The sequence below is a fragment of the Pantherophis guttatus genome, chromosome 2 (genome assembly GCF_059756535.1).
Source record: "Pantherophis guttatus breed Tessera chromosome 2, ASM5975653v1, whole genome shotgun sequence".
NCBI lineage: Eukaryota > Metazoa > Chordata > Lepidosauria > Squamata > Colubridae > Pantherophis > Pantherophis guttatus.
In genome coordinates, this window is record NC_142064.1 from 33,681,841 (window position 1) to 33,802,412 (window position 120,572).

General features: G+C 38.5%; 2 protein-coding genes across 13 annotated transcripts; both read right to left on the reverse strand.

Annotated features, from left to right (window-relative positions):
• Positions 1-2,473: 2,473 nt before the first annotated feature.
• Positions 2,474-70,492, reverse strand: CMYA5 (cardiomyopathy associated 5). 3 transcript variants are annotated; one of them, XM_034441052.3, is made up of 13 exons: positions 70,281-70,492; positions 47,835-57,159; positions 42,418-42,513; positions 39,979-40,212; positions 37,669-37,691; positions 31,024-31,142; positions 25,507-25,656; positions 22,242-22,388; positions 20,336-20,483; positions 13,198-13,331; positions 10,413-10,512; positions 7,610-7,783; positions 2,474-3,768 (listed from the first exon to the last, which is right to left on the reverse strand). In XM_034441052.3, exons 1-13 carry the CDS (start codon positions 70,382-70,384, stop codon positions 3,516-3,518), a joined length of 11,007 nt encoding a protein of 3,668 aa, XP_034296943.3. In that variant the 5' UTR covers positions 70,385-70,492; the 3' UTR covers positions 2,474-3,515. The 3 variants fall into 3 exon arrangements, 2 of the variants coding, with proteins under 2 accessions (XP_034296943.3, XP_087741877.1); XM_087885751.1 differs by lacking the exons at positions 2,474-3,768; positions 7,610-7,783; positions 10,413-10,512; positions 13,198-13,331; positions 20,336-20,483 and having other exon boundaries at positions 22,279-22,388; positions 25,503-25,656; XR_004595334.3 differs by lacking the exons at positions 2,474-3,768; positions 7,610-7,783; positions 10,413-10,512; ... (2 more) ...; positions 22,242-22,388; positions 37,669-37,691 and having other exon boundaries at positions 25,526-25,656.
• A 2,961-nt stretch (positions 70,493-73,453) lies between these two features.
• TENT2 (terminal nucleotidyltransferase 2) lies at positions 73,454-113,244 on the reverse strand. Of its 10 annotated transcripts, XM_034441058.3 has the most exons (17): positions 112,943-113,244; positions 112,300-112,420; positions 109,622-109,786; positions 108,585-108,701; positions 105,545-105,794; positions 104,472-104,586; positions 104,279-104,370; positions 102,757-102,823; positions 101,749-101,818; positions 95,788-95,864; positions 94,371-94,499; positions 90,258-90,301; positions 87,819-87,899; positions 81,161-81,297; positions 77,783-77,874; positions 76,195-76,274; positions 73,454-75,118 (listed from the first exon to the last, which is right to left on the reverse strand). In XM_034441058.3, exons 3-17 carry the CDS (start codon positions 109,747-109,749, stop codon positions 75,044-75,046), a joined length of 1,554 nt encoding a protein of 517 aa, XP_034296949.1. In that variant the 5' UTR covers positions 109,750-109,786; positions 112,300-112,420; positions 112,943-113,244; the 3' UTR covers positions 73,454-75,043. The 10 variants fall into 10 exon arrangements, with proteins under 10 accessions (XP_034296949.1, XP_087741884.1, XP_034296948.1 ...); XM_087885758.1 differs by lacking the exon at positions 87,819-87,899; XM_034441057.3 differs by lacking the exon at positions 112,300-112,420 and having other exon boundaries at positions 112,943-113,228.
• Between the last annotated feature and the right edge of the window lie 7,328 nt (positions 113,245-120,572).

The window sequence follows — 120,572 nt, forward strand, 5'->3', positions numbered from 1 at the left end:
TTATATAAAAAGCATGAGTATATTTAATGTGCCCATTTTTGTTTCCATTTTAAATAGCAGCTGCAGGGGCCTGTCAAGAATTGCAGGAGTCAAGGAAGGGTTGCTGTAAAGAAAATGAAAAGCTCTGGTCTCTACATTTGCAAGAACATCATTCATACCCCAGGGTGTGAAGCTGGCATTGAGCCAATCTTTTTTTTCCTTCTTCTTCCCTGGGACAAAAACCAGTAGACATGATTTGGATATCAGTACCATTTAAAGGAGTGGAATTCTGGTTCTGCTCTTATTTGACAGTGGAAATTAGTGTTTATCTTTGATAGACAGTCATTATTTTTTTCCAGCTCAGGCTCCAAGGATTAAAGAGGATAAGCTATGCTGTACCTAGGAAACATCTGCCTTCTCCCCAAAGCATTTAAATCTAGCCTTACTTGCTACAAAAAATTTAAAAAGCAAAAATATAGAGTTGGAAGGGGATTTTTTTCCCTTTTCTTTTGGTTTCTAAATTGTTGTTTTTTACTTTAAAGGTTGCTTTGTTAATTATATATGTTAAGAATGTTGTAAAAAGCACAGATGTATAATAGATTAGCTGCCAAACTCAAGTAAACATGCCTGGAAAGTAGTTTAGGAGGCCCAGAATAGGCTGCATGGCACATACAACTGTACTTTCTCAGAGAAAAGGATGCTTGGAAGGAGTGGTTGAGCAGTTGTCACTGCTGCTGCCTACCCTTCAATTGCTTCACTCTGTTCCAAAGCAGAGCCAACCCTGCACTTCAGGGGTGAAATGCTCCCGGATCAGACCGGATCGCCTGATCCGGTAGCGATTTTTTTCCCTGTGGTTCGGCGATCCAGTAGCGATCGCCACCCGGGTGTCATTACTTCCTGTAATGTTTTTTTACCTTCTGCGCATGTGCAGGTTTCGTGCATGCACAGAAGTTCTGCGTGCGCATGTGACGCAGCGCACGCGCTTCCGAACCGGTAAGGAAGGTAAGTAGATTTCACCCCTGCTGCACTTGGGTACTTGTTAAGTGTGCTATTCATTTTCAAGTGTGAGAGACTGTGGGGAGGCTGAGGAAGGAATGGATGAGATGGAGATGAAGATGGAGATGGAGATGATAATGATGATGTATGATCAATTCATTGTTGACTCTTAGCAACCAGATTTTCTCCATGATGGTCTATCCATGATATAAACAATGAAGAGACGATGGATGAGTTGATACCTAATTTTTGATTGGCAGCTGCCAAAGTTGGTTGAAAGATGGGCATATATATATATATATATATATATATATATATATATATATATATATATATATATATATATATATATATATATATATATATATATATATATATATACATACATACATTATATAGATAGATAGATAGATAGATAGATAGATAGATAGATAGATAGATAGATAGATAGATAGATATAGCTATAGATATAGATGCAAGTTTTGGTGTATTCAGGTCTTTTCCCATGTAAGATTGAGAGTATCTTGGCGACGTTTCGACGAGGTCCCACTCGTCATCTTCAGGCTGGTGTCTTTGGCTTCGTGCTTGTGTGAGGAAAGCATGATCGGAGCTGTCGTCTCTCTATAAATACTGGTGAGGAGGTGTGGGGTGCTGGCTTTGTTGCTGTGAGCGGGTTGGTTGCCTGTGTTGTTACTTGATGAGTTGATGTTTGCAGATTAGTCAGCTGTTTCATGTCATGAATAAACATGAATAAACGTGACGATACCTCCTGCCTACCGGACATCTGGAAACTAGCCCTAGTCAACAGAAGAGTCCCAGCCACGAAGATTAATATCGGACCCAAGATAACACATGACACCACCACCAATCATCCACACCAGATTCAAACTCAAACCCATCCCATAGATGAAATACAACCACCATCCAGAAGCCAGACCATGGCACCATCACCAGCTGCTGCATCCCCCTCCGATCCCCACACAAAGCAAACTGACACACGCCATGAACACATGGCAAGACCTCAAACTCGGAGCCAAACCAAAGCCCGGGATGTGGCATCACAGCCATCTGCTGAGGACATTACATCAAAAAACTCAGGATATCACAACACTGGAACTCAGAATGTTAACACACAGCCCATTACCCAGGTCGTTAAAACACAAAAGACTAATGGGCACACAACAAGGACCTCACCCACACAGGATGTTACGAAACAGCTGACTAATCTGCAAACATCAACTCATCAAGTAACAACACAAGCAACCAACCCACTCACAGCAACAAAGCCAGCACCCCACACCTCCCCAACAGTATTTATAGAGAGACAGAGGCTCCGATCATGCTTTACTTGCACAAGCACAAAGCCGAAGACACCAGCCTGAAGATGATGAGTGGGACCTCATCTAAACGTCGCCAAGATATTCTCAATCTTACACGGGAAAAGACCCAAATACACCAAAACTTGCATATGCATTGGAATGGAGATGAGGCAACTGAATGGAGTTTGAGCGTTTATTGGCTGGATGCCCTTCCTGACACCTACACAGAGTTTGAAGACTATTACTCATTGCACTCAGAGAAATATCTACCGTTACCTAGGATCCAGCTCACAGCCTCTTGATTGTGAGGTGAGACAACCTCTAGACAACCACGCCACTCATGGGCAGCTATACAAATGTCTTGAATAAATAAAAATCACATAAATCCAGAACGCACAAGTGGAGAGAAATCTGAAAAGGTGCATTTCAGATTTCTCAGAGAAGCTTGACTGGTTTTAATGTACTGTTAATGAAGGTAGAAAATTCTTATTTGCATTTCCAAAATTCCATGTTTACTTCTGATTAGCATTAAAAATACCTTCCTGAAATCTGTCTGTTCTTGCTTGCTTGGTCTTGCCAGTTGTGTTGGACCTTAAACCAAGGAACTAATGAAAAAGAAGCTTCTAGTATCCTTCAGCCAATAGGTGTTGCATGAGCATATCACATATTTGGGCATTAATTAATGTTAATATTTAATATTTAATCCATTATTTTAATATATCATGAATATTAATATAGTAACATAAACATTTTTCCTCCAGAAAGTAATTTGATACCTGCAACACAGTGCATGAAAAATAGTTAAGTAGTGAGATTCTATTTAGGATTTCTCTGTGAGCATTGAGCACATGATTCCAGTGAATAGAAATAACTGGGGGAAAGAATTTGGGCACCATCCAAATACTTTGCAGGCCTGTGGGTGGATTACATGTACTCTGTTAGCTTCTCAGGGTTTTTTTTTTTTTCTCTTAAGGAGAGCTTCTTTGATCTGCTCTTGAAACTTCCCCACCATTTCTGGGTTTCTGTTTGTTTGTTTGTGTGTGCAGTATTTCTGAATAGAAGGCTTATAGAGCCTTCTTATAGAGGCCACCAAACACTCTGAGTGTCTCTCTGAATCATGGGCATTGAATATCAAGACAAAAATCCATCTCAAGTCTTTTTACCAAATTCTTCTTTTTCTTTTTCTTTTTTTTCTTTTGTATGTGATTCGGAAGAGAATGTTCAGCTTTGCTTTACAAATTCTGGTAGTTCCATGCCTGTATGCAGGTTGAGAAACCCTGATTGTTCCAGTACAAAAACAGGATAAGCTGCTTTAGTGAATTTGTATTTGATAGCAGACAGCAACTGCCCTCTTTCTGCATTGAGAAATAGGAGTCTTCCAGCGTTGTAGTCTAGCAGGATGCCAATCCGGGCAGGCTGTTCAGTCACAATAATTTCACTCATCTCGCCATTGTGCAGAACTTTAAATGCAGAACTGCAAAGAGTAAAAAAATATAAAATCAGTACAAATCTATGGCAAAGGTCCATCACAGAATTTGTTTAGTCCAACACTATCTAAATCTCATCTAATGCCAACCTGACTGCAAAGGCCAATTTGTAACCGACTCCTTGGATCAACAAAAAAGTTTCTGAGATCTGAAAAGTACTATGCACAACTCCACCACCTGTTTAGAAAGAGATCTCAATAGGTTACTCTATTTTTAGATCTTAGGAATAAGGATCTGGAATCCCATCGCTTAACAATGCATTCCAACATTTCTCTTTTGCAATGAGAAAAACCCTGAATAAGAACATAATTTAATTAGAATATATACACAGGATCATTTGTGGATTTATTTCAGTCAAGAAAAGCAATACCTATTTTCTCAGTTATTGTATACTCTTTGGGATATTATATATCATTTATCTGCTTCATGTCCTTCCAAATGCATTGCTCTGCATTTACTTGCAGTCTCAGGCAGGTTTCAGGTGGGGAATTTTTATTCTAACTAGGAATTAGGAGAATTGCAACTCAACAAATTAAAAGGATACCAGATCAAGAGAGGGGCAGCTCTGCATCATGTATTGCCTATAAGCAAGATGATATATCTCTCTTAAGTAGTGGGTTTCAATTTAGTTTGCTACCAGTTTGCTCGTGCGTGCGAAGCTTCTGTACATGTACAGAAGCATCCAGGCGGGAGCAAACTGGTAGCAACCCACCACTGCCTCTCTTCCTTCTAGATACAGGACTGACTGTACAAAAGCAATTGTTAGATAAGAAGAAGTTGTGTCTTCTCTGGACTCTATCCTCCACACAGAAACACAAAGCTTAGGAAAACAGGCAAGGCACATTTGCTGATTATTGTAACATTTTGCTCCCTAAACCCATTGGCATATTTTAATGTTAGAACTAGTTTAAGGGATTTATTTATTTATTTTGTTAATAAATGTTATTTCTTTAACGATGTTGTTTAACAATATTATTTGTTTAATTTATTTGGCACTCATCACACCACGGGGCTTCTTTATGTGGCTTACAACAATAAAAAGGAAGAAATAGAAAGAAGTGTAAACAAAACAGAAGTAAAATAATAGAACAAGAAAACAATGAACAAGAAAATGAGAATACATCAATATGACAACAGAAGATGGATGGGTGGGAAGCAGAGATTGAGGGGGGTGTTAATCTACCGGTTAACCTAAATTAACCTACAGTATAGGATGACAAATGGGCTATATAGATTCCAGTATTTTTTCTGTATGGAATCTAACAATGGGGCCTGAGGGAGAATACTCTAGGTCTCACCTACTCATCCCCATATATCTCACTTTACATATGCATTTCCACACAGAAATAAGGATCACCATAGTATTAATCAAGATGCTCATTCTTATAGGCTGCTGAAATAATTACTAAGGAAGTATATATGCTGCACTTCATTTCATTAAGCACTCATTTTGAAATACAGTATTACAGATACTAACCACCCTTTTCAATGGATGATGAGTGCTAAATTAAAAATACTAATTAGATATGGAGAAGAGAAGTCTGAAAACCACCACAATGTGACCTTATCTGCCAGAAAAACGAGACAGAGTATATCACTAGAGTACTATTCCTAGCTAACGATCATCCAGCATTGCAAAGTTCTGGATTCCGTCCAAGGAAACTGGTCTCTCTTTCGCTCCCAATACCAGTTATATCATCAGGATGACCTCGAGCGAAGCAGCCGTGGGAGCAATGTATTAACTAGGCAGCAAATTGCCCCAGGATAAGACAGATGGATCTCATGGTTGGAGGATTCATTACAACAACAAATTGCAAGGGTTCAAAGCTCTGCTCCTATTTCAGTTAATGAAAATTATACAACCAGAAAATCAGGAAGAGGACTTTATGGTGAAATTTTGTTCATCCCATTCTCGTAGAGAGAGAGAGAGAGATGAAAGCTTGCATTCAAATTTGTTTACAAATTGTTCAATTTCAGTTATAAATGAAACAGCATGGGGATGTTGATGAAAAACTTCCAACGGAAGTATGGAAACAGGCAAAAACAAGAAATCCTAATGCAGGAAAGAGAATATAATCTAGTAGAAACAACCGATGGATGAAATTTGGATTATATCAACAATGGGGTAATGTTAAGATTATGGGATGTGATAGTTTTAGTCAAAATACAAAAAGGATGCTGAGGAAGTGGAAACAGTGCAGAGAAAAACAACAAAAATGGAGAAGCACATGGAAGTCAAATCCTATGAAACTTGGTTATAAGAACCAGATATGTTTAGCCTAAAGGAGAGAAGATAAAAGCAAAGCATGATAGCAGTCTTCCAATACTTGAAAGTCTATCATAGGGAAGCAGATGTAAATTTATTCAAACACAAACTCAAAATAAGGAGTTATTGTCTGACCATGAGAGCTATTACACCAGGGGTGTCAAACTCGATTTCATTGAGGGTTGCATGAGGAGGGCCGGAGTGGGCGTGGCCAGCTCAACATTACTTATGTTGGGGGCACCTGTGTTAGCCTGAGCGCTCTGCCTGCAAAAATGGGCTCTCAGGTTCCGTTTTCAGCTGTGACGGCCTCCTGCAACCCTCTGCCAGTGAAAACGGAGCTTGGGAGATGTGCACGTGGCCCCTGTGTGCTCCGTTTTTGGCTGTGATGGCCTCCTATAATCCCCTGCCAGTAAAAATGGAGCTCCACTTTCACTGGCAGAGGCACTCTGGGCTGGTCCTTCGCTGTTTCCAGGGCAGCCCTGGAAATTTTGAAACAAGTTATCTTCTCTGCTTCTGACGGGGATTATTTTTATTCTCATTTGCGCTAATATTCTATGACTATTACTTCCAACTTGTTATTTTGCTATCAATTCTCTTTTTTAAGAAACTTACTTTGTTTTTGTGGAGCACTCTCTCGTTCATTTGGATGAGGAAGTCCATCAGAGGAGTGTTCTGTCCCCATACCACACACGCACCCCCACAGATGGCCCGGAGTTAATAAGCCACACGACAAAACTCTTTGAAGATAAAGCTGGCAGCAACCCAGTAGCTAGCTGCCAATTCAGACTTTACTCACACAAAACAAAGATTAGACTGCAAGCATTCCGATAAAACAGGCAGAGTTTCAACAATACAAGGATTAATCCAAATGCAGTCCGATAAAGCAGGCAAAGTCCAGTAACGCAGAGATCATGGATTATTTCCAGTTTTTGCTCGTCACAAACTGAACCGGCCACCACACCCACATTTATACCCTGTGGGGTGTGGTCCAGTGACTCAACTAATCTCTGGCATGCCTTCGCCTCTGCTGTGCATGCTTCTCCCTGTGCCTATGCCGTGGGTCCAGACAGCACTTACCTTCTTCGTCGCTGTCCACCTGTGGCTGCGGGGACGTGCTTGGCTCTGAGTCTATCGTTTGGCCTTCGGTGTCCTCCAGAGGCATTGCCAGAGAGGAGGGTCCTGGAGAGGGAGGCCTTGCCAACTCCTCTCCCTCACTCTCAGAGTCTGCATCTGTCGATAGCCCAGGCTCAGGCAACGGAACCACAACAAGGAGATGGGAGCTGTGTCAGCAATGCTGAAGCCTTCCCACTTTTTACACTCAGTGATTTCTGCCTTCCTGACTTATTTGAAATGCCCCCCTCCCTCTCAGACACAGATGCATCTGACTAGGGAAAATTTGGAAAAATTCAACTTTCTGCTCCAAATTTGGGCATTAATTTCAAAAGACCATCTGTGCCCACTACCGAAGAAAAACATCCAAGGTCCCTTCCAACTCTGTTATACTATTCTATTCCATTCCATTCCATTCCGAGAAGTTTCAATGAGGAGCATCTTCGTATTACCTTGTTTTGCTGGAGCAATGTAAGCACCAAGAATTGCTTTTCTGTCCCAGGTCACTACTTTCTAGGAGTGTTGAAGAGCAGATCCCAACCTTGTAAGCTCCACAATCACTGACGGTGATTTCCCAGTAATGCCATCCTTGAGCAGGCAAGAGCTCACCCAACACTGGTGGGCTTCTGCACAAAGAGATGACAAAGAAAAGTGGCCTTGCATTCCAAAACAACCATGCCAGCTCAAACACTAAAGAAGTTTCAAGCCTCCTAGCTTTTCACCATAACCTGGTTTAGCATAGTGGTGGGTTTCAATTTTTTTTACTACTGGTTCTGTGGGTGTGGCTTGGTGGGCATGGCAGGGGAAGGATACTGTAAAATCTCCATTCCCTTCCCATTCCAGGGGAAGGTTACTGCAAAATCCCCATTTCCTCCCGATCAGCTGGGACTCAGGAGGCAGAGAATAGATGGGGGCGGGGCCACCTAGAGGTGGTATTTACCGGTTCTCCAAACTACTCAAAATTTCCACTACTGGTTCTCCAGAACTGGTCAGAACCTGCTAAAACCTATCTCTGGCTTAGCAGTGTTTGGAGTGAGAGAAAACCCCTTTCCCCTTTCAGAACCAATAGAAAGATAAGAAATAAATGATGTAAAAAGACTCTGATGTCTGTCAGAAGGACACCTTTATGGAAACAGAACGGAACAAAAGAAAAACTGGAGAAGAGAAGTCATCAAAAGAAAGATTGAGTTTAATAATAGTCCCAATCCAGAGAAAGAAAATCCAGTTTAAATTCCCCATATGCAGGTGGGCAATAGCTTAGAATTTGTTTGTTGATTCATAAATCTCTCTTCTTCCAGATGATGTGGTTTAGAGTGGAGCAGGTTACCCTGTTCACCTGCTTGGGCACAAATAGACGTAGATGTACACGAGTGGAGAATAGAAATATACAAATGCAACACATGTGCACCCCCCCCACCCACCCCCACACATACAGGCAACGCATATATCTCCATTCTGATTAGCCCCTCTCTCACACATACACAACACATCTGCATACACCCCAATACTACTAACATACCCAGGCAACATATATTCACACATCCTGAGTCATCTCTGGAGAGAAAGTCTGTATGGATGGATGCAATATGTAATTTCATTACACAGAAGAAATATGCAGGCACTTCCTATGGCTACTATTGGTATAGGGGTGGAAAAGAATTCCAGAGGCTTTCCCTAACGCAGTGGTGGTATTCAGCCGGTTCTATCCGGTTCGGACGAACTGGTAGCGGCTGCTGCAGGAGGCTCCGCCCACCCACCTGGACGTCATCACGTCCCGTTTTGATGCCTGCGCATGCATGGAAGGCCCTGCGCATGTGCGGAGGTGGCAGGTGCACTCACATTTGTGAACCGGTAGTGAAGGTAAGTGAATACCACCAATGATGAGTTGCTCTCGGTTCAGCCCGGTTTGGCCGAGCCGGTAACGATGATGATGTGATGTCACCGAACTGGTTCTCTGTGACTGGGAGCTGGGCCCTCCTGCCCGCCCCCGGTTTATTCCTACCTTTATTTCTTGATTTTTAGCCCAGCTGACAGGTGCGGCAGAGTGGATTGCAGTACCTCAGCTGGCCAGAAACCCAACCGATCGCACGCAAAGCGCATGCGCAAAGAGAACCGGTAGTAACACCGGTTGGAACCCACCACTGAACACCACTCCTGCTAACATGCTATGTTTTCCAAGCCAACGGAAAGTGGGAATTAAAGAAATAAGAAGGGGCTCAGAACTCTGTCAACTGAACAACTCTCCAAGAACAAACAGAATAAGATTGCATTTGGCGTGGTGGGGAGATGCTGGCAGAAGGAGGTTGGGTTTGAAAATCCCCTTCAGATTCCTCCAATTCATCTTTCTGGGAGAGTCAATTGGAAAATAATTTAGAATACATCTATTAGTACGAAAGTCCCTTCCCTCCAAATTACATGACCCTGAGTAGAGTATATATAGTCCTCCAGTGCTTCCAATGAGACGTACACATACATGAATGCGTCATTGGGAAACAGCAAAAAATGCACACGCAGATGTAACGTGTTATTTCATCACACAGACAAAATAGAAACATCCTCTGCTTGGTAAAAGAATTGGAAAGAATCCCAGAAGACATGCCCTGCATTCTTCCTCTATCTTGTTTACTAGTTGGGATATGTGGAGAAAGGGTTACAGAGCTCTACAGCATGTAATAAACATGATCTTGATCAAGACCACAAGCAACCTGCTATTTAAAGGACAAAAATAACATGTGTAAAATTGAACTTCCAGGGGCCAGTTGGTGCTGCAGACTGGCTGGAGAGGGACCCAGAGTAACACACCAAAGCAGAAAAAAAAAAGAAAAATCCAGAAATCATTCGGATATTTTAATGGATTTACATGCATCCAAATGGATGGTTTTCTATTCCTTGAATCCAAACCATTTGGCAAAGAAAACTACCCAACAAAGACTTTTAAAAGATGACAACATATGCTGCTATTTAACTAACCTGAAGTGGAAAAAAGAAAAAAGAGGAAAGGAAAGGAAAGGAAAGGAAAGGAAAGGAAAGGAAAGGAAAGGAAAGGAAAGGAAAGGAAAGGAAAGGAAAGGAAAGGAAAGGAAAGGAAAGGAAAGGGGGAGGCAGGGAGGGAGGGAGGGATGGAGGAAGGGAGGTTGGAATTTTCCTTCTATGAAAGAAGTCTGTTTTCTTTTCTTTTTTATGGTCTCTAATCCACATATCCTGTTTAAAATATTATCCAATAGAAAGAAAGAACAGGAGTCAATAAAAACTTACCCAGGAAGATTAGAATCATCCGGAAGGGATATCATGGTTCCATTGGGTGATACTTGCAGTACAGGGTGAACAAGTTCTCTCATTATATGAAATCTTGTTCCTATTGTAATTCATAGGCAAAAAATAAACACCATTTCATGAATGGGGGAAATGGCTGTTCATGTTGTATTGTAAAAACTATAGAAATCACTATTAAGAACTATAGAAACCACTATTATTGTCTAATATTGTGTGAGATTGGTAGGCCTCCCCATTTCTTTTTCAACTAAGCATTGAGAAATAAGGGTCTTTAAAGCCAACTCTAATACACAATAGCAATAGCATTTAGACTTACAGCCCGCTCTAAGCAGTTTACAGAGTCAGCATATTGTCTCCAACAATCTGGGTCCTCATTTTTCGGATCTCGGAAGGATGGAAGGCTGAGTCAACCTTGAGCCTGGTGAGATTTGAACTGCCAAATTGCAGGCAGCTGACAGACAGCAGAAGTAGCCTGCAGTAATGCATTCTAACCACTGCACCACCGCGGCTATTTCTGATTTTTTTTTATTCAAGTCAATGGAAAAACCATCACATTTTCCCAGACTAAGATTTGATCTAAATTTAGAAACTTGGATTCATTTTACTAACCACCAAACCATTAGAACATTATGCTCAAAGGCAGAGCTGACCCCTTCAGCACTAAAGAGCAAAGGAAAAGGATCATGATAAATTTGGTCTATTTTCCTATCCTACATGAGAAAAGCAACTAAAAAATGATTCATAAGAATCACAAGTGCTTCCTTTTCTATTTGCATTTTAGCCTAATTTGCAGAGCTAATGTGCACAATTTTCCACAGATTTTTTAAAAATGTAAATGTGCACAATACCATCTCAATGTAGTATTATTTTTACAATATATAAGTTTCCCAATCAGGCTTTTTACATGTAAATGTACACAAAGTACACTTTTAAAAAATGTAAATATTAAGCCTGGGAAGTTGAAAAAGCATCCCAAAGAAGGGATAATGACAAGGTCCATCTCCAAGTCCATGAAGTTACCAGGAGTTCAGTTCAGCTAAAAGGAGACCTTACCTTTTCCCTCTTATATGCTTCCTTTCAAAACACAAACATCTTCATTATTGATTTGTTTTTTCATATAAATCAGAAATAGTTACTCCCCCTCAAACACACTTATTCATTACACCTTGACTTTGGTCCAGAGAAAAATTGACAACTGGAGTTTCTACTAGGGAAGGAGCTGCATTTTAACTCAGAAACCTATTTGGAGAATTTCACAAAATATCTGCCACCGAAATTTATGAGGATTTAATTTGCACACCTATCTCTAGAAACAAGATCTTTTTTTAAAGACAAATGGCTTGCGTATAAAGAATCCTATTGCTACAGAAATAATTAGAGGAAAACCAGATGGGGCCATAGTTGTGGGTAACAAAGGTAGGAAAACCAAGATTGATTTAGGAATGTTAGGTATAAGCTGATGAAATATATCTATCAATTTTTTTTCCTCATTTCACTATGAAAGATTCTTACAATCTCTGAAAGCACAGCCAATTGAATCAGCGACCATTAACCTATTTACCTCTGAAACAAAGTACTTGGAAAGCAACCAATATAGTATTCACTACCAACTCATATAGAATATGTGTTTGATTTTCTTTTGATAAATGTCTGGAATAACAGCATCCAGGAAGGCAATTAATCCAATCTTTTGCAGAGTCACAACCTTCAAATACTATTTATGCTCCCAATACAATGAAATGACCCATCATAAACTTCCTTCTGCTCATATAGCTATTGTGCACAATACAATTAAGCCAAACAGTCAAGGTTAAACATTAAAACCAAGCCTGCCTTGTATACTCTAGCCTTCAATTGTTCTCCAGAGATTTTTTTTTTTGCCATAATTCTTTTTTGTATTCTAAATATAGGGGGGATAGTATACTTTTATACATTTTATCAATTTACTATCAAATGTAACATATGGAGCAGCCTTTTATCGCTTCTTTGTATTTCTACACATCTTTACTAAATGCAAACTTCCTATCAGTCTTTGCATCAAATATTCCATCAAGTGGAAGATAGTACTTAGACTTATATACTGCTTCATGGTGCTTTTACAGCCCTCTCTAAGTGGTTTACAGAGTCAGCGTATTGCCACCAACAATCTGGGTCCTCATTTTACTGACCTCGGAAGGATGGAAGGCTGAGTCAACTTTGAGCCGCTCAGCATCAAACTCCTGGTTGTGGGCAGAGTTAGCCTGCAATACTGCATTCTAATCAGGGGTGGGTTCTACTTACCTTTACTACCGGTTTGCAATGGTATGCACAGATTGCTGATGACAACATCCGGGGCGGTGGGTGGGGCCTCCCGCCAGTTTTACTACCGCTTCTTGCAAACCATTCCGAACCGGGGACAACCCACCACTGATTCTAACCATTCTAACCTCCAAGGCTCTGGTGAGATACTGGCTGACATAAGCCAATTCTACATGTTTGTGTCTCAAGGGGGGTGGGGGGTAGAATAGACAGTTTTAGCATGATAATTCCAAAGTTCCACAGGTCTGATTTTAAGCAAATGGTTTCATCAATCCATCAAATGTCTTCCCAAAAGTACCTGAACTACACTTTAACTACACTTTAATATGTTTCAATCATATGGCTATTGGTCCTTCATCTGAATATACAGCTTTTTTTTGAAACCAAAAAAGTATGCTATATGCAAGAAAACATATTAATATTTGTACATTTTCTCTATTTGTTGTGAAGTTTTCCTTAGTTTACCTACCTTTTGTTGAAATCAGAGCAGCTTCACTTTGTTCACTTATTCCAAAGGTATTAACGGCTCTCACATAGAAGAAATAGTTTACGTTTGATTGTAGGTGAACCTTTATTTCAGGCTGTCGAATTCCAGCTATAGATCTGAAAAAGCAGAAATAATGTATGGTTGACATCAGTGGTGAAATGCAAAATTTGTTACAACTGGTTCTGTGGGCGTGGCTTGGTGGGGGGGGGTAATGTGACTGGGTGGGTGTGGCCAACTTTTTTTTTTACTTTTTTAAAGCATTTTTTACAACCTATTCGGGCGAATAGGTTGTAAAAAAATGCTTTTAAAAGGTAAAAAAAAAGGTTCTGACGATCACAGCAGTGGCGGGCGATTGTCAGAGCCTTTTTTTTACCTTTTAAAAGCAGGAAGTAACAACACCCGGGCGGATGGGCAGAGCCTCAGTTCTCCGAACCACCTGCCACAATCGCTACTGGATCACCTGATCCGGTCCAAACCAGGAGCATTTCACCCCTGGTTGACATATTAAAAAGTCTTATTTTTTCCCCCTTCAAAATTCTGCCCGATCTTCAAAAAAAGAGCAACAAATGACAGAAGCTGGATCCTTTTTCCTATGGAAAAGATAAGGAAGGAGGTAGAAGTGTGTTTTTGTATAGCAATAGCACTTAGATTTATATACCGCTTCACAGTGCTTTTTACAGCCCTCTCTAAGCAGTTTACAGAGTCAGCATATTGCCCCCAACAATCTGGGTCCTCATTTTACCCACCTTGGAAGGATGGAAGACTGAGTCAACCTTGAGCCTAGTGAGATTCAAACTGCCAAATTGCAGGCAGCCGGCAGTCAGCAGAAGTAGCCTGCAGTACTGCATTCTAACCACTGTGCTACTGTGGCTCATAATGTTAATATTACAATATTGTATATGTATAATGTATAATGTTAATACTACAATATTGGTTGAACATGCCAAAAACTTAGAAAGGAGTGAATTAGTGAGTATTTTCATTATGGCAAACAGGAAGAACAAAATTGAGACCAAATACTTGTCCTCCACATGATTCCCAATAGATAATTTCCAATTATTAAACCATTCCATAGCATCTCCGACTGTCTGTCTGTCTGTCTGTCTGTCTCTCTCTCTCTCTCTCTCTCACACACACACACACACCCCACACACAAACACACACACAGCATTTTTCCCAATCATTTCTGAAATAAAGAGATTCTGTAATAATTGAGATTGAAGTTGTATATGGAATGACTACAAAGTTTATATTAGATGGAATTTGTGGAGCTCCATAATGCAATATGCAAAGCAATTTCAGAAAGTGTTTACTATCATGCAATATCATTATTGTAATATTTCACTAGTGTCTTAATAATCAGCTAATGATGCTGATCAGCTGGATAGCGGTAGCAGGAATTAGTGGGATTTGGCAAAATCCTGAGGCTACACCTTTAAAGCAAAAGCTCAATTGCAATTAGCCTTATACTTTTACCAACATAAGATAAAGAGCCTTTAAGAGCCTTGGTGGTGCAGTGGACTAAAGTGCTGTTAAGTAGCACTTAGCTGCCAGCTGCCTGCAATTACTGCGAGTTCAAATCTCACCAGGCTCAAGGATGACTCAGCCTTCCATCCTTCCGAGGTAGGTAAAATGAGGACCCGGATTGTGGGGGCAATAAGCTGACTTTGTATAAAAAAGAACACCGCTTGGGGGGGGCCGAAAGCCCTACTAAGCAGGTATATACAAAAGTATGAAGGCTATTGCTTAACGCATTGTAAGCCGCCCTGAGTCTCCGGAGAAGGGCGGCATATAAATCGAACCAATAAATAACTCGAACCAATAAAGGAGTTCATGTTATCATAAGAAAGCAGTACAAGCATGACATTCATTAGTTACAACAGAAATAATTTCCAAATCTCATTTTAGATTACATAATCTTCAAAATAGAATCTTTAATGTTTCTTTTTCATGCCACAGGATTCTGATACTAATAGAATATAAATAACCTCGCCTATTATACTGTATATATGTATATTGTATATTCTTGCATACAGTTTATATTCTTGTATATTCTCCTAGGCTATATCTGAAGTGTATGGAATTTATCAAGATCAGAGCTTGATTGTGTTCATGGGGTAGTCAAAGAAACTATTTTGCAGCATTAGAGTGACAAAATCTTCATTGGTTTGTAGCATAGGGCTGTGGATATGATCTTCACCAATAGTTCTTTATCAATAAAGAGCAAAGAAGAAACTTCTCATGCAAGTTAGTCCGTATTCCTTTCCCCCCACATGTATTTTACAAGAAATCTATTTTTAGGTTTTTTAAAAAAACAGGTAGACTACATCTTGTATTGGAGGTACTACTTTTCAGTTTATAACAATGTTTTAGTAATATCAGGCAAGCCCTGAAACTGATACTTGCTCTTTTTTATTTTTGTTCTCAAACTTAATAATTTTAAAAAAAACACGACAGGGATTGTTTTCCAAAGCATGTGTAGACATTTACTTTAGATTAACAGATTTTAAAAATTTCTGTATTGTTGCCTCCTATTGGATGAACCAGCAGTGAGAGAAATAAATGAGAGTTCACAGTATGGCTAATCAGATCCTACACTCACCCCTTTAACAATGTTAAAAACCACTGTCTGATCCCCATTTTGAAAGCTCAAGCTTTTCTTGCCAGGATTTCACCAAAAGCAGTAAAAACTGAAAAATCCAGAGGGATTCATCTATTATTTCCTCCATAGCTTTTGTTTTAGAGCACTACACATTGTTTGTAAGTTGTCCAAAAATCCCCTTACTTCCACATGCCTTATGAAGGATTGGTCGCTATGCAACTAGAATAAATTTTCTCTAATTGTTCATCATCACCTCCCTCTATTTTTTTTAAAAAAATGTTGAATTATACACTAACTTCAAAAAGAATGATTTTTAGCCAGGGTGAATTTCAAAGACTCCAAGATTCTTTTTAGGATTTCATCTGAGCTAAAGCTCTTTATAATTGGCTTGACCACTCTTCTCACAAAATCAATGCTGTAAAGTAAATACGTGATTTTTTTAAACTTGGCTTGGTGGAATAGAAGGAACGTTCAGGAAGGAGAACATAACCACCTGGGGGAGCTATCCGTCTATTTGCAACACCCCTGGATCTGTAGACCTTCAACTTTTAAGAAAAATGGCTGAAATCTTGCAACATCATTTCTTGGGAAGTCTGATATTCTGAATTAGGGATGAGTGTTAAGAATTTAATGAGATTTTAGTCTTTTTTATGTTGAAAGAGCCGTACCAGCATTGTTTACCAGGTGAATGAACAGAAGATACAGAATATAATGTTGGGTAAGAAGAATTATCACAGTAGAGGTGCTGTATCCGTACAGTACTCTAAATCAGGGGTCCTCAAACTTGGCAGCTTTAAGACTTGTGGACTTCCTAAAGCTGCCAAGTTTGAAGACCTCTGCTCTAAACCTTCGTAGAAGTCTATCCAAACCTTACATTACTCTCTGTCAACTTGGTACTTTCCAGGAGTTAAAACTGCATTCTCTTCTGCCTAGATTTTTATCAAAGGCAAAGGAAATTTTTAGAGTTCATTGGTAGATATTTTTAAAAATCAAGGGTCCAATTTCTGGATTCTCTTCTGAGCGAAATCACTTGAACCACAGCCTTAGTTAAGATTAGAGCAGTAACATTGCACAGGGCTTGGCACTTTGGTATCAGTAGCCTCCTACACACCATTCCACATCCACAATATTTTCACACAACAAATCTGCTCTTCCAGATCGCTGAGGAAGTGCCAACATATGGAGCCAGCACAGAAAACAAACCTAGGCTTCCAGTGAATGGAAGCAAGCAATTTCATGCAGCTCTCTCTCCCGCATAGGGATGACAGAATGGCACATTTCAATATAGCAAACACCATTTCACAGACTATTAATGTGGATTCTAATATGGATTCAAGGATCAAAATGATTTGAAGGAGCACACTACTGAGGTACACACTCTGTGGGGGTTAAGTAACGTCACACCCATTCTTCACAGAAGCACATAAGAGGTGGTGCTTGTTTGACATCGTTTTAAAAGACACACATACACCCCTTCACAGAAGCAGGAAGGGGTGGAGCCAGGGGTGAAATCCAGCAGGTTCTAACAGATTCTGGAGAACCGGTAACGGAAATTTTGAGTAGTTTGGAGAACCGGCAAATGCCACCTCTGGCTGGCCCCAGAGTGGGGTGGGAATGGAGATTTTGCAATATCCTTCCCCTGCCACACCCACCAAGCCACTCCCACAGAACCGGTAGGGAAAAATTTTGAATTTCACCCCTGGGTGGAGCCTGGATAACATGACACCATGTTATCTATCTTTATGTATAGCAGGGGTCTCCAACCTTGGCAACTTTAAGACTTCTGGACTTCGACTCCCAGAATTCCTCAGCCAGCAAATTCTGGGAGTCGAACTCCACAAATCTTAAAGTTGCCAAGGTTGGAGACCCCTGATGTATAGTACCTCTGAATCTAGCAGGTAAAGAATCAAAAAAGTGTTCTGTTTAAAATCCAAGGTGCAAATAGGATGGGGGAGGGGGCAAAGATGGCACTGGCACACATATAGCACCCATGAGGAAAGAGACAGCAGGTCACTGAATGCAAGATAAAACAAAAGTCAAGGTGATTTTCAAAGGCATGCTTTGAAGGCATGTGAACATACAAAGAGTGGGACTTTATTTAAATTGATCAGGAGAATTAAAAGATCTTCTGTTGCTGTGTAGGAAGTTAGCACCCACCCCTCTCCTAGGAAAATGAGATATTTTGGGAAATATTAAAAGGGCAGAATATTTCCCCTAAAAGGGAGGCAGAAACTCAGCCCACCCTCCACCTTTATCAATGGGCCATCAAGGTCTGGGCCAGTCTATTCTACATAACAAAGATCTACCTCCTTCAGGCAGAGCCATAATAGGAATCCCAAAGCCCTTTCATTACATCATCACCCAGCAAGAGTCAACCAAGCTTGGGACTCAGGACAGCCTACAGAGTTGCCCCTGCATGGCCGCATGGGAGTCTGACAATCAGTCAGAATACAAACTCAAATTCAAAAGCCCAGAGTGGGTATAAAACTCAGGCACTCTCAGCATCTCTGCTTTTTTCCCCCAGGACCTCAAACCATGTTGTCCTGTCTACCATTAAAAACCATCTTTCCAAGCAATCTCCATGTTTCCAGTGTCTTTCTTCCCCACTTGGAACTGAACCCAGAAGGATATTTCTTCCAACAGCTGATAGGAAATGAAAAGACCATTTTTTTTACAGCAACCAAATGCATCTTATTGTTGGGGCACAGGAAAAGGACAGCAAAGGAAGTTCATCTTCAGATAATTAGTGTGAAATTGTGTGGGGCTTAAATGATTAAATCCAGCACTGAATTTGACTCAAAAATCAGGTTGCTGGCCACAGCCAATGGCAAGATACAGCATGATATGATTCTATTGGCCAAGGAAATCTAAATAATCTAAAATTATGCACAAGGAGATGGACTTAATTTTTAATCGTTGATATAACCAGAAGCAGCAGAGAGCAGGTTACGTTTTCAACCCAATTTCATTCTTAAAACAGGGTTGATCAGTCCAGCAGATAGCATAAAGCCACTGCATTAGGCAGCAGATTCTGGAGTTTAATAAGAAAGTAATAAATTGCTAGTTGTTTATTCTAATTCAGGACAGGTTCTGAATATAAATAGATCAACTCTTACATTCTGGAGTAGACATTATACTTTGGTAGGAAGGAGGGCAAAATTGGGTACAGATTGGTCAGTGGTCAGGAATGATGAGAATTGTGTTCCAAAATCTGCAGGAACCTTATAATAACTGTGAGATCAAATCAACTTTCCTTGACTATATTGACTGACCAATCTGTGAGCTATTTTCCAACCCGTTGTAGAGACACCAAGCTGGGGAAGGCTAGATTAGATAATATAACATAAGAAATTGCTTCTGGCAAAAAGAATAAACGGTTCACTTAGTTCTTCTGATCGCAAGAATTTAATGTATTTTAATGTATCACAAACGGTTAAATCCTGATATTTCTATCCTGGAGGAGAAATGAGAAAATCAATCTTTAAAAACATTTGAAGTGTTACAGATTATCTGCGTAGAAAATTCTATAAAATAGAGCTACACACTTTCAGTGCTGCTGGCAGAGAATAGCTCCATTGTACTATCAAAGCGTGACAAATTCTGGCAGTTTTTCAGGATACTTCCTTGAGCTTTTAGGAAGTGATTGGCTACAATAATTTTTGAAAGACTGCAGCAAGCACAAGAAGGAAAAAGACAGAAAGAATATAACTCTGTGGTTTTTTGGCACCTACAAATAATCCCCCTCTTCTTCCCTATTTTCTACCTACATGTCTCCAATCACAACCAGAATCTTTCTGAAGTAGAGTTTAAGAAAAAAATTGTGATAATCTATCTTTGTGGTCATTAACATCCTGAATATCTTTTTTTCCCCCAGAATGAGTAGTGGTGGTGGTGGTAGTGGTGAAACATAAGAAGATTTATATTTTGCCATTTTAATTAGTTAATTAATAATTTAATTAATAATTTAATTAATGGTATGGCAAATTAATTCCTGGGTGACCAAAACAGAGCTAAGGACTTGCAAAGCTATGATGTAATTTGAGGAGCTAGGAAAAGCATCAACTCATTATATCTCATATAACAGAAGGACAGTCCTCAGATACCATTGGAGGCTGCCAAGCTTTGAAGAATCTTGGTTTGCAAAAGAAAGACTGGATATTTTTAAATACATGGGGAAAGAACAAAGGAGTCCTAATCCCATCAAATTGGGCCCCTGTCCTTTTCATTCTTCTCCAAATAGCTTGGATGTGATCCAAATAAGGGGGAGGAGCGAAGGTCTTAGTTTCTAACTATTTTTGTTCACTGCTAGCACAAAATACAGGTATTTGTGATTTACGGAGTATAGACCCTAAGATTAACACCTGGAAGAATGGCCACAACTCTGCAAAAATAGATTTCTTATTTTCTGTAGGAAAATCCAGAAAAGAAAACACTCTTGCTCTGACATAAACACAACCTGGGAAAAGCTGTCTAGCCCCCACTGCGTTTTATCTATTCTTCAAAGCACAAGAGACTGACCTGAGGCCTTCTCCTTCAGGGGAATACTGTCTGCAGTACTCAAGTGTGAAGGAATCTGTTGCTTTCAGGTTGCTGGTGCTCCATCGAATAGTAGCGGTGTCCCAGCAGATAGTGCAGTCTTCTGATTTTATTTCAGGAGTTGGAGGAGCTATGAATATAGGGGGATATTTGCTGAATCACAAGAAAGGCTACAATCACTGGTTTATATACACCGGAAGTCAAAAATTCAGACAATTTTCTCCTAACCTATTAGAACTTTGCCATCAGCACTTGATTGTTTGCTTTTTATTTTCATACAGGTAGTCATCTCTTAATTATCACTTGTTCACTGGCCATTAGAATTTAACATGGTGCTAGGGGTGCTATTCAGCAGGTTCTGACAGGTTCTGGAGAACCGGTAGCGGAAATTTTGAGTAGTTCAGAGAACTGGCAAATATCACCTCTGGCTGGCTCCAGAGTGGGGTGGGAATGGAGATTTTGCAATATCCTTCCCCCACGAGTAGGGAGGGAATGGAGATTTTGCAGTATCCTTCCCCTGGAGTGGGGTGGGAATGGAGATTTTGCAGTATCCTTCCCCTGGAATGGGGTGGGAATGGAGATTTTGCAGTATCTTTCCCCTGGAGTGGGGTGGGAATGGAGATTTTGCAGGATCCTTCTCCTGCCACACCCACCAAGCCACACCATGCCCACCAAGCCACACCCACCGAACCAGTAGTAAAAAAAATTGAATTCCACCACTGATGGTGCTAATTGAATGGTGCTTAGGACCATCCTATTGCTTAAAATGGTTGCAATATCCCACAGTCACTGATTGTCATTTGTGACCTTCACTGCTGGCTTCTGACAAACAAAGTCAATGGCAACCATGTGATGTTATGCTTAATGACAGAAATACAGCTGTTGCTTAGTGGTGCAGTCACATGATATCACACTTTACTACGGCATTGCTTAGTGATGGAATTCTGATCCAATTACCATTGTTAAGTGATGACTATCTCTATGATATTTCTCTCCTCTCCTTGCTAAGTTTGCTACGTTAATGACTGTTCTAAGGAAGGATGATCAAATAGTAGTAGGTATATTAAAGTGAAGCTACCAGCTTTCAATCTTTTTCAGCAGCCCAATGCCTCAGATGTAGGTAATTTTATATATTTTTATTCTTTCTGCTCCTCTTTATTTTTATTTGTTGTTCTTAATATAAATATTGCAATAATTTTATACAATAGATAACAACAATAATACCAATTACCAATTAAAATGCATAAACTGTAACCTGTAACTTCTTAACACTTCCTCTAATCCTAATTATCACATTTAAGGCTGGGTATGTTCCCAATTCTATATAAGTTTAATATAAGGAAATAATCAGAGGAGACTTTCATGTTATAAACTCTAACAGATGAGACAATACCATGTGAGTAAAACCTAAGACTAAGACAGTCTTATCTATATTACAACCATGCAGGTGTAGATACAGAATATATCCTTCCCAAAAATTTCTTATTTTAGCCATTTTATTATATGTCCTCTGTACTTCCTTAGGGCACAGCCAGTGGTGAAATGTAAAATTTATTAATACCTCTTCTGTGGGCGTGGCTTGGTGGGGGTGGGGGTAATGTGACTGGGTGGGCGTGGCCAACCTTTTTTTTTTTACTTTTAAAAGCATTATTTTGGCCGAAGAGGTTGTAGAAAAAATGCTTTTAAAAGTTAAAAAAAAAGCCTCTGATGATCACGCGGCTGAGCTGGGCATGGGGGTGGGCAGGGATTTTTGCTACCGGTTTTCCGAACCACCCACTGCCATCGCTACCGGATCGGGCGATCCGATCTGAACCGGGAGCATTTCATCCCTGGGCACAGTTGTAAATATTGAGAGAGAGAAAACTATTTATAAGACCAAGCAGCTTACCTGTTCTAAATATGGATTTGTCACTAGGAAAACTACATCCTGCATAATTTATGGCCATGACCCATACGCTGTAGCAGTGACCGGGTTCCAGATCCTCCAAAATGCAGTTACTCTCTTTCACAATGACACGATATTCTTCAACAAAGCCTACAGCAAATAAAAGTAACATGTACACATGCAAGAAACCATGGAAAATGCCCTTTAGCTTCATACAGCAGCAAGTGAAACATTTGACCAAACAAGTGTAGATCGGCAGAAAAATTCTACATAGCAGTTGGAAAGGGAAGAAATGAACCTGGGTCATATTACAAAGTATCTCTCCATCCACTTGATGTATTTTTTTAATGTTCCTCTTCTATCGGAAATAACACATACACACAAAAGAATTTAAACACACCTATGTTTGGATTGATTTAAATTCTCCACTGGATTGAGATCAATATGAGAACTGAACTCCCCTTTGGGGGGCTTTCCAAGGTCAGGATCCCACCAGCCATAAAAACTCCCATGTTTCCCCAAAAATAAGAACCTGCCTTATGTTTTTTTGAACCCCGAAATAAGCGCTTGGCCTTATTTTCGGGGGAGGTCTTATTATTTGGGGGCGCTTGGGGCAAGACGGAGCTCCTCTTGCTGTCTTACCTGATTTCCACCTCTGTCTCCCTAACCCTAACCAGAGGAAATGGTGGGGACCAGTTGCGCATGCGCTTAAATATTTTCAGGAATGGCTTATTTTGGGGGAGGGCTTATTTTAGCGCATGCGCTCAAAAGCCCAATTGGGCTTATTATCCCGGGGAGATTTTATTTTCAGGGAAACAGGGTAGTAGGGAGGGGAACCAAACAATCCCATGCCTCTGACATGATCTCTTTCTGAACCATCATATATTTGCTAAATGTATTTATTTTTATTGTATTTTCTTTGTAGTCTGTATTCATAATAGCAAGAAAATGCAATTTCTACAAACAAATACAGGTAGTCCTCAATTTATGACCACAATTGAGCCCAAAATTTCTCTTGTCAAGTGAAATATGCATTAAGTCAACTTTGCCCCGATTTATGACCATTCTTGCTACAGTTGTTAAGTGAATCGCTGAAGTTGTTAAATTAGCAGCATGTCTGTCAAGTTTATCTGAGTTGCCCATTAACTTTGCTTGTCAGAAGTTTACAAAAGAGGATCACATGACCCTGGGACACTGCAACTGTCATAAATATGAACCAGTTATCAAGCATCTGGATTTTGATCACGTGGCCATGGGGTTGCAGCAACTGTCATAAGTGTGAAAAATGGTCATAAGGCATTTTTTTCAGTGCTGTTGTAACTTCAAATGGTTACCAAATGAACAGTTGTAAATCCAGGACTACCTGTGCTCATTGATAGTAACATAGAATAACTGAACTTATAAACAGCAGACTATGTGGGAAAAAAAACCCCTCCTTAAATCTAATAGCAGTAAAAATCCTGTTTAACAACAATCTTAATTCTTAATTAAGATTCTTAATCTTAATTCTTCCTAGTGTGAAATTACTAACAAGCTGAGTCCCTGATGCAAAAAAACACAATTCTTCTCACAATCTCTAAGAATATTCAAGGTGGTTTAACTACACTTGATATTATTGTTATTTTGCTTCTTGTTCTGTTCCCCAGGCATCTGGCTCCACTGGGAACAGGCAGATAAACTCTAGCAAACAGGTTTTCATGCAGATTATATGTGGGGTGCCACAAGGATCGGTCCTCTCGCCCCTTTTGTTCAACATTTATGTAAAGCCGCTGGGCGAGATCATCCGTGGTTTCAGGGTGGAGTACCACCAGTACGCTGATGACACCCAGCTGTACATCTCCACCCCAGACCACCCCAACGATGCCCTTAAAGTGATGTCCCAGTGCCTGGAGGCCGTACAGATCTGGATGGGGAGAAACAGGCTCAGGCTCAACCCATCCAAGACCGAGTGGCTGTGGTTTCCAAGGTTCCGATATAGTCAGCTGGTGCTATCGCTGACTATTGGGGGCGAATCATTGGCCCCCACGGAAAGGGCTCGCAACTTGGGTGTCCTCCTGGATTCACGGCTGTCTTTAGAAGAGCACTTGACGGCCGTGACCGGGAGGATTTTTCATCAGGTTCGCCTGATCCGCCAGTTGTGTCCCTTTCTAGATCGGGACTCCTTACGCACGGTCACTCATGCCCCCGTCACCTCCCGTCTGGACTATTGTAACGCTCTCTACATGGGGCTCCCCTTGAGGAGCACTTGGAGGCTCCAACTGGTGCAGAGTGCGGCCGCGCGGGTGGTAACGGGAGCGACGTGGTGCTCCCATGTAACACCTCTCCTGTGCGAGCTGCACTGGTCTTCTGAGTGCGCTTCAAGGTTTTGGTTATCACCTTTAGAGCGCTCCATGGCTTAGGATCTGGTTATTTACGGGACTGCCTGCTACCACCAGTAGCGTCCCACTGACCAGTATGCTCCCATAGAGAGGGGCTCCTCCGGGTGCCGTCGGCCAAACAATTTCGACTGGCGGCCCCCAGGGGGAGAGCCTTCTCTGTGGGGGCACCTACTATCTGGAACGAGCTCCCCCTGGAGATACGGAGGATCCCGGATCTGCGTACCTTCTGTCGCGCGCTCAAGACTTTCTTGTTTCATCAGGCTGGCCTGACCTAAGTCTTTCTCCTTTTTAAATGAAAATTTTAAATTTGGTTTTAAATTATTGGGGTTTTAAATTTGTTCAGCCAAATGATTTAATTCATTTTATTCTATTTTAAATTTTGTATTTATATGTTTTATTCTATGGCTGTTCACCGCCCTGAGTCCTTCGGGAGTAGGGCGGTATACAAATTCAATAAAATAAATAAATAAAATAAATTATATTTATTTCGGGTATCCTCAAACACACAGACTTACAATCAAGGTGAGTCAAGGTGAGGTTCATCCAAGTATTTCATAATCTATCCCATTTCCTAGTGTAAAATGATGGTAGTTCTACCCCCCTGTTTAGAAAGCATGCTTCTCTCTTCTGTGGTAGTTCAAAATGGCCGGGTCTTTGTTCTGCACCCAGGCAGGGAGCCTCAGTGGCCAATCAGGCACACAGATGGTCACATGTCATGGACTACATTTCCCATAATGCAATCTCTCTCTACATCTCCCACAATGCAATCTCTTAAGGAGACAGCTCTTAATTCTTCAGATAACTAATTCACTATAACTCACTATCTGAAACAGCACACTTCTGTAAATTCTCCTTCCCTCACCCATCCCCATTCAGAAACACTCACACACCACTTTGCTCTTTGCTTCCCAGGGATTCTTCCATACAATAAACCTGAAAGAAATCAGCGAGATCATCTTCATTCACAGTCCAATAGACAGCAATCGATGTGCTGGTAGCCGAGTTTGGATCCTGAGGCTGTAATTTTGGAGTATGTGGGACTAGGGGAGAAAAATGTAATCAGTTATAAGGATGTATGGTTCGGTCAAGTATAATTTTATTCTGTTTTTATAATCTTACATTTATTCTGACCTATTTTCAAGTTTTTGGTTTTTTTTAAATCTGCATGACATTTCATATACATTTGGTACATTCTTAGCTCTGTAATCAAGGGAGACTTGAATCTCAAATTCTGCTTCCCAACTCAAATAGAACTTTGAGCAGTGCAAATTAAGTAAATTCACAAATGGAACAAATTTCTTTCGCTTTCCAACTTTTTTTCATTTTTCTAGTATTGAGCAGAGAATGTACCAACAAGACTTTTGGATCTGCCCCTTAAATTCATTATTATTCATATATTATACTTCTTTATAGGAACATAGTCCTAAGACTTTTGACTGATTGAGACACAGATAGCATCATTTTTTCATCCCATATTTTGAAATCGGATGGATAAATGGTTGAAATGAATTTCTCCATTGGACTATTGCTCTTTATGATACAGTAGTACCTTAGTACTCGTCCTTAATTAAATGTTCACGTCAAAATGCATTCAGCACCATATTTGATGAGTTTCAAAGCAGTTGAGTACCAATGTACCACTATGCCTGAAACAACATCTTAGTTTAGGAGATCTGGTCTAGCTGGGGATTGAAAGAGAGTAAAAGCTTGCCTTTACTAGCTTTTGTGGCCTGAGACCCAGGAACCCTCTACCTAGTAGTGAGGCTGGGCCAGAATAAATAAAATTAAACGACCCAATTTTATGCATCGTCACTAGAGCTCAAGATGTACAGTACAGTCACACAGTAAAAATGCCTTCAGGGAAAAGAACAAAAGGATGTGTGTGGTGATTTCTAGTTTGGCCTTCAGAAAATATTTAGGCTACAAATACACAATAAGGTTTACAGTTGATAAAACTGCCTGCCTGCCAAGGCACTCCCTAAAAACATGGGAATTTAACTTAGTGATTATACTACGAACACTTGGATAGAAAAATGCTACTATATTCAAATATTGATGCATAATTTGTCTTGATAACAAATAGAGAGATAGCTATTCATGGAGAAATGACAATATCATTTAACATATAACTTGCTAGCATTCTGAAGGAAGCTAAATGTATAAGAAATGGAAATGTTCAACAAGTAGTTTAAAAACGTCACACCTCGACATTAAACTTCTTCATACCACATCTTTTCCCTCTCTTGGTAGATTTGTACTGGATGGAAGAAGGTTTCTCCTACTCACCCACTTTTTAAGTTACTTTCTGACAGAATCATGAGGTTTTTTTGGCAGAAAAAAATCTGCTGACACTAACAGATTCCTTGTGATTAAAGCAAAGAGCTCCCTGACATTCATAATATGCTTCCTTCCCATTACTGAATACAAACTAGGTTATTTATTTCCTGGAAACACAGCAGCTACTTCAAAGGCAAGAGAATGGGAACACAATTAGGTACCACATAGAAAGCATTCCTGATTAGATTGCCTACTGTTTTCCTGCTCAATAGCAGTTACAGGTAGGAAGTACTGTAAACCAGTCAAGGTCCCAGTACTGGAAAAAAAGGACTGGTTCTAATGCCATTTCTCCAATGAAAACCATTCCAGGTTTATTAGGCAAATAATTTGAGGTGCAGGAGTTACAAAAGTACTGTTGCTCCCTCTCTGTGGAACAGGGGTGTCAAACTTGCAGCCCGCAGGCCAGAGGTGTCACATGCTGGCCACGCCCACCCCCGTTTTAGCAAAGGGGGGAAGTTGCACGACAACATGTCTTTAGAATAGAATAGAATAGAATAGAATAGAATAGAATAGAATAGAATAGAATAGAATAGAATAGAATAGAATAGAATAGAATAGAATAGAATAGAATAGAATTCTTTATTGGCCAAGTGTGATTGGACACACAAGGAATTTGTCTTGGTGTATACGCTCTCAAGAGTACATGAAAGAAAAGATACATTCGTCAAGAATCATAAGGTACAATACTTAATGATAGTCATAGGGAAACAGTCAATATAAATCTTAAGGATACCAGCAACAAGGTTACAGTCATACAGTCATAAATGGGAGGAGATGGGTGATATGAACAATGAGAAGATTAATAGTAATGCAGATTTAGTAACTAGTTTGACAATGTTGAGGGAATTATTTGTTTAGCAGAGTGATGGCGTTTGGGAAAAAACTGTTCTTGTGTCTAGTTGTTTTGGTGTGCAGTGCTCTATAGTGTCGTTTTGAGGGTAGGAGTTGAAACAGTTTATGTCCAGGATGTGATGGATCTGTAAATATTTTCACAGCCCTCTTTTTAACTCGTGCAGTATACAGGTCCTCAATGGAAGGCAGGTTGGTAGCAATTGTTTTTTCTGCAGTTCTAATTATCCTCTGAAGTCTGTCTGTCTTGTTGGGTTGCAGAACCCATCACAATTTTGTCACCCCTGCTATAGAACATCTTGCCCAGAGGTGAGGCTGGCCCTCACTTTTCTGGCCTTCCAAAAGAGTGTTTAAGACTACCCAAAGTGGTGGGCAATCCTGTAGGACTTGGTGCCTTGAGGATGCTCTCTGCACTTTTTAAACTTTGTACATTGTTTGTAAGGATTTTTATGGTATTTTTATTTATAAGCCATTCAGAGTCACTTATACAATGAGATGAGAAGTGTATAAATTTGATAAATAAAATTAAAAGCCAGTATTTCCCACCTAGTGTTATTAAAACCAGTGAGATTCCCTTCTCCTTCAGCCCTTCTGCAGCTACACTTTTAAAAACCTTAAATTACAAGGCACAGATCTGTTGCCTTTAGTTGCCAGTTCCATTGTCATTTGAACTGAAGAACTTTTTTTAAACAAAAAAAAAACCAACAACACTACATATTGGCAAAGCAAAAGAAATATGTATAATGATAAGGCCTCTGCCACATGATTTCCACAATGGAGAGTCTTGATTTTTTAACTGCTCTCTATCGCTAATTTTGGGGGATGGGTAGGTGTTGATTTTAGTTTTGGATCAGCTTGAGAAATGTAAAAACTTTTCAGTGGATGAATGTTCACGTACTATGAAGAGTCATGTAATCCATAACAAATTGGGTGGGGGTGGGGGTTGGGGAGATTAAAACAAATGCTACCCTCTTTACTGTTGACCGAGTTACACAACACAATTGATCCAAAAAAGTGTGCTTTGCAATGCTGGCTAGAAGCTCTATTGAGTAATCTTTTTTCATGGACACACATGTTCCTGGTCAATAATCAATAACTCTCTTCTCACTAGCCCAACCAAACTGAATCACAACAGCCTATGTTGGGATTGCAATTTATTTTTATCTTCCCCTCAAGTCTGTGGAGCACGGATGACGTTTAGATTCCAGCAAGAACACAAGAGTGAAAATCTATACGTAGGCAGCTCTATTGACAGAACTTCGGTTCTACAATGTTCCATAACTTAATATCTAAATGAAAAGTACTTGATTTTTTTTCCTACCTGCATTGTTCCATAGCTCTTACACTCCTGACTCCATGCAGGAGTGATTTCTTTTTGTTTTTAAAAGTGAGGACAATTGCTTTTAGCCTCCTATATGGAGGTATCACATTAAACAAGACAGCAATGAGCTAATGGATTGAAGCCAGAAGATTTTCTTTTAGGCATCATGGATAAGCAGATTGAAAAAAATCGTTTTATATATGACAATGCTGGAGAGACTTTGATGTGCACAGAGGTGGAAAGATACGCAAATTCTCACAAAGAAAAAGTGGATTGTGAAACTAATGGAACTGGCAGAGATGACAAAACTGATTACTTTGATGAAAGATAAAAGTTTATCTAACTTTGTTTCTATATGGAGACCACTTTTGAATTTCTTGTTTGAGAAAGATAAAAATGAAGTTTTGATTTTAGAATCTGATAATTACATATGTTAAGTTTATAAATATGTTGCATGTTACATCTATCTATCTACTGTATTTTGTATAAGGTCTATGATTAAATTTGGAATAAGCGATCATCATGCTGCATAGTTTTAAGGAGTTGTTAAGTTTGTATGTTCTTTTAATTGAGAGTAAAAGATTATTATATATTTGTATCTGTACTGAAGAAAGTCAGGAGTCAAATTTATTTTCTGTTGTTGCTGTTCACTTTCTAACTTTTCCCTCTTTTGATTCCCTCCCTTCCTTTTTTAAATCCTTTTTATCTTCATTATTTTGTATTTCTTTGAAACTATAAAGTTAGCTAAGAATTAAAAAATAATCAAAAAGGAGCTAGAGTAATGTAATAGCAGAAATGCTGGAGACAGGATAACTTCCTATTTATTTAATTTCCCCTCAGCAGTGAATCCCACTGGGTTATGAGCCCAAAGTTGAGGAACATTGTCTCAAGGACCATGCATCTGGGAATCTCACCAGCAATTGAATGGACCATCACCTAAACTGGGTGTCATTGCACATAGACACACAAACACTTTTTTTTGAAGTTACATCTCTAAATCACAGTAAGCACTAGATATACTACCCAGGGAATGGAGGAGATGAGAGATGGTCCTCAAGATATATCAAACTAGAACTCTCAGAGTGGCATCTCTTGGGTGGGTAGGGGAGGAAAAATTGAAAAAATCAAGACAGAAACCATGCCCTACAGTTGAAGCCCTGCTTCTTTTATGTCTCTTATAATGCATGCTAAAAGAGGTGGGGATATGATAGTTCAGCAATAGTTGCCATCTCGATGTTTTTCCCCTTCTGTGGATGGTCAATGATAAAAGACAATGGGAGTTCTAATTTAATAACAACTGAAGGGCCACTGATTGCCTATTCCTGGACTGCACACTTACTTACAATTATGTTTTCAACTTTTTGAAAATATCTCTTTCATGTCAATTTAGATTTTTTTTTCTTTTTGAAGTATCTGGTAGTAAAAAATAAGTTTTGTTAAATGAAATATCAAATGGAGTAGAAATGGTTCAATTGAAAGAAGGTCAGTAGCATCAGAAGAGGAAGGTTTAGCCTGTTCCTTCCTGGCAGCAGCCTTCTTCCACCTTGAAAAGGCCTTCCTCCTCATGTTCTTTGGCATATCAATTTGGAAGCACTTAAAAAAATAGAAGTGAATTTGGTCTTTTCATCTAATGTGTCTTTATTCACATGGAGTCCGTTATATAATGAGTGATCCAGCTTCCCTTGTTAATATGAATAAAGAGCATGCTGTTCTTTCTCCAGCTTTCTTCTCCACCATAATCTAAATACTTAGGCACAATCAGCCTTTGCTTCAAACTCAGCTGATTACTAATTACATGCACAAGCTTGCAACTCCAAATTTCCTTTCCCAACATGTTCGTTTTTAAGGCATTGCTATATTCTCAACATACTCTCAGGGAATGGTTTGAAGGGCTTCTTACCGGGCATGAGTTGTAAAGTCCTGTCACTATTTGTAAAGCCACCCGCACATGGTTCAAACTGTGAGAAAGCAGCAGGCATCTTTTCCAAAGTCACAATATTTTCCACAGCAGAAAGTAGCCTATACAAATGAAAATATATACACCTCTTTAGAAGCATTCTAAGAATATCCAGTTAACAAGACCTACAATTTCCTAGATCAGGCCTGTACAAGTGGTGAGTCATCAGTCCAAATACTGCTTAATTAGCCATTTATAGCAGTTCACTAGTAAATAGCATTCCATTTATTGCATGATGTTGGCACTCTTAAGAATAGCACGTGGCAGAGCAGGAAAGAAATCTCCAGCCCAGCAACAAAGCAGAGATGAGATCTCAAGGAAGCCTTGAGAAGTAATGCATGTCACATGCAATATCTAATTAGATCTGTACTAATCATGGTTTAGTTTTTTTAAAGAGATATATTTCCCCCTTTAAAACAGTGTTTCTCAAGCTTAGCAACTTTAAGATATATGGACTTCAATTTCCCGAATTTCCAAGCCAGCATGCAGAGTTTGATAGAATTTTTAAACCATTTTTAAACCAATAAATAATGGCTTAGTTCACATAACATGCCAAGGAAAAAAACAAACAAACCATATTATGGCTTAGGATAATGCACGTACCAAATTCTTACTTACTTGCTCAAATATTCATTGTTATTCACAATAGCATTTCAGATCTTGGTTTAGGTAAAGGCTGAGCCTGACTCTAGGGGATGGTCTCATATTCATTTCTTAGTTGAGGAAGCTAGTGTGGACACTTCGGTGGTCATGTGGCCAGCATGATTATATGCTGAAGCTCATGTAACTTCCCACCGAAGTGGTACCTATTTATCTACTCGAATTTGCATGCTTTGAACTGCTACGTTGGCAGTGGGGCAACTAATAGAAGCTCACCCTGCCTTGTGATGCTTGGTTCTCGAACCCAGGCTGTCAGCTTTCTAGCTGATAAGCTTTAGCCACTTAGTCTTTAGCCACTGAGCCAGGGGTGAAATGCTACCGGTTCGCACCAGTTGGTGAACCGGTAGCAATAAGAGCTATCGGTTCAGATGAACCGGTAGTAAAAAAAATGCTACCGGTTCATCTGTACAGGTATTTCCGATGATCAGATGTGCCGCACGATTTATATTCGCTAGAAAGCAGGAAATCCTGCTTTCTAGCAAATCTAAATCACGCGGCACAGCTGTTCTCTCCCCTCGCTGTTCTACTTATCTTCTTAAGCCTTTTTCCATGCGAAGCATGCGTTTGGTGCGCACTGTGCATTCACACACATGCAGCGTGCATTTGGTGCGCACTGCTCATGTGTGTACACAGCATGCGTTTGGCACACACCACACATGCGCGCACAGCAAATCGGTAGCAAAGCTCAGAGGATTTCACCACTGCACTGAGCCATTGCATAACAGAGACCACTAACCATAATTTGTCAGAAGTTGCTGGTTTGTTAAAAAATGATGATTTGGCTTTGCACAGTATATTTCAACCAACAGCTAAACAATTCTGAGTAGGCTTTTGAAAAGAATGAGTCAGATTAAATTTAGAATACCTTAAGGAATCATTTCTCTCCTTCATTCCTATCAATGTTCCTGTGTTCCTATAATGCACTAGTCTAAATTGTGGATGGTTGGTTTTAATCCATCCAACTTGACTACTTCAGTAATTAAGTTTAAGTAAACCACAGTTAACTTGTTATGCAAATATAGTTATATTATATTATCTGGGGAATTCTGGGAGCTGAAATCCAAGAACATCTGAAAAATGCCTTCGACATTTTCAGGTATCAAAAGAGGACATATAAATTTACCTCCTCATTGCTGTACTTTTTACCTACAACCTTCTCCTCTTTCCACAGCATTTATGGCCACTCATCCACCCCAGCTACAGGCAGTAAAAGCACAGGTGAATGGCAGAAATGTAGAACAGCTGTTCCCAAAACCTTTTTTGAAAGGGAGAGACTAGTGATCAGACCTAACTGTCCAGTTCTGAAGCACAAAGATGTTAAGGTCATAATGAAAAGTATAGAGACTGAAAGAATAAAAACTGTCCTTTGAAATATTTGTAAATATAACAGAAAATAGGTTGAGCAAGGAGGAAATTTAACTGATGCCATAACTGTCATATAAAGGAGCTAACAGTATGGAGCTCATATAAAAAAAGGAGGTAGAAACAAAAGCAAACAGAATTGGAAGTTATTAACTCTTATTTACAGAGAGAAAAAAGGAAAACATTTTTAACTCTAAGACAAGTATCAGAGAGCCTGTTTATGCAAAATAGCGGCGTGTCATCATTTAAAAGCAAAGAATTACTCTTGAAATAGGTCAACCGTAAACACTAAAGAATTTGCATTTTATGTAGACAAGTAAAGGCTGAAGAGGAAAGTTGCAGTGAAGTTTTTACACAAACATACACATACACACAGGGGCCAAAGATATATCTCTGTCTGCCCCCATTTAACCATAAAGGTGGTTACCACCTTTAAAGCGCTCCATGGCTTAGGACCTGGGTACGTACGAGATCGCCTTCTGCCACCGATAGCCTCCCACCGTCCAATACGCTCCCACAGAGAGGGACTCCTCAGGGTGCCATCAGTCAAACAATGTCGACTGGCGATGCCCAGGGGGAAAGCCTTCTCTGTGGGGGCACCTGCCCTCTGGAATGAATTGCCCCCGGAGATGATCCCGGACCTACGTACCTTTCGCTGTGCCCTTAAGACTCTATTGTTTCAACAGGCTGGGCTGGCTTAGAAAATGAATTTTATTTGAGTGTTTGTAGTTTTTTAATATAAAGGCCAAATTTTTAATATATTTTAAACTGTTTTTAAATTTTATGGGTGTATGTTGTTTTAGTATGGCTGTACACCGCCCTGAATCCTGCGGGAGAAGGGCGGTATAAACATTTAAATAAATAAATAAATAAAATAAATACATTCCTTTATTCTGGATACAGTAAGATTGAGACGGTTGTTATCTTATTAATTGCAAGGTCAGGTGACATTATTGTAAATGGATTGGAATATAAGTGCCAGCTTGGCCTTTATTTCAGACAATAAGTTGTGAGACAAAGCCAGTGCTGCACATATGGTACTCTTAAACTAGCATGCTGGGGAAGTCTGGGAGCTGAAGTCCACACATCTTAAAAGTTCCCAATGTTGAGAAACACTGGCTTAACTTCTACTGGGTCTTGAAGATGTTCTGAACTAGGACTTAATTTGGGTACTTTCATCAATAAGAAATTCATAACTGAAGGTAGATTATATAGTTTATTGCAGACATGCCCAAATCATTTTAGGCCGATGACCACATCTGAAATTTTGACAGCTTACAGCACTATGCAGATTCTCATATAGTGGCTGCCATGAGGAATGAGGTCAATTACAAGCATCTATTTCCTAAAAGGCCAATTGCTCCCATTATGAATCCTTCCCAAAATGCTCTCTGGTACCTCTATTTTTTTTTATTATTTTTTTCTTGGCAAATGGGCATATTTCAAAATAAAATCAGGCCCAATACACTAAGGCCATGATGGCAAACGTATGGCACGTGTGCTGGAAGTGGCACATAGGGCCATCTCTCCAGGCATGTGAGCCATCGCCTGATGCTCTTCCGGGTTCCAATGCGCCGGCCAGCTGGTCATCGTGCGTGCATTTGCTCCAGAAACAGGAAGACCAGGTGGCCGATGCCGCCCGGCGCACACATGCGCACTGGGCAGCTGCTCTTCTGGTTTCTGTTATGCACACATGCACACTCCTGTTTTGGCACTCAGTGCTGAAAAGGTTCACCAACAATGCACTAAGGAGTTTTTCTTATATCAAGGGAAGATATCTCTGAACACAAAGCAGTGCTATTTTTGAGCAGATAAAATTCTCTATGATCCCACGTGACCTGCATTCCATTGGCTGGGTGTACCTTTTCATACTTAGATCCTCATACAAGGCCTCTCCTTTGTAGCTGTTACTCTATTGACTGCATTCGTACATGCTCCTCCATGACACAATTTGTTTTAATCATAACTTGTCAAACCAACTGAAGGGAAACAATAATAAGGATATAATAAATAATGCTAGAATATGATATACTGGTATACTAGATTCTGTAACCATTAGGTTCTTGTAATACACATATGCCTTTGTATTTGTATCACATATATTATGCCTTTATATTTGTATCTCCTGTAACAAACATGTTCTGTTATTAGGCCTGTAATGTATCTGGTATTTGTCAAACATATGTCCCTGCCATTTGACCTGAACCCATATTAATCTTCTCCCTGTTTTTTTCTTGTGCCATCTAAGAGCATGGTACTATCTCAGTCTTAATTTATGTTGATCTGGATAGACTCCTACTTTCCAGGGCCAGGGGGCCTAAGTGGCCAATTGAGTAAACAAAGAAATGCTCAAGATGACTAATTGGGAAGTTTCTATTCCCCCGTGCAGGGCAACAAGGAATGCACGGGCCTGGATTGGGAGGCCAGAGTTGGGTACTAAGCTGACGTCTCTGAGGGTATAAAAGGACACCATACCTTCCCCAAGGTGTGGCTATCTCCTCGCATGCATTGTATCTGTATGTTCTGGATATAGTTCCACCCAGTATTTTGTTTTCGTCTTGAGTCTCTCTCTTTGGCATTCTGGTGACTCAAGTGTATTTTGGGACCTTACACAACTGTAGCAGGATTAAATGGATTACAATTAATATTAAGGTGCAAAGGAAAATTTACACATCACAATTCTTATTTTGTTACATTATATAAAAAAATAAAGAAACAAAAAAAAAAAAACCCTCCAGACCATACAGTGTCAAACTCAAGGCCCAAGGGCCGGATCCAGCCCACCAGGTCCTTAGATCTGACCCACAGGGCTGCCCTAAAAACAGCAAAGGATTGGCCCGTGGTGCCTCTGCCAGCAAAAATGCAGTTTGGGGCCAGGCCATGTGCAGCCCTCCCAAGCTCCATTTTCGCTGGCAGAGGGTTGCAGGAGGCCTTCACAGTCGAAAACAGAGCTTGCAAGGGCCGCGGGTGGACCTCCCGAGTGCCGTTTTCGGTAGAGGTAGAGGTAGAGGATTGCAGGAAGCTGTCGCAGCCAAAAATGGAGCTCGGAAGCCTGTTTTCGCTGGCAGAATACTTTGGCCACCACAGGTGCTCCTGACATGAGTGATGTTGAGCTGGTCACACCCACCCTGGCCATGCCCACCCCAGCCCCCTCGAGGTCAAACACAACCCTGATACAGCCCTCAGTGAAATCGAGTTTGACACCCCTGGCTTAGAACAAAATGGGAAACAATGCTGAGGAATGTATAATAAAATCTTTGAAGTGCAAAAGGATACTTGCTGTCTATTAAATATGGGCAGGTTACTACAAAATCTACCCCCTTTAGTATCTATGTTAATAGAAAAGTATTTCTGTATTTATCCATGTTTTTTAAAAAAATTACAAGCAATTTCATAATGTAATATCTTCTAACATAAGGAGACTATATTCCCCTGATTTATGTCATTCTTAATGTAAGTTGGCCAAGACCTTACATGCTCTGTGTTAAGTGTTCTTTGCCATTTAAATCTTTTTGATGCTCTCTTTTCAAATGCAAATTTCACTATTTTAGAACTCCTTTTTAACAACACATTGCCTGATGGTTGCATGCAATATTCAGTATGATACCTCTTTTTTCCAGAAACCTTTTATAGGAGAAAGATGAATACTAATAGAGTTTGTTGAACTATGAAATCTACTGTGAGCAGAACATCCAGATTAATTTCCTACAAAATCCATGGAACTATTCTTTAAATCTTTATCAGTGAGGGATATTTTCTATCTCCTCCCACTATCCTATCTGAGTTGTTAATGTTTTTTCTTTTAACTTTTTTTAAATTTCAAAAAAACTGCAAGATTTCTTGAGTGAAAAGGCAGCAATAGATCCAAAGAATTCACAACTATATCAGGAACAATTTTGGCATTTTTAGATCACCTTTCAATTTTCTAGAAAACATGTGGGTTCCCAGATCTTTTGGAAAGTCATATCAAATAGTGCTTTGATTAAAATTAATTGTTGGGAGAGTCTTTGTGAAAATATCCTGAAGCAATATATAACTAATACCTAATTATTCTGATACAGGAATCAGAAATAAAAAGACAAATTCATACTTAATTGGCATTGGAGTTTTCACTGGTCAAAATTTAATTATTTTACCAAACTAGCATTTAGGATCATTTTCATTAACATTTCATCTAATACGGTAATTAAATCAACAAAACCTGAATACTCATGAATATTGACATTTTGCAGAATGCAACTGGAATTTTAAAATAGATTTTATATAACCGCAATAAATGCCCACTTTGAAATGCTCTGTAGCTGCTATTGAAAAAACAATGGAATTGTATCATGCCTTACTTACTAGTATTTAATGAGTTATAAAATTCATGCTGAATATTTCCAACTCTTGACTATCACTGCCAAGCACACCAATTTATTATTATTATTTTGTTTCATCAAGACATTTCTAAAATGAGATATATTTACTGGCAACATGCCTCCAACAGACCTTGACAGGATTAAAGTATTAAAACATGCTCATCCTAATTCTCTGCACAATGCATCAAAGCTACATTTCAAATACCTTTTATTTATTTCTTCAGATGACTAAAAGAGAGAAGGGATTAATTGATTCATGTTATTCAACATACTGAATATAAAACATGTGAGATTTTGTTTACTGACATGGCTCCACATATATCAGAGCAGGATTTCCCTTTTCTAAATAAATATTGTATATTTGTACCAACCCTAACCTCCAAATTTGCAAAACTGAAGGAGAAACAGTATCCTAGTAATTTATATAGGGACCTGAATTAAATAATCACTACTAGCAGCAGTTGAGCCTTGGCAAGCTTAAGTTAGAGTATTCTATATTAAGAAGATTCCACCCACACATCCTTCAGCCTTTTATTTTATTTTGCTTTAATTATATACATTACAAGAGCATAGATCTAGATGTTTCCAAACTGATGACTTCCAATTATGTTGGACTACATCGGTGGCTGGTGGAGGTGTTTTCTTTTTAGATTCTTTTTTTATTCTACTTTATTATTTTTATAAATAACTCAAAACAGCAAACATTCACTTCACAATCCTGTGAAGTGAGTTGAGCCGAAAGAGAGTGATTGGCCTAAAGTCACCTGGTGGCTTTAAACCTCAGTCTCCTAGACAGGACTGGTGCCTTAACTGCTGGCCCATACTGCACTTTAATTTAGCTTAGGGGGCTTTTGTTTCGTTTTCTGTTGTAGCTAAATGCCAAATTGGAGAAAACAGATCCTTCTCTGTCTGCAAAACAAGCTTGCTGCTTGAATGGCAACAATGAATAGAAAAATAATTTGAGGTCATCGGTTGTTGTCTGACTTTTTACAGCCTGATGGATAGAATAGAATAGAATAGAATAGAATAGAATAGAATAGAATAGAATAGAATAGAATAGAATAGAATAGAATAGAATAGAATAGAATAGAATAACAGAGTTGGAAGGGACCTTGGAGGTCTTCTAGTCCAACCCCCAAATAGCTTTATTTGGCCAAGTGTGATTAGACACACAGAGAATTTGTCTCTGGTGCAGAAGCTCTCAGTGTACATACAAAACAACAAAATAATAATAAGCATAATAATGATACCAATAAGAGAAGGAGTCAAAAAGGTGAGAAGCCTAATAACAATACAGCCATACTATATGGGTAAATAGACATAAGACAGTAGTACTATGGAAATTAGGTGTTCAGCAGAGTAATGGCACGAGGGAAAAAACTGTCTCTGTCTGGTTGTTTTGGCATGCAATGCCCTGTAGTGGTGGCCTGAGGTAAGGATATGAAACAGTTTATGTCCAGGATGTGAGGGGTCTGTAGATATTTTCTCAGTCCTCTTTCTGACCCATGCAATACAGAGGTCCTTAATGGAAGGCAGGCTGTTGTAATTATTTTTTTTCTGCAGTCCTAACTATCCACTGAAGTCTGTACCCATCCTATTTGGTTGCTATAACAAACCAGACAGTTATAGAAATACAAATGGCAGACTCAATAATTCCTCTATAGAACTGTATCAACAGCTCTAGGGCGGTCTGAACTTTTTGAGTTGATGCAGGAGAACATACTTTGTCATGCCTTTTTTATGATGGTTCTGAGGTGTCCTTTACAAATCCTGGGAGATTATAGAACAGTGTTGGTGAACCTTTTTGGCACCGAGTGCCGAAACAGGAGCACGCGTGCCATAGGTTCGCCATCACGGTTATAGAACCTACAAACTTTAAGGTCTCTACTGTTGTTACTGTGTTGTCTAATATAGTAAGAGGTGGTAGAATAGGAGAACTCCTAAAATCCACTCTCACCTCTACAGTTTTAAGCATTTTCAGCTCCAGATTGTTCTGGCTGCACTAAAGAGCCAGTTGTTCAACCTCCCGTAACTTGATGTACAGTAAAATAAAAATAGGAACTTCCAGTCTCCCTCAACACTTTGAAAGTTTCTGTCCTTAATGGATTTGGAGATTAAGCCCAGGATAGTCCCACCAGTGCTTTTAGGAAGTATGCAAATACAACATAAAATAAACTCAGGAGAATATTATAGAGATGGAGACTGTGTTACAAGCTTTCCTTAATTTGATGTATCTGGCAGGGAATTTTAAGTGTTATCGTTCCCGCACAAGCTATCTCATGGCAAAATCCTATGCATATTATTTCAAAATTAAGCACCAATTACTTCGGTGGATCTAATTCCTCAGTTAAAGTATAGGATTGAAGCTTCAAAAATCTATCTCAATCATAAGCCTGCTGATAAATAATAGCCAATCTGCTTCCATGAAGAGCAATGTAGCAAAGAATATCAATCATAGACTTATTTTTCCATGATCCCAAACTTTGGGAATATAATATAGCTTTGTACTACTTACCTTTAGGAAAGCAAAATCATCAATTTCCTCAGTTTCCTTTATTATCATTTCTAGTGTCTCCTTTGCTGTATCGATATAGTCTTGAAAATTAACCATCTGTTCATAAAGATATTCCATTTTTGTGTTCTTTGCTTCTTCAAAATTCTGTGACTTTCTCTCATGGTGACCAAATATCATCTGTACCACATTTTCATTTTGCTCTTCTAATAACTTCTCCTTTTCCTTACAGTTGTCCTAGGAATAGAGGTCAGAAGAAAACGTAATATTCCAGCATGAAACATTAAATGAAATTTCTTTGTAAATGTTTCTCTTTTAGGAGGTGAGACTTCTAACCTACTTTTCCAGGTAAAATTCTTCAAAATAATACACCATGGTTGAGCACATTCAACCAAAACAAGCCTTCACAATGTAATTTGAGCATTTGGCTCTATTGTCAATGGGTTCTTACAGTTAAGAAGACCATTATATTGCATTTTATGAGGGGAGACTTAATAGATGTGGTCAAAAAAGTAAAATGCCATCCATAATGATGTAATCAAAGTTATGTTTTGTTTTTATGTGTGTTATACTAAAAAATCGGCTGTGCTCTGATCACACTATCCCAGCCATGTGGTTTTTTACGACCATAACCTGTGGACTCACTTGTATCTTGCACTTCTACATAATAGAAGTGATGGTTTTCTTCTACATGAAACTTTTAGGCATTAGAAGAAGGGTTTCATACTATGTTTAAAAAATTTATTGGATCATGTTTTCATCTTATTGTTCAGCCAGTGGTACCAAATACCCCATACGTCATAATATTTTGAATTGTCCTCATTTTTTAACTCACTTGTCAGTTTCGCCATTTCTGCGCACTCTAGGATCTTATTTATTAGAGTTTCTTCTGAGGGGATAAGTTTGTTTTTCCAGCATTTTGCGAAGGCTAATCTAGCCGCTGTTATAATCAGGATTATCAGTTGGGTTTTGTTGTTATTAAAGCCTTCTTCAGTTATGCCTAGGAGAAAAAGCTCTGGGGCTAGGACTACCTCTTGCCCCATTATTTCACAGAGCCAATGTCTAATTTTGGACCAAAAAACTGAACAATAAGATGAAAACATGATCCTTGAATCTTGACCTGGCACATGAATCATAGGTATATTGTATAAAATAATGTATTGTTAAGGATGAAGTTTTTTTAATGTTTGTTTCACTATATTGTATAAGCACTGCACCTCCGAAAGGAGAGATAGATTATATATTTTCTTTTTTTGTTTTGGAAAACTCAATAAAGTATTTATAAAAAAAAAAAATTATTGGAAAAAGACTGATGTAGAACAACAATCTTGTTTTTCTGACAAGATAGAGTTGATATCAAAAGTAAATTTACAATTGGCAGGCCAAAAATTACTTTGAAAAGATGTTTCACTGGAGCTACAAAATAAATTGGCTGATGTTTTAAAATTCAAAAGGGAAATACAGATGATTAACCAAGACAATTTTTTCCTAGTGGATTTACAAAAAGAGCTTATTAAAGCCTTGAAGAACTCTGTACAATGGGACAAAGAAGAGAAATCAAATCCTACGATAATATTTAAATCATCTAAAGACAAAAATGAAAAGGAAGGAATATAAAATTGGTTTAATTGATCAAGTTAAAACAAAATGTGTTATTACATCTTGGGATGAAGAGATAATTGTTTATAATCTTAGAGGAGACATGGTGTCACAAAACCTGTTTACACTTATGATATAGTATGGAAGTCACTTTTATTTTTTATTTTTATTCTCTCTTCTTTTTTAAGTTTAGTTTGTATTAGTTTTTATTAATATAATCAAAATTCTTAATAGAAATATATATATACAATGAAGAACAGCTTCACATATATGGCTAAACAACAAATCATTGCCAAACATATGATTACAATAGTATTAAAATCTAATAAATAGGTATGGAAATCACAATGCCTCGGTTCACAAAACAGACTAAAAAGCCAAAGTAAACATACTACATCATGACTTAGTATGTTATATGAATCCAGGAAAGATAATCCTAATTTCTTCCCACAGCCCACTGTCAATTTTTTTTCTCATGGGTAAAAATACAGTAATCCAATTTCCTCTCTCTCTGTAAGATATTTATTCATTTCCAGTATTCTGAACTCATTGTTTTGGACTCATTCCAAGTAATCTGAATCCTTTTTACATTGTGGTGTATAAAACATGCACTATGTTCAAACAACGAAGAAGAGATATTTAACAATGAGATAAGTAACAAAATTTTGGCTAGTTCATATCACAAATAAACAAGCCATAAGATGACTTCAAGAGCTGTGTGAGCCCTGCATTGTGAGGCATGGTAAAAGCCAGCCCTGACTAGCAGAATGACTAAGCAATCTAGTGAGTTCTGTCTTAACTAAGATGATGGCACTCATTCAGCAGATTCCTTGCCCAACCTACCTCCAGAGTGTTAAACAAAGCTTCTATTTCACTGACACATCCTTCAATTTTCAAAGATCTTTGTTGCAAAACATCTAGGAATCCATTCAACTGGCCCTAAAAGAGATTATATATATATATTTAAAATCATAATTGCCTAAAAAAGATTAGTTTATAATGTTCTTCTCATGCATAGAATTAGATGCTAAAAATCATTTAAGCTTTCATGAAAGGTTTCTCAAAAGCCATCATTTCATCACTGATACACAGCAAGAGCAGGCTCATTGGCAGTCCTGAAATCCTCACCTTGGAATTGAGGTCTGAATGAAATGTTCTATTTCATGCTATTGACCTACACGCTTGTTTCCTAAGTAGTAGGACTTTCTGCTTTTAATGGACTTACTATTGGATGGGATATTTCTTTCAGAAATATGTAGATATATGGCTACACATATGTCAAATTTGGGCTCAACATCTTATTGGGTAACATTTTAATAGCACATGAGTCAAAATGCAAAATCAGGAGATTTAAGCAAATTGTTATGAAGAATCTGGCAATAAGCTCCATTAAAGTAGAATTAAAATGTGTGCTTTTGTGTCCTTCCTTCCTTCCTTCCTTCCTTCCTTCCTTCCTTCCTTCCTTCCTTCTTCCTTGAAAGCTTTTGTCTATTTAACCCAGTTTTTTCCAACTTTGTGTCTCCAAATAGTACCTCTACTTCTCATTCAAAAAATTATTAATTTTAAATTAATGCCTCAGAAAGCCCCGAGTTTTGTAATGGTACGTTTAATTATATAGGACCAATTAAGTAGGAAATGTATGTATCAAAGCCCAAGGGCCAAATCCTTCAAACCTATACAGTATCTGACTTTCAACAATTGCCCAAGGTCTGTCAGGCAGCCAGTTTTTAAAAGCACCAGAGATTGATCTGGGCTGTTTTGACAGTTTTTGGATCTATTTGGACATTTAGGATGCTCTGAGCAGAGGATGTTTACAAGTTTACAAGGCTGTCGACTTCACAATGAACCAGCAGCCATTAGCTGAGTACAAGGCATTGTCAAACCACCAGTGCTTGTCATCCAATAAATGATCAGATCTTCCCCCTCAGTTCTGTGTTTAAATGAAAATCCTTCGCCCTCTTTACAAAATTAAATGGAAATAAACAGCTAATATATCTCTTGTTTCAATGTGCACTGTTTTGACAAACTTCTATTGATATTAATAAGCTGGTGTGCTCAACCAGGGAAACTTTAAGATATACGGACTTTCAGAATTCCTCAGCCAGCATGTGACAATACTCCTACAGCAGGAAGCGGGTAAACCAAAGATCCCTACCCCTACTCCAAGTGAGAATACAGGATGCTCTCTTAAGCACTTGTCTATAGTTTCTTTATTATTAAATTTATTTTTCACCAATCTCGCAGAGTTCAAGGTGACGCTGAGTGGCATTCACTTCCTTGAAATAGTCCTTCTGCCTCCATAGTACAACACTATTGCTGCAGGAATTGATCGAATTGCACTCAATTGCAAGGTCCCAGTTATAACATCGTGTGATCAACAGGTTGCTCATCTTGTTACACTTCCTGGATTGCCCCTTTATTTGGAGAGTCTTTGTGTGTTTACAAGTCTGGGATAGCAAGCAGTTTTTCATTCTAGCTTCATCAGATGGTTTTCTGGGAGATTCCATATATCAGAGTTTCCCAACCTTAGAAACTTTAAGATGTGTGGACTTCAATTCCCAGAATTCCCCAGCCAGCTATGGGTGTTGAAGTCCACACTCTTGAAGTTGCTACATTTGGGAAAGCCTACCTTATATTAAAGACACAGGTTAGAGGGAGGCTCTAGAAGAGAAAATGGCAGAACATTGTATGTGGTTCCTTTAGATTGCAGGCATCCTGTTTAATCAAATAAATGCTATTTTGTCATCTTTATTCCAGATAGGGTGTCTGTCAAAATGGCACATTGGCACGTGGGGTTTTGAACATGCAGTCCTAGTCGCCATCTTGACTTTTTTTTTAACTCCCTTGCTGGCTTCCCCTGCTCCCTTTATTGTTTGACTTGCTTTTCCTCCACCTCCAATGCTGCTGTGACAAAACTGCACTTCAAATAATTGAGACAATAGTCATGAAAAATGATGGGTTTTTTTTCAGATTCCTTCCTGACCTTCCTTCAGAATATTTAGCCCTCTGTCTCCAAATAATTTGCAGACAACTGACCTTAATGGAAACCAAATATCACTATTTGTTTAAAAGGAAGATTAGGCTTTGAAGTTAGCATATGTGACACCCATGAATTACCATGTTTTCACCAAAATAAGACCCTGTCTTATATTTTTTTGAACCCTGAAATAAGCGCTTGGCCTTATTGCCATGTGCTCAAAAGCCCGATTGGGCTTATTATCAGGGGATGTCTTATTTTGGGGGTGAAGAGACATAATAATAATAGAACAGCTAGAATTAGTGGGACATAATAGTAGAGTCAGTAGAATTGGTTAGACTTGCTGTTTTGCTCCTGTAAGAATTGTTTTGGTAAGAATTAGAATTGACTCTGCCATGTGTTTCTACCAGTGATCTCACCTCTGTGTTATTTTGTTTTTCTGTACCACTCCGTGCCTGGTGGAGGGGTTGCTAAACACTCAGCCCCTCTGTTGCTAGGCGCTCAGCCCCCCTGCCCCTGCTTCTTGCTGCACAGCCAATGCAGGGCTACAAGGAAGGCATGGGCCAGGGGGCCAGAATTGGGTACTAAGATGGTGTCTCTGAGGGTATAAAAGGACACCATACCTTCCCCAAGGTGTGGCTATTTCCTCACATGCATTGTATCTGTATGTTCTGGATATAGTCCCATCCAGTATTTTGTTTTTGGCCATAAATAAAAACTGCTTTTTTTTGCAAGCCTCGTCTTGAGTCTTTCTCTTTGGCATTTTGGTGACCCAAGTACATTTTGGGACCTTACAGGGGAAACAGGGTATAAAAATGCATACAGCAGAATGCAATGTTATATTCCAATGTATACATGTTTCAGGTGGAAACATTTGATTTTAAAGAACATCCACTCTTAGAAGCTTATTATGCAGAGCATATTCTGTAATTGACAAAAGCTAAAATGGTTAGTTTCAGTTACCTGTACATTTTTTTACAGAGGGATATGATCACATATGAATACAGTAGTAGAAATGAAGCAGACATGCCATCTAAATGATCTTTCTGCCTGGTGGAGCTATACTCGTGAAGGAGACTTTATTACAGAGCTAGAATTCATTTCTGGCTCTCCTTCTAAATTGCAGGGCCAAAGGCAGATGTCACAGAATGTCCTTGGGTCCTTTGATTTTCAAGAAACTAATTTAGGGACAATTCCAAGGCCTATGATTCTGCTGATATTCTTAGCAGCTGCTTATCGTCCACCACAGTAATATGGAAAAGCTACCTTGTCCCACACTAGGTCTTTTTATATGAGCAACTTCCATAATTCTAGTCAACATACCATGATTTGGAATTATATCTGCCCTGGGGCATCAAATTTGTGAGACTATTATATAAACCAGGACAGCAGCAAACCTCTAGAGCAGGGGTCTCCAACCTTGACAACTTTAAGACTTGTGGACTTCAACTCCTCTAGAGCATAGTGTCAGCTTAAAAAACCTCCATTCATATTTCAGCTCTTAAAGAAGTTCACTAAGTTCTTAAAATGGTCTTTAAGCCAGGAGTGGGCACTAAGGTAAACAATTGAAAATGTCCAAGCTTTTGCTGTTTACATGGACTTTGTTTTTCTGCTGCTGGTGTGTGGTATTATGCTTCTAACTGTTTTAGGGTATATTACAAGTCAATCAGAAAGTTTCTCAGGTGGCTTTATTTCACAATTAATAAATTAAGCAAAAACAATAAACACCGGAAGGAAGGAAGGGAGGAAGGAAGGGAGGGAGGGAGGGAGAGAAGCTTGCCTAATAACATTAAAGAGAAGGCCCAGACTATATCTCTGCAATAAAATCAGAATATATCTGAAATATATAATTATATGCTGCACATAGTACCTACCTGTTATCTGATTTTGGGACTTCTAGAATCCTCTATTGGTACTACCCTACTTTTCATATTTTATTACACATGTTAAACTACATTGCTTGGACATTTAATGTCCAAGTCGAAAATACTCCAGGGGTAGTTTACAGATATCAAAAGGATGGATGGATGGATGGATAATACAGTATCTTTCATACATACCAAACATCCACAAAAACTTATGAACAAACTCATAATGCTTTGTCCAGAAAAAGGCAGGGAGAGCATATCATATTTTAGCATCTGAACTAATGAAGTGAAAATAGCAATTGCAATAGCAATAGCAATAGCACTTAGACTTGTATACTGCTTCCCAGTGCTTTACAGCCCTCTCTAAGCAGTTTACAGAGTCAGCATATTGCCCCCAGATCTTTAAAATCTTTAAAATTAATATGAAAAAAATGCTACAATTTTTGTTTGCTCTTGTTTTTGACTGAATCATAGAAGTATAGCAAACCTTTGGGTGAAATGTTCTACAATTATGCTGTTGCCTTTCTAAAAAATAAATATGGTTAGCATCTTATCATCTGGGATTGTATCAAAGGGTGTGTTTACATTAACAGAAAACATGAGCAATTGCGCAAGGCAGGGCCCTTGATTTTCAAGATCTTCTCCATCCATTTCCTGTTCTGAAGAGCTGCCTTTGAGAGTCAAAAGGATACAAATTCCAGAGTACCCCAAGGGATACTTAAGTAAAACATGTGTAATGGTAGTCCATCCAAAATAAACCATGTTTAAAAAATTCAGAAAAGAGTTCAACAGTTAAACAACTGAGAAAGCAACATTCTAAACTAAGAATCACAGCAGAAATTACATAGAACACTTATGATCAACTTCTGAGATTTTCTGATTTTATAAAAAAAAGCACGGTGTGGTTCTAATTTAATTTAATTTAATTTAATTAATTCAATTTATATGCCGCCCCTCTCCGAAGACTCAGGGCGGCTGGCTTAATTCTGTGAGATGTAGTGTTTCCCATTACTGCCTGTCTTCTTTACCTGTCTTCATTTCTCAAGAAATAAAAAGAGAGAACCTTACATTTCTGGGGGAAAAATAATGTCTGTGGAAATACACCATTGTTTCTGAGCCATTTAAGAAGAATTGTCATTCCTCCAAGCCAACTATAAGCATTTCTTATATAACCATAAGAGCTTGTCTTATATTAAGTGTTAAGTGTTTGCTTTCTTCATCTTGCAGGAATGTTGATTCCCTCAGATTTTCTTTACCTCAACACATTGCCAATGGCCATATTGTCTGGAGCCTTAAAGGTCAAAACATCTAGAGGGCACTAGATATATATTGCTGCTTTTGTCTATTTTAGTCAAACACTAAAATATGTCAGTGAGAACAAAGAGCAGTATAACTGCATACTTTTAATGTCTTACCTTTAACACAGTCACAGCTGTACCCAAATCGGCTACATTATGGTCTTTATGTTCCTCAAAAAGCTTATCTTCAGAGGAGATGGGACATTTGCACTGGTAGCAGTACGTATCCAGATGTGCTTGATCAACTTCTTTCTGTAGAAATTCATATTCTGGTACATTTCTTTGTAGCATTTCAAGTTCAAGCGATTCAGTTGCCTTTTCTTCAGCATACATTCTTGCCTCTCCTTCATTCACAAATTCATAAGTATTACTAATACCATCTAGGGATTCTTTATCATTAAAAAGCAATTCTTCATGAGCTATTTCTGAAGAGATTTCTTCCTGAAAGACATCATCGTGGGTAACCACTTCATAGTTTAAGAGCTCAGCTAGATCTTCATCAATGTCACTGTCCTCTTCCTCTTTTATTGAGTATAATGGGTAGGTATCAAAATCATGTGACAAAAGAGGATAGTCAACTTCCCCAAATTGGTTATCAGATTTTACTCCTGCTGCTAACTGGTCTGGTGTGTCAGTCTGCATTAGATGTTGGGCACTATTTTCTCCAATTCTGCTCTCAGGTTTTTGCACTTCAGTGTCCAAACATGGAAGATCTTTGTGATCTAAAACCTTCGTATCTTGAATTGGGGGCTCAACTAAAACATATGTATCTTCTAGTTGTCTTTCACCTTGTCTTTCAGCCTGACCTAATCCTTCAAGAGACTGTGCATTTTTTTCTGCAGTCTTTACAACTTCACCCTCATCCATTCCATGAACTTCTTTTATTTCAGACTGTTGGTTTTGGATGACTGCATATCCAGCATCATTACTTGATCCATTTTGCCCAGATGATTCAGTCTGATATAGAGTTGCTGCATAATCAAGTATTGGACTGGACTCCTCATCACTTGTTTCTTCTGGTGCTTGCTGGCCTGTGTCATCAGATTCTTCTTCTCTTCTCTGACTACTGTCATCATTGCTGGCTCCTGAGCTATAGAACTCTCTTCCGAAAGGAATTGCATGTGTTGGCTGACAAATCCTAATATTTATGTCACTCACAATCTCAGTTACCCCATTCGTAAGTATATCACTCAGGCATTCCTCCACTTGGGCAGATAGACCAGGTTGAATATCTGCAGATTCAGTCTTTTTTCCATTTAGTTCGTAAGCATCTTCTGTGACTTTTGGTTGGGTTAAAGTTTCCTCTTTAAAAGACTGACCATTTAAAATGTCTTCATTCTTGGATTCTTCCACATTATTTGGAGTGTAATCTCTAGGAATTTCCTTCTCCAGATGCGTTTCAATCCCATCATCTGGAATATGTTCTCTGATATGAAAAGGCAGATCAATATCCTTCACTTCCTTACGTTTGTGGTTATCTTTTTTAGAATCATCCACTGCTTCTTCATAGAAATCTTTACATAAAAATGCCAAGGCAGGTGGCATCTCTAGAACCTCAGAGTCTACTACAGTCGTTGACAAGGAAGCAATTGGAGACTGAGACAACTCATCTTTTTCAGTATTAAATAAGACTGCATTAGTGTTTGCTAAGTTAAACTCATGCTCTATGTTTTTATCATCATCCCTAACAGTTTCAATCATTGTATTTTCATTTGCTGTTTTTGAAATGTCTTGATGGGTAGCTGTTGCATTTTGTTTTTCTATCAATCCATTAGGGGTTTCATTCAATTCTCTTTCTAATAAAGACAGCTCCACAATATTCTTTGATTTTGCTGCTGGATATGTCATTTCCACATATTGTTTATCTGTGTCATCAAATGGCCTCTCTGTGTCCTGAATAGACTTTTCTTTTTCTATTTGGGTGAAGGATGTATTTTCAATCAAAATATTCTTTTCAACATAATCAATATTGGCATTATTATAAATATTATCATCCTTGCTCTCTGGAATAACAGCAACCTCTTCCATTTCTGTACTTTCCTTAATATCCTTCCCTTTTCCAAGTTCCTTTGATTCATTTTCTGTCATTTCATGGTGATCTACCTTTAAGTCCTCTGTATATTGTTCATTTGGTTTGTTGACTGAAGGTTCCTTATCAACAACCACATCTCTAGTATCATTATATACTTTTGTTTCCAACAATGAAATGGTTTCTACTGCCCCTAGTAGAAGCTTTTTTCTATCAACAGAGGAAATGAGAGGAACATTAGTTTTCACAACTTCACAACTTTCAGAAATATTAACTATGTCTTTTCTTTGATCAAGATTAGGAGCTGGTAAGGCTTCTTCTCTCAATTTCTCTTGACCTTTGAATTCCTTCTCTTCACTCAAATAGTTTTCAGGCACTTTCAAAGTATCCTCCATGGTAGGCAAATGTGTTGTTTCTTCTGCTTTTGAAAGATGTTCTGTACTAACAATTCTGTCTACCTGGGGTTCTGATTCAAAATGTGTTGGAGAAAACTCAGTTTTCCTCTCTGCTGTTGCATTTTTCTCAGAAAGGACAGTTGAACCATTTATTGAGTCAGCATCCCCAAAAGGAGCCTGAGTATCTAAAGTGTTTTTCTCTGAGATCTGTGGAGAAAAAGTTTCTATTGTCTTTGCCTCAGAAAGAAGGAATGCAGCAATGGACATGGGTTCTTCTGGGGTCTCCTTCGTTATTATAGTTGTGCAAGACTGAGTTTCTTGTTTCTTTTCTGGATCCAATGTAGCAGAGTTGGATGGGCTCAATAAAGATGTTGAGACTAAAGATGGATATGAATTCTCTTCTGGCTCTTTCACTTTCTTAGTGAAAAGAGATGAAATGAGTGGTTCTTGTTCAGAAGTCTGATTTTGTTCCTCAAATGAATAGAGTTCTGGTTGTTTTGAATAAGAAAAATCTGATTGTTTTGTATCCAGGGATGCAGTGAATGATGGATGCAGGTCAGGTTTCATTTCATTTTCTAACAAAACAGATGGTTTACTTTCTATTTGAGCAGCTTCAGACCACGTTATCTGCATTTCTTCTTTTTTTGCATCATCCTTCAATTGTGATAATACAGCATCACCAGAATCTACCTCTTCAGTTGTAGGTAGATAATCCGCTTGTTCTTGGGGTTTCATATCAGCCAATTGGGATGAATCTTGAAGAGTTGCAGAACAGTAAAGCTGAATTTCTTCCAGCTGTGATTCTTTTATTGGTTGCAACAAATTGTCATCTTTTAATGGTGCATCTTGGTCTTTTGAACATTCAGTCGGAGTAGTTCTTCGTTTTTGGTCTTCTTTTTCTTCATGGCAATATAATATTCCTTGAGGCAAGGTGGAAGGTGAATATAAAGCAGTTTCTTGCTTGGGTTTTTCTTCAGTGGAATTCAATAAAGTGAGGCCTTCCAGCTCTGATTGCAATGCCATGGGACTATACAGCATGCTATCCTGGCTCTTGGTTTCAGAATGTGGAGTAAAAAGCAAATGAGACCGAGTATCTTCCACATGTGCTTTCCTAACAGCCACATCCGTTGGTTCTTCATTGAAAATTGAATGAGGCTGCACTTGTTTCTCCTTTTCAGGAACGGAACAAAATGAAATAGGTTCAACAAAAACGTGTTCTGCAGACCGTGCTACAGAAACGGGAGACTTTTCGTTTATTTCTTCAGATGTAGCATCATCTAGAATGGATCTGGATTCCTCAGACACAGTTTTTGTGGCCATGGAGGAATGCAGTGGTTCTTTGCTGACTTCCTCTAGAGAGGAAGTTGTAGGGAACGGTAAATCTTGAGACTCAGGGAAAGGGAAATTATTTTTTCCTATTTCAATTTTGTCCATAAGTTCTGAAGAAATAGCATTTGATTGCTGTGAGGCTGGCAGCGAACTTACTACGGATTTGGGAAGTATTGCCTGGGGCTTTATTTTATCAGGGACAAATGGTAAAATTAATGGTGGTGATCCAGATGCCTCAATTAATGTCTTAGACAAATCATTTTGATTTCCCTGCGTTTCTGAAGCAGAACCTTTTAATTTGGATGTTGGAATTATGGGTGCGCTGCATTCAGTTTCTTCCCTATCTTTTTTAGATGATATTGGCTGTTCATCTTCTGATTCTGCTGTCACAGATACAGGCGTTTGAAGGCCTTCTCCTTCTGTGCTTGAAATGGGAAAGGATGCATCTAAATGTTTTCCCAAGTCAGGCATGAAGTGGATCTCATTCGTGGAAGGAGTCTCCGGTTGTGCAGTTATAGGTTCGACAGCATGTTTTGCCAGGTGCTTTGATTCTGGATCGGCAGTGCCATAGTGGTCTGCATCAGTTTTATTGAGTTGCATGCTTAAAAATTCAGGATCTTTGGCTTCAGCTCCTGAAATACCTTGATTTTCTTGCACATCCATTGAATAAACTGACTGAGATAAAGCCTGCCTAGTTGCGGGCAAAGGAGGCTGGATCCCATTTATCTCCTTTTCTTCTCCTAACTGGACTGTATCCCCTTCTATGGGTAGGAGTGTTTGCGATAAATGCCGAAGAGTTTGCTGCTGAACAGCATCTGTCTGCGGTGGCTCAAAACCAGGATGTAATGAATCAGGTTGCAATGGCTTGATGATAGGTTTATCAGGTTGCATAATTTCCTTATGCATTTCATTGACAGAATGCAAAGCAGTTGTTCCTTCCAACTGGGATGAAACAGTAGATTTTTGCTGTATAAAATGCTCTCTTGATTCAGATTCCAATGATTGCTTCAGTTGATCTTCACTTACTTCACAAGAGGATTTAGCTTCTTTCTCAATCTCTGACTGTGCTTTTATAGTGGGGTGCAGCTGATTTTTTAAATTCAATTCTTGCATTAGAACAGGCGCTTCACCTGGGTGTTGTGCAGATACAGTGGGGAAAAGTTGCCCTGTTTTTGTACCTATGCCAATTTCTGGCTCCCTTGATTTAGATACTAATTCTTTTGCCAGACCCTCTGTGGATGGCAAGGATGGATTTTCTTCCTTTGTTGTTTCAGCATTTTGGAAAGACCCAGTAGAAAATGATGCTTCTGCTATTACAGAAGTTAATTCGGCAGAATCAGACAAATTGCTTTGTTTTTTCATTTGCTGAGGCAGGCAGGGTATATTAGAGTCTGGCTGTTCAAACAATGGTGTAGTAGCCTTTAGTGAGGGTGGCTTTGCTCCATGCATTTCCACACCGGCAATAAGAAAAGATGGAGTAGATAGCAACTGTTCTGATGAGCTGACTGGCTCAGTAACTTTGTCACTGAGAAGTGATATCTCTTCAGGTCCATGTGGTGCCTTTATGGATTTGGAGATAGCAAGATGTTCTGGTTCTGACTGTGCTGGTGCTGGTGCTGTAGAATGTTGTTGAGCCTTTTCCTCCTGTGCATTTGTAACTGAAAGTGTGGAATCGGGACACAAAGATTCTGTTGAGGCAAGCTGAGTCTCTGTCTTGTCTCTTAGATGTTTTCCTTCTGAGACAGTGGTCAGAGATGGCTGAGTCTGAGCAGTTTGTCTTGGCAAGTCTGATTTCAATGTTTCTTCTTTTGCGGCTTCTTCTTTAACCATAGTATAAGAAGACTCTGAAAGTCCAGTGGGCTCTTCCAGAGTGTTACAGATTTCCTGTGTTGTGAAAGCTAGATCAAGTGCAAGTTCAGTTTCTTCACTTTCTGACTTGGGAAGATAGCCTGGCTTTCTTTGGAAAAGCACAGTGAATTGATCCTCTACCTTTGTTTTGTCTGACAGCTGTTCTATTTCTCGGTCTTCTCCTTCTCTAATAGAATATGGAAATCTTGCCTTTTCAAGGATGGCCTCTTTGGTTTCAGTTAAATAAAGAGGGACTGTTTGCTTTTCTGTTTCTCCAACAGAATGCTCCAAGGGTGTACCGCTGACTTCCATTTCTGAAGGAATTGCAGATTCCATAGTTTGATTTCTAATTTCAGCTAAATCACACACTTCAGATTCACCACGCATAGCTGCTAAATCAAATATGGGTTCAGATTCATGAACTTTGGATTTGTGTTCCAAACACTCAAACACGGGTAGCTGCTCTGACTTTCTTTCAAAAGGTGTAGTTAATTTATTCTGTAACTCTTCTTTTTCTTTATATTCCTCTGCCAGCTGTTCTTTTTCTTCCTTTTCTGCTTCTTTAACAGAAGATGGTAATGTTGATTTTTCAGGGACGGCGCTTTCGGTTTCAGCTGAATAAAAAGAAAACTCTGCTCCAAAAGAATACTCCAAGGGTGCACCTTTGACTTCCACTTGAGGCAGACTTGTGGATTCCATAGTTTGATTTCTAATTTCAGCTAAGTCAGACGCTTCAGGTGCTGCTAAATGAGGTGCAGGTTCAGTTTCAGGAACTTCAGGTTTGTGGTCTAGGCAGGGTAGCTGGTCTGAGTTTGTTATGAAAGGTGTAATTAATTTGTCCTCTAACTCTTCCTTTTCTGAATATTGCCCTGCCAGCTGTTCTTCTTCTTGCATTTTTCCTTCTTTAACAGAAGATGGTAATCTTGCCTTTTCAGAGATGGCATGTTTGGTTTTAGCTGAATAAGGAGGAACTTCTTGCGTCTCGGCTTCTCCAGCAGAATGCTCCAAGGGCTCACCTTCGACTTCCATTTGTGAAGAAATTTTGAATTCCATAGCTTGATTTCTAATGTCAAATATGTCTGACCCTTCGGGCTCATCACCTGTAGCTGCTAAATCAGATACAGGTTCAGTTTCATGATCTTCAGAGTTATGGTCTTGACAACCAAACAAAGGTAGTTGGCCTGACTTTGTTTCAAAAGGTGCAGTTAATTTGTCCTGTAACCTTTCTTTTTCTGAATATTGCCCTGCCAGCTGTTCTTCTTCTTGCTTTTCTCTTTCTTTAACAGAAGATGGTAACCTTACTTTTTCATCTTTTATTTCAGTTGAATAAAGAGTAATTGCTTCCTTGTCTGCTTCTTTAACTGACTGCTCTAAGGGTGTACCACTGACTTCCAGTTCTGAAGGAATTGCAGAGTCCATAGCTTGATTTCTAACTTCAGTGAAATCAGGTGTTACAGATTCACCATGCCTTGCTGCTAAATAAGATGCTGGTTCAGTTTCGTGAGCTTCAGACTTCTGGTCCAAACACCCAAACAAGGGTAGCCGATTTAACTTTGTTTCAAAAGGTGTAGTTATTTTGTCCTCTAACTGCTCTTTTTCTGAATATTGCACTGCCAAATGTTCTTCTTGTTTTTCTCCTTCTTTAACAGAAGATGGTAAGCTTGCCTTCTCAGGGATGGTGTCTTTGGTTTCAGTTGAATGAAGAGGAACCTCTTGTTTCTCTGCTTCTTCAACTGAAAACTCCAAGGATGTACCACTGACTTCCACTCCTGAAGGAATTGTGGAGTCCATAGTTTGATTTCTAATTTCAGCTAAATCAATCACTTCATGTTCAGCATTCATAACTGCTAAATCAGATGCAGATTCAGTTTCTTGAGCTTCTGACTCCTGAACCATAGACAACGAGGGTAGCTGGTCTGAATTTGTTTGTAAAAGCAAATTTGTAAATTGCTCCTGCATCCTTTCTTTGTCTGAAGATTTCTCTGATAATTGTTCTTTTTCTTGCTTTTCTGTTTTTCTAACAAATGATGGTAATTTTGACTTCTCAAGGTTAGCATCTGTGATTTCAATTGAATGAAGAGAAATCTCTTGATTCTCTACTTCTTCAACTGAAAACTCCAAGGATGTACCACTGACTTCCATTCCTGAAGGAATTGTGGAGTCCATAGTTTGATTTCTAATTTCAGCTAAATTAGTCACTTCAAGTTCAGTATTCATAACTGCTAAATCAGATGCAGATTCAGTTTCTTGAGCTTCTGACTCCTGAATCATAGACAACGAGGGTAGCTGGTCTGAATTTGTTTGTAAAAGCATACTAAATTGCTCCTGCATCCTTTCTTTGTCTGAAGATTTCTCTGATAATTGTTCTTTTTCTTGCTTTTCTGTTTTTCTAACAAATGATGGTAATTTTGACTTCTCAAGGTTAGCATCTGTGATTTCAGTTGAATGAAGAGAAATCTCTTGATTCTCTGTTTCTTCAACAGGCTGCTCTAAGAATTCATCTTTGATCTCCAGTCTTGAAGTAATTGTAGATTCCATAGATTGTGTTCCAATGTCAGTTAAGTTACAACTTTCAGGTTCACCGTGAGTAGCTGCAATATTATGAGGGTCCTGTAAATGTTGAATCAAAGTTTCTGATAACAATGTTCTAACTGAGTCAGATTGATTTTCTGTTTCTGATTCAACATAAGGAAGTGGTTCGACAGGAACTGGGGAACAAGGCTGAGTTACTTGATTCTCTGACGGTGACTTCACTTCTTTTAATAAATCAGAAACTTCGAAGGTCATTGGTATATGATCCTGAATTTCCTTTTTTTCACCAACAAAGTTGAATGATTTTTCCAGTGCGGTATTTGAAACATTTGGAGAAACAGACTGTTTTTCCTTTTTTTCCATTTTGTCAGACTCAGTTGGTTGAATCAGTTCTGGAAGTGAGGTATGAATTGCAGGCGAATACTGTTTGGTGTCTGGCTTCTTTGCTTTGTCATCAAGGTGTGTTGAAATTTTTGGTAGCTTTTCTAAAGGCTTCTTCTGTGTTTTAGGGAGAAACAAGTGCTGTGGTTTCCTCTCCTCTTTACTGTAAAGTGCAGACTTTGAACTTCTTGTCTCTACATGTCTGAGATTATAACTCAGAACTTCCTTCTTGTTATTCTTCTCTGCAGTGTTTTGTTCAACGTGCCGTAAAGATACCGATATGCCTCGTCTGGAGAAGACTTTGGGAGGTTCTCTTGGCTTCCTGGTCACCTCTAAGGGTGGAGGCATATCTTTATTGTTTATCCTTCGGAAAACCTTTTTATGTCTTTCTTCCAATACAGCAGTGATTTGAAGAATCCTGGCTCTTACTGTTCCTTTGATAGGCAGCTCCCCTTTTTTCATCAAAGTATTTTCTTTCTCCTCTGACCCAGTGGTCACTTCCTGTGTGATCTGAACCAAATAGTCTTTAATCTTAGAAGGTTGTACTTGAGAGGGCCATGATTGTGGATCAGATGGATCTAACTCACTTTCTTCAGCTTTTTTCAGCACTGACGTCTGACAAAAATCACCTTCTTGGCTGTCTGGTTCTGTCGTCTCATTTAACGTCTGATGGGTTGAATTGCTCAGCTTTTCCTGCGTCGTCTTTCTCTCTTCCTTCAGGAAAGTAACTTTTCCCGGAGAACAATCTGTGTATGAGTTTTCCATACTGTATACCCCAGATGTAACGCTGGCTTCTGAGGCATGGGATGTGGAACATCTACTTGAATTGGTCTCCCATGTTAAGCTACTTTCTTCACTTTGAACAGCCTCCATGGCATCAGACAACTTGGATTTCATCTCTTCATTCTGGCTATGTTTTTTAAAACTGCTAAAGAAACAAATAGTAAGAAACTATAACATTCTTTAATAAACACAAGAAGAACCAAATAATAAAATCTATAAATATTACTTTTCAAAGTCTTAAATCTGTTTCATAAGATAATACTGGGACTGAAAATCTTCCTTGCCCTAAGAATGCAGTGTTGGACTATTGTTATACGATAATCTAAGATAATTTAAGACAGGAGAAAAAGTTTTCCTTATAATCTAAAATTGATTATGAATTTGTAAATGTGTAAGTGAGAGGGGGAGATATTTTATGCTCCATGTGCCAGGTTTCAGCAGTAAGTTTCAGCCTCTTGACTTTACACAGCTTAACTTGGCTGCTAGGCAAATAAATCTCTTAAACTCATAGTGTGATGTATGGTTAGAAAAGAATTTATTTGCCAAACTGGAAGAAACTACATGGACTAGCTGATTGGCATCTGTCAATGGAGGATACAGTTCCTTTTTTACACCCCAAACAGTTTGAATTTATTGCTTCTTCTTCCAGTCTTTCCCTATGTTTCATAGCTGAGTGGTTGAAGCTAAGTGGTTGTTGGTTATTGATAAAATTAATAACTTTGCCCTGGGAACTGCTGATTCTTTTCTCACCATTCACAAAGGCCATGCTTTAAATAATGTCTGGTATAGAAATGTGTGAAAACGTTTCAAATTTGAAATATTTTGAGCTAATACTTTCATTAAGGTCAGAAATTTGTTGACCGATTCCAATGAACTAAGAATAGGTTTTTCAAGCTCCAAGAAGCTAATTTGGGTTCAGAATAGAACTTTGAACTCAGAAGTCCTTGAATCCAAAATCTTTTGAAGGCTTTAATATGCTGCAAGCTTTGATCCTGCTTGCTTAGTTAAAAAAAAAAAGTAGAGTTCTTAAAGGTATATGAAATACAAAAACTTCTTCTTGGTTCCTGGTATCTTTCTCATATTTTCATTACCCTTCGATGAGTTAAGAATATTACTAATTAATAGTAATAGCTACTATTACTAAGGAGTCTGATGTGCCATGGAACCAATCAATGTCACTTGAATCTCAGTGATCCTGAGTACTCCTAATCAAATTTATTTATGAAAAACTATAAAAATATTTTCAACTTTTTTTTACCAAGACTATGTAAAACGGGCACATTGTCTTTGAAAAATAAAGTGACTAGTTTAAGTGACTAGTTTAAGCAACTCTAGATCAAAACTCATTTCTCGTGTTTCTAAAATGGATATAAAGGCATAGAGGTTGCCTAGCTCAGTCAGTCACATTGCATTGTAAGGTTTATTCTGTTGGAAATCAGCATCTACAAAGGCCTGTTGTTTCGGGAAGCTTATATTCCTAACTACAAATGGAGAACTGAACCTCAATATGCTTTCTCACTATGAGTCATGTTCTAGTTTTTTTGCAGGAGGCATTTATAATCAAATTGAACCATAGCTGACAACTTAGAATATGTTTATGATTATATTAATTGGCCAATCCATAAAACACTTGTTTCTCCCCCACAAATAGGTTATTTCAATTTGTATATGTTTAAAAAATCCCTTTTAATATGCAGATTTCTCCCAGGCAAATCCAGGCTAGTATTCTTATTCTGAAAGCAATTCTTTCAAATGATAGCGCAGACTGTCCCACATTTCACAATTGGACACTGTTTAGTGTTCCAGTCCTAATATTTGTTTGAAACCTTGTAGTTTATGAAAGCCATACACTTTTTTAAAAAATGCTATTCTATTTGCCCATTCATTACATTTCTTTTAGCAAAAATTGAACTTGGAGACTTCACAACCCAAGAAACTGGTGCCATCAGATTGCCACCTCAAATCTTTTTATCCTACTACATTAATTTATTTGGGGACTGAGTGAGAATTTGTTAGAGTTAAACAAGAAAACAACCTCTGTGTGTGTGATATGGGAATATGTATGTGTGCGATTATGTGTGTTCATGGGTGTATTGTAACTAATATAATACTGAAAAGGAGAAGATACAGATGTTAATCTTTCCAGTGTTATACATTTTACAAACTATGTGGTCTGAATTAAAAATTAAAGAATAAACCATATATAAAATGGAAATGAGAAAAATGTCTGGAACTTTATATTTTAGGGAAATTCTAGTATTTCTTTCATTTGTTCATCCATAATGAAAATATAGCAGAGATTGGTCAGTTGTGACTATTTCTAGATCTGAAAAAAAATATTCCAATTCAAGCACGCATATTTACTTGTTTGTGAATCCATAACATTCATTGAGAACTACCCTGTTTCCCCAAAAATAAGACATCCCCTGATAATAAGCCCAATTGGGCTTTTGAGCGCATGTGCTAAAATAAGCCCCTCCCGAAAATATTTAAACGCATGCACAGCCAGTCCCCACGATTTCCTCTCCTTAGGATTAGGGAGGCAGAGCTGGAAATCAGGTAAGATGGCAAGAGAAGCCCGTCTTGCTCCACACGCCCCAAAATAATAAGACCTCCCCAAAAATAAGGCCAAGCACTTATTTTGGGGTTCAAAAAAATATAAAACAGGGTCTTATTTTCGGGGAAACACGGTAACAGCCAATGAGTACTTGCACTTCCTGACCAATAGCAAAGCTCTGAAAACCTTTAGCCAATCACTGCTTGCATTAGGGTAAACCTCTTTTTGCCCCTTCAAATCAGGCTGCCAAACAAGTCCCTCCCCCTCCTGTGGAAAAAGAAAAACAGAATATATTACAACCTTGTACTCATCATGGAGGCGAAACTTGCCTTCCAAACATGACTTTCGCTGTCATGCCTTCCATACTTCCTTTATATAATCACACCATCCAGCTATCACATCAAGAAACCAGGAACTGAGAAGTGGGACAAGCAGGCATTCTTCTCAGTAACAAATCTAACCACCTTATGACAGATGCTGTAGCAAAAATGCTGATGCTTCAGCACCATTGTTCATGATTTGAAACCATGGAACAGCTTAGTATGATCAGTGGAGAGGTTCTGCTTGATGATGCCCAATTGGACCTGCACCTCCTATGATGGAAGTCCTCATAGACAAAATAATTGAAGAAATTGCTTGGTAATCCTTCAATTTGCCACTTTGGTTTAAAACAAAAGAGAGGTGAATTCAAATTGATACCACCAATCCATGGTATCTATCAGGAGTTATTTAAATATAGGAGTTAAATCCTGGTTTGCAGGGAATTATCCAAAAAGTATGATGAGTGTCTTCCTGTATATATCTCTGAGGCAGAAACAGATAACAGCAATATAGTAGCTGTTGCCATATCATTGCTTCAAGAAAAAGCTAGGACAAGTATTACTGATAGGCTCTGCGGGGTGCTGCTTTCTGCTCAGTAGCACCTTGTCCAATAGATTGTTCTTGATTTTTTTAAAAATTAAAAAATTAAAAGTCTATTTATAGATTATTACAAATACACACAACATGTGTGATTCTCTCCATCCTGGCAGCTTTTTGATATGTCCTCTATTAGCTTTATTTTCACAAGAAAAAGCAGGCACGTTTCCCAGCGTGGTTTGGAGCTTTGTACAATTATACTGGGGGCCTGCTTTAGAGTTTCAGATTTATTTTTAATGAATAGAAGCAGAAAGATGCTGCATCTGGACTCCTACCTCTTATTTCCACAATAATGAAAGAATGCTGGCTTAATTGGAAGAAATATTGACTAAGTACAATAATAGCAGCAAATCTTCATTCTTTCTAAGGTGGTTCTCTCTGTCATACAGATTGGCCACCCTCTGTACACTCTATCAAACTTCAGGCTATTTTATTTATTCATTTAATTCATTTATTTATTATTATGCCGCCTTTATACTTTTGTATAACTCCAGGAGGCAAACATACCTTCCTGAATTCACAGTTTCCTGGGTTTTAGCCTGGGCATTAACTACTATATCAAACTGGCTATCCTGGCAGATGTCCTCTTTTTAATTTTAAATGAGCCAAACTTCCCAGTGCACAATTAATATGGAACTGGGTATCCTTGACACTCAGGAGGGAGACAAGCATCTACAAAAGAAGAAAGCAGTTTCTTCAAAATTGGGATTGGATCTACAATCCGTCAAGACTGAGTTAGTTATGTGTTAGGGAAGTGAAACCACAGTGCCAGAGAATGTGAAGAGAACAGTGTGCCAGCTTGCCAAATGCCCTATCAGCTTCCACCATCATGCTCTAAGAGACGACCTTCCTTCTCAATTTGAAGCTTTCCTACACAGAGAAAATATCAGCAGGTTCGTGTTTGTAAATTCTAGCCCTGGACATCTTCAGATATAGAGTTCCATGCAATCAAAACTTCTAGGGATGGAATTCAAAATACATGGAAACCAGGGGATGTGCCAGTGTAACAAATATCATCTATTACATAATATCTGCAGAGAAAGAATGACAGACATTCTCCCTCTGACAGAGAGAATTCCTATATTGATTGCAGTATACCCAACTTTTCAGCTGGTAAACACATCTGGAATTTATATGCAAGTTCTGCCTTGATGGCCACAATGAATATCAGCATATAAGACCATTGATGAATTTACTCCTTCATCACCTTCGTCACTCCTTCATCACTGTTTCTAGCCTCTGTCCTCCTCCTCCTCCTCCTCCTCCTCCTCCTCCTCCTCCTCCTCCTCTGGTTAACTGGGAAAACAGTATAGCTGCCACCAGTTTTATTCCTTACAAATGTCTATGGATTTCATAGACAGTCCACTGGAGATCTGCCTTTATTTTGCAGCTGATCAACTCGAAAATAAGAAGAATCTGTGCAAGTTTAATGAGTGTCCAGGGAGGTAACAGTGGCATGTCGTATAACTCTGTTGAATTACTGTTCTATCCCCTACCACATCTGTACAAAAATTGAATTGTCTCTTACTGCAGTCAGGTTCCTCTGTTCCCCCCAGAAACAGCATTAAGGAATGATCACAAAACAAGCAGGTGTTAATGTTTTTTGGGGAGGCACAGAGGAAGTGCTGATTTTGAAAGCCTCCATTCTGTTTCCCCCAAAATACAACCCTACCTTCAGCACAGGGGCTGGCTATACTGGATTTTAAGAATCTTTTAGTAGTCCCAGATTAATAGCAGACTATGATGCATCTTCTGCTCTTATGCCTCTAACTCAATTTTATCTCAGTCTACTGATAAATGTCTAGATAGATTTTGTAAAAAGCATTTATTACTATACAGAAGAAGCACACAGCAAAGTTGGGTGAGTTCCCAGAAACATCCAACATTTTTAGCAACCAACACAAGTCATTTCCATTAAGCACTGCTTTGCAGAAGCTTCACACACATACACAGAGAATCCATTTTGCTAATTAAATTATGTATCCATAGTGCAGAACCCATCTATCCTTAGTAGACTAATACTAATTAGATATTATGAACTTATTGGCTGCAATTAAAAATGATTGAAGCAGGTTTTGTTAAAAAACAACAACATAGTAATGGTAAAATTTAAATTCATTCCCTGTTTGTAATATATGTTTATATTTTCTCCCCTAAAAATCTAATGTACAGCTTCTGTTAATGAAATAAAGATTATCTAATTGTAAATCCAACTAATAAAAACCAGAAGAAATTAAGCTAATAAGTCAGTTCTTTGTGTGGTTAAATCTGAGTTCAAGATTCTACATCATTTATTTATTTATTTATTTTGTTGCATTTCTATGCTGCCCAACTCCCAAGAGACTCTGGGTGGTTTACAACAGAGAATAAAACAATGCAATAATATCCCATATAAAAATTAAAAGAACATTAAAACATTAAAACGTTAAAACACATACACTCCAATTTGTGGCCGGGTCTCTCAAGATCACTATAACGAGATCAACGGCCCCAGGCCTGCCGGAAGAGCCAGGTCTTCACTGCTTTCCGGAAGGCCAATAGTGTGAGGGCGGTCCAGACTTCAGGAGGTAATTGGTTCCAGAGAGCCGGGGCAGCCACAGAGAAGGCCCTCCCCCGTGGGCCCGCCAGTCGACATTGTTTAGCTGACAGGACCCGGAGGAGATTGACTCTGTGGGATTTTACAGGTCTCTGGGAGTATGTGGTAGAAGGCAGTCTCGAAGATAGCCTGGTCCTGAGCCATGTAGGGCTTTAAAGGTAATAACCAACACCTTGAATTGCACCCCGAGACTGATAGGGAGCCAGTGCAGCTCGCAGAGAATTGGTATAATGTGGGTGTATCTAGGTGCACCCACTATAACTCGTGCGGCTGCATTCTGGACCAACTGTAGTTTCCGAACACTTTTCAAGGGTAGTGTCGAGCCTTGCAGCACGCTCGACAACGCTACCACGCGATGACAGCAGCAAGGAACATACATACAATATACATACACACGGGGTGATGGTGGCACTGGATGCAGGCGGTCGTGTGCAGGGTGTGGGGTGGAGGTGTCGTGTGCGATGGGTGTAGGGCGGTTCATGAACGTTGCTGCGGAAGAACGCTCCAGATCACACTGAAGCCCGATACACTGATGAGGGAGGGTGTGGTACTAATAACAAGGGCGTGGTATTAAGGAGGAAATGGAGGTAATGAACGGGCGGGCTATTTAAACGCTCACCGTCAGGGATCCATAGTGCTGATTTCGTTCGTTTTTGCGAATCACAGCATGTGTCTGGAAGCCGACGTGAATAAACCAGCATTTTGCAAAGAGCTGAACTGTGTTTGCTGAGTTTTGCTTATGTCTTGCACGGAACTACTGAGAGGTAGCCCCATGTAGAGCACGTTGCAATAGTCCAACCATGAGGTGACAAGGGCATGAGTGACTGTAAGGAGAGCCTCCTGATCCAAGTAGGGTTGCAATTGGTGCACCAGGAGAACCTGTGCAAAGGTCCCCCTAGCTATAGCTGTCAGATGTTGTTCCAATCTCAGCTGTGAGTCTAGAAGGACACCCAAATTGCGAGCCCATTCTGAGGGGGGCACTTTCTGTCCCCCCAGAACCAAGGATAGACAATTGACATATTCTTTAGAGGCAATACCCAGAGCCATTCGGTCTTGTCTGGGTTAAGTCTGAGCCTGTTGACTCCCATCCAGATCCTCACAGCCTCCAGGCACCGGCACATCACATCTACTGCCTCACTGAACTGATGAGGGGTGGAGATATACAGCTGGGTATCATCAGCATATTGCTGATATCCCACCCCATGTCGTCAGATGATTTCACCCAGTGGTTTCATGTATTTATTTATTTATTTATTTATTTATTTATTTTATTATATTATATTATATTTCTATACCACCCTTCTCCTGAGGGACTCAGGGCAGTGTACAGCCAGGATAAAACATAGCATATAAAATTTAAAAACATTAAAAAAAAACAATTAAATAATTTTGGCCCGAATTTAAAACAACCCAATTAAAACTGAATTTCGATTAAAAACTGAGAGGATGGGATCAAGCCAGCCCAGCTAGATGGAACAAGTGTGTCTTCAGGGCCCGATGAAAAGTCTGGAGGTCTCATATCGTGCGTATCTCAGGGGGCAGGTCATTCCAGAGGGCAGGTGCTGCCACAGAGAAGGCTCTCCCCCTGGGGGTTGCCAGCCGGCACTGCCTGGCCAACGGCACCCTGAGGAGGTCCTCTCTGTGTGAGCGAACCGGTCGGTGGGAGGCTATCGGCGGCAGAAGGCAGTCTCGCAAATACCCTGGCCCTAAGCCATGATAGATGTTAAATAGGAGGGGAGAGAAGACCGAGCCCTGAGATGAGGGGCCTAGGGGAGGACCTCTGTCCTCCTACGAGCACCGACTGTGATCGTCCAGAGAAATAGGAGGTGAACCACCACAACACGGTGCCTCCCACTCCCAGCTCTCTCAGTTGCCCCAGAAGGATACCATGGTCAATGGTATCGAAAGCCGCTGAGAGGTCAAGTAGCACCAAGATAGAGGAATGATCCCTGTCTCGGGCTCGCCAGAAATCATCCATCAGTGTGACCAAGGCAGTTTCCGTGCTGTAGCCAGGTCTGAAGCTGGACTGAAAAGGGTCCAGATAATCCGTGTCATTCAATGACCGCAAGAGCTGAAGTGCCACCACTTTCTCTACAACCTTTCCCACAAAAGGTAGGTTGGAGACTGGACGAAAGTTTTTTAATTCTGTTGGGTCCAGGGAAGGCTTCTTGAAGGAGGGGCATTACAACCTCTTCCTTTAATGGCTGTGGGAAGGACCCCTCCCTCACGGACGCATTAACTAAAGCCTGGAGCCAGCCTCGTGTCATCTCCTTGCTGGCCAAAACCAGCCAGGAGGGGCATGGGTCCAACAAACAAGTGGAGGAGCTCATTGCCCCTACAGCCTTGTCCACTTTCTCAGGAGTCACTGGCTCAAACTCCTCCCACACAATAGGACTAAGACCCGCCCCATCATCTTGGTCGGTATTGCCCAATCGGAGTCCAGGTCCATCTGAATCTGAGCGATTTTATCCAACAGAAACGGCACAAATTTCTCAGCTCTACCCTGCAAGGGCTTCTCCGTTCCCCCAACCTTAAGGAGGGAGCGAGTTACCCTAAATAGGGTGGCTGGGTGAGAAATCCGCGGATGCAATAAGTGCAAAAAAATGTGAACATTTTGCCGCCTGTATCGCCACTAAGTCAGTCCTAACAAAGGCTCTCAAAAGTGTTCAGTCGGATTCAGATTTACTGGTCCTCCAGCGTAGCTCTAGACGTCTCTTCTGGTGCTTCATCTCCCGGAGCTCCTCAGTAAACCAGGGAGCTTTCCTGGATCTGCTACCATTGAGAGGCCGCAAAGGCACAATCCGGTCCAATGCCCCAGATGCCACCTTATGCCAGGCAGCCACTAGGGTTTCGGCCAGACTGTGGACGAGGGAGTCAGGTATCTCCCCAAGCTCCTTCTGAAACCCTTCAGGGTCCATTAGGCGTCTGGGGTGGAACCATTTAATTGGCTCTGCCTCCCTGTGATGGAGGAGTGGCATCTTAAAGTCCAACCTCAACAGGAAATGATCTGACCATGACAAGGGAAAGACCTCTATACCCCTTAATTCCAGATCATATCTCCACTGCTCCAAGAGAAATATCAGGTCGAGTGTGTGTTCCCCCTCATTTATTTATTTATTTATTTATTTATTTATTTATTTATTTATTTATTTATTTTATTAGATTTCTATACCGCCCTACTCCCGAAGGACTCAGGGCGGTGCACAGCCAAACACTAAAAAACACATACATACAAAATTTAAAATAGAATAAAATCAAATTAAATAATTTTGGCCCCGACAAATTTAAAACCCCAAACTTTTAAAACCAATTTAAAATTGAATATATAAAATACTAAAAGATATTTAAAATTTTAAAAATCTCTTATAAAAGAGGGGGAAAATTAGGCCAGGCCGGCCTGGTGAAATAGTAAGGTCTTTAAGGAAGGTGCGCAGATCCGGGATCCTCCGTATCTCTGGGGGGAGCTCGTTCCAGATAGTAGGTGCCCCCACAGAGAAGGCTCTCCCCCTGGGGGCCACCAGTCGGCATTGTTTGGCTGACGGCACCCAGAGGAGCCCCTCTCTATGGGAGCATACCGGCCGGTGGGAGGCTATTGGTGGTAGTAGGCGGTCCCGCAAGTACCCAGGTCCTAAGCCATGGAGCGCTTTAAAGGTGGTAACCAGAACCTTGAAGCGCACCCGGAAGACCACCAGGAGCCAGTGCAGCTCGCGCAGGAGGGGTGTTACATGGGAACGCCATGTCGCTCCCATTACCACCCGCGCGGCCGCACTCTGCGCCAGTTGGAGCCTCCGGATGCTCCTCAAGGGGAGCCCCATGTAGAGAGCGTTGCAGTAGTCCAGGCGGGAGGTGACAAGGGCATGAGTGACCGTGCGTAACGAGTCCCGATCCAGAAAGGGATGCAACTGGCGAATCAGGCGAACCTGATGAAAAATCCTCCCGGTCATGGCCGTCAAGTGCTCTTCTAAAGACAGCCGTGAATCCAGGAGGACACCCAAGTTGCGAGCCCTCTCCGTGGGGGCCAATGATTCACCCCCAATAGTCAGTGATGGAGTCAACTGACTATATCGGGACGTCGGAAACCACAGCCACTCGGTCTTGGATGGGTTGAGTCTGAGCCTGTTCCTCCCCATCATGGACTCCCTCATGGGTCGGACCCTGAACGACTTGGGTCAGGTCCATGGTTGTCATGGAAGCCATGAACTCCTGAGCCCCATCTGAGGAATCACCAAGTGATGGTAGATTGAAGTCCCCCCGTACCATAAGCCTGGGGAACTCCACCGCCAACCCGGCTATTGCCTCTAGCAGCACAGGCAGGGCTGTTGTCATGCAGCTGGGAGGCAGGTACGTCAACAGCAAGCCCAACTGAACCCTTGAGTCCAGCCTCAAGAGGAGAGACTCACACCCAACAATCTCCGGAGCAGGGATCCTGCGAGGACAAACGCTCTTCCGGACAATAGCTGCCACTCCTCCACCCCTTCCCTGGAGTCGCGACTGATGCAGTATCTGAAACCCATCTGGGCACATCTCAGAGAGGGGAACTCCCCCCTCCTGGCCCAGCCAGGTCTGTTATACATGCCAGGTCAGCCCCCTCCTCCAGGATTAAGTCCCGAACAAGGGGAGCCTTGTTAACAACAGACCTGGCATTAAACAGCAGCAGCCTGAGACCAGGGTCCTGACATCCCAAGTCACCAGGTATACAAGGTGAGCCCGGTGAACCAGAACCAAAGGGGCCAGAACAAGTAATTACTTTGAAGTTCCCCGAGAGTGGCCTACCCCTTGGCTCCCGCCATATCTACCTCTCCCAGTCATAACCGTGATATTCCGGCTCTCCATCCCCCTAGAGATCCCCTTCCCCACCTCAGCGGCCCCCCACCTCCCTGGCAAGCAAGGCATCCCACTCATACCGAACTGGGGTTCCCATCTGAGCCCCCATCTGCTTCTGCTTGCACACTCAGCAGAGGGGACTCCATTCCCTGCCCCGGCTCCCTCATTCTCCCTAATTCCAGCCACTCCAAACCATATTTACTCATATTTATCACTTGTTATTTGGCCACAACAGTTTGGGAATATTATTAGCCCCCATTTTACTCTATTATAATGTCTAGACAGATAGAAATTGTAGTGAACTGCTAACATTCTGAATAGCTAGATAAAAGGTGGTGCACTTAGGATTTCAATCTATGTATTCATGCCTGAAAATAAATGTCATTGAACTCACTGGGATTTATTTCTTTAATAGAATGCAGAGAATTTTATTGTTAAAATAAATTATTTCTATAGGAATAATATGCTAAGCCATGATAATTGAGGAGCCTACATTTCTTTTACATTGTTCACATGCTCAGCAAAAAAATCTGTAGTTTTCTTTCACTTATTCAAGATGCTACACATTTGATAATTATTTTTTTAAAAGGAGTTGTTTTAATTTCAGCATTTCTCATAAAATTAATAAAATCATTAAATACAATTATTCATTGTCTAATCTTACTTGAAGCCATTCATTCTCAAACCAGGAGAACAGACAATTGTTCATCTAACTATATTTAAGCTACCTTTACAGATGCAACTGTTTCTTCCAACTAAATCCCATGGATAGAAATAATATTTCAGATTACTTAGGACATTTATCATACCTTGAGATTAAAGCTATAAAGCTGCCAGAAATATCTTTTTATTTGGTAAATATAATCTTTCAAAGTTTTGAAAGTTCTACAAGGTCTGTATACTACTCCAGATTAGTTTTCAATACTCTTTTTTCTCTGTGTGTATAGTAAACCATCTTCAAGCACTCTTTTGAGACTGATGCAAATCTGACACTACAGTTTCACAAGGTTAGCCTCAGAGCTTAGGAAATGTCCTAGGAAGCTGGGTCACCTGTTTTCTTTCTGGTTCCTGCACATATTTGAGATAAATGCCCCAGGTTATTCATAGTCTAAAAGAATTCAAAAAAGATTTGTGGGTATGCTTGGCAACCTATGCCTGAATGAAGTGTTTTAATAAAATAGGAATAATAAAGAATTCTTGTAGAGAGCAGCTGTTATGTACCAAATAAGGAGTGAGCTATAGGCTTCACTCAGGTCCTCCAAAATGGCGGGAAAATACTTAAAGCTCATTGGTTAAGCCGTCTGACAGTCCTCTATAAAAGGGGACACTGCCAGACAAGCAGGTTGTTGGGTTGTACCGGTCTACTAATAAAGAGCTGTTGTTACTGAAAGAGCTGTGTCCGTCTCTTCCATCATCCGATCCAACAGCAGCTAATTTCGTTTACCTGATGGTAATCGGCAGAGAAGGAACATTCACAATAGAAAAATTTAAACTGAGGTTGGCCATTTGCCAGGAAGACTATAATTGTATATTCCTTTGTAATTCCCAATTTGAGCAGGACTTTGAACATATGACTTTCAAAGTCTTACAACTCTATAATTCCCTTTTACCCATCCCACCCCCCATCACAATTTTGGCCATGCTATTTTTCATATTATGTGTGTTACAGAGTGTATAAATACAGAACATGCATATCAACATGGTGCCCACCTCTCTTTTAGATATTGGTTAGAATCTGGATCTACGGTTCAAGCCCATTTATTCAATGTTCTTTTCTAAACATTATCTTTCTTTAAATGTTGAAATTGTTGTATGTTTCAAACTCCTCCATAAAACTGTGTTAGTGCTCAGATACTACCAGACTAAGCAAGCCATGCACAACTTGCCGGAAAGTAATTGGTTACAGACTCCAAACACAAATGGAAATGGAATTCCCTAAAAGTTACTGATCCTTTGACTTCAAACTTCTTTCCTATTTTTCATCACTCAGAACCTCATAATTTTCACTGAACAAATTCAAGTCTTTCTTTTACTCTCTGTCATTTTACACTTTTACATTTTTCTCCTGTACACATGTATATCTCATAGTAAATGTGATTGAGATGTATTGACAGCCCAGCTAGCTGAAGAGGAGGAGGAGGAGATGCCAAATCTAAGGGGCTAAACGTCAGATCTTTAAATAGAAAAATGCCTTTGGTGCAGACAAACACAACCGGCTACATTTACATTTACCATGAAAATCTCTCTCATTCTTCACACTTTATTTCTACTAAGGCTCACTGTATTTGCATAAAGCTCTTGCTCCTTGTCCAGTTTCCCAAAACTTCTCAATCTGGCACTGATGGTTTTTATTTTCTTTGAAGAACAATACCTGTTGTTAAATTCTTCACTCTGTGACCCATCCTCTTCCTCCTCTTCATCTTCCACAGAAATATCAAGTGATTCATCACATTCTGAGATGCAGTCCGCCTCCATTTCTCCCCAGGTAGTTCCTCTGCTAGGTTTTCTCCCTTCTACTCGATATTCTCCAGAGTTGCCAGAAGCAAACTGTCACCCACCACAGCTTAGTGGCTCTCCTGACTCAGGAGAAGTCTTTAAATAGAACAGAAAGTTGAAACAAACTGCTACTGCCACCTTGGAGTGAATGCTGGGTCCTAACACCACCTTGTTTCGAGGGTCAAAACAGTCTAAACTGAAGGCAGCTCTGGAAGTCACTGACCTTGATCCTGGTTTAGTCACAGGCCATCATTAGCCTTTGGTAACAAACAGAATTTCTCATATACGTCAAAATCAAGGGACAACTGGTTCAGCTGATCTCAAAAGATCTTCATACGTGCTTGCTTGCTCTTTTTCAGATTTTCCCATGTCCTATTTGTTTGTAGCTAAGCAATATGCAAGAGCCAACTGAAGCTGTTGTTAATGATGGTGAGGTTCTGAATTCTTGAGGAAACAGTCTTGATATTGATTACCCTCTTCAATTAGGAGAGTAATGGTATTTTTTACTCAGGCCAGGTACATTTGGGTACTCAACTGAAAATTATTTGTTCTTTCTTCCTAGATTTCTCTCTGGTTCTTGGAACTTGAATCAATATGGAATCTGAGAGTTTCAAGTTAGTTGTTCCTTCTAGCTTATACTCAGCTAAAACACCCCATCATTTTGATAACTAAAGCTACTGCTGAATGCACTCTAAGTTCCCATCTCTCATTCTTTCTGGAAAACGAAAAGATGCAGAAATAGAACAGTAAAGTGAATATTGAACTGCAACAAAGACCGCTCTTCCAAGTCCAGCTTTGTTAATCAGGTAACCAATCAGGTTAAACAACATTAAGGGCCATCATATTTCTTACCGTCTGAATTTACCGCTTCCTTGAGGAATTGAACACAACACATGAAAGGGCAACAATTTCCAACTTTCCACCAGGAATGAGCATGACCTTATACAAAGAAAGAGTGGGACACAAAAATCCAAAGTCGCCACAATCTTGTGGAGTTTCTTGAGTCCTTCAAAAAAGCTACCAATAGAACATATTTTATGTGACAGAAGGGGGAGGAATTACTAAAATGGAGAAATAACTGGATTCACTATATTTATGTTTTAATCATTTGTCCAGATGGTGTGGGGGTTGGTGAATATGTCATTTGATAGACTACTCATTTGATAGAAACCCTGCACATTTTTTCTTTTTTCACAAATGATACCGAGTAGTGTATCAAATGACATATTGGTGTAAATAGTCTGTTCCAAAACAGATTACCGATCAGGGTGGACACTTAGGCTGCAACTGTTTCCCTAAAGTCAGTAGTCCAAAGAACTACTTGTTTTTAAGAATGTTTTTGGGGCTCTTTGGTTTTGAAGTAGGTTGCTGGAGCCCAGGTCATGTGATCAACTTAAATACACAATCAATTCTTCCCTTTGCATATATCCTCTAAAATAAACTGTGTGTTGTAATTCAAATTGTCTTTCCAAGCCATTAACTAGAAAAAGTTCTGTTTCTCGGCCAAGTTCAAGCCTATGACTACATTGATAGGTACTTTGCTCCTTAATCTTGGGAATGATTTTTCCTGTAAAACTGTGACTGAATAGGTAGCACAATGTTGTATATATTCAGCAACCTTTCTTACTGGTCTGTAAAGCCATAACTTTGAAAATAAAAAGTTCCTTACTTGCAGAAAATGTTAACTCTTACAAGATAACACTCTGGCAGGTCTCCCCCCCCACCCCCCAATACAAATATCCCCAGATGTACTGGACTATTAGGGAAGTCTGTTTCTGTGCATTTTGGCTTATTGGTGATTGCTAATCTAGAAACCTGAAAATGAATATTGAGATCGAAATTGACCTAAATTGAAATGTTAGTTGGATATGCAAACATCAGCCATGCAATTTGCCTGGACCATTTGGCAACAGTACTGCCTCTGCCTGCCTCTTTCACACACAATTCCCTTTTATTCCCTCCATGGCTTAGGGCCCAGTTATTTACGAGACCACCTTCTGCCACCGATAACCTCCCACCGGCCAACTGGGTCCCACAGAGGGCCTCCTTAGGGTGCTGTCGGTCAAGCAATGTCAACTGACGACCCCCAGGGGAAGAGCCTTCTCTGTGCAGGCACCCGCCCTCTGGAACGAGCTACCTCCAGGAATACGACTAATCCCAGACCTCCGGACCTTCCATCGAGCTTTGAAGACCTTCCTATTTCAGCAAGCTGGGCTGGCTTAAAATTTTAATGGGTTATTTTAAGGGTAATGGGTTTTAATTTTTGGGAAGCCAATTTGATTTAATTCTGCTTTTAAATTATTTTAAATTTTAAATTTTGTATGTATTTTAATTTTGGCTGTTCACCGCCCTGAGTCCTTCGGGAGAAGGGCGGTATACAAATTTAAATAATAAATAAATAAATAAATTTACTTTCAAGCAGCTAGATGCCCTCAGAGAAAAGCTAGTACACCTGTGTGACTAATGAATCCAGAACCTATGATGAGGCAGGAAATAGAGAGCCAAATTCAAAAGTGGGATCATAATAGGGAAGGAGAGAAACATAGCTTTTTGTGGTAACAGTTATTTTTTACCTTTCTTCCAACCAGTAGGCTACCAGGAAAATCACTCTTGGCAGAGCTCTAAAACGATTTGCCCAAAGTAGTGGAATTGCTCTAAGGGTTTGTGAAATTAGCTAAAGCTGCAGGCTGTTTTTCCTGCATTCACAATACAAAGTGGAACTTCACTGCCAAGATGTTGCACTGTGCAGCCCTTTGGATGCAGAAGGATGTAAATTTAACGTCTTTCTGCAACTCCTTAAAACCATCACCCAAACCTGGGAAAAAGTCACAGCTGCTTTAAGAGTTCCATAGAGGTAGTATGTTTGTGCACACTAAACTCCAAGGATTGCACAAATCTAATGTGCAATGTTTTAATAGAATAAGGTCACAAATGACAAAATTGTGCAAGGCTAAACATGATTGGTTTAATAGCTTAAGCTAGGAAAAGAAGGGGAAAAAGAAATTAAACTGCTGACTGAAAGAAAACAAGTCCATATAACAAAACTGCTTTATTTTCAACAGAGAAACTTTATTCCACTTAACACAATAAAATGTTTAAACTTCAAAAAAAAAAAAAAAAGCAAGGTTGACACCAATGAAAAGTAATTATTCCTTAACATATTACTTGGTCTGCAATAAATATAAGAGGCACAAATTGTGCTACAGCAGATCTAAAAGAAGTCCCAAACTTTTTTTAGAAAAAAAAGTTAAAATTTAAGATTTGTTTTAAATCCCAAGTTATATAGCTGTTCTAATATTTACATAGAAACAAAATATTTTAAAAAAACTTTATTGTAGCAGTTAACGATTAGCAATCATCAGTACATTATTGATACAGAAAGAAAATGTTGAGAGCCTCACTGAGAGCAGATCCACATCTTGGAGCAAAGCATATGAGAAATGCAGAGGACACTTCTTACATTTATTGTGATGCGAGGATTTTATATAGATGTACAGGCAGCAGTACAACCTTTGCAGGTTTTCATTTTTTCATATTATATTAGAAGTGCAATTAAGGGGACCATCACTCTTGATTGTGCTTGCTTTCCATCTGCTTCATAATAGTTTAAAGCTACCTCTGGTCTGAAAAGAGCAACAAACTCCTGCTACTTCCTTTTGTAAAAAGAAAAAGGACAAAAATTTCAGATCTGCAGTACCTAGGCCTTTTTTTCTTTTTACTCCCTCAGGAAGGCACTACTGTACACGACCACTAGAATATAGTAATCTGACACTACAGCCTAAATATTACTAAACTCCTAGTTATAAAATTTCAACTAAGGTTCCATAGATAGACATTCTTCAAAACGACAGTAATTGCATATTTGGGATCTACTAATTCAGACAACAGCTAGGGCCTCCTGTTACTGAATGTTTCCAGTGATAAAATTCTGCATATTTGGGAAATATCAAATCAAATCAAAATAAAAAAATATATTTTCTCAATATTTACTTTGCTTTGTGAAGATTTTTGTTCTTGTATAGAGCAGCATCTAATAAAATAGATTCTTGTATGCAATTAGCATAGGCCAGATACAAGTCATGATTTCAGTGAGAATCAGCCTGGAACGATAAGAATAATCAGGACCAAGTTGTTAATATTGCTTAAAAGCTGGTGTTATTACTATGGTATTAAAATGGGAATGAGCTAAAGTGCATATTATAATTAGCAGTTGTAAAGCAGAGCCTACTGGCTTGTACTTCTTACTCTTATGGAAAAGTACACCATTATATTTTTTATTATCACTGCTGGCTGTCATACATTCATCTTTCTGTTTCAGTATTTAGTGTGGATGCATAAACTACTACAATACATAGTAACATGAAATCAAACTGCAACAGATTTTGCAAAATTCGTATTACAGCAGTAGTTTCTTTATTGGTCACTGATTTAATAATTCCAGAAGCCAGTGTTCAAATTGATTTAATGTCATAAAGGTTGCAATCTTCTTTGAATTCTTACAAAAAATTTTCCTACCAAAAACCTGAAAGAAAAATATCTTCTTAAAAAAAGTGCAGCAGGGAAGGGAGAAAAATCACATCCCGGGCATTTCATGTATTTATATGCTGTATTTCAGAAAAGTCCAGTTAGTGAGACCAATCATCTTTTTTGTATAATTCCTCTTACAGGTAGTATACAGTTCAAATCCTTCCTGTCTCTCAGTCTTTGCCATGACTACGGGATAGAACAGATCATACAATTATGTTAGTACAGTATAGCCACACTTTTAAAATCATAGTACAACATCAAAAGAATATTAGTACTCAGAATAATAATAAAGACATATAAAAATGCATTAAATGTTTCCTTTAATAAAAAGTCATAGTTTCTGAGAAGCAAAATTTCATGATGTATTAGACTACTTTTAAAAGGCGGGAAAGGGAATTTTAAAAATATATTAGAGCTTTCTGCTCTGCCCTACAATTATCTTCCCAAAATGGATTATAGTCAATCAAAAGAGATACAAAATGTAGTTTTGTAATTAAATTGTAACTGTAATGTAATTCAAAAACAAAGAACTTTTCAGTTCTATGGATTCAGAATTGCACAGAAAAAATTACTTCAACTTAGAAATTCAGGTTTTAAGGGGTGATACCACTTATTGCCTAACCCTAATCCTGGCAACAGGAAGACTCCGCTTCAAGTCCAACTATAAGATGTCTTGGGTGACTTGGGTCAGTCATTTTTTACTCAGCCCATTAGGGGAAAAGAGGAATATGAACAAAAGGGAAAATCTTGACTGACTGACTGATTATTGACAGAATGAATCCTTTGTTGTCAGCCCTTCACACATTTCTTTGCTTTATAAATAAAAATCAATCTATAGCCGAACAAGATGCCAAAGTAACTGCTTAACCACTTAACCAATTCTTAAGAGTCAATCCAAGGAAAAACAAAGTATATTACAGAGGAATTTACTGAGACAGGCTTACAACTAAAATAACGACGCCACAATCCAGAGAATTTTGGGCTGCTTTTGAATTGATTGGCATAATTTTTTTTGACCTCTGAAGATAACTATTTGTTATAAAACTACCATATTGAAAGAAAACTTCAACACTGAAAGGCATTTGTCAGGTATATTGGAGTAACTGGGAAATGCAAGTTGCATTTCAGAAAAGCAAAGTCTTAAAAAATGAAGAAAATAGATATATACATTGTGCCTATTACAGACAATTTTTTTCTTGGAACAATTGTTAACACATAAATAACTTAAATAAAACCTTTTATTAGATTGTATGTACTTTTACCTTTTGAAATTCATCTATGATAACATCAAACTTCTGTTTTTCATGTACTGCTCTAGCAGTATTTGTTCTATCAAAAGGTTCTGGAAAAATTGAATTATATATTATTTTATTTATATTTACATATCAATTTATCTATCTATATATGTAAATGTATAAAGAAGCAGTTCTATAACTATACACCTATGGAAAATCCTGTTGGAATAATTGACATTATTTGAAACTATTTTCACAATGCTGTTTTTAAATTTAATATATTTTATTTTGCAAGGAAAGGTCAAAATAATCTTTTTCAGTGCATTTTATTAACTGATTACATATCCCTTGATTACATCTATCCCTAAAGACAGAATTTTAATTAATATACATTTAGAATGTTTTTTGCCAGTTTATTATTAAAAAGACATTTCTAGCAAAAAATTCTCCACTTCAACAGTTGAAAGCAGAGCAAAAATGAAACCACATTTAAAGTGTGCTGTACAACTTGATAGGAATATATAGCTCCCACCCATAAGACCTTCTATAAATAGGTGAAAACATGACTTTCCTGAAAGTTCTTCAGAAATTATTTATAACCAGCAGTGCCATGGTCAATTCAACATCCTTTGGGACAATGCTGAACCTCGTCCCATTCTGTGCTTTCTGGGAATGTCTTGGTGATTTCAAGAAGTAAAACCTCTGAAATTGGAATAATTTGGGGTGTTCTGAACATGCTTTTGTCTTGGAAGATTAAGTTCCTGAAACCACCCCTGGAATTGTAAGATGATTCAATATTGTCTGGAGGAAAGGGGGGCATTCCAGAGTTTTCCAGAATGTTCTCTTCCCACATCAAAATTTGGCATGTGTTATATATTGCTTCTAACTTTCTTCAGCGGAGGGCTGTTTTTATTTTGGATAAACGCATTATTATTATTTAAAACAAACTAACAGAGAGGAATATAATTAGCCTGTTTAATAAAATGATAAACAGTGGTTTCCACAAATCAAAATACTAAAATACTAAATACTAAATTCCTAATCACACACAGGGAAAGAATATATAAGCCTGAAATTCCTCATACCATGTCCATATAATGGCAGTCTAGGACCTATATATTACTCTTAACACCTCTCTACAAACATTCCCAATTTTTCCATTTTGGGCAGTTTAAATCAAGCAAATTAAAGTACAACAAAGGTACAAAGGAACCACTTGATATAGAGGTTAAGGCATCAGGCTAGGAATTTGGAGGGACCGTGAGTTCTAATCCTGCCTTAAGCATAAACCAGCTGGGACCAGTCACTCTCTCTTAGCCCTAGGAAGGAGGCAATGGCAAACCACTTCTGAAATAAGACCATGCCAAGAAAACTTTAAGGACTAGTCCATGCAGTTGCCTACAATCAAGACACCAAAAAGAAAAAAAGGTGCAAAATCTTGTCTCACCCTTGATGTAATGCCCATGAGTCTCAGAGTGAGCTAGGCTCACCCGGAAGCAAAACTAAATATTATAATTACAAAAATAAATAAATAAAAAACTAAAAAATGACTTTATACCAGCAGAGAATTTTTAGTTTTAGAAAACATAAACTATGACAAGGATGTAGGATTTACCTTCTATGCAAATGAATTTGTTTCTCCATTCAATACCATCCGGTCTTGGAATAGCTTTGCCTTCACGAACTGAAATCATCTGATTGTTCCAACTAGCAAACAGAAAGGGAAAATAGTTGTCTAAAATGTTTGAATCAAATGTGATATGTAAGTTGTCATGTAAAAGCCATTGGGAAATGATTTTTAAATATTAGAGTGGACTACCATCCTACCAAAGTTGGACTTTAACACAAGTTCCTATCTGTGTTCCTTAGAAATAGAAATATGATTGTTGGGTCCAGGAAGAGGAAGTAAATCATGTATAAGGCTGCTGAATTAAAATTCCATTGGACTAGGGGAGGGGAGAACTGGCCCTTAGTCCTGAATTCCTCAGGAGGAGAATGAGATATTCTGGGATTCCCTTTTTTCTAAGTGCAATCCTCACCTTATGATTGAATCAAAGGCCTCTATATAATCAATTAAGCATCCTATTTTCTTTAACTGAAGCAGTGAGTGGGTCATACTGAGGTGGCTGGACTGGATGCCCTGGCTGCACAACAATTTAGGAATGTGATAAATTGTCCCTCAAGAAGTTTTCTAATGGTAGGCAGGTAAACATTTCTTCCCAGTAACATACATTTCTTCCCAGAAAGATGCCAGCAGATCTCTAAAGCATCCCCTCCCATTCTAATCTAAGCCCAGAAGCTAGAAATAAAAACAACAAGCAAGTCTCTATTATCTTCGTTAAACAAGTTTAGAAATGTTTAGAAAACAGAAAAGAAAATATGCCTATACCTGTGTGTACAAGGCACAAGACAATACTTTTGTTTTATAAATAAGAACTTAAACCCCAAAGGTAGATGCCCAGAGGTCTTAGAAACCCTCTGAATCTTCACATGGGAGTCTATCCACTGTTTTGGAATAGTGCAACATGGCAGATCCTGCTGCCATCATGTATCTTCCAATAAGTACCCCACCAGACATCGACTCCAGACTTTGAAAATGAAAAAAGAAAAAAGAAAAAATTCCAATAGTGCCTCTTCCTGTTCATATAGAATTGAGTGTAAAAAGTGTTTTGGCCTTCCTTGGGAGGTAGCCCAATTTCATAAAAGGTACAATACTCCAAGCAGAGCACAAGCTGATGTATTACAAATAAAAAACTAACTTGAAAAAGAACAGAGTGAAATTTCAGGTTACTGTTTTAAAATCACAAAAGGTACCTATTTCCTCAAACACAACCCAAGATATGTATGATATATTGCAATACATACTACTGGTGTACTTGCAGACAGAAATGAAACACCAATATCTAATACAAATGCTTCCCTAATTCCTTCAAAAGCACGTGTTCTAGTTTTTCCGAGTTAGGTTTTTTCCTGGAAATTCCAGATTTTAATCCATGTGTCTGAGGTTGTTGCCAGTCACTTGTATTCTTAGCCTTGGTCCAGCAATTTCTGGATCAAGTTTTAAAAGCATAAAAACTTTGCTATCCCACTAACACAGAGAAGGGTTGGGGTATCTCTTTGTATACAAGGTAGAGAGTATTTTCTCCTATACAGATGTAGCATCAGTAATTGTCCTGTCTGGGCTGTAGGCTGGCCAGCTGTCAGGCTTGAAGTGGCCAAGCATGTCTGCTAATTTTACCAGCAGGTACTGTAACTCATCCCAGCTCTGAAGAATGCCCTGCTTGGGTCTGGGCACTTTCTATTAGCCTCATGCAGCACATGCTCTGCCCTCCTGACTTCTCCAGAAACTGGAGCACTGCAAAGACTGTGTTTCCTGTCTATACTTCAACATATCTGTTTCCTTCAAATTCGATCAAAATCCTTCTAGGGGACACAACTCATAATTTTCCTATCACCTATGCAAAGCACAGAGGAATGTTACAAATTTCAAGAAGTTTATAAACTTACATCTAGCCTCAAAAACACTGGTCACTTCCCACACTATTCTCCAGAATTTATTTACAGGCAATAAAAAGAATGGCAGTGAACTAGAAACGTTTTTTGTTCCAGACACCCACATGTAACTCAGCAGAAACGTGGCTCATGTAACTTGATTCAAATACAAAACGAGAGCAAAATTAAACCATCATGCTTCAGTGTTTTACTTTGTATTTTACGGATGCCATTGTACAATTAATTCCAGTTTTGCTATGATGTTATTTTTAATCTTGCCAAACAGTTCAGGCTTACATACTGCAAACTTAACCAAAGACCAAATCACCATGAAGAGATCACAATTAATTAAATGCATAGCAACATCAGGCAGCAACTTTGCTCTGAAACAGCATTGATTAATTTAATTGCTCTCAACATTCACCCTGTTTCCCCGAAAATAAGACCCACCCGGAAAATAAGACCTAGCATGATTTTTCAGGATACTCATAAGCCCCAAACCCAAAATAAGCCCCAGTTGTCAGCCAGATGGATGCATTTAGTACCGTATTTTCCCCAAAATAAGACCTAACCAGAAAATAATCCCTAATGCATCTTTTGGAGCAAAAATTAATATAAGACCCAGTCTTATTTTCGGGAAAACACAGTACGAACTATGTTCAGGGATTCTTAACGATGGCCATGCTGACTGGGGAATCTTGGGAGCTGAAATACACATATTAAGTGTCAATGATGGAGAGGACTCCTATGAATCCTTTCACTGAAAACTGCTTTATGAATTAAGAAATGGCGCTTGAACAGCAGTGAGAAGCACAGAGCTCTGAAACAAAGTAAGGTACCCTTAAAGGAAAAAACAAACTCCAGCGTCACAGTGCCAGAGAGAAAGATATGGATCTTAATGATTCCATCTTAAACTTTCAAGAGAAAATATAGTATCTTTCTAGATGTAGAAAAGAAGGATAACATAGCGATGATGATGACGATACTACCAAATAATTGTGTCACCATCACTACCATCTGCTTGAATTGGTGTTGATGTGCAACAGAGCTCCTTTAAATAAGGCTTGTACCCATAGATGCTTTTTTCAAGAGGCAACTGGACTTTGTTTTTCTTTGAAGATATTTCGCTTCTTATCCAAGAAGCTTCTTCAGCTCTGAGAAGCGAAAAATCTTCAAAGAAAAAAAAGTCCAGTTGCGTCTTGAAAAAACACCTTTCAGACAACCATGATCTGGGTGACTGAGAATCTCCATAGACATCTGAACCAGAGATTGCCAGATCTAACTAGTAGATTATGTTGTACATTTTAAGCCCACCTGTACATGCAAGCGTTTAGCTTATCTCTATAAACCTCTCTTTTACCATTATAAACAAGCTACCTAAAAGGAACCCTTTGCTCCTTAAATGAAAATAGAGAGGAATTGGAACTCCTCTATATAAACTGCAATCAGAGCAGAAAAAAGCAAGCAGAGTATTTGTAAAAATGAAAAGTTGATCACTCACTCAAATTCTGTAGCGTAGTATTTCAGGAAGCCTAGCAACAGATCTCCAAGTGTAGATTGGTTTTTTGAAATGTAAGGAGGGATGGTGCATGGTGCTCGATGCACAAGATGCAGCTGCATAGTAGGATCAAAAGATTCCTGTAAAGACAAAGAAACAAAAATAGAAGTTAAAGTTCTATTTATGGACCAAAATGTGATGTTATCTATAATCTGTTCAGATATTTTCAAAAATAAACATTCATCTGACATACAGACAAGTTCTACTCACATATAAAACTACTTTAGCTAATATGCCAATTTGATCAGACTCTTAAAAATTCAATATGCAAGCCTCTCATCTACAAAATAAATAATATTAATAGTTTTGAGCATGTTATTGCCTGCTTCTTTTCTCATCTTCATATTACACAATACTGTGGAAAAAAGTACAGAGTCTGGGCAAGAGAGAAGTTGAAAGATTTCTGAAAGTTCTGGAATACCAGCATTTAGTTGGTTTTGGTCATCTTCCTGCCATTTATAAATTTCCTAAATCTTCAGGCATTTGAGCTTTACTGCCAACCTAAATTATTTCTAATGTAAAGAAAATTGTACACATTTAATTGGATTCTTTTGCTGATTTATAGCAAGTAAGGAAAAAGGTTTGTCATGCTGCCAGGTAACTAAAAATGCCCCTTAAAATGAAACAGGAGAACAAAGTGCCGGAATAAACCCAGCATCCACCTGAACAAGAAATCTTCATATAGGAACACCTGAGTTACTCTGCAGAGCAGTAGGATTCAAATGACAAATATTTCTAGAGAGTGATGATGGCTTGTTTATTGATTTTACTTTAGTTAACTTTTCTGACAAACTGCATTAAAATCAAAACTTTTAATATCCTGTTTTCTGATTTGAATAAAACTAAATAATACACTTAAAACATGGATAACGGAAATACATGGAAGAGGTAATATTCCCTGCAATATTTAATTTCTGTATTGGGTAGTTAAAGCTTTAATATTTATTTGAAACATTTATCTAGCCGCCCATCTTATATCAAACTCTGGGTGGTTCCCAATCAATAATTAAAACATCAATAATAAAAGCAAATAATGCATATATGTATTAAAACAATATACATTTAAAAATCTAGCACCAAAATTAAGCTTCCACATGCAATTCCTTATTAAATCCTCTCTTCCACTTCACCGTATTCCAATGTTTGGGGAAAAGTCAGATCCTAAGTGCTTTTTGGAAAACTCAGATGGCATAGACCTGCCAAACCTCAGAGGGAAGGATCAGTGGTGAAATGTAAAATTTGTTACTACCAGTTCTGTGGGCGTGGCTTGGTGTGTGTGGGGGTAATATGACTGAGTGGCATGGCCAACTTTTTTTTTTTTACTTTTAAAACCATTTTTTATACAACCTCTTCGGCTGAAGAGGTTGTAAAAAAATGCTTTTAAAGCCTCTGATGATCCCAGCTGACTTGTCTGATCGGCAGAGGCTTTTTTTCCTTTTAAAAACATTTTTTCTATAATCTCTTCAGCCGAAGAGGTTGTAGAAAAAATGCTTTTAAAAGCCTCTGATGATCCCAGCTGAGCTGCGCGATCATCAGAGGCTTTTTTTTTTTTTTTTTACTTTTAAAAGCATTTTTTCGGCCAAAGAGGTTGTAGAAAAAATGCTTTTTAAAAATTAAAAAAAAGCCTCTGATGATTGTGCAGCTCAGCTGGGCAATGGGGGGGGGCAGGGATTTTTGCTACCAGTTCTCCAAACCACCCGCCTCCATCGCTACCGGATTGGCGATCTGGTCTGAACCGGGAGCATTTCACCCCTGGGAAGGATGTTCCACAGGGCTGGGGCTGCCATAGAAAAAGCCCACTTCCCATAAGATGACATTGTGTAAGGGAAGGAGTAGGAACATGATCACCCTATCTGACCTGGTAGGACAGATAGGGGTTCTTACGGAGAAGTGGTCCTGCTCAGAATCCCTTGGTTAAGTTGAGCGGCTATAGAAATTAAATATATAAATAAAAGAAAACCTGGTCCTGCACCATATAGTTACCCGTATATGTATCCCAGACAATAAATGCATTTTTATTTTGATTGAGCAATATAATGTTTCGCCTGCGGTCACCAATCCTGAATTAAATCTTACACCTCAAATAAGCTTTTCTGAAAAAAGGTAGTGATAGGAAGAATCAATTCTAGACTTTACCATTCTGGTTCATTTGTATGTAACAAATCAAAGTTGTTATCAAATGTTCATAACAATTGTTTCAGCTGAACTGAAAAATTAAGCAGTTACTTAAATAATTACTTAAATAGTTACTTAAACACCCCTGGATGACATCGCCAGGTCTTGCTGCTTTAGCAGACTAAGGAAGAGACTCAGAGATGATTCACACCCTGGTCAGTGTCTCTTCGCACTTCTGCACGTCGGGCAGAAGACATCGAAGCGTAGCCAGCTGAACAAATAGGTTTAAAAATAGTTTCTCTCCTTGGGCTGTCAGACACTTAAACACAACCACAATCACTCCAAGCACACGCGGAAATGTATGACTAGTTTTTCTTTTTCTTTCTTTTTCTTTTTTCCCCCTAATTACTTGCATAGGGATTATTCTTTATACTATTTATGTTGTTTGTATTTTTTTTCATGGATTGCACCAGTGAGGCTAAAACCAATTTCGTTGTATTCATGATGTACAATGGCACTAAAGGCTATACTATACTAAATAATGTTATTAACATAGCATTCTAGAGATAAAGGACAGCTCTGAAAGGTTCTTCACTAGTCTCAAGGTACTACAGCAAGGAGTGACAAAGTCAAGGCCAACAAAGGAAGAAGATAACTAAATTTGAAAACATATTTTTTAGTTTAATATAAACAACATTTTTGCTCTACTTTAGAGCTATTCCTTTCACTATGCCATGCCATTCTGAGGTAAGAATACAACACCAAATTGATGACCTTGTAATGATTCATAAGCTTTTACTTCCTGCTTAAATTATCTATAATATGTTAGGTTAACAACTGATCATTTTGGCATCAGCCATTTATTTATACCATGTCACCAGTGAAAAATTGAAAAATTGTGGGTTTGCCCAATAACTTTGGAAAAATCATCATGAACTTCAGAAAGATACAGTAAAGAAAAATATATAAGACAAAGTATCCAAGCTCAAGGAGAAAGTACATTATGCTAAATACTTGCATACATACATACATACATACATACATACATACATACATACACACACACATTCACACGTTTTAAACAATGGATACAGCAGCTGTTCTTAAAGCTGATAATTATCAAGATAAGAGCAGCAGAAAGTGAAAGCTGAACAGTTTTTTCTACTGTGGTGGCTGGAAAAATAAATCTCCTTTAATATATATACAGGAAACCTTCATAAGTCTCCTTGCATTTTGTGCCAGTTTGCATTCTAAAAAATGCAAATAATCCCATTTCTAATTTGCCCCACAAAATAGTGTAACTGAGGCTCCTCAGGGAAAATTGATAGAACATTGTATAAAAAAAGAACTACACACTTAGATTACGTAAGTCAGAGACATAAATTCTGTCAGTTTCAGAAGAATTAAACAGACCATTTTATGAATCTCCAAATTTATAAATGATGCAGGTTGCTATGTGGTAGTGAGAGAAATATTTTCTTCTAGCGGGATTCAGAAGGATTTACCTTGCCGCTTTTTCAGAAACGGGTGTAGTAAGAAGTGTTCTTTAGATGCTCAAGGTTGTTATAAAATACAAGTCAAGGAAGTGTAGGGAAATTGTAATTTGTTTTGCATTATGTTGCACTGTACCTCTTCCAAACCTAAGGCTTGTCTAAATGCAGCTACCACCTTTTATTTCCATAATAAAACAGTAACATGGGTTGCACTGAGGGAATTACTGCCCAAATTCACCCTGTGAGTTCTGACATAGCACTAATCATGCCAGCAATTAGCCATGCCTGAATATAAATTTGCCTTCATTTGTAATTTTCTAAAATGCAAATGCATTTAGTTAAATGCCTATCCAAAGGAGGCATACAATACAGTCAAATTAAGAACATTTCACTTGAAAATCTAGGGGAGGGAGGTAGTTATAACATAAAGCCATAACCTCAAAGGACTCATAATTGTGTAACTGCTAAAAATGCACTTGTGCAAAACAGGGGAAGAGATAATTTGTGTGACAATTCATAGAACTTAAACAGAAATTTCATCTGATAGAAATAGCTCATGTTTTAGACTCAGATCTGTTTTTTGTCTACATTTACCACAACAAAATAAATCTGATCCAACACAAATCTAAGACTCCCAGAAATTTACAAATAAATATATATGCATGTCAGGTTAACTTGTATTTGAGATAAGCTCATGATTATTATAAAAACCTGGATTCTCTTGTATCCAACCCTCAATATATGAAAAATGGAATTTCCCAGCAGTAACAGGTAAGAGAACCCCAAACCAGTGTTGGCATCAAGTCCAGAGCCCAGGAAACTATCCCACATAGCAAGGTAATCAGCGTAATACACGATCCCTAGACCCCTGATGGCGAACCTATGGCACACGTGCCGGAAGTGGCACGCAGAGCCAGCACACCGGCCAGCTGGGTTTCATGCATGCAAGAGCGCCGGAAACCGGAAGAGCAGCCACCCGGTGTGCATGCAGATGCTCTTCCGGTTTCCTGCACGCGCATGCGCGCATGCCGCACCAGCCACCTGGTCTTCTGGTTCCTGGTGTGCATGCGTGCGTGAAGACCAGATGGCCAATGCGCACGCATATGCCGGAAACCGGAAGAGCAGCCACATGGCGCACACATGCGCATGGGGTGGCTGCTCTTCTGGTTTCCTGCACATGCGCGCCCCCGTTTCGGCACTCGGTGCCTAAAAGATTCACCAACACTGCCGTAGACTGTCCCCATTGCCTAAATTAATATACAGGCATCATAAATTAAATCTAAATTAACATATGGACTAACCCTATATAGCTCTAGTTTAGCTATATGTAAACTATAGCTAAACAAAATCCTAAATTAACATAAAAGCATGGCTAAATTAAACGTATTAGCAATAGAATCCCTGGCTACAAATATGTCTTTGAAAGTCAACCACAGCGTCTCCATTTCCTACTGAAAATGCTATTAATCTGAAATCCAGGAGCGCCGTTCTTAGCAATATTAGCTGCCAAATCAGGTCCTGGTAACACAAACCAAGTCCCCTACTCATCCCCTCAAAGTCACAGCTGAGCATGGTCTTGTCCATATAAATTTGGTAGAAGACTGTAGAGATTCTCAGTCATCCAGGTCACGGTTGTCCCAAACGTGCTTTTCCAGGAGGCAACCTGGCTTTCTTGTTTTTTCTTTGAAGACATTTCACTTCTCATCCAAGAAGCTTCTTCAGCTCTTCCATTCCCCACTATCCTGTCAGAGCTGAAAAAGCTTCTTGGATGAAAAGTGAAACGTCTTCAAAGAAAAAAAAGTCCAGTTCCCTCCTGGAAAAGCACTTTTGGGACATATAAATTTGGTGCCCATATTCCCCAGACCAAAAGATGAAACTGACACTTGCAACCTTCTTTCCCCTGAAATGGTCCATCAAGTGTCCTCTGACATTTCTTTCTCCTAGTGTAGTAAATATAATCTAGTTCAATGCATCTAAATCCCTCCTCCTTAAATCATCTTATCCTTATACTAAATCACTGTACTTCTGTTAATCAAACAGCAATTCATCCTGAAGACATCAGAAACCAGAAATATGCAGCTCTATTCAGTTTTCAAGTGACTGACTTCCATGTGGGCAAGAACAATCACACACAAGCCTGCCCTCTCCTCAATAAATCTATCTTATGTACTGTATGTAAACTGAAAGAGTTAATGTAGTTTGAGCAACATTGATGTGGGGAAGGTAAGGGATATTCCTGGGAATGCTCAGAAGGAAATCCCATTTGGAATGCCCAAAATGAGCTGATCTAAACAAATAACTTCAAATTGGTTGAATGGACCATTTCACTTTTGCCTGCAGTACCTAACTCTTTTTCAAACATTCCTGTAGTTCATAATAGTGCAGCAGCCAAAAAAACTCTCCAAATTGCTATTATGCTTGTTTAATTCTGAGTATCTAAAAATGCCATTTTGTTAAAAAAACAAAAACAAAAGTCCATATCCTTGGCCAAAAGACATTATTCATTCCTTCTTTTTATTGCTGAAAACACCAGATATTCTAATCTAGTTATGTTGACTAATACAGGAGTATACAGTGAGTACTACAGAGACAACAGGAATTTCTATAGTTATTAATACAAAATGTTTCAGTCAAGCTTTGTTTATTTATTATTTAATTTATTGGCCGCCCATCTTACCACAGAGTAATTCTGGGCGGCTTACAATTTTAAAGCTTTTTTAAAAAACTGTACTGTTTGTCCTCAAAAATGGAGCAATATGAAGACTATCCCAGGAAATGCCAATGAACGCATTAAGGAGAAAATATAAACAAAAAAACCCACATACAAGGCCAAATCATTTAAATAAACACTGATTATTCAGTAATCTTGCCAGATTATGGACAATGAAAACTAAATTTATCCAATGGGTTAAAGTATTCCAGTCTTTACCTAATCTGGCATTTGCAATTCCCCAAAGTGTCCCACATAGCATCTGATGCAGCAAGTCCCTTACCTTTGATTCTGCTTCCTCTGTGGTTTGCTCCCAGGTGCTCTGGCATCTGGTCATTTCCAGGCACCTTGCAACAAAAAAGTCCTTGGGAACATTTGCTTACTTCAGGGTGCTATCATGATTTCTGCAACTAAGCAATATTTTCACACTACTTTACCCCTTGATAAATATGCAAAATATACTGGATGTTAAACTCCTTTACTTCTTCCTGGGTCAATTTGTTATATATTTTACTCCAAAAGGGCTGTTCTTCTGAATTTTTAAAATGTACATCTCAGCAGATGTGTATAATAGTACAGTCACAAATTGCTTCTGAAATAGAGCTATTATTGGCAATTGCTGCTTTATTTATTTCTGGTTAAACATGCCTATGGAAGCTGTTTTCAGGTAGTGCTCCTTCCTGCGATTTTGAACAGAATTTTAAACTCAGTTCTAAGTAGACCTAAATGTTCATTTGAGCACAATGATGCATTAGCAATTAATGCCTCTGAGATATTTTCTTGAGGGCATACACTATCTGGATTCTATCTAACATTGAAAAATGCCCAGTAAGATAGTGTCTAGCTTTAATTGATACTTATACTGATAACAGCTCTCCATCCTTGCAGTAGGATTAATTTTGAAAGTCCTATCCTATCGGCAGACTGATCTAAGTTAAATATCCAAAATAAACTATATTTAAAGCAGTCCAGTTATTATGGCTGTGCAATGCTTTGGATTTGGTTCAAAACTATGGAAACACAAGCCCAACATCGGATAAAGCAGCCACATTTGATTCCAGAAGTGTGGCTTCTGCAGCAGAGACATAAGTCTGGAAAATGACATGGTTGTTTTAATGAATCAAAGATGCCATTTTCATACTTCTACATGATCCAAAGAATCTATTCTGAACTATATCCAAAGCAATGTAATCCTTACAATTTAATAAGCAGTGTGAATTGACAAACAGGTGACATAATGCCATTTCAAATGTATTGCACTATGAAAATATTTATGTAGAAAGACATGTATAACTGCAAACTGCAATTGTTAAATCAAATATTGTTTTGTTGATCTTAAATATTACTTTAAGACTTGGTATTCTCACATCTCAGCTAAAACTACTTGTTTAAAATGCTGCTATGTCAAAAAGTTTTCCACTGATCTTTACAGACATTTTAAAATGTGCAGATACTTGTTTTAGATACAGAACTGTGCATGTCCAGCATTTTAAAAAGCACTGTTTCCACTGAGATTATAAACATATATAGTTTGGATCTTTTAATGATTCAACGTAACTGAAAATAGAAATATTCCAATACTGTGAACCTTAATAATTAAAGATTTAAATATCAAAAACCTTTACACTATACATTAATTTCAATGAAAAATGTTGTTCAAGTTTTTACTTCAATAGCAATTTTATAAAATAAAATTAAGTGAGTGACCCTACTATGTATCTCTTATTTTACCAAACATGATCCTGAAATCAGGAAATTTTAATTAGCTATTTTGATGTAAGAGGAGCAGAATTAGTTTTAAATTGCTTCTACATTTTCTATGCAATTGCCATCTCTTAATCATCCTCTTTGCTCTTAGTATCCTGCATGCTAGTTTACTTCTTTCTATTATATCAATGTTTTGGTATATTTAGCATAATAATTTATCAGTACCATCTCTGCCACAAGATACTTTAAATAATAATCAGGCAGAAGCCGAGCAAAAAATCATTATGGAAATAAATTCAAACTGAATATAATAAAATATTAAAAGGTAGATGACCATCAGGAAAAGGTGAAATAACACAGTACTGCCATGCAGAATGGATCCCATGTAGTATGATTGTAGTATTATTATTAATCTTTCTTATTATCTTCTTCACTCCCCCCTCTTATTTTTTATATTATTATTATAATTATCATTATTCCGTTGCCTTGCATGTACACTGAGAGCTTCTGCACCGGAGACAAATTCCTTGTGTGTCTAATAAGTATTCAATTCAATTCATAAGGTAATATGATCCAGATTCATGGGTCTATATCAAATTACTGATCTCCCAACACATGCCTCCCAAATCTTCTCAGGGAGATTCCCCAAACCTCTGGAATAGATCTGATAGTGCATAAGACATTGCAGGAAGAGAAATCCAGTCAGTCGGTATTGCCTTTTCCACCAGCTAACAAAAAAGACATCCATACAACTTAAGAGAAATAAATACAATAGTTCTTATTTCTCAGCCAAAGATCATAATTAGAATTGACTTTTAAAATTTGATTTGTATTTAAAAAGGGTGAATGAGTCAGTCTGCAGGAGAACTTTCTATACACATGTAGAGCATTGTGGAGTTCTAACAAACATGGTCAGAGGCATATTTTGTCATTATCCCAAGGTAACAGCAACATTCATGTGGAAGATAATCATTTCAATAAACATATTATGTAGTAATTTATAAGAAGCACTTACTGGGTAATTTTTTTGGAGGGATGGAAGGATAGGTTCAGGTAGGGCTATAAAAAAAAAGTTTAAAGTCACTGTGATTTATATATTTCACAGAAAACAACATACCAGCTACACTAGTGGTGTGAACTGAAAGTTTAAGGTCAAATGCTTAACCCAAAACTCAAAGTTCTAGCTTTTTAAATTAAACATATTACTCGCATAAATGTGTGAGAAAACTGATTAAACATTTAAGAATATGACACTCATTTAAGCCAAAGTTGCAATATAAATTTATTCAGGGACATGTGAAATTTTCAACACTGAAGACATTGTATTTAGTTATAAACGTGATGTTTTTAGGTTTTTGCAGATTATGCAATTCTAAATGATCAACATAGGATTAAGATGTAAATTATGTTCTCAGACTAGTATCTGGAATAAGGTCTAGCTTTCAGTGAATGGAAAATTTAACTTATCTAAAAATAGCCACTATCAATATTAACAGTGAATAAAAACTTATCTTATTTACAGGTATTCCTCAACTCACAACTGTAATTGAGCCTGTCCATTATAGTTGCAAATTGTGATGGTCATTAAGCAAAGTGACTATATGATCATTCATATCACTTAACAACCTCCATCCCAGTTCTCTGTGATGCGGCCATTTGATCACTGCACAAGTTGTTAAGCAGAGCACTGGATACCACAGGGAAGGGAGAGGGCCTGGGAAGCCTAGTACAGGCCAAAACCCACCAGCGTTGGGCCTCCCAAGCCTCCTCTCCCTTCCGAGACAACATATGCTCTTCCCCCCACCCCACCCCAGATCCCACAGACCATGTGCCTGCTTCCCATCCACTGGGATTTATATCCTTTTTTCCACCCCACCTCCCATCAGCCATCATGCACTTACTTTTTGAGGATCTCTGGACCTCCAGAGCTTGCACTTGGGGGGGGGGGATGAGGCAGGGTGCTCTGTCCCTCAGTGTCCCTGGGACAAGTGCTTCATCCCAGAAGAAGATGCCACTTGTAGAGCAGCCAAAATGAATTGTGACCCTTCCAGAGCTTGTGTTAGAGAAGGAGGAATGGTAGCTCCCATCCCTCAGCATCCCTGGGCTGCATGGCTTCATCATAGAAGCGGCTGCAATGAATTTTGGCCACTCTGAAAATGGCAGCCACTTCTGGGACCACACCATATGACACAGGGACACCAAGGGATGCAGCGGCTTGCCTCCTTCCCCAACATGAGTCCTTGGAGGCCCAGAGATCTTTGAAAGTTAAGTGTGCAATGAGTAATGGAGGGTGGGGAGGAGGGAATGAGGCCTAGTGGGGTGGGAAGCAGGGGACTTGGAAGTGAGGGGGCACTTAAACATTCCTGCAGACAATTGTAAAGGTGAATGATCATAGGGGTAAGAGCAGCCCTAACTGAACCAGGCTGGAAGTAGCTTTGGGGGTCTTGAACAGTTGCTAAGTGACCAGTTGTAAGTCAAGGAATACCTGTACATCTTTAAAAAATATATACTTATTAGAATCCTAAGGGCATGCGATGGGCAGCAATTCCTTATGTCCAAGTTGAAAATGTTCATGAAATGACTCACCTATTTTATATGCAATCAGTGAATCAATCTCTCTCTCTCTCTCTCTCTCTCTCTCCCCCCCCCCCCCACTCCCTTCCTCTCTCTCATCTGCAAAACTCTTGAGTGAACTATATAATTCCACTAGGCCGGAGTACTTATGATTTGGAGCATCAACATGTTTAATTGGTCTCAAAGGAAACTGAAGCAAGTATGGCTGTAGAAGGCTCAGTTTCCCAACAATGTCTTACTTTAATGCTCATATTTATACTTAAAAGAAAAACATATAATTAATTAGATTAAAGGTGGAAAGTTGTGATATATTATGAGAGCAAGAACTCAGAATGTTATAGTATCTTTTCTGGCTAATAATTTTATTAAAAGGCAAAGGCTTTTGTGAACTACAGCTCACTTCATCAGAAACATAAAATGGCTGGACCGATAACCTGGACCGATAAAACACAAATACGTGTTTTATCATTACTATATCATAGATAGTCCTCAAGATACGGATCCTACCCTTTACAGTCACAAGTGGTGATGGCCATGAAGTGAGATAATCTCACTCAATGACTCCATCCCCTTCTCTCTCTGACGCAGCCATTAAACAAATGTGCAAGTTGTTAAGCAAAGCACAGAGTGCTTTAGGAGTGCAGGAGCCCCAGTTCTACTTAGAACTGAGCCCCAGCTCCTCCTGCTCCAGGTCTCCCCCATACCTGAAACACCCCATACTCTGCTTCCTATCCCTTGGCCCCTGCAGCCTTTCCCTCTTCCACCAGGTTTCTGCAGGCCTTTCTCTTTCACACTGGGTCCCTAAGGCCCTTTTACCCTTCCACCGCTTCCCTGCAGACCTTAAGCCTGATTCCAACCCCACTGAGCCCCACACTTTCCTCCTAATTTACCTTTTGAAGATCTCCAGACTCATTTTGGGGATGGAGGGCAGGCCACATATCCCTGGCTGTGTGGCTGCCTTCTGGAGGCAACCATCATTTTCAGTGTGCCTTCAATTCCACCCAAATAGCATCCACTTCTTGGATGATGATTGCTGTGTAGATGAGGGACAAATAATTGTGGAGCTGCTGAAAATGATTGGAAATTAGCCACATGGCCCAGGTAAAGTTTAGGTCAACTCGACATGGCCTATTTGTCCCAGCCATCTTGCCCCGTCCGACTCACCACAGCCAACTCACCATGGAACAATTCACTGCATAACAATTCAATATAGGATAACTCAAGAGAGAGACAATTTCAGTGGGTCTTGTCTTCCTTTAGGTTTAAACCCACTCAAGTTAAAAGTACTCAGGGCTGTGGTGAGCTGCAATTCTTGAGTTATCCCCGATTGAATTGTCCTGTGGCAATTTGTCCTCCAGTGAGTTGTCCTGTGATGAGCCGGCCGTAGAGAGTCAGCCATGATGAGACAGGTGGGGCAAGTCAACCGGGGCAAGTTGGCCACCACAAGCTGTCCCATCGACCTGAACTCCTTCCCCATCATGAAGTCTGGATATCTTCAAAAGGTAAATGTCCATTGGATAATAGGAATGTGGGGAATAGACCCAAGGGCTGCAGGGACCCAGCAGCGTGGGATCAGGGGAGTGAAGGCAGGGGCACTACAGCATTTCTGTGATCAATTGTAAGGGTGACTGCAGGGGTTGCAGCAACTATAACTTCAAAACAGGGTTTTAAGTAGCTTTTGAGGGATTTGTTATAATTTCAAACAGCCGTTAAGCCGTTAAGTGACCATTCATATCTCTAGGACTATTTGTATATTATATACTATTATAATGTATAGCTTAACGTTAATGATAACTTATCACATTATAATATCTAAGAAAAGTTTCTACAGTAACAAAAATACAACTTTTAAAAAAAGAATCCCCGTTTTTATTTCCCTAATGCCTAATTATAATTATCATAGCTGAAAAACACAACTACAAACAGAATTTTATCTTGTCCTTTTTCCAATGAGCTCGGGGTTTGTGTACATATATTTCTCTTGAAATAATTTACACATACAGTAAGATCAAGCTTTTCTTGTCTGTAATAAAAGTTTAATGATGGTTATACTGTATATCCTCATCCATTCAGTTTTTGTTCATCATAGAATTCCTGATAAACAAAGCTTGAAACAGAAAACTACAATAATTTATGGCAGCAATTGCTTTTTAAATATTCAAATCCATTTAAAATACAACAGTCAGTTAGAAGAATGTTAAAGTAGTTAAGGTTAACTATTAATGTTTAGCAATTAATATTAATGTAAACAGCTAATAAAGTGACTGTTAGTGACTGATTTTTTAAATTTGTTCTCTACTATATTTAAAAATCAGCAAGAAATCTAAGTAATTATATTACAGACTGTTTCAGTATTTTTCATAAATATGCATGTTTCCCAGAGAAGACCTTTCATGCATCAAAAACATGGCACAAGTGAAAGTAGTAAAATCAAAAGCAAATATTTTACCTAGAGACATTGCTAGCAGTTTCTTAACAATTGATTCTAAGAAGAGAATTTGACAAGCGTTATATTCAGGGCAAAAGTCATTTGAAAAGTTCAGCGAGTACTTACTTTGTAAATAGTGCAAAACCATCAACACAAGACTATAGCTGTTTAAAGTGCCTCGGCTGGCATCATTTATACCATGAAAGCTTGCCCATTTCTTTACAACCAGCGCTAATGGACGTACTCGGTTCTCAACTATAAACAAGAAATAAAATTTTGACAGGCAGAACACTTACATGATTATTCAATGAGAATGGCTACATACAATTTAATTCAAGACTGACCTCTCAACTAGAGCACATACTCATGTATCATTATTAGGGTTAGGGATGCTAACAAATATTTACCTTTTAAAATAGTTTTGCCCTTCTTTATTACACTAGAAGCTCTTCTTATCTAGAGGAATCTATTCTGTCTACCATTTTCATAGCTTCACCACCAAATACTTTTTCTTAACTAAAGTGTTGTTTGTTGTTGTTCAGTCACTAAGTCATGTCTGACACTTCACAACCTCATGGATCATAGTATGCCAGGGCCCCCCGTCCTCCATCGTCTCCCTGAGCCTGCACAAACTCATGCCCACTGTGTCAATGACACTATCTAACCATCTTATCCTCTGCCATCCCCTTCTCCTTTTGCCTTCAATCTTTTCCAATATCAGGATCTTTTCCAATCTCATTTGGCAGCCAAAGTATTGGAGCTTCTTAACTAAAGTAAATACAGCTAAAAACCTGAATCTCTCTCTGCCATTCCCTAATACTATTTAATTTTAGGAACTATAAGCATTTTGGAACAAAAAAAAAATCCTGTTATATTAACTGCCACATTATTTACCAGTGCTATTCTAGTCCTTACAACCATTCATGTAGCAACCGTTCAGTTACAGTGGTAATGAAAAAAGTGACTTACAAGTCTCGCACTTATGACTGCCACAGTGTTCCCGCAGTCACACAATCAAAATTGTGACTCAGCCTTCCATCCTTTCTAAGGTAGGTAAATTGAGGACCCAGTTGTGGGGGCAATAAGCTGACTTGTATAAATATACAAAAAGATGAAGGCTATTGCTGAGCACATTGTAAGCCGCCCTGAGTCTCCGGGGAAGGGCGGCATATAAATCAAATAAAAACAATAAAAAAAAATATGGGCACTTGGTAATTGCCATGTATTTATGATAGTTGCAGCTTCATGGGGTCATGTGATCACCATTTGTGACCTTCCCAAGGGAGTTCCAACAAACAAAGTCAATGGGAGAAGCCATGATTTATTAAACAAATGGTTGTAAGTTTGAGGACTACCTGTATTAGAATTCTGACATGTTCTTTACAACCATCATCACATGTTTGCTTGGTTTTTCAGTACAATGTTTTCTCTCAAGTTTGCATGTATGGCGCCAAAATCTTAGGTACCGAGTATCCTCAGTTTGCAAAGGAAGTAAGGATACTAAAAAGAACCCAATCCATGATACAATGAGTAAACTACTTACTGTATGCATAGGTTCTCAGAAGGAATGTATTTCTTATTCCTGCAACATTGTTTACATTCAAGTCAAAATCCATACAGCTAGGAGAAAAAACAAATTCAATTTGCACCAGTACTTTTTATACAAACAAATCCAAATTATATTACATTAAAAATATTGATGGGGAAAAACCTCTTTTTCAGGATAAATAATTCTCTGTAGTAGAATAACAATACCTAGAGATAAGTCTTATTTGGCATCCCTAAAACCCTCCAATTCTTTGGCTTCGCTCCCTGTCCTATTTGGAATTGGGCAACAACCCCCATATACTTATTAGGATGATAAATGTCCCACTTGACTAGGAATGAAGTTTTCTTTCAAGCATTTTAACAGGGATGCTCCCATGGTGGAAAAAGTATAGTATTGGAAAGCCTGGGATTCCGAAGGCCAATCACAAAAATCAGTATTTTGTCCATTAAAGTATATCTCTGCATTCTCTTTTTAGTTAATGTGAGTATTTGATTATGTACATGATCATAATGGGAAAAATTATATCATCAAGTGCTCTATTCATGTCCAGTTGCAAAACACTGTATTTTAGGTATTGAAGTGAGTGCCTATTTATGTAAGTATATGGGGTCTATAGTAAAATTAGCATGTGCTCATGGCAGCTTACCTTAGGCACTCTTTGCTCTGCCTATGAATTCTAGGCTGCACAATTGGACCATCAATACTGAGTGGTAAACGAAAAGCATTTGGCTTTTGCTCAAAGGCACTGCTGTTTTAAATGAGCTACTGCTGAGACCAGGCAACAATTAAGTGTTGCTTCTTAGGAAGCCATTTATTTAAGCAGACACATCATTTATCAAGGTCTTGGGGAAAACAGATTCTAATGAATTGTAGAAGAGCTTGAACAACTGAATATAATTAAAATGAGTGCAATGCATTGATCGTAATTGCTAGTCAAACCTTTGAGAAATAGCAAGTTATAAGAAAGGTACAAAATCTGCTAGTGAGACAATCAGGAGATCCTGACAAACTCTGGAGTAGCCAAAATGCTCAAAAACAAACAAGTCAGTATATTGTTCTGATGATAATTTGGCAAGCCTGTGAACTACTGATCAATGGCAGGAAAAACATTTAATTGGTAAGATGATTAGACACAGACATACTGGGAAATAGGTAGGATAGTGCAATCTCTTTCTTATTCACACAAGAGGTGGTTTTAAAAATAGCCAGGACTCACAAAATATAAATATACATTATTAGAATATTTGATATTGGAAGGATATTTATTTTATTTATTTATTGTCATATTTATATGCCGCCCTTCTCCCGAGGAACTCGGGGCGGCTCACAGAATAAATAGTCCAACAATAAATAGAATTAAAATGTTAAAATCCGATTTAAAACCCCAAATCCCAAATTAAAATACACAGCAGATCAGGGAATTTGCTGAAAAAGCCATGACTTTAGGTCGGCGCGGAAGGTGCAGAGGTATATATACCAGGGGTCAGCAATCTGTGGCTCCGGAGCCACATGCGGCTCTTTGGACCCTCTGCTGTGGCTCCGTCAGGTGATCCCACCGCTGGCTGGCCCTGCCCTCACCCTCCCCTCCCAGTCACTCCTCGCCCGGCCTGAGAAGGGTGATGGCAGGGGATGGAGAAGGAGTCAGGGCAGAGACAGAGAGATACAGAGAGAGAGGGAGAGTGGGTGGGAGAGGGAGGGAGTGAGAGAGAGGAGAGAGAGATGTCAAAAGGATTTTGTGGTTCCTGGTGTTTTTTAACAACTGGTTCTTTGCCCTAATGACTGGCTAGGTAGGCGTGGCTAGTGGGTCATGTGATTGGTGGAAGTGAGTGACATCATGTTGGCCACGCCCAGCCAGGTTTTGTGGCTCCCGGTGTTTTCTTTTCTGTGGGAAGCGGGTCCAAATGGCTCTTTGAGTATTTAAGGTTGCAGACCCCTGATATATACCAATCTTTTGCTCTCTGAAACTTAGGTGGTGACCCTTCAAGTAATTTCCTATAGTCCCATATCAATACTTTACTGCCCAAAAATCCAAGGTGCTGACCGCTACATACAAGCTGAGAGATAGAAAAGAGCAGCATAGCAGCAATGGTCTCTGGGTTTGTCTCAGGGGCTGGCTGACCAAGTTACGCAATTTAGGGTGTATCAAGTTTTTCAACTTTCAATTTCCAAACATTAGAGGTACTCAAAAGTTGTGACATACTTTGGGGATTGTAAAGATATTCTGGTTACTTTAATATAATTTAGATGTGCTTGGTAAGTAACTGCATAAATATTATAACTTTTTAACATTTTGTTTGCTTCATTTCCCAGGTTCAGCTGTCTTTCTCTTTTTGTTAAACGTTATTTTGTCTGAGAGTGTTAATACTGCTGGCCTCGTTTCTTGTGAGTGTGATCTGTAATGGCTTCTAAAAAAAGAACAAGACTGAGAACATTCACTCATATGAGCCACCTAATCGGAACTGGCAGAGACTTGTTGCCATCTGAACTCCAACACTGTGAGACAATCTCAATATGGCCTACTGTTAAGAGAACAAAGTAGTAATGATGCCAGAAACTACCCAGCAGCCAGTCTTGCAAGAGACATATATCCAAAAATGCTTGAAAAGTGGAACAAGCAAACAGTTCTTTTGTGACCTGTTGTAAATTCATGGATGATAATCTTGAACAAGATCCAAGAGAGCTGGGATCAAGCCAAAAACATATTTCTTAGTAGAGGAAAGCTAGATATCAAAGCAACTTTCACTGTGAAACTTGACAAACTGTTTGACATCCTCAACTGCAAGTGTCAAATTGTTCGGTGTGTCAAAGGCTGCCCTGCTGGCTGCAAAAAAGCTTACATTAACTGTACCTGCCCTAAAGAGATAAAGATACCACTGAAGGAACTTGCTTTTGTTAAAGGTCAGAGACAAGATTGGTTCTTTTGGATCGCACCAGACTGGTTTGCCAGATGTGTCCAAACGGAAACGACTAGTCAAAAGACTAGTCCTCTGTGGGGGCACCTGCCCTTTGGAACGAACTGCCTCCGGAGATACGAAGGATCCCGGATCTATGCACCTTCCGCCGTGCCCTCAAAACTTTTCTATTCCAGCAAGCCGGGCTGGTGTACTCTTTTAATTGTTTTTAATTCTTTTTTTTTAAAAAAAGGGTTTTTTAATTAATATGGGCCAAATTTGTTTAATATACTTTTAAATTGTTTTAAATTTTATATTTTTTATGTTTTTATTTTTGGCTGTACACTACCCTGAGTCCTTCGGGAGAAGGCCGGTATATATATATATATATATATATATATATATATATATATATATATATATATATATATATATATATATATATATATATATATATATATATATATATATATATATATATATATATATATATATATATATATATATATATATAAATAAATAAATAAATGTGGCAAAAGATGAGAGCCAAATATAAGCAGAGAAGTATTCCAGACATTTTGATACTGACAAATGAATTATCTCTTATAATGAAAATAAAGGAAAGACAACTGATGCTGAAGATGAAGAGGAATGTGATGGAAGTTATAAAGAGACCTTAGAGCAAACACGTGCCCTCTATTTCAAAAGAAAAGACAGAATATAATAGATTAAAATAACATATGTCAATATGGAGAGCATAAGATACAGAGTTGGTCTATGTGGCACTGCTGCCATTACCACAGCCACCTTCATAGATGCTGGCTTGATCACCCAAAGATGACAAAAGACTTATAGTTGACCACAATAAAGTCAAGAGAGCCCAGGAAAAAATTATGAAGTTCCTAGATCAAGAATTTGATGAACTCTGTAAGAAGGGCGAAATAGAAAGCATCTTCTTCAACAGCTGTATAGATGTAACTAAAGTTATGCTGAAAGCAAACAATTCAGACCAGCAATTCCCCAGTACCATCAAAGAAGAACATTATTCTGTGTGCAGAGAGCTGGGTGGAAGATATCTTTATCATTTCACTCCAAAAAAAGGCTCAAAAACAGGAAAACCTGCTCAAGCAACTACAGATAATCTGGTGTATTTTATGAAGAAGAAAGGCATTGACAAAAGCTTGAAACCATTGGAGGAGATTCTACAAATGTTAATACTGGCTGTAAAGGTGGTGTCATGCACTGAGTAGACCGTGACCGGATGTTGATCTGGTTGATGTGTGCACTCCACACAAATGAGTTACCCCTATGACATTTAATTACAAAATTGTATGAGAAGACCTTGTCTAACAACAAATGGGCAGGTAAAATTGGCAATATGCTAGACACTGCAACAGAACTTGACACTGATCTTTCATTCACCAGTTTTAATTGGTGAGGCTCTCATTTCACTGAACAACAGTGATGAAAGGATCTCTCTACTGATTAAGCATATGGATGTAGGATCACAGGCAATAAGGACAGGAGAACTTCCCACAGATCTGGCTCTTCTGGAATTTGGCCCCATAAACCACTCATGCTGGTTGACAACTGCAAATAGGCTTTGTTGAATATGGGCTTCAAAACATGGCTTTAAAGGCAAACTCTCCAAAACTTAAGGATGATAGTGGAATACATCATTAGTGTGTACTACCCTTGCTGGTTCAACATCAAAGTAAAACATTCCTGGATTGAAGGCCAGTCATGTGTTGTTCTAGCTGCAGCAAGTCAGATTGCAAAAGAAGGCTGTAGTATATGCTGTTTTGCCAACCATTCAGCACTCAGCATGATACGCTTTCAGTGAAATGATAATCCAGACACTCTTGTGTTCAGATGACATTCAAGAGAGGAGAGCTGGGGTGCAAAAGATCATTGATTTGAGGGGTGCAGACAATGAAGTGCTAGGAGATTTTTATGTATGTGCAAAAAAAACGCCTTTAATCACTGCCAGAGCATCCACTCTGTTGGAGCTGATTGACTGGTCTGAAGGTGTATATGAGCCACCCTTGACGTGTAAACAGACTGTAGTGGAAATAAAGAAGTTCATTGACAAACCAATGCAAGTACCACAGTGGCTCTGTCATGCCCAATCAAAAGAGGGATGTATGAAACAGGTTAGAGAGGCAGCAAGCAGCGTGTATACACATGAGAAACGTGAGGGTTATATCAGAGGCCAAGAAGCAAGTTGGTGGCTGATGTCTAAGAACAAGACTTGATGAAACTTGCTTAAACATTTTTGTAATTCATATAATTACAGATAATTGCTTTCTGATGTTAAATTTATGATTGCATGGATTATTTTTTTCTTTAGCTAGATAAGATTCATGCAGAAAAAAACTAATTTTTGTAACACAAAGTGTAATTTTGAGAAGATAAAAATAACAGTATTTGAGTTACAAGAGACTTTTGTAGGGTATATGATCAGACATGGATTTACCATACCAAGCTAAACATTGTGCAATTGCAAAAATAATAGATTGGAATTCTTGATGTAAAAACACATATTTTTAGAATTCCTAACTGAAAAAAATTGCAAAAATTAATTTTCACCCCATTAAATGACACACCCTAAACACATCCATCATCATAAAGCTTTCTTGCTACATAGTTCCACTCTCTAATCTGCTCTCACTATTTGGAGTGTATTTCTGGGCATGATACTGGGCTAGTGGGAGTTAGTAGTATGTGGAAGGCCACAAGTTCCCCATTTTTTCTTTTGAATTCTATTAAAACAGTAAATGGAACTAGATTTATTGTTTGGACTGGATCAGCCATTGAAACATCAACCACTTCTCTACTAATAAAAGCATGCACAGAGACAAAATATCAGAAAAAAAGAATCTTTAAACTTCACTGAAATAATGGAATTCTCTATAACGTTTGCAACTGATTGACACCATTACTATACCAATGAAAAAACAAATGGCAGATTGATAAGAAAACTCTAAGAAACATGTCCCATACTAGTAAGCCCACCCTGTCTAAATAAATATATGAAAAAATAATGGTAATTGCAGTTACTTGCCTGACTTTATCCCTGAACTTTACTATTGGCACTTTTGCTCGGATCAGTTGAGGTCTCTCAATGTAACTTGCTGTAAAGAAAATGAAACGCTCTTGTAACGTCCAATATAAATGCTATTTTGCCGCAGGAAATTTATCAGAACATATTTCCTATACAGTTTCATGTTGCTCAGATGTAATTAAATAAATAGATAAAATTTAACTAGTGATTTTATTGCATAGAACTTCTTAGGCATTACTGCATCATTTCTGGAAGGGTTTTTATTCAATTTGTAGAGATTTTCTTTATGAATGGATGACCCCCTTTCTGCTTGGATTATGTGCCAGCAAATCATTGAATCTTAGCGACCACATATTTTCCATGACTGACTTTCAAGAGGAAACTTGAAATTATACTGCATTATGTTGCTAGGTGTTTGTATCTTTAGGTATTGTGGGTTGCTGCTATTGTATTTTACTGACTACGAGATTCTTAACTTAATCTTTATTGTAATTTCTATAATTGTATGTTTTTTATTATCAAAGAATGTATGATTGAAGCAGCACAGAAATATCGATAAATACAGCAAATTGGATTGCTTGTTTTGAAAATTATTCAGAAGTGCTTCAGGCAATCCATCCACCATCCATCCATCTTTCTAATTTAGAAACTGTCCATTTCCCTCACAAATAACTTTGTGAGAGCTCAGTGCATCACTGCTATTCATACAAACATGATTTTGTACAAGATTCTGCCTTAACAGTCTGTATAAATATATGTTGCTTTAATAATTAAATTCATTAAGACAGCATCACCTTCTCTCTCGAACTGACATAAAAAAGAGATCGTCTGCTTTAATAAACAGAAAAAAAGTGATGATCTTATTTATGCAAGGTCCAAAATACTTCTTTGGGATTATATCTGAAATGTGCAGAGTTTAAAATTTTGTTTTAGCTTGCAATTTCATTTACTAAAAGACCATAAACAAATTAACAATATTTATTTCACTAAACATAGTCTAGAACTTACAAAGCTTCCTACAGAAGTGTTTTTGGAGTACGCTGAGTATGTGTCTTGCTTCAGTCTTCTGATTCATCTGAAATAAATTAGTCATTAATGTTGTAATGATGCTTAATAATGTTTGAAGATGGAGGTATTTGGACATGTATACGGTAGAACACTCTGAATCTTCAAGTGGAAACATTTCACCAAATGAGTGCATGAAGTGAGAAAGAAAGGAGTAAACCCAGAAGATGAAAGCACCTTGTTCATTATAGGATAGCAGGAACAAGCTCTGAGGTCCAACTCTTAGAGCAGCCCATGTGCTGAAGCTCAACCACTATACCAGGGGTTTTTCTTCTATCATGTAAAGTCCCAAGGAAATTTAGAATGATGGGCAATCAATACATTTAGAATTCCAGACAGTGTTAGACAGAGTTTAAAACACACATGGACACACACAATAATTTCATTTATCAAAATGTAGGAGCTTGTAAAAGAGGGTCATTAAAGAAAGGTAATTTTTGCCACATTCTATTGTATTGGAATTATATAACAATTGTTTGGATCAATAGTTTGGATCAAACAGAGAATAGGGCTCAATTCTTCTTAATCTCTTTTACAACTATCCAAGCATTTCCTTTTGTTAATAATAGTATCCATGTCTCCCTAAAAATAAGTCTAATGACTATATAAATCATTTAAGTGGTATTTCATAGTCCCCCTCCCAAATTTGCTTCAAGCTATTTGTCACACTCACACACTATTTCAAAAATCCAAACAACAAAACAGACAAATGGAATTAAATCAGAACCCATAGTTTTAGGCAGTATTTCTTAGTATATAAACTGAACCCTCTATATGATGTGTATTTGCATAATTATTGTTTCAAAAGTCACTTATTAGTGGCTTTTACTACTAATGTGAATGCCTTCTAAAAATGTTATTAAAACTAATGTAGCATGTAATGCACCAAACCACCCTTTTAACTTGAAGTGATTTCTTTCAAATTATCTGGTGGGGTTTTATTTTCCATTTTTGCAAGGACACAGCTTCTTTAAAATTGCAGAGCTCACCCCACTAATTGTCTTATTTTTGTTACAGAAAAAACAGCATGCAGAATGTGTCCTTCTTGTGATCTTAAAAAAGTTGTGGCTGCAGTAAAGCAGGTCTCTATTTTTCTTAGCTGGAAAAGTATTTCCTTAATGTAAACAAGAAAATTTATACAAATCATGCAAGCATGGCTATGAAGAATTCTTATATTGTATATCCAACAGAGATAGGGTAATATATTACATCGTATTATACTATATTAACACTGCTTTTATTTTTCTATTTTCTTGCCCGAAATGTTACTTGGAAATCATTAGAATACTCATTTGAATGAATAGCTATTTTCAATGAATACTGTACACAAGCTCAACTTACACCTTATTGATAAATTTGATTTTTTAGAAACTAGTTTTACTTGTTCTTCTATATTTATCTCCCTTTCAGTACTCTCTCTTAAAAAAATATGGATATTTATATTTACTTTTTTTCCTGTACTTACTGGCTCCTCTTTAACCACTAGGCACAAATCACCATCACTGCTACGAGTACCAAATCCATTCAGTGAAGATCCAACCAAAAAGAGCCTACTATCTGCAAGGCAAAAATAATTTTAAAATTATGTTCTTCTTTGAAAGAACTCAAATACCAAAAGTTTAATTATTGAATAATAAAAATACAGAATTGCAACATACTTGGAAAGATCTGCTGAATTTCCCTTTGGAGCTGAGTACGGCAAAGCTCTTTTTTGTTCAAGTCATAGGTTTGTTGTTGACATGCTTGAAATAACTCCAGAACTTGCTGACTTAACTTTATGTATAAAAAAACAAAACTTACATTTAATGTATAAATATTACTAGCAATAGCAACAACACTTAGACTTATATATCACTTCATAGTGCTTTTTACAGCCCTCTCTAAACAGTTTACAGAGTTAGCATATTGCCCCCAACAATCTGGGTCCTCATTTTACCAACCTCAGAAGGATGGAAGGCTGAGTCAACCCTGTGCCGGTGAGATTTGAACTGCCAAACTGTAGCTAGCAGTCAGCTGAAGTAGCTTGCAGTGTTGCACTCTAACCACTGTGCCACCTTGGTTCTTTAATTAATCCAGTCTTTTAAGTCTTATTGAACGTAGACAACTTTTTTAGAATAAAAAGTCATCAATCCTACATTGCTCTTTATCTGGTTCATACTAGATCTGCCTTGCAAATAACAAATTATCTAGATCCTAATGAGAAAGATTAATTATTTCAGGTCTAGGAAGTTAAGCAGCACATCAATCACAAGACCAAGAAACATTTATTCTTGGAAGTTGAAGACAATCAAAAACAAATTGGGGTTTATTCTACAGTAACTGAATACTGATTTTGGATAACCTGGTAGATTTACCTTTAAAATAGTTGCTATACAGCAATAAGCAGTAGAAAATCTTTGCTACTATAATAATCCTTAGCCAAGACGACAAGATTAATGCAGCACGAAACACAGCCTCCTTCCACTCACTTTGATTAGGATTGGAGGCAGTGACAAAAAGACTTCTCTAGAAAGGTGGTGTGATTTTTTTTATTTTTTATTTTAACATTTCCAATTTAAAGAAAATGTCGAATCTTTATCTGCATTTTCTCTTCTACATCTGTAGAAACTCCAGGAATGTGGAGTTTCTATAAACGGATTCATAATTGTAAGAAGTGCATTAAGCCAACCGGAGACTTTGAGCTTATAACACTTATTTTGTCATATTATAACAATATTCTTTTCAAACTTACCTTATCTTTGGCTACAGGAAGTGTAGCTTCTATAGCATTATTAAAGGAAGGTTCTTGTAAAGGTGGCACACATCCTGTTAAATCTGAGATGTAATGTGCTTGAAATAATGGCGAAGAAATTGATCCAGGGAATGAATATCTATGATCTTCTATTAAAGGCACTAATTGGTTAGCGGAAGTTAATTCACGATGAGGTGAATGAAATCGCTGACGCTTTACTTCGTAAGGAACATCCTCTTCTTTCAACCTCCTAAAAACATAAAAGATTTGATTATTCCAGTTTTCCACTTAAAATATGCAACAAAACCTCAATTGTAGATACTTCTGATTAACGTGAATATTCCAAAACTGTGCATTATGCTTTATAAGGATGTGCCAAATTCTTTTAAACAGGGAACCCAATTGTGCCCCATGAAAAGGTGCTAAATACAAGTTTTGTTACTGAAAGTTTAATCCGATGAAGACAATCTTACACAAACCATAATGTTTTTGAAATACTCCCTATCCAAAAGAATAAGTTCACATCTTACAAAGTGCACTTTAGTGAGAAGTTGTGTCCAACGTGTACCCAGTGATAAGGGTGATAAGAAAGATAGAAGAGATGGAAAAACTTACCACAACAGCCATTCAAAATGTAGAAAGTGTCTGTGTAGGTTTAGATTGTACAGACAGTAAAATGTTTGATCTGGGCAAAAAAGAACCTCTATTTCATATATACAATATTTATATATGAAAGCAACAATTGTGTATTACAAAACATCTTGCTTTCAGCAGCCTCAGTAAGCTTGATATGATTATTTTTAGACTACAATGTTCATAATAAACAACACACTTGTTTAATACTAATCAAGTATGTTGTTAATTATGAATGCTGTGATCTGAAAATAAAGATTCACACACTTTCAATTACTGAAATACTGACAAAAGTTCCTGCCACTCATACAGGATATCTTGCCATTATTTTTTAATCAAGGCAGCAGTCATTGCAGACAAGATAAATTTTATGCCCATAAAAAAGATTTCAGTGGGTGCTTCTCTTTGAAAAAAGCTTTGACAACGACTTATTTGATGTGACTCTGGGAGACAAAGCAGTAGCCCACAAACAAATCATAATAATCATTAGGCCTCTAGTGAGATTACAAGGATTACTTATCAGAAAAAGTGAAAATGCACCAATGTTACATAAAAGGAATACTCCCCTGAAAATAGATAATCAGTAATTTAAGGTGATCCTTTGTGAAACTTCAGAGCAAGAATATTATGGACCATATCTATTTAGTAGTGGATAAAAATGCTAGTGCTCTACAATCCCTGATACAAGCAAAGGAGAACAGATATGCAGCCAAGTGAATTTTCAGGCATTTGGCTTTCTTGCCATTCAAATGGCCAATTAAAAACAAAACAAATCCTTGGAAAAAAATATTCTGGATATCTCACTGTTGTAATAATCAAATCATTCAGTTACTTAATAAGCTGAATGCCATGTACATGTAGTTGATAATGTAACAGATAAAGCACAAACATTTGAGAAGCATAAAGATACTTTTTAAACACTGCATTAATTCTATCCATGCTTATACAAGAAAAACATTTATTTCAATTAGCTACATTTTGAATACAAGTTGATAGTCTAAGCCAAAGTTTTCTTTTCTTTTGATTAAAGTATCAGATACAGATACTTCAGATACAAACTGCATTTTAATATGCGTTATGTTCTAAATATTTCCATTGGCTATTACAAATTACCAATCCAAATTACTCAAAAATATAGGCTGATCATGCAAGTATTATAATTTGAAGCTTACTATTAGCTCACTAATGCATTTTTAAAAACACACGCACATACGGATTCCTCGGATACAGTTTGGCTTATGTATTTCATTTCCCACAGCACATTAAGTGATGAACCACTTTTGACTTGTGGTTCTGGGAAACTGATACTCTTTTCCTGACATTTTTGATATTGTTAGTAGAAAGACAAGAAGTACAAAGCAAGCCATACATATATAGCCATTTAAAAAATAAACCCTATTACAGATGGAGGCATATACCAATGTGAAAATCTCCAAACTTTGAATATGAGAGACCTCCATTATCCAGTGAGGTAATCACCAAGTTAAAATAAAGCAGACTTGGAATTAGTGTTTGTTTTTCTAAAAATGGAAGGACTTTCTGTGTGGAAATAGCTTCTGAGCCATTGAAACTTTCTCACAAATGAAATGGAAGAACATTTAATCAATTTACCACCAGTCTTCCCTGCAACTAACTCAGATTCCTTATGTTCCTTGAATATCATTGTGAGGATGAAAGTTCTAAGGAATATAGGAGAAGAAAAAAATTCTCATAGCAGAATCATTCTGAATAAAACTCCATTCATGCTGGATCTAGTCCAGTAATATCACGTCTAAGTCCCAGTATGCACTGAGCCTCTAAATCTTTCTAAACTTTTTTCTGAACTCTTTTTAGTTCAGTACTGGAGAATTCCGAAAATTTCCATTGCTACTTGTATTCAAACATTTTAAAATTTAGGACTGGACCAGAACAAAGCTAGAAATAAATTTGTTTTCATTTCAAAGTATCTAATATTTGATGTTTCCCTTTTACTGTATTAAAATTTATAATTTAGTGGGAATTTTTGGAAAGAGATTGGAATGGGTTGCCTCCAATCATTGGAGATGGTGAAAACTCTGGAGCTTCAGGTTGTTTATCTTTAATATAGTGTCACATGAAATGTGAAATGTGTGGCTCATCTTACGATACCTGCTAGTTTCAAACTTACTAGGCAATATTAATTATTTGTTCATTTCATATGACACCTGCTATCATTAATCTAAACTGGAAACTAAAATTGTCAAACTCATCACTGCGCAGCACATTTTCAGACATTAAGTTGCCGATTTGATTTCCAAATGGGATCTATACAAACAATACAAATACAAAAATGTAGGTTAAAAGCAAGTACAGAACAAGCCATTGGTTCCACAGCTTCTATAAATATAATAAAATAATTCTTCCTGTCACGTTTATATATCTTACTTACTTTCTGCGCCGGAATAACATAGGTGTAGGTGATCCATGCGATGGATTATCATTTTGGCAGGCAAAGCGTGGTGGTGAAATAGGAGGGATGGTTGAAAGAGTACCATTCACAAGAGTTCTAAGGATATTAAAGGGCAATATTACTGCTTATGAAACTTACCAAGGTCTTAAAACCAGAACTATATTAAAGTTGCTCTGAAAATTTGTTTTAATTTACTTAATTTTATTATGCTTCTAAATCTCTGGTCCATTTATTTCATGCTTTTATATTTTTTTCTTGTTCTTGTTCTTTTCCTTTTTCCTTTTCTTTTTCCATTATAGGTAGCCCTCAGCTTATGACCAGTTGCTTATTGATCATTCACATTTACAGTGGCCAGAAAACAGGTGCTTTACAGCCCATGAAGAACTCCCTGCTGTTGATTATGGCCACGCAACCATCACCCCACATGGCCACATGACTGCAAGTGTGGCACTTGGCAACTACTCACTTTATGACCTATCATGGCATTGCATAGTCATGTGACCACGATTCACAATGTTTTTTGCCTGCAAAAAATACCCATTTAAAAATATTTGCACTTACAACTGCAATGTTCACTTAATGGCCATTGCAAAAAAAGATCATAAAATCACTTCCGGTCACGTGGATACCTCGATTCACAACCCTAGTGACTTACGACCAGATTTCTCTACTTCTAAAATGCCTTCCAAACAGACAGACATTATTTATACACATACACTCAATGAAACTGTTATTTGAATAATTAACAGTTTGTGATTCTTTTATAAAACACATCAGTATCTACCCTAGAATTACAAATATTAACTATTTTATAAAAGAATCACAACCTTTAAACTGATTACACAACTTTGCCTCATAATGCAGTTTTATAATACATATACACACATATACAGACATATAAGACTACTTCTCTATAATGATTTGCATTTTCAACATTTCAAGATTTGCTACCCCACATGATTTGTTCTGAAAATGTACGTCTGATAAACTTCATATTAAAATGATGCCAAACTTACGTTGCTCTCTGAAGTGGCTGATGAAAGACAACTGGAGGTACGTTCACTGGAAGATTAACGAAGAGATTATATCGTTGGTGTTCTAGTGGAAAAGGTGGACGACTCAAAGTGGAAGAATTTGGGAACATGCTCTTCTGTGCTATAAATGAACATGTATTCTTCTACCTATATAAATTTTAAATGAAACTGAAGTAAAAAAAAAAAACCTATTCACAATTACTATAAACTGATATGATTTTTGACAAATATATTCTCAAAATATTTACATTAATATTTACCAAGAAAAGTGCACATATTATTTACCATTTTTTGCATTAATACTTCTATTAATATGTTTGGCATTATAATATTGTTTTATATAATTATACCTATATATAATATTGTATTATATTTTATAATAGCTGTATTAATATTGAAATACTTTTTGTATTATAATATTTGTATGCAGTCAAGGCAGATCCCTTTATTGCAGTTTATACACAATCCCTTCAATAAGCTGTATTTCCACTATTCCATTCTATTTTTCATCGATGTTCAGAATAATAATACCAAAAATAGAAAGAGACTATTTTACAGAGTTGCAACTATATTGGTCTCTAATTGATTACAAAATACACACCAGAAGCTTTATTAAACTACTTAGGAATTGAGAAAATGGCATATATGGTAACCAATATGACCAAGCAAGATTTTAAATATATTTCCATTCTGTTCTCTAGCACATGCATGTAACACAAACACAGACACACACACACACACAAATCTGCATTGAATACAAAAGAAATCTGTAAGGAAATTGATATTGCTCAATTTATATCGCTGTCCATTTACTGTGTAGCTCAGGGCAACTACCAAAAAATGAAAAACAATAAACCAAACAGTTAAAACATACTGCATTGAAGAGAGTTCGTATATGTAGCCCAGAACTTTCTTTTAATAGACTACAGGTAATCTTCAATTTAGGACCACAATTGGGACCAGGATTTCTGTTACTAAGCAAATTCAGCTCCCCCCACTTTGTTATCGGAAGCCAACTGGGAAAGGTCACAAATGGCAATCACATGACCCAAGGATGCTGCAACCATTGTAAATACATGCTAGTTGCCAAATTTTAATTATGTGACCATGGGGATGCTGTGACAATCATTTGATTACGTGACTATGGGAATGCTGCAACAATCATCAAATACGTGACTATGGAGATGCTGCGACCAGCCATAAGTCACTTCTTTCAGTGTCAAAATAACTTTGTTCAACTAATAACTTTAAGTCAAGGACTGACTACCTGTATATATCTTAATGCTCACAAAAACTCAAATGTGGCAGAGAAGCAAGAGTCTCTCCTATTATTTGTCTTCCAGGAGTCTGGCAATTTCAGCATTGCATTGAAGAACCATTAACAGGATTGCCTTTGTGGATCTGTCTTGTTCTGAGATACAACTCCCAACAGCCCAAGCTAGCATGGCCACTAGCAGGGATACCAGGTGTAAAACAAGATGGCCATATGCTATATGTCACTGATCTAATATCCTTGAACCTTTAATAGCTGATTATAATTTCTACCATGATGAGGGAAATGAAGATATGCATTTATTTTCACTACTTTTTGTTGAACTTGTACTGCTAACAGCTTTGCAAATAATTTACATTTGCATGCTTGCTGAGCCACTCACGGTACACCACTCATAATACACAAATGGCTAAATGAAGCAATGCTTCCCTTTGGTAACTGTTTTCATTTGATTCATCTTCAATAAAGCATATTCTAAGATAATGGACATTAAGGCCATTAGTTTGGTAATTTGCTAGCACAAGAAAGATTAAAAATGACTTCCAATATATTTCTGACCATAGCATCTCAAAATTATCAAAATTATCAAGGGGCTGCAGCAATTTTTCAGGAACATCACTTATTTCGTAGGTTTAAAAATGGCAAAGGAAATGTGATGAGATTTATATATTTGTATATAGTGTAAAAACACTTACCTAACCTGGTGTTTTCAAGATGTTTTGACTTCAGTTTCCATAATCCCAGATTAGCGTAACAAACAGTCACACTTTTAGGGAATTACAGGAACTGAAATCCCCTGAAGTTTCTTAGTTTGATGGATAATGGATTAGAGAAGGGGTGCATTTGAAGTTTATCAAATAATTGTCAGACAAAAAGAAATATTTAATTACACAACATACTGAAATTATTGAATTTGCTATGAATTTCTTTATAGTTAACCATTCAGAAAACTTTAAAGTCAAATTTGACAAACTGATAGATGAACTATGAAAAAGTACACAAGAATAAAACCTTCTTATGCAGTTGAGTACAATAGAGGTAAAAACAAATACACTAAAATTATAAAATCAAACTAAAAACATCTTCCTTACCAGATACCATTAATGTAAATTATTTTTCCTAAATCACTTTGATTTCCTTTTAGGACACTTACTGTCAGGATATATCAACAGTAGTTTTTAAATTTTTCTTAGTTAAAAATTGCTTATATTTTCTTATAGATTTCCATCAACATCCAGAAGAACCAAATCTTCTGGTTAATAATAATAATAATAATAATTATTATTATTATTTTATTGTCATTGTACGTGTATACACAATATACCCATACAATGAGACACCCTCCTCAATAAAACCAACCAAAAATGCAGGAGAAGCCAATAGATACCCTTTTTTTTTGCACTAATCCATCAAAGATGCAGCACACCCAACTTTCAGGAGTTTCCAATTATTGGCTTGGCAAAGCATTCGCCTTCACTTTCCAATCTTTCTTGGATTAAAAAATCAGTCTGCAAAGTTAGAAAGAGTTTCTTCAGGTGAGGTTCGAAATACACTCCCATCCTTTTTTAAGACAATTTAGAAGCAATTGCCAAACTGTAAAGACGACGTAAACCTATGTATAAGATACTGTCATTGAAAGGAAAGTATCTTTTTATACCCAAACCACCATCCATTGACGTGTTATTTGTAATAATAACAATAAACGGCGTAGGGCACCAAGAACTGCATCATAATCCCCCGACCCACGTGAAGATTTCCGCTTCTGAGGCCGGTTTGCTGCAGATTTCTCTCTTCCCAGATGCCCCGCCGAAAGTTACTCGCCTTGGCAGGGGCCCTAGGACATCCTAACCAACGGCTCAGAAACAAGCTCTCTTGCCTTTTCTCTCAAAAGCCCTCCAGGCCCAACAGTCCGCTCGCTTGAAAAGGGAGACCCAGCAGGATTCCCGCTTGGTCAAAAAGAAGCCCAAGAAGTGCTCTCTTCATCTCGTCCGCTCCGGGCTACAACCTGCGCGAAGGTTGTTTTAACTTACTCCGACGAGGGCGTAGAATTCAGGAGCGGCTGAGGGGTCGAGGCCCACCCGCTTTCCGAGGCCAGCCGCCTATTCTGTTTTCTTCCCCTCCTTTCTGGAGAGAAAGAGAAAGGCAGGTAGGATTCTCCGGAAGTAAACCGGAAATTCCTTAAACGGGACCATCTCTATGGCTGAGGCTTTGGTTTACCCCGGATGCAAAGAGCTCGGACCGGAAGCGCTCCAAAAAACCCCGCTCTTATACTCAGCCTCTGTAATCTCACCTCCCCCACCCCACCCCGCTCCTCGCAAGTCTTCGACATCTCATTCTGCGCGTGCGCCTTTGGCGCTGCTCCCTTGTGCAAGCGCGTGGGTCGGACCGCTCCGGAGATTTTATGCTCCTGGTTCCTGGAGAAGGAATTCTCTTGACTCTCCTGCTTATCTTACAAAAGATTAGCATGAGTTTCCATCTCTAAATAACTATCGTTTTGGGGCGATATAAAGGCCCCTTACTGCGATAGAATAAACTATTTCCTGAAGATAACGGGGAGATTGTAATTGCCATTGGGCAGAAAATTCCACTCATTTCAAAATGGCAAGATTGCTGAACTTCTATCGAATTTTAGGCAAACGTTCAGAAATAGTTTCCACCTGTTCAGAGATCTGAGAAAGTCTATAATGATAGATTTTTTTTTATAACTCGTTCATCAACTGTTTTGAAATGATTAAATAAGTGAATGCTGAGTAGGAACACTAAAGCTGTTAGGAAAGAAAATGCCAATATCCCTCGGCAATATTTCTATTCTGTGTCCCTGTTGCTTTGCCTTCATCTCGGCCCCAGTATGAGAAGGCCTTGAATCACCTTTTACTGATGTTGAAATAATATATTTCCCGCAAATCACAGTAATTAACAATAGCTTTAATTTAGGTGAAATACGTTGGCATCCTGGCAAATGACTACAAACTAGCTAAATGCATTTAGAATGAGCAACAGGAGCAATGAGCGACTTAGAAATAAACATTGGATTAAGAAGATCAAATCATACGGTATTGTAAATTCTAAGATACCATTACTGTATGTAGTAGGTGTCTAGTGGGATGAAATAAATAGGAACAAATATTGAATCAATGTTATCTTGAGGGACCCAAAAAGCATGTTTTCTCTGTCACGGTGCCTGCTGTCTGGAATGATACTCCCTAGAGATTTGGATGGCTCAAACTGATGATGTTCAGGAAGCTAGTGAAAGCTTTGGGGCAGGATGAAGGTTGGGCCCCTGCTGGACAGGTGGTGGTGGAGTTACATGATTTTTTTTTAGTCATTCGTGATTTGTTTTTTGACTTTTTAATTTTAAAGACATTCCATGGGGGTTTGGGTTGCTTACAAAGTGTATAAGTAAGTAAATCTTGAGGGAGCCAAGCTTTGCAGCAGTTCACATAAAAGGCATCTGGGCAACCTTGTTAGATAAACAGTAGTGTAATGTAGCTAATAAAAGAGAATTTACTATCTTGGAGTACATTAATATAAGCTGAGTGTCCAGATCACCAGAAGTCATCATTCCATTTTATGTTGGCCAGGTCAGACCCCTTTTGTATTCTAAGCATCAATTCAAAACTAGTGACAAATTGGAGCAAGAGAGGTTCAAAGGAGATTTATCAAGTTGGTGAAGGAAATCAAGCCCTATGAGGAACAGTTAAAAGAACCTATTATGTTTAGCTTTCAGGGGAAAATGATCAAGGGCAGATACAATAGCAGATTTAAATATCTGTAGGTGTTACACAGAAGAAAGAAAATATCCAAACCGGTGATGTTAAAACTATATGCTAGGTATTAGGAAGTGCTTCCTATAATATGAGCTGTCCAATAGTGGATTGAGTTCTCCTTTGCTAGAGCTTTTCAAACAGGTGGATGGTCATTTGTTAAAAGATAATCAAGTAAAACCTTCATTAATTAAGAGCATCAGACCCAATGACATTTAAGATCTCTTCCAATTCTATAATTCCAAAACACTCTTTTGCCTCTTGGTTTACTGAAAATCAGCAAACAGGGAGAGATTGTTCAGGAACAATCTTCTAAGGAGCTATTGTGAATCATTTATTCCAGGGGTCAACTAAGCACTCTACGGAATCACTCTTAAAGACTCCAGGAATTTCCCTTTGGAAATTCTTTTAACCCATTAAATCCCTGGGATGGATTGATTGAATAGGTCTCTCCTCCGTGCATAAGAAAATTCTACAAAAACTGAAAATTCTACAAAAACAGTGATCTAACCATGAAAAAAAGAACTGATGTTAATGACCTCCACTTTCAGATTACATCTTGACTGCTCCAAGGCAGGACTGAGGGATAATCCCCTGTAATCACTTAAGTTCCCAGTAGCCAAGAAAATGAGATTTTCTCTTCCTAGGAAAGATAAGTTGAACCCCCTAAGCAACAAAAGACTGGGTCACCCAACATCACCTTTCCAATGAGGCCCAGCAGTTTATTTTATTTTAATCTCACCTTTATTATTTCTTCATAACTCAAGGTGGCAAATATATCCATCTTCCTATTTTGCTCACAGTAACAATCCTATGAGATGAGTTGGGCTAAAAAACAGTGACTGGCCCAAAGTCATCCCGCTGGCTTTCATGGCTAAGGGAAGACTTCCATTTGAGTTTGGATAGTGATACCATTGTGCAACAGGGAAACTAGTACAGCAACAGCAACCCCAGCTTTTATTCTTTCCTAGACTGAACAGTCACACTAATCCAAGTTGCAACTAGTTTGATTTTGCAGTTTTGAGCTTCAAACAACTAAAAAAGCAGACAGAGTGCAGTTGCATATATACTTCAGAAGAAACCCAGGGAAGACAAGATGCATGTGCAGAAGCAAGGTGCGTGCGCAAGCGCAATCTCATTGCAAACTGGTAGTAAAGGTAAGTAGAACCCATTCCTGTAGCCAACTATCTAGTTGGCTCCATTCGTAAGCAAAGCAAATACTGCAGGCAGAAATCCATTCAAGACAGGATATTTTAAAACTCCTTGCAGCAAAGTTTGACAGCTAACAAAAGCAAAACGATAGGATTAGAACAAGCAGCCCCTCACCCAAGATCCGACACAGGACAAAAGCCATTAGCCACAATAGGAATTGCTTAACCCCCTTTTAGAAACGCAAAGTCCCTATTGCACAAATTCCAAACTTCAAAGTTACAGAAACTATAAAGATCCATCCATTCATTCAACCATTTGTTCAGCTGACCCAGAACTGCACACTGTCTTTGTGGGTGGTTCTGTTCATCAATAAATGGATCTTCTTTCCAATCAGCCTCCAGCCTCCATTTTATTTCCAGCATCTTTCTCCCAGCTTGGAACTGAACCAGATGGATATTTCTTCCAACACTATCTAAGTCTGCCCTCAACTACTCATGCCCATTGTGTGCTTGGGTCTACCTGAGTTATTGCCTGTCAGCATTTGAGGCTGACAACTTATTTCACCATAAAAACGGAACCTCACAAATAAGGCCTCACAGCCAGTATCATTGACAACCTGCAGAGTTTCCTGCTTTGGAGTCATTCTAATGCAAAACTTAAAATCCAAATCAGCACATCTCCATATAAGGTGATATTCCTTTGCCACCTAGATTGTATGTGCCAGCTTTGCTTCTTGCTCTTACTCAAATTGTGAATGAAGAAAGCTTTATTATTGGCAGATCTGACATTTAGAAACACCAGCTGGAGCCCAGGGCTTTCCGTGCTCTGGTATCTGGCACACAAGAAAACAACAGAAGGCTAGACGTGGGGACTAGTTTGAAAGGTTTATTTAGTCTTATTTAGCATATTGGGTGTTCTTAGCCTTTTGGTTTCTCACCTAGTCAATTACAGCTCATTATGTTACATAAATTCATATGCTATGCTGCAAACCATAATTTACAAACTACAATGACTGGATATAGACAACTTAAATAAAGGCATCCACTTTAATTATTATGACCAAAGAATGATGAAACAAATATGATACCACAATGCAAATACCAGCTCTTTGTATTGGCGTCCTGATGTCACAATGCGTGTTTTGTCCATAATTCAATGCGCCCCACCCGCCCCGCATGCACACGCGACCCCCCCATGCAACCCCTATTTTTGGCACGCAATGGCATGGTGGGCCCAGTAGGCCCGATTTTCACTCTCCCCAGGAAGAGTTTTTCACTCTCCACTCTCCAGAGGAACCTGGGAAGAAAACGCCCTTCCCCACCCTCCCGGAGGCCAGAAACAGTCGTTTTCCCAACTTCCGGTGGGCCCAGAAGGCTTGAAAATCAGCTGGCCGGCGTACACATGGGCACTGGAGCCTCCAGAAGGCCTAGGGGGGAGGCCCATTTTTCTTTCTCACCTGGCTCCAGATCCTCTCTATGCATCTGGGAAGGGTGAAAACAGCCTTTCCCACTCCCTCGGAGGCCCTCCGGAGGTCTGAAACGGCCCATTTCCCAACTCCCAGTGGGGCAGGAAGTGACTTTTTTGCTGTCCCCAGCCTCCAGAGACTCCTAGAGAGCACAAAACATCACTTCCTGTCCCACCGCACGCGCACCTACCCACTCCCCCTCTCCTGCCACGCAATGGCAAAAAGGTTAGCCATCTCTGGTCTAGGACTACCTGTTTTTAAGTTTGTCTGAGTTTGACTGACCTGGGATTATATTGTAACAGCTGTCAGTGTTCCAGAAGAACCCAACTCCAATTAAAATTCCGAGATAGGCATTTTGTCAAAGTTCCCATTTTTTAGAGTAGGTATATTAGCACAGCTGGGAAAACCCAAATCTGAGTGTTCCAGGTTTTTTCTCAGTAAATCAAAACCCCAAATCCAACCTTTGCACCTATCATTCCATCCTATGATCCAATCACTATCCGTTCCATCTTGAGACACCACTTCAACCACTCCTTCTCCAGATGCAGAACTGCTTTGACCTTGACCGAAAAGAAGAATGCTATTTTGTCTAACTACATCCCCGCTACTAAATCCCCCCCTCCTAATTTCTCACGCACAAGAAGGTGACAGTGTGGAAGCTTCCGGTGTTAATATGGCTTCCAAAGCTGACAACTGCAGACAATCTGCTTGAACCACAATAATAGTAGGACAAGGTTAGATTGTGCTAAAAATATTTCTTATAAAATTGGAAAGATAGTATTCTGGTTACTATAGGACTCTTTAACAGCAATCTGAGCATGTTGACTCAGAAGTAAATTCCAGTGAGCTCATTGGGTATCTTCAATAAGAAATATGCTTTTTCTTCTATTTCCTGGGTAGCAACTAATACCAGATAATAGTAATAACTTTAGAGATTGTAATATATTTTATACAACGATGGCAGGGGTTTCTGTAGGAAGGAGCATTTTAAAAGGCACCACAGCAGTCACAATTATGCAATCAAAGCCCTGTCCTTTTGTATAAGTGCTGAAACCATACTAAAAACAAGAGCTCCACTTAACATAACACCTATCTTGCTATCTCTTATGGCTAGCAAAACCTGAACCTTCCTTTTTGTTATCTTCAGATTCAGTTCTTCTTCTGGATATCAACTTAGAGTAGACAGATCCCACACAGTATATGTCATATTCCTTACATAATGGTCCTTATGCTAATTCCTCTTTGAAGGCTTTAATCCACTTTGGAACCTGGACCTCGTTAGCTACCTGAGACTCACCAAATTCCTCTTAGTTTACTGTCATCCTTCTTCTGCTCCCTCAACACACTACCTCACATCATATTTTTGTAACCTCTTCAACTTCCCGCCTCCCTGCTTCAGAGTCTTTGTGTATGAAATCTGTTATCTGATTTATTTCCCAAAAAGGCTATCATCCACAAGTACAGTTTAAAGGGATGGCAGAACCTGAGGATTGAGTGAAAAGGGGCTTGAGATTCCTTACATAGTCACAAGAGAACTAAGCACAACCCTCCTCTTGTTTGCCATTAACCTTTATCTAACTATAAGCAAGTGCCAACTGTTAGATTCCTGTGCATTTGTTTATTTGAATGTGTTTGTGTATGCATTTATTGAATTTATAGTCCATCATGGTCCATTAATTTTCTGTTTTATTTTAATCTCTATTTATTTTAAGCTTATACACTTCCTCCACAAAGTTGCAGAGGGATAGGAAGTTGGTGTGATAGAAAGCTTAAAGTGGCTACCACCTTAAAGATACATCATCTTGGATATTTTATTTGAGGATTAATATTTCTATTTTGCAGTGTTGCTGTGTAAATTAATTATAGCATTAGCCACATCAGAAATGTCAAGCTCCTAAATATTCTTTTGTTGGCAAAAATACCAGTGTGGGGGGGGGGGAACACACTAAGGAATGCTAAATTTTAAATGAGAAAATGGAAGACTTAAAATAAAAGTTTCTATAGCAACAATATAACAATATTGTGTAGTTTATAATAATTGTTGGGTAATAAATTTAATAACTCAAGAAACTTACAATCAATAAAGAATAATTAGATTAACTGAATAGGCTGTTAATTTTGAAGTTGGTACCTTGTTCCATTACTTTCTTAGGGGTGATGGTATCATCCTTCAAACATGGATATTTTTCATCATTGACCATGCTGACTTCACTGGCAACCTTAAAAAGGAGAACACAACAGTATCTCTAACTGTGTTGCTTCTTGATGGTCAGTTTCAGGAAATTAGTTTATTGGATACTGCAGAGTCCCATCCTCTTTCTAACTTTATTAACATCTATATGAAGCTACTGCAAGAAGCAATCAAGAGAATTTTGGCTCCCAGCTTTAACATCTGACTTTAATGTTAACCAGAAGCTTTCTTCTCGAGCCAATTCTAAGGTAAAATTCTTGAGATGTCATACTTCATTTTGGGTTGGATGGGGAAGCAAATTGCTTATCAAGCAGGGCTAAGAGCCATGTTTTGATATCTTTTTTGAAGGACAAGGGGCCTGCCTTAACTCCATAGGGCAGGAGCAACAGCCAAGAAAGCTCTCTTCCTGGACCGAGCAAGTCAGAGTTCTTTAACTGATGGGAGTTTGCAATATACCTCCCCTGCCTGACCAGGTGAGATAGGCCAATGTAATAGGATGAAGACAGTTCCAAAGGTAGTTTTATATATACATTACTGCCTACATTTATAGCAATGGTTCCACTGTATTTTTGAAAGATCTACCACTGATGTAAGGAGTGAAGGAATGTCCTGTGAACCATGGGAGAAGAGGTCAATAAAAGTTAAAAGCAAAAATAACAAAGTGTTGTTGCATCTTATCTAAGAAATCATCTTAAATATGAATAATAAAATATATAATGTATAAATATGCCAGTGCTGCTTTTTAAGTAGGGTAGAACATATACAGGGAGTCCTTGACATACAACCATTTGGTTTGTGAATATTCAAAGTTACAATAGCACTGAAAAAAGTGACATGACTATTTTTCATATGACCATTGCAGCATCCCCGTGATCATGTGATAAAAATTCAGCTTAGCAACAGCTTAGTACTTATGACCATTGCAGAATCCTGGAGTCATGTGATCACTTTCTGCAACCTTCCGACTAGCAAAACTAATGGGAAGTTAGATTCAATTAACAACCCTGCTTCTAATTTAACAATTGCAGTGATTCACTTAACAACTGTGGCAAGAAAGGTCATAAAGGCAAAACGCACTTATAACTGTT

Coding starts and splice junctions, on each gene's coding strand:
- CMYA5 (XM_034441052.3), bottom strand. CDS start 70,384: ATGGAGGCGGACTGCATCTCAGAATGTGATGAATCACTTGATATTTCT. Junction 37,692..39,978: donor ATGATTTTGCTTTCCTAAAG/GTAAGTAGTACA, acceptor TCTCTCTTTTAG/TCATCTGAAGAAATAAATAA. Junction 13,332..20,335: donor CCTGAAGGAGAAGGCCTCAG/GTCAGTCTCTTG, acceptor CTGCTTTTTCAG/ATCTATAGCTGGAATTCGAC.
- TENT2 (XM_034441058.3), bottom strand. CDS start 109,749: ATGTTCCCAAATTCTTCCACTTTGAGTCGTCCACCTTTTCCACTAGAA. Junction 101,819..102,756: donor ACACTTCTGTAGGAAGCTTT/GTAAGTTCTAGA, acceptor TTTTCTTTACAG/CAAGTTACATTGAGAGACCT. Junction 95,865..101,748: donor AAGTTCAGGGATAAAGTCAG/GCAAGTAACTGC, acceptor TTTTTCTCCTAG/CTGTATGGATTTTGACTTGA.